Below are 101,478 nucleotides of genomic sequence, written 5' to 3' on the forward strand. Positions count from 1 at the left end.
GCCAAATATAGGCTTCCACTAAGTTCCAGTTTTGGAAACAAGCTAGCAGCTGATTTGTTTGAATGAATGAACAAGATATTATTATCTGGGAGTTTTCCTTAGTCAGGTAGACGTGTTATAGCATGCACTGTGGTCCCACGTTTTTTTTTTCTTTTTTTCTTTTTTGTCTTCTCAGGCTTCTCTTGATGCATGTCCATTTTGATGTTTTATTTTCTTTTATTATTTGGACTTTTCCAACGCCAAACACAGCTCTGTCCTGGTTTAATTATGATATTCTGAAAATCAATTTTCTAATTGTAACTGCAAATTAAAAGAAAATTTGAATTTATGATATATGCTTTCTTTTTGTAATATAACTGATTCTAAATATATTCGATTTGTGTTTTATTGTATAAGTCGGTTTCGGTTTACTTGTATAGGTCGACTTATTCAAATATAAATAGAAACTTATGTATCGTAAACAATTCAAATTAATGAGCACAATTAATGTAGCCATTTGAGCTTTATCCGATAGACGTAGGTCATTGTTCAAATCACGTAAATTTTGTCTCTTTTTTCTCTCTTGTTTTTGCTATTATTTTGCTTTTATTTTAGGGAAAAATTATATTTAACCCCTTAGTTTTCATCTGATTTGGATTTTGTCCTTAGGTTTTCAATTTCAAAAATAAGGTCTTTAGGTTTTGCCTAACTTTCAAATTGATACCTCTATTACTTTATTGTTAACTCAAAAATAAGGTCCTTAGGTTTTGTCTAAGTTTCAAATTGATCCCTCTATTACTTTACTGTCAAAGTTAACGGTTTTTTGTTTGTCACATGTTTTATTTGACACTCTAAGTTTCATTTTAGCACCCAATACAATGTAAGTGTCCATGTCAATATCAAAGTTAACGGTTTTTCATATAATGTTACACATCTAGAAGATTAGGATGACGAATGAGATGATTTTTGTTTCTAGAGTTTGATTTTTATTATTTTTATTATTATTTTTATGGATGATTTGATTCTTAATGATATGACATTGATATTAGGTGCTAATATAGACACTGATGTGTCAATTGAGATACACATAAATTATGACAAACTATTAATTTAGAGAATAAAAAACGTAATAAAGGGACCTATTTAAAATTTGTGCAAAACTTAAGGATCATATTATTGGAATTAAAAATTCAATGACTAAATTCAAATAAAATAAAAACCTAAGGACTAAATTTAATTTTTTTCCTTTATTTTATTTTAGATTTATGCACAAATCTTTACATAGTATCAGAGCCATATTTCATTGGCCTAAACAGTCCAGTCACGCCTTCATGCATCGTCAAGAGTTTCTGTCTTTGAAACTCCGCCCCTCCAAAGTCGTCCAACCACCTTGGTAGCAATGAGAATTGATAGATCTGAAGCAGATGTGTCCATCGCCATCGAAATCACAACCATACTGCTCATCATGCGCCGCCCAAAGATTATATACTTTCAGTCACATGCCACCATGGTCACTCAATCACCTCGACAGTCACGTCATCCGATAGATCTGCCGCCGATCATCCCATATCCGCCCAGAATACTGTTGTCCAATGTTCAACGCGCCACGCGCCGCCCCAGCTTGCTGCATCTAAAGCTTACTCTCTACGCTTCATTGCCGTCCACCACATGCCATCCAATGGGTTCCAAGAAAAGGAGAAGGAAAGAAATGAAAAAAAGAAAAAAAAAAAAGAAAAAAAAAAAAAAGAAAAAAAAAAAAGGGTTCAAACAGACCATTTCACCCGCGCTACGCGCCATGTTGGGATTGGTGCACCAACCCGACAACCACCTAATTGGGCTTATTAATTTTTCTTCTTGCCCCACAATTGGCCCCTAGTTGGTTCTTGGCCTACATCACTTACCGATAACCGCCAATTGGGCTCATCTTTTTTTTCTTTTTTTTCTTCTTCTTAGCCTGCAGTCTGAGCCTAGTCGGTTTTTACCGATAACCGCCAATTGGGCTCATCTTTTTTTTCTTCTTCTTAGCCTGCAGTCTGAGCCTAGTCGGTTTTAGGCCAACATCGCCTTCCGATAATCGATCAAGTGATCTCATCATCATTTTTATTTTTTATTTTTTTATCATAACCCGCAGTCAGCCCCTTCCAGTTTTTGGCTTGTTGTCTGCCTCTTTCCCAAAGAAAAAAGGAAAGAAAAGAAGCATAAATGTATGATTTTAGTCATACTGTGTTACTCTGATCACTGCAATTTATTTTGTACTCTTAGAACTTAGAAGTAGTGATCTTCAATCGCGTTGGTTCTGCAATTACGGTACCTTCGACATAAATACAATTATTTCATAATTTTTTTTCTCTTTTCTTTTTATCCATACATAGTTAACAATGTATTGATGCCATATTTATCGTGCAAATCTTTTGTCTACATGCATAACCTATCATTTTCTTTTTGATACTTTTCTAAGAGTGTTTGGAATTACGTTAGGAAATAGAGCTTTTATCTGAAAAAAAAAAAAAAAATTGCATGAAAGAGCTTTTTAGAAAGAAAAAAAAAAAAAAAATCTTATTTTTAAGCTTCCTTCAAAACATTATTTTGAGCTTTTTTTTTTTTTTTTTTAAGAACAAAAATGTAATGAAAAAGAATTTTAATTTTTTTTTTTGCCAAATATACTTATTTTTTATTGACACAACAACTTATATACTATAAGCACTTTTTTAAGATTCTTAACAAAATGTCAAACAAAGAAGACTGGGCTTCGCCTAGAAAGAAGGGAACATTCTAATCAATATAATTTATTTTTCAAATAACAGAAGCAGAATTGCTACTTCCAAAAGCCAAGCTTAAGAACTTGGACTTGGCTCGTTATACCAGACTCACTAGAGCCTCGATGAAATTCAATGGCAATTTTGCTGAATAAAAATTGAAAAATATATAGACCAAGTCGTATAGGTTTCTCAAACATACATCATATATGATACAATAACACCCCCCCCTCCTCCCAACGGACCTCTCTGACTCATTTGGTTAGCCCAAGAAGGCCTAGGCTCACTTTCGATAAGTCTTATAGATCTATCGAACCTTGCCAACCAAGAGGGATGGGTGCACAAATGATGAAGAGATGTCATATCTCCGGTATTTTAATTAGTATAATTACTATCACTATTCACTTGTACTGCTAACGCCTCTTTATTCTAGAGGCGTATGCATAATGGAGTGGGGGCTCGGGGGCTATATAATCAAATCAATTATTCCTTGACCCTTCTCCCTAACTAATGGACTAATGAAGAGCATAAAAACACTTTATGGAGAAAGAAAAAGGAGATCATTAAAAAAATACGAACCATTCTATCCAAACATTCTTCTTCTACAATTTTCATTAGTTTATTTTCATCTCTAGCAAGTACTTACTTAAACATCTGAGTGAGCCCGTTGGATAGTGACAAAATATTTTGTGCTTCTCCTTATTTCTTTCTACAGGTTCTCTTTATTCAAGATTTGGCGATATCAACTTGTTATTCAACAATATAATCTTGCATATGACATATTTTCTTTACTTTATTGTAATTGGTAGTGTCTAAAAGTTGCTCTAATAGGAATGTAAAACTTTTTATCCAAAAAATCTGAGATCTAAGCTAGGGTTGATGGTTGTCCATACATGGTATAACCACTATGCAACGACGTAATTACGGGTACGTAGTAAGGGCTATGGTCCCGGACTTCTCGCTTCTTGTTACAAATTTATATATTATTTAAATATTTATATACAAATATAAAGTTAAAATATCTATGTATTTCTAATTAAATATTTATATATTGCTAAACAAATTTCTTAAAATATTATACATAGTTAAGAATATGTATTTGCTGGCCTAAAAATTAAGTTTGATCCCTATTAAAAATATAATTGACCTTTTATTAATGCTTTGGCCCCTCATAATAAGAAAGATACTAATTTCGTCCACGCCCCTATGGATTATTCCAACCAATCCACTAAGCCGAAAATAACAAATATATATATATATATATATATATATATATATATATATATATATATATATATATATATTCTAACCAAGAAAATCGAGGTGATCATGAAAATAAAAAGAAAAAAAAAAAACTAAATGAAAGTAATGGTGGCAATTTTATGTTCGCGTGTTTGGTTTAAATCATGTCGATACATAAATATATGACTGTATAGGTCAATTATAACCCAACTAATTTTAATTAAACGGGTCAAACTTATCAACCTTAATCCATTAATTTCGTATTGGGTTCGTGTTAGGTTTACTTGTGTAAAAAATTGCTAGCCCTAAATGTTGCGTATTGGATTCGAATCGTGTCGATACATGAGTATAAGATTATATAAGTAAATTCTGTTCCGTTCCATTCACTAAATGAGCTGACTCTTCAACCTTAATCTATTATTTTTGTGTTGGGTTAAAAATTGTAAACCTTAAATGAGAGAAAATGGAAGGACATGTTTGGGTAACAAATATTTTTTTTAATTATATTTTATTATTTTCGAAATACATGTTTGGATTGTTTTGTTAAATTTGAATTCTACTTAAGTTTTATCAAACTTTCTTCAATTTTGTTTCAAATCATTAAAATATAATTTCAAAAAATAAATTTTTTCGATATTCATAATTTTAAATATAATAAAATATAACTTAAAAAAGAAAAAAATCGTAGTCCCAAACTTACTCCAAGATTCCTAGTAGGACTATCAAAAAGAGTTCAGCAACCGTGCCTTGGACAAGAGGGAGAGTTGGCTAAGGCCTAAGGGCCAAAGGGCCGAAGGTAAGAGTCCAGCAATCAAAATTTACCCAAATCAGGAAATACGGATACAATAGGAAATGGGAGAGGAAAAAAGAAAAAGGGGAGCGGCATATACAGGCAGATTGGCTTGGGTAGGAAGTAAGAACAGCGTCTCTGATGGAGATATTAATCTGGGGGAAAGAGAAGAGGAGAGGAGAGGAGCGTCTTCTGTACCGTTTATATTGACATAATAAACAAGCAAAAACTTTGTGGTCTGCGGGTCGTCGCCTCTTGAATCGGGGGATCGGAAAGAAAGAAAGGAAGAGGTGCTTCCACAATCCTAACGCCTATTCTTATTCCCCAATTCCGACATGCATACATACATACATCTGAAACACTATCTCGTATCCGCTCCATTTTTTTTTGTCTTCGATTACAACATCTGAATCTCACATATTCCTGATCATGTTGGCTATTTTTAGATTTATGATCCTTCCTGTAATATTATCAACTTGCAGGGGGCATGGTTCGATTTGAGTAGGATCTTTCTTAAATGATCAGGAATGTGTGATTCGCTTGTTTGTATTTCCCTTAATTTTCGTTGGTTTACATTTTATTATTGGGCAATTTTTTTCTTTTTTTTTTTTCCCCTTTTATGGAAAAGCGCATATGCTCCGTCAAACCCACTCCACACGTGGACTGCATTTGGCTTATGATGTGATTTAAAATCTGTTTTGTTTTGGTTTTTTTTTTTGGTTTAATATGACGTAACTTTCAAGTGTGGGCAAGTAATTCTGTGGTTACCCTAGACCCATGCTAGAGAAGAGAGGAGGCCAGAAGAGGGTTCAACTCATTTATGTAAATTTATTGTGGCTTTAGCATCTAATGGTATTGGCAACGAAGCAAGAGAGCAGGAGGACTGTAAAACTGATACAGGGTAGTACAATAATAACAAGAGGGAGCTGAGGTGCATAAAACTAGTGGAGGGATTGATAACAATGTGTATTAGACTAGGTATGCCCACCAGCCGGATTGATAAGGGTCTGAAGCTCACTGTAGCTGATATCAGCAAGCAAATTAGACCTAAGAAGGGATGAGTAGGAAAAGTTATTGGTTCACTTGTTGCTGGTTGTAATCCGGTGAGAGCTGGCGCTCATTGGTGGATTGCTCGAGATTTCCTGCTTGTGTCCACTTTACTTCTTTTCCATGTTAGATGTACTCTCAGTAATTCCTATGTTCTGATGATAGAGATGGCATTGTGCAAAGTTAGCTTCTATTCAACTACTTTTCCGTAATCACTCTGATTGCTTAGGGTTTCCTCTTCCTATTTTAGCTTCCTTTGAGGCTTTGATAACTCATGCTCTCCCTTGGTTATTTATTGCAGCAACCAATCTGATGACAGTCACTTCGTCACACATGAGTTCAACCGTTTCAACATCTCGAGGAATAGTTCCTCCAGCAAAGCTTGGCACCTGTGATACCCCAAATACTGGGGCCTCTGGTTCTTTTAGCCAACCTGAACCAGAGTTCAATGACAGTGATGATAATGAGTTACTTTCTGTATCTTGGAACCAGGACTATGGTTGCTTTGCTGCTGGCACAAGTCAGGGTTTTCGTATTTATAACTGTGACCCATTCAAGGAAACTTTTAGACGTGATTTGAAAAGCGGGGGTTTTAAAATTGTTGAGATGCTCTTCCGGTGCAACATTCTTGCACTTGTTGGTAGTGGGGCTAATTCCCAGTACCCACCGAATAAAGTTATGATTTGGGATGATCATCAGAGCCGGTGCATTGGTGAATTTGCATTTAGGTCTGAGGTTCGTGCAGTGAAATTAAGACGGGATCGGATTGTTGTTGTTCTTGAGCACAAGATATATGTTTACAACTTTATGGATCTGAAGCTTCTTCATCAGATTGAGACTCTGGCAAATCCTAGGGGTTTGTGCTGCCTTTCACACCATTCAAACACATTTGTGTTGGCTTGCCAAGGTCTTCAACGAGGACAAGTTCGAATTGAACACTTTGGGCTGAATATGACAAAATTGATTCACGCTCATGATTCTAATATTGCATGCTTCACCTTAACTATGGATGGGCTGCTTCTTGCAACTGCTAGTACAAAGGGCACTTTAGTAAGAATATTCAACACAATGGATGGGACTCGCTTACAAGAGGTAGCCTACTCGCCTATGGATTTTAGTATTATTTTGTGATTATTCTCTCAAGTTTATGCCACACGGTTTTGAGATGCATTCTTCATACTTATTTTAAGTTAAACATAGTATTAAATGCTTAATATTTGAAGGAAAATAATGGTTATTTTTCATGCTGTCGTGGGTTGGGAAGCTGTCATGCTTTTAGCTGAGTGATTTCCAAATTTTCGAAATCTAAAAAAACATTCTAGGAGAAGGCTCATAAGGCCTATTAGAGTTGAGTCCATAGAGAGCCTTTGAAAGCTTACACAAATAATTTGGATGAATAGAGTCTTCATAACCGCAAGGTTGGCCTCGACCTCTTCTTTTAGATCTTTGGTGAAAGAAAGTGTTCTTGATGTCTAACTAGGACGAGAGTTTCAGAATGCTCCCCTAGTAAACTACGACTCATTGCTACTCGCTCCTCCAAACTACCAGTTTGTTACGAGTAGATCTCCGAGCCAAATATGGGTGTTAGAATCGATGGAATCCACCCCATGTTCCTATCACGTGACATTGAAGCATTTTTTGATGACAAATTTACCCTAGTTGAGTTGAAACGCACCATATATAGTTACTTAAAAAAAAAAAAACTAAAAAATATGGGATTTAATCGAACAGTTCTCTCTTCTCTATCATTTTCCTCTCCTTCATGATGGGAAGGGGATACAGACAAAGAGATTGGTGGAAGGTGATTCGCTGCCACCGGCTTAGGTGGAGGGGATCACTGGTGGTGGGTAGGGGGTGGCTGCGTGGCCACCCCCCTTGTTGTGGATGCTTGTGGAGGGGGTGGCTGATCGGCCACGGCCCTGTTGTGCAAGGGGTGGACACTCACCCCCTTGTTGTGGATGCTTGTTGTGGAGGGGGTGGCCACGCCGCCACACCCTGTTGTAATACCCAGGATAAATAGAAGATAGAGAAATTAGAAATATAAGACAAGTAAAATGGAATAAGTGAAAAATCAAGAAAAAAAAAAGATTAATAAATAATTTTTTTAAATTTAAAAAGTGGAAAAACTAAAACAATAAGATTCTTGGTTGACCAAGCTTGCCACATGTCAGATTTACAGCATCAGATTGCCACATGTCAGATTTACCGCATCAAACTGCCACATGTCATGGTTAGTGTCACCATAGACTGCCACATGTCGTGATACGAAGTTAAGCAAAATGGGTAAGTAAACTTATCTCACAAGTAGATAAAAGTTATTTGCATGATTTTGTGCAAGTAAACTCCCTTCAAAGCAATAACGTTATTTTTCATGAAATTATGTTTTAGTAATTATACAGTAGAAAAAGAATGAAATAATATTTCATTGTGATATGAGCCCATGTTTTTATAGTTGATGCATATCTTGAAATATCTGTTCAGTTTTATGATAGGCCAAAAAAGTTGGGTTTAAGAACAAGTTTTTAAGATAAGTTTTTTAAAGAAGAGTTTAGCAATATAAAAGAGATAGAGAAAAATGTGTTTGGTTTCAGTTATGTTTTTAAGGAAAAATCAGTATTTATAAAAGATATTAAGAAAGAGACTAGACAAAATAGGATATCCTTCTTTGGGTGTGCTGTAATAGCGTTAGCATAGTCATGGTTAGTGTCACCACTGACGTCGGCATGGTTAGTCTCGTGTGCCACCTATGATGTCAACATAGTCGTGGTTGTATGCCACCTGTGACGTCGACATAGTCAAGGTTTGGGCAAGGAAGTTTCTCCCTAGATTAGTTTAGTTAACCAAGTAAAGATTTTATGAAAAGCTTTTGAAAGAGTTTTATCAGGACGAGTTAGTAGCATGAAAGTCTAGTAGCAAGTTAGAAACCAAGTAGCTAGAAAAAAGAGGGGTTCCATCCTTGGGTGCACCACCAATAACGTCAGCATAGTCATGGATGGTGTTACCACTGGCGTCAGCATAGTCAGGCTCATGTGTCATCCATGACGTTAGCATAGTCATGGTTGTGTGCCACCTTTGGCGTTAACATAGTTGGGATTGGGCAAGGATGTGTTTCAGTATTACTCATGGCGTCAACATAGTCATGGTCAAGATACTAGAAAGGTGTAGTCGCTTTTGAGCATGTCTCAGAAAAGAGATATAACTTCTGAAACTCATCATATCTAGTCTATTATATAGACAGTTTTTGCATTGGTTACAGGATTTATAGGTCTTCACCAGCATCTTTTTAATCTGCATAGATTTTGATATGCATGCAAGATTCAGTGTTTGATTTTGATGGTCTTTCGTATAGCCAGCGCTTGCTTATTTTCATTTACTGCTTGCATGTAGGTACGTAGAGGAGGGAACAGAGCAGAAATATATAGTATTGCTCTCTCTCCAAATGTCCAGTGGTTGGCAGTATCAAGTGACAAAGGCACCGTTCATATATTCAGCCTCAGAGTTAGAGTGGTTGGGGAGGACTCATCAACTCAGTCAAATGCTGCTCAAGGGTTGGCACTGTTTCAGCAGAATTCTTCGACTTCCCTAGATGCCCTTATTTCTTCAAGTACTGGTGCCAACCCTGGTTCATCATTATCTTTCATGAGAGGTAAAGGAAGTTTGTCAATAAATAATCCATTAGTCTTGGAATGACTACACTTAATCTGCCTTGATAATTTGCAACCTCTTGTGCTAAGGATTAATGCGAATTTTTATATTATTGTGAGAAAACTTGACTATATTTGCTCTGAAATTTTAAAATATTGAAACATGAATATCAAAATTTTTAATTCTCACACTTGATAGAGATACTTTACATGCATTGAGTCAATTATCTAGGCTTTCTAAGGGCATCCATGGGGCGGGCCAAGACTATAATTACACTCAGTGCTGGGGCAGGCCCAGCTGTGCCCTAGGATAGAGTTCTTAGGCCTGAGCACGGTTTCACCAAGCTTTTTAAATGGTTACTTTGCATGGAATTGTTATTTTTAATTTCAACAGTAAAATGATTAGCTGAAATAGTTAATTCTTCAAATACTGAACTAAAAGGTTTTTTTTTTTGGACACCAAGGGGAAGGAGAGATTCGAGCCGGTGACCTCCGCTTCATAGGGCGTGGGCACAGCTGATTGAGCTACCCCTTGGGGTCATCTCCAAAATAAAAATTGTAAAAGTTGTTTAGGGATATAATGAAGAAATATTTAACACTATAAAGTCTCAGTCTGTGCTGGGCTGGTCCGAGCCAAAGTTCATCATATCCATGCCTGGCCCAAACTTGATCAGCCTAAGAAAATCTAAAGCACTAATATTTTTGGCCTGCATTTGACTGGCTCCCTTGGCTGCCTGGCCCATGGCTGCCCTTTGGGCCATCTGGGATGTAACAGCTCAATTCTGTGTTAAACATTTTACTCATTAGAACTCATGTTTCTAAACTTTGCTTGGGCAGTTTTCCATAGCATTTTGGTTAGGGCATGGTCTTTTTGTATTTTTTTTTTCCTTTACATCTAACGTTTTTTTTTTTTTTTCTTTTCTTTTCTGATACTTCCCAAGGGGTTTTACCAAAATATTTCAGCTCAGAATGGTCATTTGCTCAATTCCACTTGCCGGAAGACACACAATTCATTGCAGCGTTTGGATCTCAGAACACCATCATTATAGTTGGCATGGATGGAAGGTATGAACTGATGATTTGTTTGCTTATTTATTGTTTTTTATATTGAGTTTTTGAATATGTTTCTGAATAGCTCGATTGAACATAATTTTAGTTTTGCTCACATCTAAGTAGTTTTCTGTTGCTGTCTTATTCGGATTTGTGAATGAAATTGATGAAGAAAAAAAAATCCTTAAAGCTGATTCCTATTTGCTCTTAATTTCTGGAGTTGTTTGGGACTAATTAGATATTATAGACTTCAAAGATGAGAAAAGATATTCAATAATGCGATGGCTCTCTTCTCATTGTACATAATAAATTTTCTTCCTACTATTTATGCTGGATACATCTTAGTTTGAATAATATGATTGTCTGTAAAGGTGTAAAAAGAGTTTCTCATTGGAAGAGTCCTGATGAGTGGTGTTGGCGCGTGAGGGTGAGTTCAGACTTTTGTTTAGGGTACGTTATGCAGCGACGAGAGAACAATCACGGAAGGTTTATGGAGCTTTCGAAATATGGTGGTGGGGGGCGGCATAGTTTTATCATAGTTCTGAAGGGCCAAGACGGAAGTGGATGGGGCAATTGCTTCTCTTAGATGAGGCAGTTGGTGAAGCACCTTGAGCAGAAAGGTGAAGCCTTTCAAAGCCCAGTCACCCAAAGTGAAAGTCTTTGAGCCTGTTTCAAGTAACTTAGATGTGTATAGTCGTCAAACACTTCCTAAATAGACAGTCCAATGGAGAGTGAAGACAGGATTGCTTGGTTCCATGGCGGGAACATGCCGGACTATGGAGAAGGCAACGTCAAAGATTGTATCTGTGACAACGTTTAGGTTGTCATGCTGACGGAAAGGAATCGAGAGTTTCTCCGCTGACTGAAAGGCATGAAGGAACCCATGGGTCTTCGTCAGATAACATGCCGAAAGGCATACAATAAGTGGAGTTGAGAGTATTATAGCACGGGAGGGGTTGAGCAAGACTAGTACAAAAGAAAGTGCTCCGGTAGCTTCCAGAAAAGTAGATGTGAGTGGTGAAGTAGCAAAGGAAGGGGTTATTGGGGATCGGCAACAACGCCCAAGGCAACAAAAATAGTTGCCGGAGCAAGTGGGTCTTGCACAGATAAGACCGATGAGCTAGTTAGTATCGGACATGAAGGAATTTATAATGTAATTCTAGCAAGCTTGGAAATTGTTAAGATGTTGAAAGAAACAGTTTCTATGTTTGGGTGTTGCACAGACAGGAACAAAATTTTGTTTGAAGTGGGTGAGGAAGGAGTTCAATAGCAGGAGGGTGATTTGATGATACAGGGAAGTAGCTCGGGTGGGAGTCTAGGACATATCAGTGAAAGGAATGGATTGGGGGTGAATAGGCCGCTGGAAGTGAGGATGTTCCTGGACAGTGTCTTAGAGCAGAGGGTTGAATCTGTTTTGGACTTTTGGGTAATCAAAATTTGTATCAAGTGGTAGGTGGAAAACAGAGTACATGAGCCATCTTGAACTTAGGTACTGGGAACTCCCTAGAACTTGTGGAGAATGGGGTGGGGGGAGTGGACGTCGAGGGTAATAAATATAATTCTATTGTGGGGAGGTGTTTGATCCTTCTTTGGCCATGGTGAACTGTACAAATGAGGAAAGTAGGTTAAGTGAGATACTGGAGATTCACCTACTTGTTACAATTGGGGAACAAGGAGGGTCTTATTCAATGTCTTTAGATTGGGTGGTTGAGAGAGTATACTTTTTTTTGTCATGTAGTTGGATTGCCATGCGAAGGTTTTGAGGACCAACTTATGGCTTTGTTGACTACGATTGAAGCTAGTCGACATCAAAGTGGTGTGGGTAGTGTTTTAGATTTGAGTGGAAAATCAAATAATAGAGGAAAACACGAATTAAAGCAATTGTTGTGTTCAATGAATTATGATGTCAAGCGCGGTTAGTCTTATAGAGTGACAGGGAAAGGGAGGGGTGGTAAATGTTCATAATGAAACTTAAGATTATATCATGGAATGTGAGGGCCTGAATGATAAGGAGAAAATGATGGGGATTATAGGGCTTCTAAGGGAGTGGAAAGCAAATATTGTTTGTTTGCAAGAGACAAAAATGGAGGTTATTACTAGGGAGGTGGTTAGTAGTTTATGGGGTTGTAATCATGTGGATTGGTCGTATTTGGGGTCGAGAGGGGCGTCAAATGTATTTTTAGTAATGTGGGATAGGCCGGTGGTGGAGAAGATTGAGGAGTGTGTTAGTAAGTTTATGGTAGCATGTTCTTTTAGATGTGTACTGAGAATTTTGAATGGGCATTTGTGGGTCTATATGGTCCAAATGATGATGTAGAAAGAATGTCTTTGGGATGAGTTGGTTGGAATGATGAATTGATGGGAGATGCCGTGGTATATTGGGGGGATTTTGATGTGGTTCGGTATCCTCGTGAAAGATCAGGCGATTCAAGACAGTCACAATTGATGTTGGAATTTTCAGAATTCATTTTTGTTCAAGGCCTCATGGATATTCCGTTGGTAGGGGGAATTTTACTTGGTCAAATAATCGAGATTCTCAGGCATAGTACTAGAATTTATAGATTCCTACTATCTCCAGAGTGAGAAGAATATTTTTCGGATGTTTAGAATCATGTTAGATCACTTTCCATTGATGTTGGATTGTAGTGTGGGGAGTAGGGGAAGTATTTATTTTAAGTTTGAGGATGTGGCTGCAATCAAAGGGTTTTGTGGAGCAGGTAAAAACTTGGTGGGGGTCCTATAATTTTCAAGGTTTTCCTAGTTATGTGTTAGCACATAAATTAAAAGCATTGAAATCGGATTTGAAGAAACGGAATCAGGAGGCCTTTGGTAATGTAGGGAAGCAGATGAAGGAGATGGTGGAGGGTCTTTGCGAGCTCGATATGATTTTTTTTTTTTTTTTATAAGTAAGAAATGTTTTATTAAAAAAGCGTAAGGCGCCCCTAAGTACACATGGAGTGGAGTATACACAGGAACAATCAAACCAGCCCACAAAAAAAACCCAAACAAACCCACAATGACTTGGATATGATTGCTGAGGAAAGATCATTAACTAAAGATGAAAGGTGAAGAAAGAAACCATCTCTAGAGAGTTGGAAAGGAGTATTATTCTTAAAGAAGTGAGTTGGAGACAGAAGTCAAGGGCCATTTGGTTGAAAGAGGGAGATAATAATAGTAAAATTTTCCTTCGTTTGGAAAATTTGCATGGAAGAAATAACTCGTGGAGTCCTTAGTTATTAATGGGAATATGACTCTGCTTCCATAGAAATAAAGGAACATATTGTGAACTTTTAAAAACAATTGTTCAAAGAATATATGTAGAGACTAAAGTTGGACGACCTTTCATTCCTTCAATTGATGTGGAAGAAAGAAATTGGATGGAAAGAGAATAAGGAGAGTGTAGTGTTCGAGATGGTGAGAAATTTCAGAGGAGATAAGGCTCTAGGACTTGATGGGTTTTCTATGCCTTTTTTTCCAGAAGTGCTAGAATGTATTAAAAGAGAATAGTTCGCAGTTTTCAAGGAGTTTCATAGTCGAGGGAAGTTTGAGAAGAGCTTCAATGTTACTTTTGTGTCTCTTATTCCAACAAAAGCTGGGGCGATGGAAATCTAGGATTTTCGTCCCATTAGCTTAGTGGGTAGTGTGTACAAAATTCTTTCTAAGGTCCTGGCGAATAGGTTGAAATCGGTATTGGAAAAAATTGTCTAAAGTTCTCAGAATGCGTTTATCAGAGGTAAGCAAATTTGGATTCCGTCTTGATGGCGAATGAATGTTTGGGTTGTCAGATTCAATCTGAGGAACCAAGAGTGTTGTGTAAATTGGATTTGGAGAAGGCCTATGATCATGTAAAATGTAAGTTTCTGTTATACTTGTTAAGGAGATGTGGCTTTGGGGAGAGATGGTGAGTTTGGATAGAACACTGTATATTTACGATGCAGTTTTCTATTCGAATTAATGTGTCCCCATCTTGTTTCTTTAGTAGTTCACGTGGATTAAGTCAGGGGACCCATTATCTCCTTTATCTTTAGTAGTTCATGGTCTCCATCATTGATTTTCTCAAATTCTCATAATGTGTTTATCAAAGGTAGACAAATTTTCGATTCCGTCTTGGTGGTGAATGAATGTTTGGATAGTCAAATTCAATCCGAGGAACATGGAATATTGTGTAAGAGTAATAGCAACAGTTTCCTTAAATCTTATTCCCTTCCCTATATGTAGGGAAAACTCTTAAAAAACCCCTTGAATCAGATTCCCTTGTTGTTCCCTAAACTAAGGGAATCAAAAGTTGTACTCTACATCTAGGGAAGCAAAAGTGATTCCCTTAGCATTATTTTAATATAAAAAAATTTCTCTTTCCTCTCTCATTCCTCTAGCATTTATTTAAAATAATATTTATATGATTTTTCTCTTTTTCTCTTAGCATTTAATTTAAAGAATATTTAAATGGTATAGGAAAATGAGAAGGGAAGCTATTGTGGAGTGTATTTAAATAGGAAAGTAAAAAATGGTTTAATTTCCTAAATTAAAGAAAAGTTGAAGGGAAGCTGTTACTAGTGCTCTAAATTGAATTTGGTGAAGGCCTATGATCATGTAAATTGTGAGTTTTTGTTATACTTGTTGAAGAGATGTGGCTTTGGGAGAGAGATGGTGAGTTTGGATTGAACATTGTATATCTATTGATGTGCGGTTTTCTATTCTCATTAATGGGTTTCCATCTTGTTTCTTTAGTAGTTTACATAGATTAAGACAAGGGGACCCCACTACAAAATAAATGGCATTTAGCCACCTACCGTTAGCCATGTGGATGAGTGTCATCCAAGTCGCTAACGGTTCACCACGTCCCATTAGCGACGTGGGGCGCGCGTAGCGAATTAGGGGTGTCGCAAAATGCAATTTTGCCACGTGCCACTTACATGTGGCTAAATGCAATTTAATTTTTTTTTTTTGGTTAAAAAAAGGGGGGGAAAGCGGCACTTTTAGCCATGTACCCCTAACCCACGCCGCTAAAATCCTTTTTTTTTTTTTTTTTTTTTTTCCCTCCCATTATCGTATATACAATATTTCTGGTGTCCCGGTATCCGGAGATGAAAAGCGCCGGTTCTCGACGACGAGGCGCCGGATCTTCGTCCACCTCGTTGTCGAGAACCGGCAAGGGCCGGCGAGCTCAAGGCCTGGGTTTCCTTCCCCGGCAACGGAATTTCTCAAAAGACTCCAACTACTCCATCGACCAACAAAAAGGAGCAAAAAACACCAAAAGATACCAACTACTCCGGCGACTAATAAAAAGGACAAAAAAAAAAGTAACAAAAAGACCAAAAATCACCATAAAAAGGACCCAAAAACCACCAACCTCTTCTCCGTCAACGACGACGAAAACGAGCTTCTCCGATTAGTGGCGATCGAGTCGTGAGGCCGGGAGGGGGTGAGTCGTCGTCTGCTAAAAAAATAAAATACAAAGAAAGTGAGAGAGAGATCTGAGAGAGATGAGAGTTTTTAAGAATTTTTTTTTTTTGATGAAAAATGGGGAGAGACGAGAGAGTTAAGAGAGAGATGTTCTAGAAAGGAAAAAAAGTCGCCTGTCACATGCATTAATTAGAAAGGAAAAAAAAATTGAAAAAATTTAAAACAAAGTGGAGAGGCGCGTGCGGGACCCCCCTTCCCCCCAAAACATGCAAGCCAGCCTTTTTGGTTCTTTAATTAATTTATATATATATATATATAGGCAAATGGCGACGTGGGTTATTTGCCACGTGGTTAATTGGCTACGTGACAATTAAAGCACATGGCTAAAATTTCAAATCCTTAAAAAAAAAAATTGAGAATTTTTTAATAAATTAACCACGTGGCTAATTGGCGACGTGGAAAATAAAACTAGTGGCTAAAATTCTAAATTCTAAACGAAATTGGATTTTTTTTTTTTTAAAAAAAAAATTAGTCACGTGGTTTATTTGCCACGTCATTAAGTGGCAACGTGGCAAATAAAGCATATGGCTAAATTTTCAAATCCTTATAAAATTTGGAAAATATTAATAAATTAGCCACGTGGTTTAATTGCCACGTGGCTAATTGGTGACGTGGAAATAATTCACGTGGCAAATTACCCACGCAAAACATTTTGCTACGTGGTGGATTATCCACGTGGCGAAATCACGATGTGGGTAATATACCACGTGGTGAAATCGCGATGTGGGTAATATACCACGTAGCGAAATCGCTATGTGGCTACAATACCGGTTACTATAGCCACGTAAGTTTTTACACCAAGTTTTTTGTAGTGCCCATTGTCTCCTTTTATTGTTTGTAGTTGTTATGAAGGCATTAAGTAGGATGATGTCTGCTACCATAGACAATGGGCTCTTATCTGGATTTTTTATGGGAGCGATGAATCATGAAGACATGATAGTGTCGCATTTGTTGTTTGCAGATGCTACTTTGATATTTTGTGAGTCTAATTGTTAACAACTTCTAATCTGCAGTGTCTATTCTTATGTTTTGAAGTGGTGTTGGGGTTGAAGAGAAACTTGCCAAGTCAGAGGTTGTTCTCGTAGGCAATGGGGTGATGTAGAAGGTTTGGCTAGTATTCTTGGGTGTAGAGTGGCTTCGTTGCCAATGAAGTATTTGGGTCTTTCTTTCGGAGCTCCTTACAAGGCTTCTACCGTTTAGAATGACATTATTTAGAAGATGGAACATCGGTTGGCGGGTTAGAAGAGGCTTTATCTATCAAAGGGAGGTAGGACTTTGATAAAAAGCACTCATTTGTAGTATACCAACGTATTATTTGTCTCTTTTTCCTATTCTGGTAGGAGTGGTTAATAGACTGGTTAAACTTCAGAGAGACTTTCTTTTAGGGGGAATTGGTGATGAGTTTCAGTTTCATTGATTGAAGTGGTTGAAAATATGTACTCCGATAATTTCAAGAGGGTTTGGGGGTGAAAAATTTTATTCAGCTTAACCAAGCCATTTTGGGTAAGTGGTTATTGTGGACAGTATGTCCAGTCGCTTGGAAATTGGAAATGGGAATCTCTAGTTTCCTATATAGCTGAAAATTTGGGTTGACCTAGAATAGTTGACGAAATTGAGATGATAACATCCAGCAACTTGTGGAGTGGATTTGGTTTCAGCTCATCTCTCAAGTTGGAGACTGACTGCAGCTTTGGCAGTGACCTTTTATGTAGTGATTAGGTGCCTGTGTAGACTTGACTGATTTTTGGTGTGGAACCTATTGCACATCCTCATGAAGTAAGCCGGTTATTGTCAAGTAAGAAGACATGATGAAGCAAATGCCTCGAATGCATTTGAGTTATCATGTGCAAGGTCATGCAAATCTCTCAACGTTACTCTCTGGAGCCTGGTTTCTTCAACTCCGAGTGACCTACCTACATGCCAATGAAAATTTATGCCTGGTAGATACATCCTACGTAAAGGCTAATAAAATGTATCATATAGCAATATCAACAAAAAATCATTAACAGCTGTATTTTAATATGCTTAGCTTGGACTATTTGTCTCTCACCCTTTTTCCGCAGTTTCTACAGATGCAGCTTCGATCCAGTGCAAGGAGGGGAGATGTTACAGCAGGAATACGTACGCTTTCTAAAAACTGAAAGTAGGCCGAGATAGGGCTCTACTCTACTGATAATTGCACGAGCAGATAATTCTTTCTCATCGTGGGTAAAATATGGAGCCTGAACATAACCCTGTGAATATATTTGATGGCTACAATGTTCTTACTGTATATCATCATATCATATATGGGCAACGGTGATGGTAATAATTGCTTTAATGGCAACTATTACTCTGGTCTCTGGACGAGAATCTGTTGCCACATAATTACAGCAGCTTTTTTCTGGTGTATGTAATCATGTCCCATTGCTACAGAATTTTACTCAATGGTAGCTCTTTATTTATAACAACGACCATGTGCTTGTTTTACAGCCTTGGAAAATGCAGAACACTTGGTTAACAGGATTTTTCGTGCACGTTTTGTCTTTGTTTTTGGAGCGGTGTCCTCCCCCTCTCTCATGGATTCAATTTCAATGGACCCTGACCTTCCCAAAATAAGCTCACAAATAGCCGCTTTCATCTTGAAGCGGCTTGGAAAGAACAGACAGCCGTGCACAGTCATTGGAACGATCATTGGGTTGTAGGCTCTCCAGATCACATTCCTTCTCCAAACCCTCAAGGCCCCTCAAATCGTTCAGATATGAAAGTTGCTGATTTAATCATTAATAACCCACCACATTAGGTCTGGAACTTTTTATTCCACTATTGCTGAATTGATTTTGAATATTCCCCACCCAGGCAAAGATGAACTTGACGAGTCCTCTGGAGACTTTTTGGGAAAACTCTACTTACTCCCTACTATCCTAATTAGAATGTTCCCCAAATTACAAAGAAGTTACAATGTGGAGAGCTATTTTACCAATCCGTTTCCCCCTGTTATGATTTTTTATTCAATCTTAACATGAGAAGCAAAAATGACAAAATACCCGTTCATAAAAAATAAAAATAAAAAATAAAAAAAAATAGAAAAAACCAAAAAAGCAGCAAAGGTTTTCTATTTCTATTTTTTTTTTTAAAATAAAAATTGTAATGCAAGGATAAAGTTGTATTTGCATAAATTTTATGGGGGTATAACAGATATTTGACATCATGTGATGCATTAGCTACCTAAGTTAACGAAAACTTTTAGGAGGGTAACTAAAAGAGGCCGGTAGAATAGTATAGAACATTGCAGCTTTTAAAGTTTGAGAATATTGCAAATTAGGTGGTAGTTTGAGGTGGAATAAGTGTAGTTCTCATGAAATTTAATTAAGTTTTTTTTTATTTAGCTCGGGTCCTTCTCATGAGTCATGACTCTTTTTCTTTCCCAATCAGATTGGAAAATTCTTTGGAAGCTCAATCTTCATGAGCGCCTCAAGCTTTTGCCTCTTCGCCTCCATTCGAAGGAAGCTACTCAACGTTCTCTTCACTGTGTGCCACTTCTCTAGAGTCATTTGGAGAGAAGGTTTCTGGCCAATCAACATCTCCAAATTTTATTATCTTCTAATTGTGGAATGCGTAGCGGTGTTATCCTTCAGCCCTTGAACCTTCTGGGCATTGAAACTAAGGGTGCTCACTTCTCTCAATTTTTTTCAACTAACACCTTCGATTTCCTTTGGTTCATCAAGAATAAATTTGTCCATGAAGGGTTCTCCCTGAATGCCCTCCGGGTGTCCCGCCAACTTAAACAAACTAGCTTGGAGCAAACTAGCTTGGAGCATTTAAAGGCACAAAGATGGTCCTGACTACCCCCCTCCAGCTGATCGAGTTTGTAAAGCTAAATTTTAACATGGTGGTTAGAGAAAACTTCTCTATGGCTGCTGCTCTTTGTAGGGACTTCTCATTCTAGCGATCCAAAATGGCACCCTCACAACTGATTGGCGCATCTCCCCAATAGTCTCGAATGTTCTTCGGCTAATCTCTACCAACTCCAGCTGATCCACCGCAGAGGTCCATCGCAACGCATGCATCTGCGCCCACTTATTTGCCAAATTGACCAACTTTCTCTTTTCCTCTCTTGATTTGTGGCTTCATGGTGGAAAAAGATCCATCATTGTAGCTCCTTCCTTTCCAATCTCACCCATTTTTTTTTTTTAAAAAAAAAAAACCACACACAGTTACACACACACACACTTAAAGTGATTGCACCATGGGCCACCCTCCCTGTAATTTTCACTTGCAACTCCCCGGTTGACCACCCTCCCTCTCTTTTCTTCAATAGACTAAGTGGTTAACCACCCATCTCTAAAATGTGTTGAGTTCCTTGGAAATTGGAATCGAACTTGCAGAAGTACTCTCAACTTTCAATCGTGAACATGCATTACTTTTTTTTTTTTTTTGAATAGATTTCTGCAGTGGAGTAATTCTCAGTTTTTATGCAGAAATTCAATCTCCTACGAAACTAGAATCACCCGTTTGCATTCAGCATCTAATATTGCATTTTTTTTCAACATAGTAAAAATGAAAAAAAGGACATATATTCATTTGAATACCTTCAAATAGAATTCCATTCTCCATGGGACAGCATTTGATTTGCAAATGGTACCACGTGAGATAATTAAAGAGCAGCGAAAATTTGTATTTGGCCTATGTTTGCTACATAACATCCATCTTATATAAATATTTAACTTGTTACCCCATGTATTTTGTCCAAGACTTGCATTCTTATTTAGATTTCATGGTATCAATAGGTCTTAGATTTGATTCTTAGCAAAACTACAAAAGACACCATGTATTATTGGTCATAAGTTATGAAAAGGAAGAGTTTCTGAATCCTGACCATGTTAAAGCTTAGATGTTACACTTGTCTTGTTGTCATCAAGAACAATCATCACCTTCCCAATTGCTTTCCTATCTTTGATAGCAGAAAAGGCTAGGCTGGCCTGTCAAGAACAATTAATTGAGTTGATCAGATGATACATCTCCCACAAAAAATAAAATAAAATTGAAATTCTATCGACCAGTATACATTCATCTGAAATCAGATGGTCCAAACTTGACCAAGAGACTCTTTTTAAGCAATATACACCAAGTATGTTGCAATTTATGATGGAATGTGCAAATAGGCTGCTGAAGAATGTACTCCAATAATGAGAGCTCCACATTTGTCATAAACCTTCTGAACTGGCTTTACTTTATACACAAAATTTGAAAACTCGACCTCCCCAAACCCCTCGTCATTATAAGGCCAATTGGTTCAGGTGAAAACACTTACCACCGTATACAACTTTTGTTCCAACTATTGAAGCCTTATCAATGTGATTTTCAGGTGCATTTTTAATAGGATTAACATAGCATGTGATTCTCATGTGCATTTTTTAAAAGTGCATGTAAAAATAACATGCTCTAAGAGCATGTCAATTTAATAGACCGGGTTGGAGGAATTTCCTCCGATTCAATTTGGAAGGTCCGTTTTGTTGGGCAACCCATGCAAGCCTAAGGCTGGAGTTGATTGTTAGCCTGATTGACCTACACAACCTGAATTTGAGCTATAAGTTCTGAAATGTGTTTGAAGTCGGTACTTATTAATTGGTTAAGGCTATGGTGACATATGTTTTACCTAAAACCCTTAATAAAAGAACGTATGCACGATTGGGGTGGGAGTGGAGGAGGAGGGGGGGCTTCAGGATTGCCTCACCTCTGACATGCTGTAAGAATGAGAAATGTGGATGGTGATCAAGCCTCTTGACATCCATGAGAGTAGCTCCCGAACAGAATCTTCAAGAACACCTGGTCGATGTATTTTGTAGCTACCCCAATAAAGTCCGTGCACTGTCCAATTCTGTTGGAAAGTGATTAAAAACGAAGAGGCATTATAATTTGACAATAAAAAAATATAAGAAATAAATTGCACCACCTAACTTGGTTAACAAAAATCAGAACATCCTGACTTGCTTAACAGTGAAAAGGTGAAAACTGGCCCTTGTATTAGCAGGTTCGACCATCAGCCTGCTTCAGATACGCACGTTTTGGAAGTAGTATTCGAACTAAGGCCTTCTCCAAGGTATTTGATCATGTTTTCGATCCTCCAATTATATATAATCGTACCTTGACGAGGGCGATGTTAGCAGGGATAACAGGGACTTCTCCGCTGGCAAAGCCAATGACCAGAATGTGGGCACCCCAATTCAAAAGCCTAAGGACTTCTTTAGTGAGCTTGCCTCCCACTGGATCGTACAAAACATCAACCCCTTTGAGGTTTCTAGCCTTGAGAAAGTCCTTGATACTTTGGGTAACATTTTCATGGCTCAAGTCCACTACATGATCAACACCCAACGACTTCAAGAAGTGCACCTTTTCAGTTCCCCTGAGATCCAGATCACAAAACAACAGGTATCGAAATGAAAAAAAAATTGTCATGAAGAGAAGAGAAAGTACCTAGCGACGGCAATAACAATGGCGCCGCAAACCTTTCCGATTTGAACAGCAGCAAGGCCAACGCCTCCAGCAGCACCAAGAACCAGCAATACCTGTCCAGAGCTCAGATGAGCCCTGTGGACAAGTGCCACATGCGAGGTTCCGTAGGCAACGGGAAGTGCACCTGCTCCAACCATATCACATCCCTCTGGTACTCGGAACCTTCAATTCCAATTCCAATTTAAAAAAAGTCTAATCTAATAATAAAAATTTCAGACTTCACTAAAGAAAACGTCGAAAGAAAGAGAGAATGATAGAGTGACAGACAATTGGGACTGGTCGACAACGATGAATTGAGCAAAGGAGCCAAGGTTAGCGAAGGAACAAACGGGGTCTCCGACTTGGAATTGAGTGACATTGGGACCCACAGCATCGACGATTCCCGAGTAGTCAGAGCCTGGGATGAAGGGCAGGGGAGGCTTCTCCTGGTAGTTTCCCAGTATCTGCAGGTAATTGGCGTAGTTCAAGCTGGTGGCTTTCACCCTCACCCTCACTGCTGTGGGAGAATCCACTTGAGGGATCGGGTTGTTCTTGATCAACACTATCGGGGAATTCGACTTGTCTTCTGTGGTTGGATCACCCAATTTCCTACACAACACTGCTTCCATTTCTTTCTTTCTTTCAATTCTCTCTCTCAAATTCAGGGCTGCTTCTGCTGTTTGTTAACAAGTCAGGCTGGTAAATAGATAAAATACACATCGATCGGCATGAAGCGAGCAGTGGGGCCCGGGCTTCTTAAGACTTTAGAGCCAAAGAAACGATGGCGTTTCTTAGAGTCTTTTTTAAACAAAAAAAAAAAAAAAAAAAAAAAAGGAAAAAGATTTGGTAGTGGACGGGTAGTAAAGTAATTTACTTATTACTATCCGATTTGGTTCTGCCCCGTCCTGTTTCTTTGGTTTGTGCTCGGTACTGATGTTGCTTATATCTCAATCCTAAACTGAACAAGCCTATAAACATCTCAACCATACTAGATGAGGAGCGTGGTGGGAGTGTTTCAGTTTCAGGAAAATCTGGTCTTGGTTGGCCATGGTGGTAGGGCTCCTCATTTCTCCCATAACTTGTCTTCAGAGATTCAGGGCAGCCGCAGCTTTCCTTCTCGGCTAAGATTTGCCCCCCATCCTCATGCTTCTTCTTCTTCTTCTTCTTCTCTCACTGCTTCCGGTGCCCAATATTCTGGTATCTGTTCGCTCTCCACCTTTTTTTTTTTTTTTTTTTCTAAGGTATTTATCATTTCTTTTTTTGGATTAACGAATTTCTATTAACAACAGAAAGAGTGCAACACTCTCTAGCTAAAAAAGCTAGAACCCCATATGCCAACAAACATAAGAAACATCTTACTACAATCAACAACCAGCCCCAAAGAAAGAACACAACTATACAGACTCCAATCTCAGTCTAACCATCTACATCAACCAACAACTACTCAGAAAAAGATCAATGTAGAATTTGATATAAAATATAAAATATGATCATTATAGCGGAAAAAGAGAGAGAAAGAGAGAAGAACAAGCAGGGCTACATCTTAAATATTAAAGTATGTTAAACTGTATTACAATGCTCTCTATTTATAGAGAGACTAGGAGTGGTGGACAAGAAAATCTAGACTATAAGGAAGAGAATAAACCTACAAGGAAATAGAATAAAGCCTTAATATAGAGAATACAAAATGGTAATCAAATCTCAATCAAACCTAAATAAGAAATATTCTTACAAGGAAAATAAACTAAGTCAATATGGAATATATATATTCTAACAAACTACATTACAAAACAAACAACAAAGCTATACAATTCAGCAAATCCAGCACAGACAGCTAAAAACCTTCATAACAGAACAAAACCTTATCCAGCAACAAAACATATTCCACTATCATCTGCTGAGGCCTGAGAGTAGCCACTCTACAACAAAGAACCTGATGCAAAATGAAACAGGAAGTACTCTTCAACAGCAATGAAGCCAAACTATTCTAACCCCCCATCTTCTGTGCAAGCCACAAACAGCAGACACATTACAAATCAACAGCAACTTAACTACTCTGCTAACAGCAATCAACAGCAGCAACACATTATGCAAAATAACCATTCTTGGAGCCATACAATATTGCCCCAAAATCCGTTCTAAATCAGAACATTTAAAGAGATGCCTCAATTATTGCAGATGGCCACATTATCTTCATTACCCTTGTATCCCTCCTTTCCCACAATTCTAGTCCTAACCTCCCAAATTTCAAATAATTCATATACCTCCAGATATTATTAACTGTAGAACCCCAAGCCAACTTGCAAACAACAGTAATTAAACTTTTTCCCTTCCAATCCTTCATCCTTTCCTCAGGATCCCATCCCAATCAGTAGGTATTATATGTTGTGAGCATTTCTGCATCAGTACTCTCCATAGGCTTTTTCTGAAACACTCAAAAAACAAGTGGTCTCTACATTCAATGCAACTTCTACAAAACAAGCATTTAACTTCACCTTTAGCTCCCCACTTCAACATTTTGTCTTTAGTAGAGAGACAATCTTTAATTGCCAACCATAAGAAAAACACATGCTTTGGAATAGCCATGGAGAACCAAATCAACTTACTCCATTCAAACCTAGGTTGTTTTACCCGAATAGCTTCCCAAGTATCCTTGCTTGAATACTTATTAGACTTTGAAGCCAACCATAAAGGAGTATCATTGACCCCCCATTTTTACAAAAGGCAATTTAATTTGAATGGAAACCAAACTATCATACCTAGCCGACAGCCAATTCCATTCCCCTCCTCTAATAACACTAGACAATTTGGCATCAATTTTACTCCTAGCATCATAGATAACCCTATATCCATACTGATCAAAGAGAACACCATCCGGATGCCAAGACTCCATCCAGATGGATGGAGTCTTGGCATCCGGATGAACTTTAATGATCTTTCTTCAACTCCAAGTAGCAACCAGGAACATCTCTCCTTGATCAGATTTATATTAATCCAGGCCACCCAAAGGAAACCAGATTTTGTGAAAAGGTTCCAAATGTGCTTTAAAATAACTGCCCTATTCCATTCTTCTAACCTCTTCAACCCCAACCCACCTTCTCTCTTAGGAACACAAATTAAATCCCATGAAACTTTTGCCTTTGCAAAACAAATCTCATTGCCATTCCACAAAAAACGATTGAACTTTTGTTTTATTGATCTAATCACTTTCTTAGGGAAGATGAAGATGTTAGACCAATAGACTTGAATACTATAAAGCACCGAAGACAAAAGTTGCAACCTACCGGCAAAGGAAAGGTGTTTTGCAGCCAAGAGTTGATTATGCCTGAAATGTTTTCCAACAAAACCTCACAATCTGAAGCAAGCAATTTTTTAGAAATCAAGGGAATACCTAAGTATCTCACTGGGGATTTACCCTCCTTCATCCCCAAACACTCCAGCAACATCTCCTTACTTCTTTCAGAAACACCAGAACATTAAAGAGAACTGAAGGATTAGCCCTCAAACTTGGTAACTCTGCAAACTGTAGCAGAATTTTATTGGTTTTATCCAATGATTGGATAATGGCCTCTGAGAAAAGTAACACATCATTGGCAAAGCAGAGGTGGGCCAGCTTAACTGCACCACATTTTGGATGAAATTGATACTCCAAACCATTCAAGGCAGCCTCTTCAATTAATCTTGAAAATACCTCCATCGCTATGACAAACAGATAGGGAGAGATGGGATCCCCCTGCCTTGGACCCTTCCTGCCTTCAAAATAGCCCACCAGTGTGCCATTCAAAACGATGAAAAATTTAAGAGTTGAAATACATTCCCTTATCCAGCTTATGAATTATACAGGAAATCCAAAACTAGATAGGCATTGCAGTAAGTACTCCCAGTTCACCGAATCATAAGTCTTCATCAAATCAGCTTTGATGGTGCATCTTGACTTCCTTTAATTCTTATGATAATTCTTCAGCACCTCTTGAGCCAGAAGGACATTTTCAGCTATACTCCTATTAGGTATGATGGCAGACTGGTTGAGACTAATAATACCATGCAGACATGGGAGCATTCGGTTAGCCAAAATTCGGTTCACCTTCTTAGGCACAAGAGCCGAAATGGTAGCATTCACCTCACTTGGCAGCCTCCCAGTATCAAAGAATGATCCTACGGCAGCTATAACATCAACCACCCCCACCCCCCAGGCCATGCTGCTTTAAAGAACCCTTCAGAATACCCATTAGGACCCTGGCTTTACTTTCATAGCAAAAATGGTACTCCTTATTTCATCCTTAGTAACCTCTTTTTCCATCTCCCTAACCTCTGTTCACTTTACTAGCTTTACTATCATCGAACCCGTGAGTAGTAGAACCAAGTAGATTCTTGTAATAATCAACTGCCACCTTTTTAATTTGCTCCACGTCTACAACTTTCCTCCCATGTTCATCCTATAAGTGATTTATTGTATTCAATGTATATATCAATTCTTATTGAACCTCCTTATATATTAGATGCAATTGTTAATATGGACTCTTATATTTGAGCTTATTTCTACTAGTAATTATTATTTTTCAGGCTGTTGATTTATTCCTGTTTTCCCCTCAATACTATTTCCATAAAAAGAAAGAAAATTAATTTAAGTTCTCATGACAATACAACCTAAATATACAACAATTGATTTTTGGAATTACGTAGTGTTAACAACACCTATTTCATATATACTTTTAATCCCATACACAATGCCTTTAGCTCACTAATCCCAAAGAAGAAGACCTTAGGTTATCATATAATTTTACTGGGTTCAAGTGTTGAACTACAAATGTAGAAAAAGAGGGCCTTTTTTAATCTTTTTTGATATAAGGATCAAAAACATGCTCGAAGAGTATGCTACATACGTCTCTGACTATAAGCGTGTATATATGTATGCACTCAAGGCGGATTCGGTTCTCACAAGTCACAATATACTTGGGAACAAAAGGAAAACCTTCAAAATTGATTACTGTACTTTGGTTTTCTAGATTCTATTAGGACGGATTTTTTTTTTTTTTTTTTTTAAAAAAAAAAAAATTCTAATGAACGATATTGATTAGTATATCAAAGTGTAAGCCTAGTTCTAAGAGTACTTTCTGTGTGCTTCAAATCTCTAGAGCCATTGTTCGATGCAAATACAAAACAGAAAAAGAAGAGAATAGCTGGCGTAGATCAAGACGAATTATTGGATCCAGCTCTCTTAGCTGATCCGGACAGTTGTTTTTGTGAGTTCAGAGGTGTGCAGATACACCACAAGGTATATGATGCAGAATCACAAGCACATAACTCATTACAGAATCAGACTCTTTCTCAAGTTCCTAACCAAACTAAAAAGGTTCGACTTCCTATGATTTTACTACATGGCTTTGGAGCATCTGTTTTCTCATGGAATCGAGTTCTGAAGCCTTTGGCAGAGCTCACTGGTTCCAAAGTTCTTGCTTTTGATAGACCAGCCTTTGGTTTGACATCAAGGGTAAATTTCTCCACACATTCATCTCATGGCAATGAAGATGGAAAACCTCTTAATCCATACTCCATGGCGTTTTCACTGCTTGCAACCTTGTACTTCATTGATTTCTTAGCAGCTGAGAAGGCAATTTTGGTGGGGTATGTATCTGTCTCATCTTGCATTGTTCTAGTGTTACTTGCATCAATTTAGTTGGAAACCCACAGCGTAATGCCAGTTCCAGCAGATATTCAAGGTGGATAGGTCGGTGCATGTTGGATCCCACTTAGTTGATCTCCTTGCTCAAAGATAGACCAATAAACACCACTAATTCTTGACATCCACCATATGGAAGGTAGCCTCCAATTTGAACTTTTGCATGTTGGGTGCAAGCTGCATCTGCACTTGATCCCAATTGCCTAGCAGACCAGTAATTACATTGACATCTATTCGGTTTTATTTATCTCATGCATTAAATTGATTAAAACTATTTTTTTGTTGTTGAATGTGCTATTAACTTGTGAAAGCTTGAAGAAATCAGTAACATAAAAGCCACCCACCAGTGAAAAAATTTAACACTCCTCTTATTCTGTTTTCCCCCCCTTTTCCCATCAGTTTACTCCCATTGGGATTAGACCTTAGTCTGTGAACTATGTTCATAGGAACTATCCTCCCCCCCCCCCCCCCCCCCCTGTTTTGTTTTGTTTTGTTTTTCTGTTTTATCTGAAGCCAAGATCTCTGAACCTGTTGAAAGAATCATGTGCTAGGCATTCGGCTGGTTGCCTCACAGCAGTGAATTCATATTTTGAAGCACCAGAACGCATTGCTGCTCTGATCCTTGTTGCCCCAGCAATTTTAGCCCCACTTACAGTGCATAAGGTTGTTGAAGGAAAACAATTGGGAAGAGAGAACCAGATGGAAGAAGACAGCTTAGATCTAACCAGTCTCAGGAATTCATTTCTGAGGCTTTCCAAGATTTTGTTGAAGTGTTTTAAGTTTGTTGCACAGGCAATAATGCGAATGGTGAAGGGGATGGCAGTTATGCTGAACTCTCTGTATAAAAAACTATTGTCGGCTATTTTGCGCTCTGCTCTTGCTGTGATGCTGGTAACGGATTTCTTTCCTGATGACTTCACACTGTAAATGGTTAAGTAATTTTGGACCATTAGTTGAAGTATTAAGTAATTTTTGGACCATGTTGATTCGACTTATTCTATAGGCAAGTCAAACCAAACTATCAAATGACTAATTCTTCTCCGAAAGTTTTTGTCCATTGTTAGAGCTTTCAACCCAAAGGCTTAAACTATTATGTGGAGGCTCAACTGATTATGTCCTGGCCAAAAAGAAACCGGAACCAAGGCCACCGAGCCTGGTATGTGGAGTCTAAGAACAAATAAACTGATCATTGATACTAATTTGAGCATCCAACAAAATAAAATAAAATAAAATAAAAGTTGGTGGAGCAACCCAACAGTTACATATACTCGTACCTAAGCATATATCAAACCAATGTGTGATTCCTTAACACTAGCTTGGCATCTTTAATTATCTCAAATCACCCTGCCTTATCTTTAAATATCAGGATAAAGTACAACTTTAACTCAACCCATTAAAGATATTTCTTTTTACCGGTTTCAGGATTCATACCCAGAAAAGTAATCCTGTGAAATACGTAAGAATAATCTAATTGATTACATTTTATCTGTTTTTGTTTTTCCTTTTTTTTGGATATATAGTATTGTCTGGTTTTGCCTACATCAGATGCTTAGTTTTTGGTGTTAAAGTGATAAAGCAGTATTTTTGTGCCTGATTGCCTATTTGATGCTGACATCCCTACATTATTCTCAGGTAAGGATGGTCATTGACAAATTTGCAATAGCTGCGATAAGGAATGCATGGTATAACTCAAGTCTGATCACTGAACATGTCCTATATGGTTATACAAAGGTAATTATCTGAATCTCTCTCTCTCTCTCCCCTTAATCTCAGAAAGGTTATTGCTCACATGGATGTTAATATTAAATGCAGCCTCTGAGGACTAAAGGTTGGGACAGGGCACTCGTTGAATACACAGCAGCGATGCTTACAGATACTGAGTCTGAGTCAAAGCAACCACTGACAAAAAGACTCCACGAAATCACATGTCCTGGTAATTGTACTAGGCTACTAGCCTTCTTTGTTGCTGAAATTTCCCAATTGACCCCGAACAACACCTTGGGGGGGGGGGGAGTTAATATGTGTTTTCCACCAAATATCACAATTTAAAAATTTAGCAATCACACAAAAATCACTAAAATAAGCAAAGTAATAAGACTATAACACAACAATTTGGTGATAAAGTAAAAACCACAAAGGTAAAATCACTCTAAGACAGCCAAACTCAGGAAACTCATATACTATAGAAGAATTAAATTACATAGTTTAACTTACAAAACATTTGTAACTAAACCGATGTGCATCCCGACAAACGATTCGCTTATTTCCTACTGTAGTAGCTCCAGAAACTCTGTACAATTCTTCTATCAAGTCTCCTCTTGCAATCCCAAAACTCTGGTGGCTGAAGGTTTTTGTGGAATTTAGGTGTGGTTTAAGAGAACTCTAAGGGAGATATTAAGTCGAGGCTCAAAACAAAACTCTCTCTTGCTCACAAAACAATAGCTTGTAGCCCTATAGGTCTCTCTGAAAACTTGTGCATTGAAGTCCTTGTATAGACCCCAAGGATTAGCACAGTTTTTCAATACAATTAAAACACTGAGAAAGCTATTTTCAAAGGCAGTGTTCGGACAAGTAAGGTGGTTCGTTCAGACACTAATAGGATTTCACAAATTTCTCTTGGCGGCTGTTCGGACGAGTACCAACCGAGCAACACTGCCTGTTTGCAATCTTCAATTCGTTTGGATGCCATTCCAACCAAGTTTGGGACCGAGTAACATTGTGTCTTCAATAAAATCACATCATTCGATCGCATACCGAACATTACTAGAAGACTTGATTTTATAATGTGAATAAGCTCATTCAATCGAGTCTCCGAGCGAGGCTTCCAACCAAGCAATACCGAAATATTCATTAAGTCTCTCATCTGGACCCACAGCAAACTCACTAGTGATCGAGCAATACTGGAACTTTGTTTAAGCATGTCTGAGTTATCTAATTGAAGTTGAATAGTGACATTAGCACTCTTTTTTATGAAACACAGTTCTGATTGTCACGGGTGATACCGACCGAATTGTCCCCTCCTGGAATGCTCAGAGACTTGCACAATCAATACCTGGATCTTACCTTGAAGTAATTAAGCAGAGCGGACATTTGCCTCATGAAGAGAAAGTGGAGGAGTTTGTTTCAGTTGTTGAAAAGTTTCTGCAAAGAGTTTTTGGTGAATCAGAGAAGCAGTGTCTGCAAGCTGTAACATGAAATTTGTCTTGTACACTAGTTTTTTTTGGGGATTGGTAAGTTTGTTTGATTGGGAACTCCAAATTAGTACATTTATGTAAAATTTACTGCTCTCTCCCCGTAATATCACACATTAGGATGTGGAAACATTGTACAGCCAAGCAATGAAAAGATCAAGGATGGTTATAATGTTTTACTTTGATGTACAAGATAGTTCGAATATTCTAGGGTTCTTGTAATCTGACTCTTGCAGGCGAATGGACCAAAACCTCTTGAAATATTCTGGTATTGGATGAAAACTTTCACCAATAAAAACAATACAAAGAATCTAACATAGTTCCACCTCACTGCACTTAAAACATAATTACAGAATCAAGTTACTGCTTCTCAGAAAGGAGGATCAGTTGATATGGTAAGACTAGCATCTTGTAAGCCTGGAGGAACATCAAATCCTGACATAAAGTCATCACCAAAGATCACAGCACCAGCTGCCAGTGCTCCAGCACCTACTCCTATTCCAAAACCAGGTCCCCCGCCACGACCAGGTGCTGCTCCAGATGCTGGCATATTTATGTAAGTATCTGACAAACGATCTGTTCTTGGGAGAAAAGTAGGCATGTAACCCACATTATAAGGTGGGGGTGGGGGTGGAGGAGTTCGAGGCGGAGGATAGCTTGGTGCACCTGCTGGTGGTGGTGGGTAGCTTGGTCCACCTACGGATGGATTGGAATAGTTTGAAGGGTATGGCATTGGATTGGTGTATGGAGACTTTGACGGTAATTGATTTTCTGGCCGATGACGTAGAATTGGAGGTCGTTGCTGTGTGGCTAGAGCTGGCCCATCTTGAGTAGCCAGGGTGATATTGTTGCTGTGGCTGGTGAGCACAAATCCTTCCTCGTTACCTACGAAAAAAGAAAAAAATCTCGGAAATCAATAACCAAGTACTAAAAACTCAGTCCCAATTAAGTTGTATCCATTAATGAATACCTACCTATGTATGAACTTGGCTCGCCGCTCCTTTCCTCAGATATACGAATTGAAATGTCGACAAATCCTTTAGGTTTGCTGGAGTTCCTTTTCCGCAATTGATAGCTCCCAACTTCTTCGGTTACTGGCCTTGAATCCTCATTATTCTTGACCTGCTTGGCCAAGAATTCTTTCAAGACGACACTTGCTGTGCCCTGAAGCCTCTCTCTGAGGAATATGGGCTCTCTACTGTAAACTTCAACGTGCAGTGCCAGATCTTGGAAGTTGGTCTGTGAGTCATCAACCAAGGCAGCAAACTTGGTTTTCCAGACAGGATTTGCATTCCCTGATTCATCGATCTTGGTGCAATATTTATTATTAGGATCAACCCACCCAACAGCGAACCACTGGAGCTTCCAGAGGGAGGAAGAACGCCGGAGACCCCTAGCAGAGATCAGGCAGACTTCAACCCATAATTTCCCCATTCTTGCTATTCAAATGAAGAAAGCGAGAGTTGGTAAGAAAAATGTCTTTAGTATCAGTATGAAGCCTTTTTTAGATAAAGTGGATATGGCAAAGCTAAGCTGCTGTTTTGCATTATCTGTCAGGCTGCTTTACTTTGACATCAAGAAAATTCTTATTCCTCAGCAACATTTGGAGGTCACCCATTGCCACCATATATTTTTCCCCGCTAAGTGTATTACAGATGGGCAGGAATCTCGTAACGTATGAAAGCATTGCAGCTAAAAGCATAATTTTTTTACTTCTTACTTACTTTTTTAATACAAACTTTCACACAATTTTTTATTTTATTCTCTATTTTCTTTAAATATTATTTCTCATTTTTTTTATTATTTTCTTAAACTAATAAAAAAAATGATTGTAGCACAAAAATAATAAAAAATAAAAAATAAAGGAAAAGAGAAATGGTTAAAAAAAGAATGGTTAAATTCCTTATTAGTACCTGCGGTAAAGACCATCATCAAACGGCCGTCTCGGCTTCAAAAAGCATCACAGGTGATACTTGTCATTAATCTAAATACTTACTTAGTACTTCCGTCCAGGTTTCATCTATTTTTTTTACGATCATCCACGTCAACCTCCTTAAATCATGACATCTGTCCCGATTGTCGCATATTTTAGCCAAGGTAAAATATCTTTCTACGTAGCCGTGTATCATTGGCGATACATATGCTTTTAATGCCATGCAGAATGCAGAAAATAATAACAAATTACCTAAACTTTCTTTAAAAAAACGAAAAATAAATAAAATTCAAGAACAAAAAATTGGAGGTGGTCGGCCACCCCATTTTGGCCGAGGGCTCGAAGTAGAGCCTATTGAGGATGTTCCTCCCCCATTTCCAAAGCTCGGAGTAGCCGTCCCAAGCCACGGATTACCGGTCACATTGACCTTCATCGTTGTTGTGAATTTCACCATCGATCTAGTAAGGTTATTGTTCGAAACATCAAGAAGCTGCAAGTCCGGTCAAAAATTGTTATTGTTTAGATACAAAATCCTCAATGACGTTAGATTCGCAATGGCTGGTGAGATTGTCCCCACAAAACTATGTTTCCCGAAATCCACGTTGAAAATCTTCCCCTACGAATTGCAAGTAATGAAACTCCAACCACCGCACGAGCCGTTACATTTCCAAAAACTGGCTATCTTCATTGGGTACCCCAACGCCGCTTCGATCGACCTCGAGCAAGGTCGTCACCTGTGAATCACAAGGCCCCCGGGTGCTCTTGCAGTCGCATTTAGCATCGTCATTAATGACCATGGCCACAGTAGATGGGAACGCTGGGAAAGGAACTTGGAGCTCATTGTTATCCAAAGAAATGTTCTTCAAGCTGGGAAGTGACATCAATGAGTTTGGGACGAGGCCATTGAACTGGTTGTCGTGGAGCTGAAGATCGAACAAGTTTGTGCATTTCGACAAATTTGGGATCGGACCTGTAAACTGGTTCTTATCACCTGGTTCAAATAGGTCATCGAAGACAACACATCGATGGTACCAGACAAGCCATATTCCTAGTAGTTGAGCCAGAAGTTCCGAATCCCAGATCCTCCAAAAGATTTAGGCGAAGGGCTAGTGAGATTGTTGTATGAAAGCCGGAGATCCTTCAAACTCAAGAAGGAGTCGAAGATATCCGATAGCTGACCTTCCCATTTTTTATTTTATTTTTCCCTTGGGGTGGTTTGCCATTGGGGGTGGCATGAGCTAGCCCTAGGCCAAAATTGGGTGAAAATTTTTGTTATTGATTTTTTTTTTTTAATTAAAAGAAGTTTAGATAATTTTTTATTAATTTATGCATCCTATATAGCATTAAAAGTATAAGATGATATTATGACGTGGCTACAATATGTGACAATCGGGACAGGTGTTACAATTTTAAAGAATGTGACATGGACGTATACCAGTGATATTTTTTAAAACCTAGGCAGCTGTTTGATAATGGCCCTTACCACATGTACTAATAAGACATTTAACCCGAAAACGAATACATAAACTATTGTGCTTGTATAAATGTAGCTAATCAAAAAGTAAAATATATATTTTAAAATAATGAGAAGACAAGCGGTTAAACGTGATTTGGCCTCATATTAATTAACAATGTGGGTTAAACGGTTAAAACGATCACTCGGATGGTCAAAATAAAAAGGAAAAAATCCCAAAACCAGGCGATATTCACTCCTAATAGAAATAATAGTGGTTTTTACAAATGTAGGCTGTTCGATAAGATTTCCCGTGTACAATAATTTGATCCATGAGTAACATGAGCTTGATTTTATCTAAAAAACAAAAAACAAGAGCTTGATTTTTAATGATAGAGAATTCTGAATAGTATTTGCTAAAACAACACCACTACTTCTATGGTACCAGACTCCCCAGTTCACTTTTTATACCGTGGGTTGGTTTTGAATCTGACAAGCAGATCTGTCGAGCCAAATTTACGAAAACCACTTAAAACATACCACATCAACCAACAAGTATAAAATAAGGAGATGTGTTATTCCTACATCACATTACCTTACATCAATCCTATACCAAGACACATTGAGTATGGAACCCATGTATATGGGACCTACATGCATGGATCTCACACCCTATGTGTCTTGGCGTAAAATTGATGATGTAGGGTAATGTGATATAGAAAAATCATTTCCCATAAAATAAGTATGATAAATAAGTGCATACTATTCTAATAAAGCTGACAAAACTCTTTATAATCTTTGCCTAATGATTGATTCGGTAGCCTTCAGAATGCAGGGGGTTCTTTACGTGGCGGAGCTATCAAGAGTTTTCGACCTGCACGTACAATTATTTGATCGCCCTCATGATAAGTTGAAGCCTTCCTTGAATACATCATTGTAGTGGAGCCCAAAATGTCATCTCCAAATCCACTTGCTTTGAAAAATAACCTAACAAAGCAATTTAGAGGAATCACCAATGCTAGCTATGAGGTATGATTGTTTTGTTCTTCTGTCACATGCACAGAATACAAACATACATATTTGTTTTACTTTCTTTGAACTTCTGGATGCACATTTCCGGTGGCAATATGGAAGTGACCTACAGCCCCAACAAGGGAAATGCCTCAGTTCGACCTGACGTGCCCTCGCCATTTCCTATGTCAATCTAATTTTTCCTATTTTACAACTACTTATCTCCGTGGAGTGTGTAACAAGCGATTTCACTGGCGTATGTAGCCCAACTGCTTCAATCATAGTCAAAATTTGGGGATGTTAAGGTAATTTTCTTTTCCTCCGTCATCTACAAAGAGGGGAAGAAAGGAAGGTGGGGAGAGGAGCAAAACGATTATTCTATTCTTTTTGGGGAAATTTCACTTTAACCCCTAAACTACTACACCTTTTACAATGTCCCCCCAAAGTTTGAAAATTTGTAAGGCAGGTGTCCCACGTATCAACTTCTTTCAATCACCTCCTCCATTAGGATTTTCTGTCAAATTAGATTTTGGAATTAATTATGATTAAAATTTGATATTGTGGTATTTTATCTTATGGACTTCTTGTGTTAAGGTTGGTCGGTGGACCCCACTAGTTTGTTCTTTTCCTTCTTGGGTGTGGAGACCCCTTTTACGAGTTGTATTTGGAATTCCATTGGGAGTTGGATTCCTGTGTTGACCAACTTGTATTATTATAGGAGAGAACAACCGTCTTTTATATATATATTATAGGCGTGTATTCAGCCTTTTGTAATTGTAGCAGCATGTGTGCAAGCAGAAGAGTAGCCGCAAAGAATTCTTCTTGGTTTCAAGGAATTGAGACGAGAGAATAACGGGTAGAGTTGCAGTGCAAGCAAGAACGCTAGACTTGTTTTCTTCTTGGTTTTAGAGGAGCCAGAACAAGAGAGAAAAGGAAAAAGGTGCTATGGTGATAAAGAGAAAAATAGAGACCAGCCACCATCTGTTTCCACTTTTCAGCAAAAGAAGAGTTTGTATTTTTGTCTTTTGTATTCTCCTTGTGAATAATCTCTACTATGTGATAGTGAGATTTGGGTGTATTGAGGGCTTTAGGTTCTGATGGACTTCATAATGAATTTCTTTGTGATTGCTTCCGCCAATGGATGTACTTCATATTAAGGGAACCACTTAAATCTTGGTGTCGTGTGAGATTGATTTAATTTTGTTGTCTTCTTATTTTTCACATCTCACGGGTCTTGTGAAATAGGATAAATTTCCTAACAACTGGACTGGTATCATAGATTTTGGTTCGGGTGGAAGCGATGGCAGTAGAAGAAGCAAAAATTTGAATCAAAAAGTTCAACGGCACAGATTTTGGGTATTGGAAGATGAAGATCGAAGATATTATTTATGGAAAGGAACCTCTTTTAAGAGAACTACCTGATGACATGTATGATAGCGAGTGGGCTCTACTTGGTCGTAAGGCCCTGGCAGGTATCAGGTTATCATTGTCAATATCAGTTGCGCACAACATTGTGAAGGAGAAGACCATAGTGGGTCTAATGGCGGCTGTGTCAGATATGTATGAAAAGCCATCTGCTAACAACAATATGCATCTGATGAAGAAATTGTTCAAATGGCGGAAGCCTGAAGAAATTGTTCAAATGGCAGAAGAGGCTTCGGTGGCGCAGCATCTGAATGAATTCAATACAATTATAAATCAATTGTCTTCCGTGGAGATTGATTTTGATGATGAGATTCGCGCATTGATTGTCTTAGCATCTTTACCAAACAGTTGGGAGGCCATGAGAAGGGCTGTGAGTAGTTATGTAAGGAAGAGTAAACTCAAGTATGAGGATAGTCGGGATTTGATTCTAAGTGAGGAGATGCATATAAGGGATTCTAGTGAAGCCTCATGTTCTGGTGTTGCCTTAAACCTCGAGACAAGGGGTAGAGGATACGGTAAAAACTTTGGACGAGGCAGATCAAGATCCAGAAAAGGTAGAAGCGAATTCGGATATGGTAATCAGCCAGAATGCTGGAATTGTGGCAAGACTGACCATTTTAAGAAGAATCACAAGGAACCAAGGAAGAAGACCGGGAACGACTCTGCCAATGTGGTGACAAAAGAAATGCATGATGCCCTAATTCTCTTTGTCGATAGTCCTCTTGATTCTTACGTCTTGGACTTGGGGAACTTCTTTCCATACCACCGCAATCCGTGAAGTTCTCGAAAACTATGTTGTAACAACCCACCCCCAATGACAAAATATTGTCCGTTTTTGGCTCCCTTAAACCAGACTTCCCAAGAGGTCACATATCCTGGTACTACTCTCGCAGAAGCACGCTTAACTGCGGAGTTCTAATAGATTCATGGTCATCACGGCTTCAAAACGTGTTGTATCAAGAAAGGTGCAAATATACATATAAGCACATCCCCATTTTCAAGCGATGTGAGATGTCACAATCACCCCCTTTTGGGACCCAGGGTCCTCGCTGACGACTCTCATGGGATTCTCTCATTCTTGGTGTCCAATGAGTGCCCGTTGGCGACCCTCATGGACTTATGCATGCTCCCCCCCATCTCAGGTTGGGCAATGACTCTGATACCATTTGTAATGACCCACCCCCAATGACACAATATTGTCCACTTTTGGCTCCCTCAAACCAGACTTCCCAGGAGGTCACCCATCCTGGTACTACTCTCGTAGAAGCATGCTTAACTGCGGAGTTTTGATAGGTTCATGGTTATCATGACTTTAAAACGTGTTATGTCAAGAAGAGTGCGAATATACATATAAGCACATCCCCATTCCCAAGCGATGTGGGACGTCACATATGTTGCTGGAGATTTCGAGAAGGTGTGCTTGGCTGATGGATCGACTCTGGATACTATCGACATGGGTGATGTTCGCATTAGAGTCCAGAGTGACTCGGTATGAAAACTACAGAAAATCAAACATGTTCCAGAACTGAAGGAGAATTTGATTTCAGTAGGACAGTTGGATGAAGAAGGGCATGCTACTAGCTTTCACGGTGGTAAGTGGAAAATTAGTATGGGAGCCAAGATTTTGGCTCGTGGATACAAGATAGGTCCTCTCTATATGACTAACAGCCAAAAGGAAAACAAATCATTGAAGTGGAGCTTGATGAACATCATTCACTCATTCACTGCATCGAAAAGAGCCCTATTCTTTAGCAAGAAGCAAAGAAAAACATGATCGAAAAGCACCAAAGACGTATGGCTTTGAGAATATGGTTTTCTTTGCTGTGACAGCTACTAGTAGAGAGCCATCGTCTATTCAGGATGATATGCCAAAAGATGTGGAGTTACTACAAAAGGAAAAGCTTGGGAGTCGGTAGGATTGCTCAAGAAAAAGAAGGCTAAAGGGTGCAGGTGGGTCTACAAGAAGAAAGAATCATCAAAGAAAGCTATGTGGCCAAGAGGACTAGTAGAGAAGCATAATATTCTGTCTAAACCAAGTCCTATGCTCAAGTTCAAGAGGTACTTGAACTTGACTGATACTTGTAGAGTATGATTTTCCTTGGGGCAATGGGCGGAGGTATACTGAGAGGCGATTGTTAGACTAGATGGGTTTCAAGTCAAGGTGAAGATTGTTAAGGTTGGGTGACTTGAACATCAAGTCAGTGGACCCCACTAGTTTGTTCTTTTCTTTCTTGGGTGTTGGAGACCCTTTTACGAGTTGTATTTGGAATTCCTTTTGGAGTTGGATTCCTGTGTTGACCAACTTGTATTATTATAGGAGAGAACAGCCATCTTAAGCATATATATAAAGGCCTGTATTCAGCCTTTTGTAATTGTAGCAGCGTGTGTGCAAGCAAAAGAGTAGCCGCAAAGAATTCTTCTTGGTTTCAAGGAATTGAAACAAGAGAGAATAACGGGTAGAGCTGCAGTGCAAGCAAGAACACTAGACTTGTTTTCTTCTTGGTTTTGGAGGAGCTAAAACAAGAGAGAAAAGGAAAAGGGTGCTACGGTTATAGAGAGAAAAATAGAGATCACCCGCCATCTGTTTCCAACAAAAGAAGAGATTGTATTTCAATCTTTTATATTCTCCTTGGGAATAATCTCTATTGTGTGATAATGAGATTTGTGTGTATTGGGCCTTTGAGTTCTGATTGGTTTTTCTCTCTACTATTTTTGTACTTCATCTTCATAGTGAATTTCTTTGTGATTGCCTCCGCCAATGGAAGTACTTCATATTGAGGTAACCACTTAAATCTTGGTGTCGTGTGAGATTGATTTAATTTTACTGTCTTCTTATTTTTCGCATCTCACGGGTCTTGGGAAATAGGATAAATTTCCTAACATTCTTGTTAAGATATTTTGATGTTATGGGATGATATTTTGGATATCACTTTAACTGAATAAGGAAATGTGTTGCTATGCTCAGAAAAAAGTGTTGCTGAGTTTTAGTTGCCTTGGTTGTATTATTATTTTATAAAATGTCATAGTTATAGCTGTTATTATGCCCGTTTAGGTTCTGGGATATGACACCCACGACCCATGGGTCTCCATGGCCATCGGTTTCCTCGGCCATGGTTGACAGCCATGGCTAGAGACCAATGGCTGTGGGTCTCCTCAGCATGAGGATGGGACCCTCGGCCATGGTTGTGGAGGTTGGTCCTCCATGGCCCACTCCCTTGATGGAGGTTGATCGGCCATGGAAGTGGGTTTTTACTTCTTATTTTTTCAATTTTTATTATATTTGAGTGACATAATTATATTTTCAGAACTTCTTTTATATTTATTTAACCAAAGACCTAATAGAGATTTCGATTTACAAATATGTTAAACACATATATCAAACTCATCAAATTGAAAACTAGGGTCTCAAAGTCAAAAGGCAAAAAGCACTAAAGCATAGGGGGTTGTGACATATTTTTCCTTTAATTTATGTGAATGTGGATGAATAAGTTGGAGGTTCAGAGAGAAATAGATTGGTCAGATTTTGTAAACGACAACAAGATATTCATTCCGATATTTCAATGAATTTTTATAAAATAAAAAAATGGTAAATTTTGACCAAAGCAATGAGGTTTTAACATTCAAGCAAAACAGTACAAGTTAGTACCTCTCATTCTTCGAGCAAAGCGCTGCTATGTCATATATGTCTCTACTTGCAAGCATTCTGGAGAAGGTAAATGTTAGACACTATGAAAGGTATGAAGTAATTATATTATACAAATAAAGATCATTTAATTATATGAATTGGATCCGCTAGCAATTACTAGGAAATCCGACCACCAGAAGTAGAAGAAAAAAAAGGAAAGTAACCAATGCTAGAGAGGAGGAAAAGAAACTCATGAGAGATCAAACTACTATTTTCTTTTAATAAATAGAAAGTGATATCCACTCAATGTGAGAATTGTGTTATTTTGCTGGTATGTTCCAATTATTGTCTTAGGTGCTTTATAGCATCCAAGTCTATTGGTCCAATATCTTCATTTTACCTAAGAAGGTGATTAGACTTATAGAGAGAAATTTAATAGATTTTTGTGGAATGGTGGTGAACTTTGTTCTTCAAAGGCTAAAGTTGCTTGGGACTTACTTTGTGTTCCTAAGAGGGACGGCGGTTTGGGGCTGAAGAAGTTGGTTGACTGGAATAGGGCAGCCATTTAAGACATATTTGGTCCCTTTTCACTAGATCTGGTTCTGGTGACTTGGGTCAATGTAAATTTGATTAAGGGGAGGTGCTTTTGGCTGCTCAAAGTCCCACAATATTCTACTTGGAGCTGGAGGAAATTCTCAAGCTCCGGGACATAGCCAAGAATTTTTTAAAATTCCAGGTTGGGGATGGCAGCACCATCTCTCTATGGATGGAGTCTTGGCGTCCGGATGGTAACTTATTTGACAAGTATGGGTTTACGGTCATCTATATGACGCCAGAAGCAAAATAGATGCTAAGTTGTCCAATGTGATTAGGGATTGGAACTGGCAGCCAGCTAGATTTGAAGATTTTGCGTCTATTCAACGCCGCTTGCCTTTTGTAAAATTGGGGGTGAATGACATCCCTTTACGGTTGCCTTCAAAGAGTAAAAGATACTCTTGTAGAAATATTTGGAAAGCTATTACGGTGAAGCAACCTAAGGTTGATTGGAGTAGGCTGATTTGGTTCTCTTGTGTTATTCCAAGACATGCTTTTTTCTTGAGGTTGGCAGCCCAAGGTAGTCTCTCTACAGGAGACAGATTGCTGAAATAGGGAGTTTCTGGGGAAGTGAAGTGCTTTTTTGGTAGGAGCATTATTGCGTGTAGAGATCATTTGTATTTTGAGTGTGGCTTCAACAAGAGGATTTGGAGGGAAGCAATGCAAAAGTGCTCCCTAATTTCTTTTCCTACTGCTTGGGATGAGGTCTTAAGTAAATGGATGAGTGTTTGGAGGGGTAAAAGCCTTAAAGTTGTTGTTCGTAAGCTTGTTTGGGGTTCTACTGTCTATAACATTTGGAGGTACAGAAACAATGTGAAATTTGGGAACCGGTTGTTTGCTGCGGAACAGATTTTGCAAAATATCTGTTGGCAGGTTAGTACTCGGATTGTGGGGAAAGGTAGAGGGAAGTTTAAGGGTCATGGAGATACTGTGCTTCTCTGTAATAACTGGGGTATTCCCTCAAGTATTCTGGTTTAGTGCTGGTTATCCAAATGCTTTTGGCAAGTTTTGATGGTAGTGAATTAGCAAGTTTCAGTTTTGTTAGTGCTGGGCTCTCTTTTTTGGCTGGTTTGTTGCTGGTTGTGTGGGAAATGCCCTTGGCCGGTTTGCTTGAGTTTGGCTGGTCCTGTTTTTGGAGAGTTATAGTTCCTTCTGTGTGCTGCTGCTTTGGTCCTGCAGGTTTGATTTTCTGGTGGACGATTTCTGGATTCTGAGCTTTCTGTTGGTGCTCTGGTACATAGCATTCTTTTGTTTTTACTTTGTGGTTGTATAGATGGTTTTCATTGTGAGGAATTTGTATAGATTCTTTGTTGGTTAGGAGGTGGCTTTAGGCTATTATCAGAAGATTGAGAGTTGTCTGTGTAGCTTTGTTTTGTTGTTGTTGTTGGTGTAAGTTGCTTAGGGAATTTGTGGTCCAGTGGGCCTGCTGCTGGAGTGTTTTGTAATCTGTGTTGCTATAAAAAAATTCCATCCATCCAAAAAAGAATTGCGATATTAAATGAAACAATGAGAACACAATTAATCCCGAGGATAAGTAATACATCACACAAACTGCGGGTTAAGCTTTGAATTTGCCAAACAACAGTCCGCTGCATTTAAAGTGCTCTTAAGGTTGTTGCTTGTAAACTTTGGTCAGCTATGGGGAAATAGTATTGACTAACCTGACGATTCTTTTAACAATCATCCTGCCAATTCCCATTCCCTGCAACGAAGGGATAACCTGGGAGGCACATAAGCACAATTATACATACACATAAACGTTAAAAATCTAGTTGATGGTAAAAATCATTGTTGGAAAGCCTAGAGGAATAATATTTTCATGACTGAAAAAAAAAAAATCATATTTTCAGTTCATCTTAGATATAGTAATGGCCATGCTGATGGATACCCCCACAGCATTTCTGTGTTCTACCACATTTAGTCTAAGATAAGAGTAGGTCTGTACGAATTGAATAAAATCAGACAAATAATATATGAAATGCAGTGTCACTTCAACAGTATGAATGGGGGTATAGCAGCCTTGAAAATTCAAATGATAAGAACCAAGAAGGTCTCTTGATTCTTACGGTGCAGCTTCAATAGACAGATCAAGAAACATTGCTAGTTATTTGGAGTCGGGCCTCCTAATACAGCAAGCTGTAAATTTGGAAAAATATTCAATGATTTTTCTTTATTCCTTCTGCACTCATTTATACACGTTGAAAAGAAAAGTTCAACAGCAATTGCAATTGAGACTCCTACTCCTACAACTACTACTTGATAATAAGATAAACCACTACTATTAGATACTAGATAAACTACGGTTACTTAACAATAAGATACTTGATAAACCAAATAACTAGACTCATATGACAACGCTCTACTTGACTCCTACTTGGATAATGGATAGTAATATAAGATTACAAACCCAACTGAACAAAATAACTAATTAAGAGGAGTGTGTATCATCATATTTCACAGCAATTGAAGGATTATGAAAAGCTTTTATCCCCGAGTTACATGTCACCCCATGTCCCCCTTGTGTCCCCTCAAAACTGATGTGGCTCTTAAAATCACCATTGAATTTATGATAGATTACTATTGGATTTTGATCCAATGGTGATTTTTAAATTTTAAGAACCACATCAATTTTTAGGGGGACACAAGAAGGACATGGAAGTAATATATAGCATTACTCAAACCCTTGCACTTAGCAGAGAACTAGTTGACTAAGTTCTTCAGTGTGGATCTACTTGCGTGCACTGAAGCAAATGGAACCAGTTAAAAATAAAAAAGTATGTCCAACATTCAAGCTTTGGCAGCATTCATTGAACATTTTAATGGAAGTTTTTTTTTTTTTTTTTTTTTATGAATACATCTAATGAAAATCTGGAAACACCATCATTATTTAATTCAATAGAGGTAGGCCTTTCTATATTGAAATCTTGGTCACATACGGCTAATAAGAAGTAAAACGAAATTTATTATTCTTGATTTAGAAGTAATCACAAGTGCATGAGTATTTGAAGATAGACCAAGGGGTAGTAAGAATTTGTGGTATAATCAAACAAATTGTGTGCGCGTGTTTAGCAGCACTGCACAAAATGACCTAAAACTTTCTCCAGAGGATTGAGGTAGAACATGATCCGAAATCAAGTTGAGGAAGAAAGAAATTCAATTTCGAAACATCTTATGTAGCCTTTATAAGGGTCTTACATTGCTTACTTACTAGGTAAAATTGGATTTTATAAGTGATTATAAGGAAGCTCCAAATTGACTAGTAATTTTGGGGTGACAATTGTGGCTGGTGCTTTTAATGAGGGTTAATTTCGGTCAAAAACCAAACGGTTTGAGGGATTAGAACAAGGAAGACGATGGACAACGAAAATACCCTCTAAAACTGAGTTCTCTCTCCCTCTCAGAGCTATCACGGTGTCTGTTCTCCGCTAATACTAAGAGAATGAAGAATGAAATAATGGTTAGAGGGATGAAACATGCAGCGAGAGAGTGGCAGCTGTTTTAAAATTGTATGGGTAGTTTAGAGAGGAACGTGCACAGGGCACGTGAAGAGGGAGCGACAGTTTTTCCTTATTTTTAAAAAAATAAAAAATAAAAAATAAAAAATAAAAAAAAACGTTAGCATTTTTATTTTCTTCCTGAACCAGGTGTTGAACCAGTTTTTTTTTTTCTTAAGCAGCTTCCTTCGAAGTTCATCTGTAAGAAAGGAGAAATTCAGAATGGCATATGACCCATCAATTATGATGCTGAAAATAACAGTTTGGACATACCATGATATCGTAGATGGAAGCAGTCAACCCAACATCAGAAACGGCGCGGCCAAAGCCCACCAACTGGCCGTTGAATGGCGTGACCGGCATCACTTTCTGGAACAGTTGTCCGAAACGCAGCATCTTAATCGGGTTTTCTGAAGCTTCTGAGGAAGAAGATTTGGTACAAAATAAAACATCGGTTGGTTTGCAGAAGACGGAGACAACGACAGAGCTGTGGGAGAGAGCTATGCGGAGCTTGTGAAGGTTCACCGGTTCCACTATGCCCTCAGGGCCCACATAGTTAGGGAATCGGTGGCAGGAGTGATTGGAGGCGCTATAGAGGTCTCTGAGCTCCTCAAGATTTATGTGCGATGCGTTTGTGGATATGAATATTGGGAAAAATGCCGGCGGTGTTGAGGGTTTCTTTAGCAGCACCCTCTTTTCCTTGTCAATTCCGCTTTTCCTTCTGCTAACCCACCTTAATTCCATGCACTTGGACGGGTAACCCTGTTGTATTTGTTGTAGGCCACGGCTAACAACAACCTCCATCTCTCTCTCTCTCTCTCTGTGTAGATGGAGTAGTAGATAATATCCATCAATGTAGGCGTAGTTAAGCACATACTATTTACATTGTCATTGGCGGCTCTGTCCTCTGCTAGTTTTTCTTTCTTTTTCTTTTTTTAGAAAATATCAGATAAGTAGTGTGGTTTTATATTTTTTCAAAATTACTTCATAAATTTTTTATTTTCTTAAGCAGTTTTTTTATTTATTAATATTTTGATTTTAATCATGTTATTCTATACTTATTTCGTTGAGGCTTTTGGCCCTATGACCATATAATTTTTTCAGTCCATATAATTATAAATATGAGGCATGGTTCTTAAATAAGAATTACTTTTAATAAGGACGAAATATTTCATTCAGTATTCCAGTAACGAGTTCTTTAGTTTCAGCAAGTCTAAAAATACTCACAATTGAAATTGAAAGCTCAGTCCTATGAAATAGTGCTTAAGACTTAAGAGGCCAAGAGCCATACAAGTAATAACTACACAAATGAAGAAGGCTCGGGACAGAGTTAGATACCGTGGAACTTCTTGGTGTGCTACTGTGCTTGTGCAAGATCTCTCTAGAGTCTAGACGTCGACAATCTTGAGGCAATGGAAGGCAATGCCCATGGAAAAAAAAATAAAGCCAAATGGTAGGAGATTTCTGCCCAAAAATCAGTCAATTTAAAGAAGGAAAGATTTGGAATCTTTGGAGATGTGATTTGAATTTCTTGATGAGCTCAGAACTCGTTAAAATTGTTTGTAAAGCCTAGCCTCAATTGGTAACGTCGAGTTAGCATTCATAAATATCTTTACAATCCAATCGCCTTATATGAGCTATTGGTCTTTCAATGTGAGACTTTCCTTTTCCAACCAACCGAAGAGGCAGAAAAGTGTGGCTTTCTCGGTTTCTTCGTACTTCGAAGACTGAAACCAAACTATCAGTTGCTCTGTATGAGAATGTTTGTTGCTCTCTGCCACTTTTTGTTCTTCTTTATGGTTTCTTCTTCTGCTCGATCTTGGGTAGCTGTTGAGTCCAGGTTGTCAAGGCGAAACCCTTTTAATGACTTAGGGGACTTTATATGATGCAGTGGCTCGCCACGGTATAGATCATTCAACATTTTAAATTTCATTCTAATTGTCTCCGATAGATAATTTAATCGGTTGGAAATCACGCCTCATGAAGTGGAGGTCACTAGTTCGAATCCCCTCCCCTCTTGTGTGGACATGTCAAAAATAAATAAATAAATTTCATTCTAATTATAGAGGTAGTCCATCTTTATGCGCATTACAGCTCTCATCTCATTCTCATGGTGGTATGAACTTGCATTTTTTTTTTTTTTTTTTTTAATTTAATTTGACTTGAATCGCCCTTCGGGTTTTATTGAGATATAGCTAAATGCTGTATAATCCTTTTTATATGTCAACCTTTTAAGTTACATTTTCTAGTAGTGTTTTTGAAAGAAGATTGTGTACTTCTGTACTAGAAAGTTGAAGTTGAAGGTATATATATATATATATATATATATATATATCCAAGCCCTGCATGCACTAGAAACAGAACGAGTTTCCCACTTTCACTCTGATCAAGTAGTGTAACAAGCATACATAGTGAAGAATTCAAACTAGATAGAAGGGAAGAAGAAAAGCAAGAGATGATAATATAAGCTCGGATGATGAGTTTAGCAGATATCATCGACTCTTTTTATCCCTAGTCAAATCCTTTTAATGAGGATATGTACACCGTGTCCAGGCTCTACAATCATTCTGTAAGCAGGAGAGTGTTGGTATCTGGGAGATAGGGAGAAAGCAAACTTGGAGATAATAAGAGAGAGCACAATCTTCAATTGGACTATCGCAAAGTTTTTGCCCAGGCAGATGCGAGGACCCAGTCCAAATGGTATATAAGCTTGGGGAAAATTGCAAGCCTTGGAGACACCGTTGCTGAATCTCTCTGGTTTGAACTCATTCGCGTCCGGCCCCCAAATATTGTGATCCCGGTGCAGCGTGGGGATCAGAGTCCACAAGCATACATCCTTGGGAATAACAATATTTCCAAGTTGAGTGTCTTCAAGTGCCTCTCTTGAAACGAAGGCCGCTGGTGGATATAGACGCAAAACTTCTTGAATCACAATAGTCACCTGTAGGGAAAAAAACGAGGTTTAGATTACTTGAAATTAAATAACTTATTCAATTACATGCCCACATGCACTATATATACCGTCTTCAACTGCAGGACTGAATTTAAATCTGCCAGGCCATTTGGGCAAACTTGAGCGACCTCCCTCCTTATTCGAGCTTGCCACTCTGGATGTAAGGCCAGTAGCATCAAACACCAGGAGGCCGCAACAGCAGTGGTTTCATGCCCGGCAAAGTATATGTTCTTGCAATTATCAACTATGAAACGCTTGGATGAATCCTTCACCAGACTTTGATCATTGATGGCCCCCTCCAGTATCAACTGCAATAAATCCTTCTCGGATGAACATGTCTCTAAGCATTGTTGTTCGCGTTCTTTCACTGCCTTCCAGATCAATGACTCGACCTCTCTCTCCAAACTGCTGATCTTCTTTTGCTTCCTCATTCTAGGAAAGCTGCCCTTTTATTGTTAGTGTCTAATTGCAAAGATCAATTGATTGTTATGATTTGTAATACTTGGTCGAGGATAAAATATGAGTAATAATATTATTTAGTAGATACACTACACTGTATGCAATTGGGATGGTAAAAATTAGCTTTTAGTTTTTTTTTTTTTTTTTTTATCCTTAAGTGCTAATGTAAAGACTAATTTTCACTGTCACGTCATTAAATTATATAACACTAATATATATAACAGTCTATTAAATAGACTTGGTCTTCGCATTAACGTACCCGAAACTAGTAACCCCAAAAAGGAAGCCTTGCTGGGAAATAGCTTTCTGAAGACTTCTAAGCTTCAAGAAAATTTCTTTGCCTTTGAAATAAGAGCTCCCAAAACAAGCCCTTGAGATTACGTCTGCTGAGACACCCTTCAAATCCTCATCCACTTGAATGTCTGCTGTGATACCACCTTGAGCTTCGATGCAATCTTCCCATTTTGTCAGCAATGGTTGTGCTGACTCGAGCATTAACCCCACCATGCCCTGCCAATTAAATATTTCTATTGGATTAGAAGCGAACCTCTGGATAATTCTCTTAGCCTGTTTTATTTTATACCTTGATTTGGGCTCTTACATACTGCATAGTTAAAATTTCAAGGAGACAGAAACAGGAACCCTGGTGCAACAATTACCTTCACTTTGTCCATGAAGAACTCAGGTGCAACAATTTTCCTGTGTTGTGCCCAAATAAGGCCGTTGGACCTCAAAATGCCATTGCCGAGCATTGGTGCAAGTCTCTTTGTTATATAAGAAGGCTTGCCCAAGTCCAAAGTGGTACACTGGTTCATTTCCTTTACTAGCTCCGGCTGGTTCACATACATGTGTTGCCTCATCCCCGTAGAATAAGTATATACTAGACCTGCATGCGTTTCACGATGCCCATTTTACCATGTGTATTTTACAGTACTGTAATAACACATTACATTTGATGTTGGGTAAAGAGCCCAGAGTGGTTACCATTTAAGGAATTAAGGAAAGAGGCTTAACAAAGAATCCATTAATTTACTTACCCAAAAACAAATAATTTATTAATTTAACGGCCACGATGAACTCAGCTGATTTTGGATTTGCCCAAATCTGCTTGAGGCCAATCCTTCCTAGCTCCATCCCATACCCACTTCCTAAAAATTAAGAGAAATGCTAGGTTTACACCCAACTCCCCACACCCAAATACTTACACCCTGACATGGCATTAATTACCACATCAGATTTTTTTTTTCTTTTTTCTTTTCGTTATCTTCCTCGTCTACAGTCCCAAGAAACGTCTACAGCCCCCTCCCTCTCTCTATCTCCATCTCCGGCACTCTCTCTCTCTCCCCTCTCATCAAAAGTCCTCAAGTCGTTGCCGAAAGTCCTCACATCGTCGCTGCTACCGGTGAACATTCCGGACTAGTCGAGACTCTAGTTTCTCTTTTCGACCCGAAGAAGTCCTCGGAGCTCGGGATCTGGACGACCGGCCGATTGGAGCTCGAGATCTGGGCTCGTCACCGGTGGTGACCCGGCTTGTGCGTTCCCTTAGGCTCACTGGATCGGAAAAAGAGATCTGAGATCGCCGGAGGTTGGGCGGCATGGTCACCAGTGCTTGGAGGTTGGGTTTTGACAGTCGCCGATGGGAGGGAGAGGGAAGACGGAGGAGCGCAAGAGAGACACAAGGAATTGGGTTGAAAAAAAAAATTCAAAAAAAAAAAAATAGTAGTGGAATTCTGATGTGGCTCTTGCCACGTCATGGTGTAGAAAGTTGAGTGTAAAATGAGAGTAAGTGCAGCAGTCCTCTAAAAATAAAGCATATTTCATTTGGATTTATAACTATGTCATCTTCTAGAACACTCGATACTTATCTTTGAGCAATATTAGAGTTTTTTTTTTTTTTTAAGTCTTTCCAAATGTCATGTGACTTTTAAAATTACCATTGAATTTGATATGATCATTATTAAATTTTGATTCAATAGTAATTTTAAAAGCTATATAACATTTGGAATGACAATAAAAGGACAAGGGGTCCTTCTAGCATTGCTCCTTATCTTCTCTTGTATGGTATGTTATAGTTATAATATTACATTCTATTATAGTTCAAATATCGTTTAAAAATAGTCATTGTCACCACCATTGACTGTACATATTATATAAGACAAACATTTATAAGTAATGTAAATTACACAAACCTCCTTCTTTTTTCTAAGCAAATTGCAAACATGGGAAGGGTTATTTATATAGTGGACCTTTCCCAATATTGATCCTAATAGAGGAAATAATAGAGACAACATTAAAAATGCTTCCAATCATAAGTTTGGTACTGGATCACTTGGCGAGATGGTGAGCACAAAAGTTTACATTTCTTTAAACTTTTTCAACCTTCTAATCTTAAAATGCTAGAGTTTCAGTTGTATGTAAGAGATGATAGGGACCACCTGCTTGAGCCCAATCATTGCCAGCTACATACGAGACCCACTTCTTAAAAAGTATAGCATATTTCACTCACCAATGCTACACATTTCAAAAAATTTCTCTAAAATTTAGTTCCTAAATGATGTGTGTGATCTATTATTTTAGGAAATGTGTTATGAGATTGTGACATCATTCGGAAACTGGGGTGGCCGTTTAGGCCAAGGGTGGCCCGCAAGCCACCCCCCTCCCCCTAAGATGGCAGTCACCTCCTTTCTTTTTCTTTTCTTTATCTAGGTTTAATATTTTTTATTAAATTACTGTTTAAGGGCATTTTTGTCTTTAAACAAAATTTAACGTCTAAAAATTGCATATTCCATCCGATTTAACGAGATTCCCTTACAGAAGAGGGGTAACGGTATGAAAATAATAGTTACGTGCTCTCTTTTGGTCGAAGAGTCAGTTTGTGGTGACATATTGACAATTATCAGTAATTGATAGGAGAAAAAAATAATTACCCCTAAAATCATCGACGGGATCTATCCAATTTTTGCTTTTGCTAATGGTTAAACTTAATTTACAAGCAATTGATATTTTGCTTTCTAAAATAGTTAATTTAATTATTTGTATTTTGAATCATAATGACCCATTTGCTCATGGCCTGGGGCAGAGGCTGGTGGAGCCAAATATGACAGTACATGGCAATTATTTTCTAGACTGTACATGCGGATGCGAATGTGATTATTGGCAATATTCGCATTATCATAATGCAATTATCACTTTTAGGTATCTGCATCTGCGATGTTATTGAATAAGGTTATTATCTGATATCTGCATATCAGGAAATAGGGGTGTATAAGCAAAGCGGTTATTAACCGCTAACCAAATAACCGCAACCAGATAACCGGGTACCTCGGTTGCAGTTACCAGTCATAGGGTTTTAGGAAACTAGTAACCGATTTTTTTATATATGTATATATATACAAATAATTATATTTATTGTAGACATGCCTCAAACTCAACCTTTAAATTCAATGAATGAATTATCTTAAGTCTTTTAGCATGAAGGTTTGGTCGTATTTTTTTGAATTGTCATTGCATTTTAATTACAATACAATTGTCATTATATTTTTTAATATTTGTTTTTTTTTTTTTTTTCTTTGCAATCATTTTATTTAATTTATGGGCTTGATTGTGAGCTTATTAAGATGAATGAATGGTGAATGGTAAATGAAATTATGCACGTCCAGTAGTATTTACTATTTAGCATTGAATATTGAATGGTTCAATATTGAATTCCAAAAATAAAAATAAAAAAAGTAAAGAAAAAAAATCAACAATGTATGAAAACCGGTTATCCGGTTAATAATCGGATAACCAGCGGTTGGTAATAACCACAACCAGTCTACTGGTTGTTGTTGCGGTTATTCAAATGGGAATAACCGGGTACCCCAGTTGCGGTTATGAGGAAATAACTGCAACTTTCCTCATACCCGCAACTGCTTGTACACTCATATCAAGTAATAAGTTTATTGGGCTTATTTTGGTATTTTAGACCTTCTTTGAGTCTCTATTATGACTTATTTTAAACGATTTTGAAAATAATTTGAGTCTTTTTTTAGCATTTAGAGCATGTTTAGTTTTTTTTAAGCCATAATGTTTGAGATGAAATCCAATAATCCAAACTTGATTTCACATTCTAACTTAAAAATAACAAAGAAAATACAAACATCTTATGATGAGTTTATCCAAAAAAATACAAACATACAAATTACATGGTGTGGATGTTGCATGCATGAAGGTAATTAAGCATTGTACATAGCAAAGCTTGTACGCACGAAAATTGGGATGAAGATGTTGTTTACATCTAATCTAACATCTAAAAAAGTATCCATGTGCCTTTGTGAGAAATTCTTTCAACATTAGCAGGTCGTTTGGTTCTAAAAGGGAGACAAGACAACTGGAAAGTGGAATGGGAGGGAGAGAGGGAGGGTTAGGCTCACCAACTTGGACTTTGATCAATTAAGCATAAATAAAATCAATACCATTGTAATAGCTTCATTTTTCCCACCCTTTAATCTTTTTCCCATTTGAAAGTACTGGAACATATATATTACTAATTAGGTTATAAATTCTTTCTCATGCTTAAATAGTTGGAGTTTGATTATTATTACTTTGTACGGCTATTCAAAAAGAAAACTTTTTGAATTTGACAAAATGGAGAAGCTAGGCAATGACTTTTGGGTAATGCACGTGGGACGTTTTAGAGTCTTAACTTTGGGATAAAATCATAAAATTATGCATATTTTCTATGGTCATAAGTTTTTATAAGAGTTATATATATATATATATATATATATATATATATATATATATATATATATATATATATATATATATATATTAGGAATGGTGAATTTTGTTAACCAATATCGAGTTCTATTTATTTGATTATTTAATTCCTTGAGAGAAAAAAAAAAAAAAAAAAAAAAAAAAAAAAACTTGCATGTGGTAATGTAATTTGATAACTTGCTTATTTATATTATATTAAATATTTAGTAGTTTAAGATTTTCCTTTCATGATTTTCCCGTTTAAATGAATAATTTCCTTTATAGAATTTAAATCTATTTTTTTAAAAGTTTTTTAATATTTGGTTTTTAAATTTTTAAATTTATTGATAATTAGATATCATATTTTTTTTTATAGATAATTAGATATCATTTTAATTGGTTTAAATGCTGTAAACTTTAATCGATCAGCTCCTTATTGGTTAGTCAAAATTACGTTACGTGGAATTACGTTACGTTGACTAATTTTTTTTTTTTTAAAAAAAAAATGAATGAATTTACATTTTTATGTAAATATCTTGGTTAATTAATTTTTTTATATCAGTTACGGGCGGATAATAAGACAACCATGCAATAATTTCAGAATATAAATTAAATCTCATCCGGAAAACATCTAATGAGTTATATATTGTTTTAAGATTGAAAATATTTTGCGAAAAATAATAGCAGCTAATGAATTCAAATTTCGTTTATTTCAAAAAAAAAAATCTAGGCTCCGTCACATTGCTCAGGGACTAGATGAAGCACGAATACGAGTTAAAGAATACGAAAAAGAACCGTTAATCTACTTCTGTGAGATCGTAGATTTCCTTGTATTAATTATTTTGCTTTGAATTTGCTTTTGGACCGTCGGACATATATATATAATCGTTATATATTGTTGGTTTGACTCTGATCAGAACGATATTACTATTTCTTTTGTTTTGTTTTTAATTTCATAATGATTTTAATCAATGAAAATTAAAGAAGTAGGAGCGTTAAATGGCACTAGCTTGTTGCACATGCAGGCAGATGCATACCGGCCCTTCGTGCTACAGGTGAAATTAAACCAATTAAATTATATTAATTAAAGAAGACAAATTTTTCAAGTGACCGAGAGGTTTGTTATCCCTTAGCCATTTATATATGATGCCATATGAATGAGTTTTACCTTACAACAAACAAAACTGGACGGAAATTAAGAGATCAAGGTAGAAAGTGGAAAAGAAACAATAATATAAATCGTACGTACCGTATTCTTTTCTCCACTGTTCAAAATATGGGAAGAGGGTGGAAGTGTAGTCGTGGGCTACAATTTCAGCATGATTTGGGGGCTTCGACTTCGTCGCCTGGGATTGGATCTTCTGCATCTCAGGCAGACTCCCGTACAAAAAAGAAGGTGAAGGCCCTTTGATCCCTTGTACGCGCAGCTTCTTCCTGATCCTTTCAGACTTTAGCCACACAGTGTTGTAAACATGAAATAGCAATCCAGCCAGGGCTATAAGAGCTAGCGGAAAAATCATTCTCAAAAGAAGAGAGAGAGCCTTCATCATCTTCTCCTTTCTTTGCTTTCGGTCCTCTTAATTGTTGTGTGAATTCCACTCGCGACTGCTTGTGTGTGTATATATATATATCGATGTAGTAGAATACGGTTCTCCCCCATGGGATAAATTAACGCCGACAGTTTGGGTCGAAAGTCATTTGGTGATGTCAGTGGGATCAGCCGATTGGTTTTCTAAGTTATTAGACCTCTCTCTCTCATGGTTTTGTGAGTGGTCCTTTAGCAGAGTAGACTATATATTATTAACTAAAAAAATAAACGAAATAAGAAACTGTCAGTGAGGTCCTCGATGCTCGTAGGACCAGTTAAGATTTCAAATCCCATGCTAGCTACTTGTAATGATATTAATTATCTCAGGACCACCAGAGTCTTTTAGTCTTCCTTCGAAAGGGAAGGGCATATATATATATATATATATATATATATATATATATATATATATATATATATATGGAATCGGTTGTTCCTGAATTCCTGTCAGGATGTCACATGATGGACCGTATCCATATGCCCCAAAGTGTGGTGGGCATCAACGTCAAAGTAGGGAAGACATGTATCAGATAGCAAAACCTTAGACCGGGCAAGAGCTGAGCTCTTCTAGTTCTCGATGATCAGGCAGGTAGCTAGGTAGGCCTATCAATTATCATGATTGCTGGTAAAGAACTATATATATATATATGCTCCTATAATTTGGTGTATGCACAGAGGGACCGGGCCGTCCTCGAAGCATATATAGGGCTGCCGCGTGGCTCTTAAGCATCACGATTACATATAACATGACACCTGCTAGCTAGCGTGCCAGACGTACGTGAAGTGGGTCATTATTGTGCGAGGGTCATGTTAGAGCGTCCACTTGCATGACAAGTGGTCCAGACGTCCAGCCTAGCTTGTTCCATTCCCCGCCACCCCAGCTAATTAGTAATTAAGACTTTGTGAACGCTTCTACAACAGGCGGGTTAGAGGGAAAAGAGAAGAATAAACGATTCTCTCTAGTCTCTTGTACATACATCCCATTCAGTGGAGCAAGTGCCTTAACTGTCAGGAGGGGGGTCATGAATAATAAATCAATCCCTAATGGTGCAAATGGAGGCCTCTGTAGATGAAGCATCGGAGTTAATTGATGGGAGAAGCATCAGAGTTGATAGGAGCAGCACCAGTGCCAGCAAAGGTGACAGTACTGGTAGCAACAGTACGACGAGAAAAATTTGCCTTAGCCTATTGCCAGCAATTTTAATAATGTGATCGCTTGTGAGGGCCCGGTGTGACAGTTAGACAGACAAATTAAACGATGAGGGTGTACCGTTGTACGTATAGCTGTGTCAATATATATAAACGAGTTGAGAAATGCTATACGTAATTAAACTTTTATAAATAAAATTTTATTAATTGATATAAAATTTATTCATCGGAGATGATCAAAACAATTAATAAAAATAAATGTTACGAGTACCAATGAATAACTTTCACATCATCTTAGTAAGACTCAATTTGTAAAGTTTAAGTACATGTAGCATTTCTCGAACGAGCTCATAATCTATTATATATTATGGGTGTCCTCCGAAAGCTTCCCGAAATTTTAGTCAAATGTTTCAAAATAGTTAAATTTGATTATTATTAAAAAAAAATTCAATCCAACAGAGATAAAGTAAGTAGTTATTTTCTTTATAAAATGAATAATGAATAGGTTGTGCTTTATAATATTGAGAAAAATTAAAATTAAAACAATACGGTGTTCATATATCCTCTGATCTCTCATCCATTTTTCATTATAAAAGCGTACATAATAATACATAACAAGATTATTGAGAATGAACGAAATACTTATGATGCTAGTGACATTGAATATGAACAAATCGATGAAACTCCCTATATATGTACAAATTTCTCACGAGCATACCACTTAATTTTGAAATGCATGTAAACATTAGATTAGAAACGGTCAAACTTATTCTCAGCTGCAATCCGACCTTATTAAGCACATGTGGCAATTGCATGGTCAATCTTAAGAATTAGTCTTATTGTATATATGTTTCTAGTTGCTTTGTTTTCCTTTTTTTTTTTTTTGCTTTAAAATAAAAAATAAAAAAGATCTATTGCTTTGTTTTTTGTTGCTTTGCTTTCATAAATTGTGTAATTTTTGTACGGTATAGCTCAAAGAATGTATAGAAATTCAATATTTTCTCTTTTATTAAATGTTGGCAAAAATATAATAAAAAAAATGAGAAATAATATTTAAATGGAAGTAGAGAGTATAATAAATAATATGTTGGAGAAAGTATATAAAAAACAATAGCTAAAGTAGAGAGTTGTACTTTTTCAATAGCTATTTTGACTATTATTGTTAGAGATGCTCTGAGATTAGTTTTTTAATAGCATTACCAAGAGAGAGAAGAGAATTGCAGTGCAAGGGTAAAGATGAAGAACATCGCTATTGAAGCCAAAACTAAGATAACAATCGAAATTAAGAATTAAAGATTGAAACGGAAATTAAGGAAGAAATAAAAATAATAAATAAGAAAGATAAATACTCTAAAATAAGCAAACTGATAAATAACTTTGAAAAACTGAAATTTAATTGATACTTCAAAATTGAATTGTTTCATTGGGTGTATATCTCTTATATAGGAAAAAAAAAACAATATAAATCCTAATTGGAAAAAGAAAAACCTAATCCTTAATCGAAAATGAAAACCCAATTCGATCTTATTGAAACGGAATACTAAAATAGGCATGCATAATTGGAAAAGCAAAACCTAATCCTAATGAAAAATAAAAACTAAAATACACATGTATAAATAAAATAATTAATACAAATGTTGATTTTCTCCTGCATCAACTATGCTTAAGAAACAACTTATTGCATCGTTGTTAAAATATTAATGCTAAAAACTACATTTTTTATCTCGTAAATATTCCACACTGTCGACGTAACATTTTCAACCAACTCTTAGATTAATCTTTCTTTAAAAGAAAAAATAAAATTCAAGAGTTCGTTGAAATTATCACATCAACATTGTGAAATAATTATAAAGTAAAAATATGATATATTACATTTCCTTTGTAAAATGCATTTATGGCTCAAGAACTGCAAGTTGATCCCAAGTAAAAGAAGTTTGGGACTGAAACATTTCTCTTGTCGTATGTTGATGAAGAGCAATGCCAATAGTTTTGGGACAGAAATTTCTTATAAACCGGTTTGTAGGAAATTTCATACAACTCATATATAAGAGTGACATGTGTCATTTAAACATGTGAGAAGCACATGTTTTTTTATTAATGCTATTAAAAAAAAACATGTGAGAAGCACATACTATTAAAACATGTGTTTTTAATCACATGTGCTTCTCACATATATGTCAAATGACACGTGTCAATCTTATATGTGGGTTGTATGAAATTTCCTACAAACTGGTTTGTAAGAAATTTATGTCCATCGTTTGGTACATGTTTTCTAAGAATATCGCACCTCACTTGCTAGTGTTGAAACATCTGAGCATTGGTGAATATTGGCATCGGTGAATATTTGTGTGGTTACTAAATTTTAAATGAGACGTGGTATTCATCATTTTTTTATTCTTCCCTCATTCTTCTAGTGTTTAAAATTATCATTGGGTTTATGGAATTCATGTGAATCCTACACATAGACCACATATATCTAATGATGATTTTAAAAAGTGGGAAAATAAGTGAATGACCAGGGAGGAAATGAATCATTTTTCATTTTAAATTTCGCATTATATTTATAGACACCTATAACCCCCCCCCCCCCCCCCCCCCCCCCCCCTTCTAACTTCTTCTAAGTGTTATTTGGAGTTTTGGTTTATATTTTTCAATTTTATTTATATTTGTAATTTTTATTTAGTTTATCAAATAATGAGTCAAATGAATTATGTTTAAGTCAACCCAATACGACTTGTTTATTAAATAGGTTATGAGAGTCTGACTCTTAACATATTGGCAGGTCAACTTGAACCCAGATTGCCAGCCCTAGTCTCAAACCAACTCTTGAATCAGTCAAATGTGATTTATAACATTACTCTAAAAAAATAAAAATAAAAATAAAAATAAAATTGAATGATTAGTTGATACTGGCATATAAGTATTTTCATAAACAGAGGGAGGGGGCTGTATTGGCCATGGTCTTCCCTCCTCTTTTGATTTTTTTTTTTTTTTTTTTTTTTATATATATAATATATAAATAGCTAATTTCATAGATTTGGGCCAAAATAATTAAGTTTGGCCTATGACCAAAAAAAGAAAAAGTTAGCCCCTGGCCCTATTATAACAAAAATCATTTTACACCTAAACCTTAAACAATACAAATCTATCATAAGTAACAACTCAAATCTGTTATTAAAAAAATTAGTCATGAGTAACAGCCTCCAAGAACAACGTAAAAGAGTTTTTAATTAATGTCGAAAAGGCAACAATGTAGGCCTATTCTTCTCGTTTCTATTGCAATTACAAAACAAGCATTTTCAGCTATAAATATTGTCAAAATTAGGCTTCGTTACAAAATTGAAGATAAGTTTTCAATTGAGTCTTTAATGTTGTACATCGAAAGAGAAATTGCAGCGAAATTTAGTACATATTCAATCATAAAATAATTTTCAAGATTTAAAAAAAGTCGGGTTCCATTTTAATAGATGTTTGAGTTGAAAATTGAAATATATTAAGAAACAACTATTTCGTTTATTTATTTATTTATTGTTAAAATTGAATTGATATATAATTTTATTTTTATATATTAATTTAATCTTCAATCTTAATATATTACTTATTCATGTGAAAAGTCTATGGGCCCATTGATACTCTTAAAAGACACCTTGAGAGAGGGGGGACACCTGACTTATAAAGTGCCCAGGTGAATAAAATTTTAGCGATGTGGGACACTATAACACACCCCCTCACGTGTGGCGACTAATGACCAAACATGTGGACAACAACGAAAAGGAAAGGCCCATTATCGGAATAAACCTATAACTCTGATACCATGAAAGAAAAGATAATACTAAAATAAAATAAAGCCGAATAATATAAAATAGAGACAAATAAATTTTACGTGGTTCGGTCTATGACCTACGTCTACAGGGTAAAGTCCACAGGGTAAAGCCCAAAGGACTACATTGTTGCTCTTATTGCTTGATTAATTTACAATATAGAATACTCATATTTATCGGATAATTGAGATAGGTAAGGATGGTAATCAAATCTGATTGATTTGATTACCATCAAACCTAATTACAATCAACCTTACAAAGGAAAGTACCATACAATATCAATATAATATATTTTCTCATATTGATAGGAAATATATTATTTAACACCCCCACTCAAACTCAAGGTGCAAGCATTCTGGAAGCTTGAGTTTGCAATACATTCTTTTTCTTCTTCTTCTTCGTTCGGAGATGACAACGATTGACGACGATGATTGGAGGAAGTCGGCGACGGTGGAGATACTCCTTAATCAATAGGCCACTATGGACCAAAATCGAAGCCAATTATGGGCTAAAATAGGCATGAGTTTGGCTTCGATTTAAACAATACCACAAAATGCCAAAATAATATGGGCCAAAAGAAGAATCAACTATGGGTTGAAATGGGCCTAGGTTTTTAAACAATACCACAAAAGGCCAAAAGATGGGTCTGGCTCAACAATTGGACCAACAATGACCAAAATAATAAGCCAACAAAGGGCCAAAATAATATGGGCAACTTTGCCTCTTTTGATTTTATTTTATTTTTCATTTTTTTTCTCTTCAATGATCGAAAATTCTTTTGTTCTTTTCTATTCTCGTTTTTGTTTTTGTTTTTGTTTTTTTTTTTTTGAGTACACAAAGTTTGACCACTCATTTCACACGCCTTTTACCATACAAACTAGACTTTTCCTTATATATCCAAACAAACGGAAGATCCTTGAACCACGATATATGTACGTCTTCTGTGAGATGAAGGCGACTGCGGCGGCGCTTGCGGCGAAAGCATTGACTGTGACAGTGAGGAACAACAATCTGGAGCGAGATTAACCGGAGCAAGTGGCGATGGTGAGTTTGGCGCTGGACTAGCCATGTGAAAAGTCCATGGGCCCATTGACACTTTGAAAAGACACATTGAGAGAAGAAAGGGACACTGTGGCTTATAAAGTGTCAAAGTGAAAGAAATCTTAACGATGTGAGACACTTTTAACACGCCCCCTCATGCGTAACAACTAATAGCCAAACACGTAGACAACAACAGGAGAGAAAAGCTCATCATCGCAAGAAACATGTGGCTCTGATACTATGTGAAAAGTCCATGAGCCCAGTGACACTCTCAAAATACGCATTGAGAGAGATGACACCATGACTTATAAAGTACCCAAGTGAAGAAAATCCTAACAATGTGGGACACTTTAACAATTCATACTTTGATCCCTCTATCTTAATATGTTTTTCATTCATACTTTGGCCCCTTTCAATCAAAATTTATGAATCCATCCACGAGTTTTGTGGAATATTTGTAGAATAAAAATATAGTTTCTAGCATTATTCTATTAATAATATTGTTTGAGTAATGTTATAAATTGTTAGTATAGTTTTTGGTTTGGTGACGTGTCGCTTTTTGATACGCTCTCTCCAACACCTACAAAATAATAAGAAGCCTGTCGGGTATGTCGACGAGGTCTCACTCGGATGCCTAAGTCAAATTTAATAGACAAATATTTGGGAATATGATAGCACTTGAATATCAAAGAGATCAGAAATGAAAAATAAAGACTCCTAATAAATCAACCGTAAATAAACAAAGCAACCAAAATATAAAGCGGAAAAGCAATAGACACAGATATTTTGGTTATGAAGTGAAAACTTTTTGCACCAAAGAGAAAAACCACGTACTCCGAAGCAGCCAAACTCATGAAATCTACTATTAAAAAGAAATAGCTAGTTACAAGATAGTAGTACTCACAGACCCTTTTACAGTAGTCGTACCTTGAATTCTAACACGTACTTATACGTGAACGTCTCTCAACCAGACCTTCTGTATGAAGAGTTCTTTAATGGATCCCTTTAACTTAGAGCTCCTCTCTAAGTTAAAAACTTCAAACAGTTGAACAATACAAAGCAAATAAAAACTCTAAGAGAGTTAGCACATCTAACAATATCTGCATAAACACATTCTTTTAGCACACAAATAATTCAATACCGAATTTCTTACAATAACACAGCCTATAAACCTCTTTAAATAGGCTTCAGAAATCATAATTCTACTCAAACTCGAATTTTCATAGGCGGCGTCCGGACCTGGCTTTTGGCATCCGGACCTGCTACTAAAACTTCATGAAAACACTGAAGCATGTTTGGACTTGCAACCCTAGCATTGGGACGGTTGCATAAAATACTTCCTCTATCCGCAGTCATCGCATCAACGTTCGAACCTCCTTGCAAACGGGTGCTCTCTGTGGCTTGTGTCTGCTAAGCCGTCCGAACTTCTTGCAGACGGATGCTCTATGTGGCTTGCGTCCGCTAAGTCGTTCAAACCTTCATAGGACTTTGAGTTTCTGAGCTAGGAGTTCAGACTCTGGCATCTGGGTGTCCGGACGAGCTGTAGGGAAAACTGACTTTTTAAGCTGTAAAGTCTCCATAAATATTTCATTCACCAAAAAATTGTCTTCTTAGGGATATTCAGTGCAGATTCATGATGTGATTAGTCCTTTCCATTTTGAAATTAATATTCTGCAATATTCTTCTGAAAGTTCTTTGGAAATACGGTGTCTCTGTTATGGAAGTCTCTGATATTGAAGCGTTTTTGTCAACCAGAATGTAGCCAATTAAAATAAACCAACAAGAGAGTTTTGATACCTGGTGTAATGGTCTATTTATAGGCATGTAGTTCTGATGCATTTAGAGTGCTTTGATTCTAGTTCAATTAGGAGTCTAATCCCCAGATCGAGTGGGATTAGACTTATCTTCAGGAGAGTCCAGTTCGGATAGGACTAGTCTTTCAACTGTGTTTGAATAGGGCTCTTATCCCATACCTTATGGGATAAGAGGTTATCCTGAAATATCCGGGATAGAGTCTTTCTGCGCATTTTTAGGGATTATAGATAAGATATTATCTCAAAAATCCCGACTGTAATATTGCGATAAGTACTTCAGCATATTTCATCCATATCACCTCATAGTAGTCCCGAGAAATCCATTATTGGGACGAATTGGATATGGATATTCCGTATGCGTTCTTCTCATGTTCCCGGGACAATGTTGTTTCGAGACATATCAGCTGTATCAATCCTCGGTCCTGGCAACTGAATGATATTCTTAAGATTCTCTGAGGAGTATCCGAGACCATGATGATCGATCGAGTCTTCATGGGTCTTTGATCCGGGTCAATTGCACCAACTGGGCCCAGAACTCGGTCATGGGGACATTTGGACGTTTGAAATGATAATTTTCCCAATATAAACCATATCTTTATCTCAAAATATCTCACAATGCCGACGTATTAGTTTCAAACAACCCTTAAATTGTTTTATTTTTAATAAGAATTAATCAAGAAATTAGTTGGACTGTCACATAAAATTTGTGGAATAGTTATAATATCTCGCATTACTTACTATTTTTTTTTTTTTTTTTGTCTCTAATTGATAACTAGGGGCAGGGTTACTCGTATTGATATCATTGTTTTGGGTCTTACCTCTTCTTGCATTGGTTTTCTATCTGGACTACGGGACAGCATCTTTAAAGTTAGAGAAGGCTCAATCTCGGCCCAAAACCTCAGTCCAGTTTCACAAACATAATGTGAAAGCCCATTAGAACGCAGTCAAAATTTGTCGTGAATATCCGAATTCCGAATTTGAAAAGGGATCGGACACGCACACACTGAAATCCGACAGAGATACATCTCAACTCTTTTATTTCGTGCCTTCTTCAACCCAGTTTTATTCTTCTTTATTTCGTGCTCTCTCTGAGAGAGTTTGTAAGGGATAAATAGATAGCACATAGCAGTGACTCAGAAAAAAGAAAAAAAGATAGCAGTGGGTCGGAGCCTCTTCGGAAGGAATTAGCTCTAGGCTTTTCCTTTTGTGTTCTAAAAGAATATATAATTTGGGCATTTGGATAGAAGGAGAGTTAGGGTTTTATCTGAGAGGGATGGGAGCTGAAAGATTGGATTTGTTGTCGTAATTTAGGAGCGGCAGAGTAAAGAGATGTATGTTGTTTTGATGTCTAATTAGCTGATTATGCTATAAATTTTGGGGTCTACGCTTGTTGAGAAGCGTTTTGCGAGAGAGAGAGAGAGATGGAAGGCGGAAGGAGGATATCGGCGAGTCCCCGGCCTTGCAGCGGAAGGCGGGTAGTGGCGAAGAAGCGAGCACGCGGCGGCGGCGTGGATGGGTTCGTCAACAGCGTTAAGAAGCTTCAGAGACGGGAAATCTGTTCCAAGCGTGACCGTGCTTTCAGTATGAGCGACGCTCAGGAACGATTCCGTAACATCCGTTTGCAGGTCTCTTCCTTAATCTTCTCTTCAGTAGCATTCTTACGCTTCTCCTTTTTGGCGCTAGTTTAGCATTTGCATTATAACTCTAAGTCTCTAACCTATATGGTTTTGCGCTATGTTATATGAATATAAAGGGATATCAAATACATTGCTTTCGGTTCCTGAAATAAACTAAAGCTTACCGCCCCTTCTTTCTTTCTGGATCTCTTGACAGAGAGAACGAGAGGTAATGAGGACTGGAGTCAGTTTCTTACTCTTGTTATTCACGCGCAGAAAGATTTTTATATTTATTATTCCCATTTGATTAGAAGCCATAAACTTTATTCTGGTGGCATCCTTATTATCCAATGCTTACCGGTATGAGCTTTTTTTTTTGATGAATAAGTGAACTTTACTAACCAAAAGAAACAGAGTACAAACAAAAAGGTCTAAACCGACCAAACAAAAGAGCAACAAACAGAGGACAAAACTCTGTTAACAACTGGCCTCAAAAAGAATACAAATGTCAAACTAGTAAGCTCCCATCTAATTTCCACATCTGACAGATTGCCACGTTCTCCATGCTCTTTATGAATTTTCCTTTCCCTGAAATTCTATTCCGAACCTCCCAGAAAATCAGTCTTAATAACTGTTCTTCCGTTTTGGGGTGGCCTTTTGCTTTTATCTCATTTCTTGTGCGCCATATTTGATACACAGTAAAACTCAAGATCAACTTACACAGCACACCCTGCAACTTCTTCGTTTTCCATTTCCTGCAAGCTTCTTCAAGCACACTCTGCCAGTCTAGAGGAGGATGTTGATAAGAGCATCGATTCATGCAGGTCTTCCAAATTCGAGAGCTAAAGCTGCAGGAGAAGAAAAGATGGTCACGGCTTTCCACTCCATTTCTGCAGAAAAAGCACTGCGTGTCTCCTTGATATCCCCAAGTCACAAGCCTTTCTCCTGTTGTAAGCCTATTAAGAACCGCCAACCATAAAATAAAGGCTTGTTTAGGAATAGCTTGAGGAAACCATACAACTGACCACCAATTGATTTCTGGCTTCCTTTTCCTCATAAATTCCCAAGTATCAGCACTCACATAAACTCCTTTCCGAGATAGGGTCCAAATAGGTTTATCCACATTACCTAAAGGCACATCCGGAAGTTTACTTTGAATATCAACCAACTCGTCTGATCTAGCCGGCTTCCAGCTCCATCTCCCATTCCGAATAACAAATTCATCTTTGCCTCCAGAGTACTCTGTGAGTCATAGATAATTCTAAACCCATATTTCTCATAAAGTGGCCCAAAAGGATGCCAATTGTCCAACCACAAGTGAATAAGCTTTCCATCCCCCACATCAAACTTAATAAACTCCCTAGCAGTGCTTCTCAAACTCAGAAGCTTCCTCCAACTCCATGAGCAATTCTGAGGAATACTTAGATTCCAAAGACTCCTCCCTCTCAACAAGAAAATCCAAACCCAAGCAACCCAAATGGAACCCGAGCAAGCAAACAAATTCCATATATGCCTTAGCATAGCCGCCCGGTTCCACTCTTCTAAACATTTCAACCCCAATCCTCCCTCCCTCTTAGGATAGCAAACATCCCCCCAAGCTACTTTGGCTTTTGCCGAATTGCCCTCCTTTCCATTCCATAAGAATCTATTAAACTTTTTAGTCATGTCTTTTAGAACCCTCTAAGGAAGAATGAACATGCCTGTCCAGTAAACCTGAAGGCTAAACATAACTGAAGTAAGAAGCTGAAGCCGACCAGCAAAAGACGTTTTTTGAAGTCCAAGAATCAATTCGTCTTGAAAATCTTTTCTAGAAGCATTCTGCAATCCTCAGCAGAGAGTCTAGAAGAAATTAATGGAACACCAAGATATCTAACTGGAAGCACACCCTCCATCATTTGTAACTCAGCCAGCAAATAATCTTTCATCCTTGCAGAAATGCCAGAACAAAAGAAAGAACTCTTAGAAGGATTTGCTTTCAATCCAGAGATCCTTTCAAATTCCAACAAAGCGGCCTTCACAATGCTTATAGAAGGAATACTAGCATCACAGAATAGGAGCAAATCATCTGCAAAACACAAATGAGTTAATTGCAATCTAGAACATCTGGGATGAAAAGAGAATCCAGATCCAGCTTTAGTATAATCTTCCATGATTTTAGAGAACACCTCCATGGCTATGATGAAAAGATATGGAGAGATAGGGTCCCCTTGCCTCAATCCTTTAGCTCCCTTAAAGAAGCCCACCAAAGTCCCATTAATAGCAATAGAAAATCGGGGAGAAGTAATGCATTCTCTGATCCAGTTTATAAATTTCACAGGGAAACCAAAACAAGCCAAGCAGTGTAAAATGAAATCCCAATTTACTGAATCATATGCTTTCATGAGATCAATTTTCATAGTGCATCTAGGCTGCCCACCCTTCCTATGATAATTCCTAACCAACTCCTGAGCAAGCAAAACATTTTCAAAAATATTCCTACCAGGAATAAAAGCAGATTGGTTCCAACTAACCAAAGAGTCCAGTATAGGAATCATTCTGTTGGAAATGATCTTTGTGATGCACTTATAAATGACATTACAACAAGCAATTGGATGAAAATCTCCCATGAAAGAAGCATTCGGCTTCTTTGGCACCAAAGTCAGTGTGGTAGCATTCAATTCCTTAAGTAGCAAACCAGACTCAAAAAAACTTCGTATAGCAGCCACTACATTCTCCCCCACAACAGACCAAGAGGACTTAAAGAACTCAGTGGTAAAACCATCGGGACCAGGAGCCTTATTCAAGGGCATGCTAAACATAGTCTTCTTGATCTCCTTAGCAGTAACAAGCTTTTCCAGCAAAGCAGCACTCTCAGCTGAGACAACAGGAGAAATAAGATGGGTAATCCGATCAACAAATTCATCAGAAAACCCCATTTGAGAAGTGCCCAATAGCTTCTTATAAAATTCTTCAGCAACTCCCTTAATCTGATTAACCTCCTCTACTCGGTTACCATGCTCATCACAAAGATGTGTGATGGTATTCCTAGCACGTCTGCCTTTTAGTAACCGAAGGAAAAAAGCACTATTTTAGTCACCCAGTTGAAGCCATTGGTTCCTAGCCTTTTGTTTCAAAAAAGCTTCCTCAGCTTTAGAAATAGAGATCTTACCGGTATGAGCTTATCATGGGCTATTGCTGGTGGAAGATTTATCTATGTACACAATATTATTTATAGGAGTAAAACGCCAGATGCCCTACGAAAATGTGTTTTGTCATTTTGGACATAAATCATTGTGGCAATCCTGAAAGGATCATATTTAGGTTAAATAGGAACTCGCCCATAATTTCGTGCATTGGAACCCATAATCCCGTGATTGTTAATTTATGTTTGCTCCATTTTGCATCAGTTGAGGAAAAGAAATGATGAATCCTCCTTTCCTTTATGTAAAATTAGTATGAACTTGTGTAGTGTAACATATACACATCTGCTCTTCTAAATTTCTGCCTGTTTGTCTTGGTTTAATCTATTCATGGATAGGAGGAATATGATACCCATGATCCAAAAGGTCATTGTTCCATGGTACTGTCTTTCCTGAGAAAGAGGTCAAAGATAATAGAGATTGTAGCAGCACGTGACATTGTGTTTGCTCTTGCACAATCTGGTGTTTGTGCAGCATTTAGCCGAGGTATGGTTGTATTTCCTTATTTGTAAACTATTGTTTGTCTGCTATGAGATTCTGTTTGCCCCTAAAACTAGAATGACTAAGAGGGAATTATATGTGTTTCACTTGTTGGATGCAGAGACTAACCAGAGGATATGCTTTCTGAATGTCAGTCCTGATGAAGTTATACGAAGCTTGTTTTATAATAAAAACAATGACTCCCTTATCACAGTTTCTGTATATGCTTCAGACAATTTCAGTTCTTTGAAATGCAGAAGCACAAGGATTGAGTATGTGAATCTTATAAACTCCACACCCCCACCCCCCACATCAAAAATAGAAAAGAAGATAATAATTCCAAAAAGAGAAAGAAAAACGATCCCAAATCCTACGGTTGATTGTCGTAATTTTCTTTTGTTTGTTAGTACTTCTTGTTGAAATTGTTGACTATTCATATATTCCAGATACATAAGGAGAGGTAAGCCAGATGCAGGTTTTGCTCTTTTTGAGTCCGAGTCACTGAAATGGCCTGGTTTTGTAGAGTTTGACGATGTTAATGGGAAGGTACTCACTTATTCTGCACAGGATAGGTAAATATTCTATTATATGAGTATTATCTTCTGCTAAGATCTGATTATCTATTGAACACTTGGCTTACTGAGTTTGATATGCCTTTTTTTTCTTTTCACTCGTGTAGTATTTACAAAGTGTTTGACCTGAAAAACTATACAATGTTGTACTCCATATCGGATAAACATGTCCAAGAGATTAAGATCAGGTAATGTATCTATTCATGCTTTACACATGCATAATAATGGTAGTTCATGTATTTCAGCATGAAATTTTTGAGAATTAGCATGTTGCGTCACCTTCTAGGTTTTTATGATACTACCAATATCACTACTTGCAATTGGTCCTTTTCTATTTTCATATTCACTTATGTTGCTCCTCTGTGATTATTTTTCTTGAACAGTCCAGGAATCATGCTGTTGATTTTTACCAAAGGAAGTAGTCATGTGCCCCTTAAGATTCTTTCAATAGAGGATGGAACTGTTCTCAAGTCTTTCAATCATCTCCTTCACCGGAATAAGAAGGTGGATTTCATTGAACAGTTTAATGAAAAGCTACTAGTCAAGCAAGAAAATGAGAACCTACAGATTCTTGATGTAAGGATCTTTATTTATTTCTTTTAAAAGCCGTTGTTCATTCGTATTCAGATATCTGGCTGCTATTTTATGTAGGTCCGCAATTTTGAGCTGACAGAAGTTAGCAGAACAGAGTTTATGACGCCATCAGCATTTATATTTCTGTATGAGAACCAGCTATTCCTGACGTTTAGAAACCGAACGGTGGCTGTCTGGAACTTCCGTGGGGAGCTTGTAACTTCATTTGAGGATCACCTTTTGTGGCATCCTGACTGCAACACTAACAACATATATATAACAAGCGATCAGGATCTTATTATCTCTTACTGCAAAGCTGATTCTGATGATCCGTTGTCTGAAGGAAATGGTAAATTTTTTCTCTTCGACATGCTATTTGTATTGCAAGGATACAACAGGAGATCCAAAAGTGTACCCTATTAATTAAGCTGGAGAGTTGGTATCCTTTCAGTTTTGGCATGTTAGCCTGATGTGTAATCCGTGTATTACATGAGCAAATTTTATGTGTGTGACTGTGTGTCAGTCTACAATAGTCACTATAATGGGATGGGTCGTTATCCTTAAAATCTGATAAATTAGGCTGGTGATTGGTGTATGGGTATATGTCATGTTAGTTCTCCATGTCACAACATATATATTGTTGGTGATTAAGTTGTCGACATCTAATACCTGAATGGTGAGAAGAAAAATGTGGATGGCAAATGATGTCATTTGCTTTCATTGTGTTTGTCTTGTGGCTGTATTTCAAATATATGTTTCTTTTATTCTGTTTTGAAAAAAGTGTTCTATCTATTGTTTTTAGCTTCAGTTGTACGGTTTTTAAATGTATGGCACTAACAGTTTTTGCATCTCTAATGCAGCAGGATCCATCAATATCAGCAATATTCTGACTGGGAAATGCCTCGCTAAAATTAGAGCAAGTAACAGCTTCCCCATGGAAAACGAATGCAGTTGCAGCGGTAATTGCTGTAGTGGCAGTTGTCCTGTTAAGAAGCAGACTCATGCCTCCAGAATTACAAGCACGGTTGCAGAAGCCTTGGAAGATATTACTGCACTTTTTTATGATGAAGAGCGGAATGAAATCTATACTGGCAATAGGCATGGTCTAGTTCATGTATGGTCTAACTGAAAGTGATGGGTTGTTTGAATTTGTTCCTAGTTTTCTTCAGATTTATTTTAGCTCTTTTCTATGGTAGAATTGATTGGTCTGCCGCACCATGAGAACTGGTATTGTACAATTTTACGCTGTCATACCAATTCATTTTTTCTTTGTTTATCTAATTCTGAGTCCCTTGGATCCTTTTTCAAGTTGACAATCTACTTGTAGAGTTGGCCTATTGTGTTTGTGAATAAATCAAAATGTACTTAGTCTGAGCTATACGTTTGTAGATCAGTAAAGTTATTGAAATCTTAGTTCAGCTTCATGAAATTGGAAATGCAGATCCAAGGCGTATAGGGGTAAGGCTCACACTTTTTCACTTAATGCTGATGTAAAATGCATGTGCATGAGCATACTAGACCTAAGGTGCCATGGGGTAATGGTAATTCCACATCTTTCAGTTTTTCAATGGTCAATATCTAACTTCGTTTTCTCTTTCTTTCTTATGAAATGCTTAAAACTAAATCTTGACCATTGAAAAAACTATATTGTCTATATTGTAGTTTTTTTTTTTTTTTTTTTATTTTTTTTTACGGCCCCTAAGTCAAATTCTTTTACACAATCATGAATTCGTGTTCTTCTAATCATCTTGACACTAACTGTAATAGGTGGGTGGCTTCTACTAAATGTTTAGGGAAGGACAATTTTCAATTAAAAAAAAAAAGTCTCATTTGGTTTGCAGAATAGACCTATGGAATGTAATGACTATTCTTATGAAATAGTCAATTCTTTGTTTGGTAGGGCCGTAGGGGTCTATAATGTGGAATAGTTATTTTTATTGGAATAATTATTCCCTTATGAAAATGAATAATTATTATTCTAAAAAATGAGAGGAACAAGTATTCCTTTAGGAATAAATTACATTTTTTTAAAAAAAAAAACTAATTATTTTTTATTTCCTCTCATTTTTAATTTTATTTTAAAAAAATAAAAAACCTAACCTATGTTAGCTTTGTGGCTGGCCAATCACCCCAATGGGTGATCAGCTAGCCATAAGAAGGCTCCACTCCCATGAGAATTTGGGGGTGGCCAGGCCACCCTTATGAGCATCAGGGGTGGCCTAGCCACCCACCAAAGAGTTGTGGGCGGGGGTGGTCGGCCACCCAGTTTTCAAAGTTTTTTTTTTTTTTTTTACATATAATTTGATTTTTTATTTTTATTTTTTAAAAAGAAAAATAATGTAGGGATTTTTAGTAATTTTAATTTTATTTCAATTAAAATATATGTGTTGTCATCGAACTAAGGAGTAGGTATTGCTATTCTATTTCACTATCTTTTATTCCCAGTAATAACTATTCTATTTCTTATTAAAAATTCATTCCGCAAACCAAACGAGACTTAAGAGAAAATAATGTAGATATGCATATGTTTCCGAGCCAAGGAAGCGCCCGCTGCTCTTGGTCTCCGTGAATTTTTATGCCTTTATTGCATGAATTATGAATGAAAAAATGTGAACTTGTATTTCGCAATTTCATTCTCAATGGTTGTTTCACATTGTGCGGTGCCCGTTCAACTTTCACACTCGCGTGCCACTCCCTCAACTTCCTCAATACTTGTTTTTCACACACAGATTTCGGGATCAAGCAAATTAAAAAAATTACAAGACTGATCATGTTGCAGATATAATCGCAAATAAAATCAACCACTTCTTACCCAGCCAAAAAAAAATCCAAAAATAAAATAAAATAACAAACACTTCTTACCTTATACCTGATAGAGATCCATATCTTTCTATCAATGGATATATAGATAGTTCTATTGTGAAACGGATATTGATCCGCTTTCAAGATCTATGAGCAAGAGAGATCCCTAAATATCCTTTGGAAAAAACAAAAAAAAAAAAATAGAAAGAAAGAAAGAAGAACAAGAAAAAAAAAAAAAAAAAAAATTGAAGACGCAGGGCGGAGCCATTGAAGGAAGAGCGCCTTAACTAACAATCAAACTACTACAGCAAAAAAAGAGATGTTGCAATCAAACTATTGCAGCAAGAAAACGCTCAAAAGTTTTTACTAAAAGGGCAAATGTGCCCATTGTAATGATTGCAAACCATCTACTTGCTGTATTTAAGAAAGGTTCATATCCATGAAATTCCAACACATAATTAAGGAACTAAAGAGGGAATGCCGAAGGGAAGATTAATTATTGGAGTGAAGTCGTAACAAGGTAGCCGTACTGAAAGGTGCGGCTAGATCACCTCCTTTCCAAGAAGAGGTAACGCTTGGCTGACCTAGTCCACTTTAAAGACAAGACCTTCTTTTTTCTTTCTATGCTTTTCAGTTTGATAGTTGGGAATCAATAATAAAAAAAGATTAAAATAATTTCCATTATGAACCGAACGGGGCTAGTATTTTTTCAAGAAATCTATAGCCAACCTTCTTATAAAAGATCTAGAAATTGAACTTTCAGTGAGAACAACGGCTACTCCCGAAGTCACGATACCGTGTCGACCATCCACTTCCGTAAAAAGGTTATCAATGTGGCACGATTTTTAAGATTGCCTTTTTGGATTATATTAAATCATCTTCTACTAATTAATTTTTGCAAGCCAACTACAAGGGTAAGTAGGGATGTAATCGAGTCGAGTCGAGTCGATTTTGAAGATTTCAAGACTGACTCGTTTATGAGTCAAGCCTGAATTTGAGCTGAGCTATAAATTGCATATTCAAGCTCAGCTCGCTTAAAACTTGGGTGAGCTCGAGCTCAAGCTCGAGTTCGTTGAAAATAACATTCGAGTCGAGTAGGGTTACTTGACAAGCTCGGCTCAACTAAAGCTCGAGGTAGACTATTAAATTTTTCAATGAGTGATCAAAGCAGAATTCAAGCTCAAGTTTATGAACAACCTCTATACATTTATTCATAATATAAATATATAATATGTAATTATATAAGGCATATTATAAAATATAGTACATAACTATAGTTTATAAGTAATAAATTAACAATATGCTATTATATATAACTAGAGAGTATAAACTATGGTATATGTATAATGTGAACAAATAGTAAGTCTAATATATTTTATATAACTAAGTAACTATAATATAAGTATAATATATAACTATCGTTAATCATATTTGATGTGATATATGTGTTTATATATAAATATATTCTAACTATTTAATATTGTTATATACTAACTATTACTAACTTAATATGTTAATTTAACATACTAAATATTGTTATCAATGTATTATAATTAATATGTAATACTATATATGTTATACTATATTTATTATTTACTAATATATATGTAAAATATGAACGAGCTAATGAGCCGGACTAACGAGCCGAGTGAGCGATCCGGTAGAGCTTTAAATGAGCTGAACTCGCGAGCCCCTATTGAGTTTTGTCGAGCGAGTCGGGTATATATCACTTACTAATCGAGGGAGTTTCTATAGTAACGATCGAGTTTCTACAGTATCGAGCTTGAGTTCGGATCAGGCTAAACCGAGCGGGTATCAAGCGAGTTGTCGAACGGACTAGTTTATTTACATCCCTAAGGGTAAGCCTTATACATATAAATTTTTTTTTATTATTTTTTTTTAAGATAAGTTGAAAACAAACAAAGCTATAGCAAGAGCTAGAGTTGAAACAAATACACGCATAAACTTTAAAGAAACATAGCTAGCTAGAGTTTAAACATAAGTAAAAACTAAAGCTAAAGCTATGACTTATGAGAAGAGTAACAAGCCTAAGGTGGATCATTCCTGGTAACAATTGGAATGGAGAAAGTAGGAGATGGATAGGTGGGAATGCTGCCAGGAATAAACTTGGCTGCGGCCCAATGTGCTGCATAATGAGCACAGAAGTTTGCACTTCTGTTGACCTTCCGGGCTAACCATGAAGAACCAGCAGGGATAGAGCCAATAGGTTCATATATAGTATGATGCGGCAATCCTGTGAAAGAGTTGGCTGTTGTAAAGCTAAAATAACAGTTTGTGAGTCACCCTCAAAGATAAATTTCTTGAGATGTAAGGAGGATGCTAACAAGATAGCCAAATGGGCAGCCAATGCTTCACCTAGATTCGGAGAGCAGTGAAAATTAATCTGAGAAACCATGTCAATAATTTGGCCTTTATGATTCCGACAAACAACAGCTTGGGCTGAGAAGTCTTCGCAAATAGCTGTGTCAAAGTTGACCTTGAACCAGTCATCAGGTGGATGAATCCATTTTTCTATCAAAGGAGTCGATAACTGAGTCCAGGCCATGGAATGATGTTGATAGATCTTGTTAACATTTCTGGAAAGCTGGAAAGCATCAAAAGAAACACCATCATGAAAAGCCTTATTGCGATAGAACCAAAGGAGATCACAAGAGACCGCTGCAAAGATTTAGAAACGGTGATGATCCTGTTTTGGAATGAAGAGGGAAGTGCCTGGTGATATTAAAACTTTTATCCAGTCTATCATATTAGAAAAAGGCAGAGAGGTGAAATCAATTGGCTAGGAGGAATTGCGCCAAACTACTCTTGCAAAAACACAATTGAAGAATAAATGTTGCAATGAATCTACATCTGTTTTACAAAGAGGACAAGAGAGATCGGATGCCACTGAAGGAATGATAGACTGTAGTCGAGCTTTGGTAGGTAGAATGTTCTAGGCAATTTTCCATAAGAATAGCCTCAAGCGATCATTTAAATCCAGCTTCCAAATAGCTTTCCACAAGGGAAGAGGCGGAGGGGATGTTAATGTGGATAAATTAGCACCCAAGATGGCAAGATATGCTGAATTTGTTGTAAAACAACCAGAGCAAGAATGAGTCCATAAGAAGCTTGGCTTAGAATCAATAGAGATACGAATTTGTGATATTGCCCTAATAGAGATAGGATCAAAAACTGATTGTAAAATCCACATATCCCATCGTGTAGTCCTGTGCAAAATCAAATCTGAAACAAAAAGATGGGAGATTCCTATTATTCGGAAACTTCTGAGAAGGTCCAAAAGAAGGAATTGTTGGAATCCAAGCTGTAGTCCAAATAGGAACATGCGAAGATGTTGAGACTCTTAAGCAAGCTCTAGAAATAAGAAAAGGTTTGCATTTCTGAATACCTTTCCATAGCCAAGATGATGAAGGAAGATCTGGAGTTGATAATAAATTGCCATATCTGATATATTTTTTTTGGAGTTGCTGAACCCAAAGATTATCAGAATTATTGAGAAGTTTCCAACCCAATTTTGTGATGGGGCCAAATTTGTCGCTTCCATACCATGAATACCCAGACCACCTTGATTTCGGGGAATACAAATTGATTTCCAAGATTTAAGGGAAAGATTCCGAGATTTGCCATTAGGATTCTTGAATGTTCTATCAAGTGCCTTACAAATAGAGGATGGGAGAAGAAAAGTACTCATCACATATTTGGGGATTGCTGCTGCTGTTGCTTTTATGAGAATAGTTATGCCTGCTTGGGACAGAGTTTTTGCATGCCAACCATTTATTTTGGAGAAGACCTTATCCAAAACAGGTTGAAATGCTTCTTTCTTAGATTTGCCAATGATAATAGGAAGACCTAGATAATAGGCAGTCGAAGATGTAACTTTATATGGGATGATTCCCTTGATGCTATTGATGCAAGAGACAACAGTATTTTTGCTGAATAAAATGGAGGACTTGGCTTCATTTACTTTTTGCCCAGAGCAGCGGCAATAGAATTGTAGACAAGACTTAATAATACATGCCTCTGAAGAAGTTGCTTTGGCAAATATAATGAGATCATCTGCAAATAAAAGATGAGAATGGCATAACAGTTTCTTGCAATTCGAATTCCTTTAAGAAGACCAAGAGATTCTTGTTGTCGAAAAAGTCGTGATAAGACCTCTGTCCCTAGAATGAAGAGGAATGGAGATAAAGGATTGCCCTGACGAAGTCCTCGAGAAGGAGTGAAATACCCAAATGGTGAACCATTGATAAGAATGGAGAATGAAGACAAGGAGATACATATACGAATCCAATTAATCCAAATAGGGTGGAAACCCAATTTCTGCATGATGGCTAAAAGGAAATCTCATTCCATTCGGTCAAAAGCTTTTTCCATATCAATTTTTACTGCCATCAAACCTCCTATTCCCTTTTTTGATTTCAGGGTATGAAGAAGCTCATGTGCTAGAATAGAGTTATCCTGAATATTCCTAGAGGGAACAAAAGCAGATTGAAGTGGGGATATAAAATGATGTAGAAGCAGTTGGAACCTGTTAGCCAAAATCTTGGAGATAATCTTATAGATGATATTGCAAAGACTGATGGGTATGAAATGATTGACCGTGAAAGGACCCAATTGTTTGGGTATAAGAGCAATGAAAGTATGGTTGTGTTCCTTCAAAAGATGATTCTTATTAAAGAAATTCCAAATATAGTTCAAAACAACAGATTTCACAATGCTCCAATATTTTTGATAGAACAGGGCGGTGAAGCCATCTGGGACAGGAGCTTTGGTAGCACCAATACTAGTAAGAGCATCAAAAATTTCCTTTTCAGAAGGAATTGTACACAAAGAAATATTCTCTTCTGGTGTGATTTGACAGTCAAATAAACCAAGAAGATTGTCAGATATAACTGGCCTAGAGGTAGAAAAAAGAGACGTAAAATGATCACTCATCGTAGTACGAATTGTAGTTCAATTAGAAGTCCAATTTCCAGAAGATAATTAGAGAAAATCAATTGCATTCCGTCTACGCTTGATCAAAGTGGAAAGATGAAAGAATTTTGTATTAAGATCTTTACATGTGAGCCAAGTTTCCCGAGATTTGGATTTCCATAAGATTTCTTCTTGGAGATATAAATCATCTAAAGCTTTCTGTAAAACCAACTCTTCTTGGATTGGATGAGATAAATGAGTGGATTGCTGAGCACAATCAACCAAACTAGAAAGAGTAGAGATTATTATTATTTTTTTTTATTATTTTTTGTATATTCTCAAAGTATAGAGAATTCCACATTTTTAAAGCAGCCTTTATGGATTTCAATTTCTTGGACAAAACATTACCCGATGTACCTAGAAAAGAAGAATCCCATGCTACCTGAATAGTAGACATACAGTCTGTATGTTTTGTCCAAAATTCCTCAAAACGAAATGGTTTTGGTAATTGATGATATGGTGTTATTGTGTCTAGAAGTAGTGGATTATGGTTTGAACTAATTGCTAGAAGATGAAGAATGGAGAAAGTAGGGAAAAGATGGATCCATTGAGTGGAAGCCAGGCCTCTATCCAAACGTTGTTTAATTAAACTCCTCCATTCCCTATGATTAGACCAGGTAAAAGGGTTACCAGAAAACCCCAAATCAACCATACCAAATATATTCATAAAACTATGGAAATAATCTCTAGACGATGACGCGTAAGGTAAACCACTTGTTTTCTCAAATTGATTAAGAATCATATTAAAATCGCCAATGCATAACCATGGCCCATTATAATTATGACCAAGTTCCATAATAGTATTCCAGAACTGTGGTTTTGTGGATGCATAAGGAGAACCATATATACAAGAAAGCATCCATGGGTGATTGGGAGGATCAGAGTAGCACCAAACACTTATTGTATTAACATTAGTCTTAAAGCACTCAAGTTCAACACCATGACGCCATGCTAACAAAAGGCTTCTTTTAGTACCAACAGGAGGAGCATGTGACATAAAAAAAAAAACCCCAGTCGATTTAAAATTATACAAGTATCAGCAGGAGGGATTTTAGTCTCAGAGAGAAATAAAACTTCAGGAGAGTGCTTACTGACCTTTTCCCTTAGACTACGAATTGTAGTGGCACGGGCTAACCCTCTACAGTTATAGGATAATATTTTCATTGTTGGGGAGGTAGACTAGATTGGTCCACCCTCTTTTCATCAATCTCAGTAACCAAGCATGAAGCTGTGGTTGAAGTAGAAATAGCTATATTGTATTGCTGTCGTCCTCAGGAAGCCCGAGTGAACCTACGAATAGGAACAGGGGCTGATGGTCCTGTAGCCACAACAGTAGTTTCAAGGATTGGAGAGTTGACAAATACATCAGGTGGCTTCACAAGTTCCTGCTGCGGAAGAGATGGGGCTCCCTATACTGTCCTGGGATTGGTCAATAATTACCAAAGACCTTGCCGAAGGACTAACCGTGAGTGGTTGATTAGTTTCCAAGGGATCCACAGAGTCTTTAAGTGAAGCCAAAGAGATAGCCGCCATTTCCAAATTAGAATAAAACTCAGTGAAAACCTGTTGCTCTTTATGTTTCTTAAGCATCGCCAGAGGAACATCATCAATGTCATGCCAACCCCTTTTGGGAAAAGGAGAAGAAGGGCCTAGTTCAGAGGAGAATGATGGAATGGTATGTGAGGTGGGGAAGATACAGATGAAGGGTGGGGGGGGGGGGGGGGGGGGGGGGAGCATATGGGTGGAATCGGGAGAGCTTAAGATAATGTTTGATTATTTTCCTAGAAACATGGGGATATGGATTCTGTTTAGCAGGAGGGGCTTGAGGCAAGAGGTTAGAATGATTGAAATTGGTAGGAGAAGACAGATTGGCTGGAGGAGCTGGATAAATAAAAGTGGATGGATTATCTGGGGGAAGAGTAATGGGTACAGACGGGATATTGACTAAGGGATGCTGAATTTGAAATGGTGGACAAGGAAGTTGGGTGGAAGAAGGCCTAATTGAAGAGAGAAGTGGAATTGGGTTTTGGGTTGGGCCAGGTAATTTAGAGGTAATATGTGAAGGGGTTAAAATGTGAGAATAATCAGCATGTGGTGGAACAAGGAGATTAGGTTGAGCCCAATTAAAGAGAAAATCTTGGAAATGGGCTGGATGTGTGAGAGGTGGACTAATGGTCATTGGACAAAAGTTTGTCACATATGTGGAGTGGTCTAGCCCAACAGAATATTCACCAAAAGTATCTGCAGGGGGAGAAATCAAAGGGGATTTACCTTTGTCTCGTTGTGAAAACCGGTGGACAGGTGAAGATATTTGCAACATGTCAACAGAAGAGACAGAAGATGTTGTACTTGATGTTACATGAGGATTAGCACCCACTTGAGTAATTTGCCTGATTTGGGAAGATTGCTGAGCCGCCTACAACGTGTTATCAGGAGAAATACTGGATGGAGTACTTGGGTCATAAGGATTAGCACCCATTTGAGCAATGGAGCAACGCTGTTGTACTTGAAATGCAGGGGGAGATGCCACGTGGTCAACTAGCAGAGGAAAATGTGCAGAAGCTGATGGAGTTGTACACGGATACTGAGTTGATGACGCATTAGGAGCATGAGATGATTCTTGCACTTGAGTAACATAGTAGTTGAACGGAGCTTGTACGACATGAAACGATGGAGGAACTGCCACGTGTAATGCTAGCTGAGTTTGGGGATGGTGTGGCACGAGTTGGGGAGTTAACTCATCACTATGGACAGAACTAGACTGAGCTTCAGAATGTGACTGTGCAGTTCCGACTGAGGAGATACCAGAATTTGAATCTTCTCTCGGAGGAGAAGGAGTTTGTCTCAGCCCATATAGAGAAAACGTTTGTAGGGGAAATTTGTATTTATCAGACAAAGGTTGTGGAAGAGCTGGGCAATTAGTCTTCTTGTGCCCAATAAGACCACACAACGTGCAATAGTCCCCCAAAGGCTCATAACAATAGCTGATTCACAAAGGAGGCTTATGATCACGAGGGAGATAATAACCAGGTGCCAGGGGCAAGGAAGTATCAATTTGTACTCGCAAACGTAAGAAAGGCCTGCAACTGAGACCAGTACTGTTAAAATCATCCATCTCCTTGACAATCCCAATGCATTTACCTATCATAACAGCATTGTGGGAGATCATATTTTGCCGTGGAAGACCATGGATCTGGACCCAAAATTGTCAAAGATGTAGATTAATCTCATTAATGGCTAAATCTGGCTTCCAAGGTTCCAAGAGAAGCAAAGACCCACGAATATTCCACGATCCTTGAGCAAGGATACGATCAATATGCTCTTGCAGAGGAACTCCAATGAGAAACTTGTGAGGACCAATCACATCAAAAGTATGAGGGAGAGCAAAGTTCTAGGCTGTACGGAGAGTATCACGAACAGTTTGGGAGTTTACAGGCTTTAAGGATAAAAGCTTCCCAATGAGAGAATAAGCTCCATGCTGTGGTCTCGGTGTTTCTCCAACAATTTCTAGTCGAGGACTATCACAATTTAAGGCTTCAATCTCTACAATGAGAGCCTGAAGCGAAGCTTGTGAAGAGTTCATAATAAAAAGGAAAAGAGAGAAAGGAGAAAAAGTGGTATGAGGTGAAAGAGAAAGATGGAGATGGAGAAGAGGTGAAAGAGGGAAGAAAATGGTTCAGTCTAGTGAGGAAATAGAGAAAGTCAGTCCGATGGGGGAGTGAAAGATAGAGCTCAGAGGAGAGAAACCAGAGAGCCAAGGTTACGAAACATACAGTTTCTGAAGCTAATGCCTTCAACTAATAATTGAATGCCTTATTACAGATAATGGGTCTAAATGTCTAATAGTCATAAGTTGATATGCCGTTAATTCTACCAAAGATAGGTATGAATTGAAAGTCATTATGAGTAGCGTCCTTGAATCAATAATCATTTTTCGGCTAACTTGCTCCATTGCTCGGGACCAACAAGGGGCGGTACAGACTATTCACCTGTTGTCCATTGACTACGCCTTTTAGCTTGATCTTAGGCCCAATTGGCCACATAGGTTCTTTAAATCCACAAATTCAATCATTACATGTTATCCAAAATCTTATGATATCTCTTTATGCAATGATTCTAATTTCTATCAACTTGAAGTATAAGTTGTCATACCTAAATGGAATATCATCTACTTAGAAAAATAGGAATTTAATGGACCAAACAGCCCTTACTAGTCGCCGTCCCACCTGGATAACGTGGCATCTCTATGCACTGCTAAGTGGTAATGATGACAGTGGGTTTCAACCAACTTTTAGTTCCCTTAGTGAAAACAGGTTATTCTAAAATTTTACAATTAGTTAGATGACTCGGAGACGATCTTTTTGGCTTTTCATTTGACCCAGCACTTCTTCAAAGTTTCATGTTGAAAATTCACACCGTGCGCTTCACAAACAACCCCAAAATGTAACTCGAACGACTTCAAATTTGTATGACATGTTTAGAATATGCACTAAATGATAAATCATTTCTCTCATTAAAGCCTGTTCTCCTATTTGTTTTACAAGGTTTATTTATTAGGCGTTACACATCACCTTAACCACTTGACCTAGCCTTTTTGAATTATGACAAAAATATGTATAAAAATGTTTCAAAAATATGAAATATATTATAAGTCTATTGTATCGAATCATCATAAACACTCAAGGAAAAACATTTGTATCAACTTGGTCCATGTGAGTTGCCCTTGTATCATATTGGTTGTTGTGGTTTAAAAAGTACCCTGAAGGTTTCTAGGGTTTTTAAATTATCCAATTTGGTCCTAACGTCCAATGATTTGGCGAAAACCATTGGATGTTGACGTGGCTCCGTGTCATAGACAATTAAATAAGAGAAAAAAAATGATACAATTACATTTTTTATAGATGTCATTGCCTTAGCGCTATCCGCTTCTTCAGGCTAAACCCAAAGTATCGAGGAAGAGAAATGCTAGACTTTTCAAGATTTTTTTCCAAAATTTTGGTCTCAAATAATGTGTCATAATTCCATGAGATTGTGACATATTTTTTAAAATGATAAATCACATGAGATTGTAATACATCATTTAAGAATCAAATTCTTGAGAAAAATTTTAGAATGTGTAGTATTTCTCATTGAGGAAACCTCTTCAGTTCCTCCACATTTCTCTCCACCTCCACTACCAATTATGTGTACTTGGGCTACAAGTTATTATCAAAGTTGTACCCAAAAATTATTGACAATCTTACACAAACCCTTATTGTCTCCTCGTGCGAGAACCCCATGCTCTATAGGAACCCAATCTTTGCTAGCAACCTCTTTGCATGCATGTTCATAAGATGGGCTGTTAAAGTGTCATACATCGCTAAGATTTTCTTCATCTAGACACTTTATAAACCTCAGTGTCCTCTCCTCTCTCAAGGCGTATTTTGAGAGTGAATAAGGCCCATTGAACTTTTACATGGTATCAGAACCACAAGTTTCTTGCGATGATAGGCTTTTTCATCCTGTTGTTGTCCAGGTGTTTAGCCATTAGTTGCCACACGTGAGAGGGCATGTTAAAGTGTCCCGCATCGCTAAGATTTCTTTCACCTGGACACTTTATAAGTCTAGTGTCTTATTCTCTCTCAAGGCGTCTTTTGAGAGTGAGTGAGGCCCATTGAACTTTTACATGGGCGTTCAGGTTATTCGATGAGCTTAGATTAGCCATCCCCAAGTCCCAACTATCTCATGTAATTGAGAGTTTGCTGGAGAAAGAACTTGATGCTAAAGAGGAGAATGAGGGGTCAGCAAAGGATTAGGTTACATTATTTTTTTGGGGAAGCAGAAAGGTCCACCACCTGGAAGTCAAAGACTGGAGCAATGTCGATGGGCTTGAGGGTGGAGGAGAAGAGCTGGGGGGTAGAGGAAGGCGAGACGAGCAAAGTGGGTACGTAATAAGGTATTCGTTGATGCTTGACGGTGTTTGAGAAGGGAGGCTTGTCTTTGTTGGTGGAGGTGGGGTTGAGGATCCTGAGTATGTGAAGGGCTTTGAGGTAGTGAAGGTAGGAGGTGCGAAACTCTAGGTAAGAGGTTCAAGGTGGGAGAGGAAGAGAGGGACTCTCTCAGAGAGTCGTAATAAGGTAGGGAATGTGGAATAATGTTTCCCTTACAATTTCTACACAACCCCTAGACACATTGCGTGTGACTTACACGAGAGACTCACATGCATGACTCACACCCAATGTGTCTGGGTTGTGTGAGAGTTGTGTGGGAGGGATTGTAAGGGAATCACTCCCCGGGAGTGTGAGGTGATCAATTTTTTAATTGACATGCTTAAAGATGCTAACGTGACAAAGATCTATCATTTTTAAATGATTTTGACTTTTTGATGTGGCATTACGCCACATGTCATTATCCGATTGGTTATGACACTAAGCCACGTCAACATCTTTAGGCCTTTGAGCGGTGTGGGTTGGTTTGGACCGTTTGAAAATCTAAAGAACATTTAGGGCACTTTTGAAACCACAACGACCAGTTTGGTATTAGACCAATACACATGAATAAAAAATGGGGTTAAAGACTTATTTGGTACCTGAGTTTTCACGGTTTTTTTTTTTTTTTTTTTTTTGTACCTGAATTTTTATTTGTTTCATAGATGGTACCTGAGTTTTAAGAAAAAACAAACTTGAAACCTCTGTTAAGTTTTTTATCCAAAATTTAACACCCTGTCATGTGTCAACCTCTTAGGTTTGACATGTGTCACAATATAAAAAATAAGTTTTTTTTTTTTTTTTTTTTTTTTTTTAAATGATAGCAATTTAAACAAAAAAAATTGAAAAAAAGAAGAAGAGGGGTGGCTGACTGGTCTGGGTGGCCGAACTACCCCCCATGGGGTGGTCAAAGGGGTGGTTTGACCACCCCATGGTAGATAATTTTTTTTTTTTTTTTGATGAGTTTTGGCCATTTCGGCCACCCCCATGGCCAAACCTTCTAAAAGCCTTGGGGATGGTTTGGGTTCGGCCACCCCTAATGACCAAAACCCATCAAAGGTTGACACGTGGTAGGTCGTTAAATTTTGGACGAAAAACTTAACAGAGGTACTAAGTTGGTTTTTTTTTTTTTTTTTTTTCTCAAAACCTATATACCATCTTTGAAACAAATGAAAACTCAGGTACTAAATATGACTTTATCTCTAAAAAATGATATTTCCCCTAACGCTAATTTTGAAATCATATATATATAAAGAGATTTGATTATTGTACAATACCATCACAACAACCCTTCACATGAGGGTGGGCCCCAGTGTGTGGGGCCCAGCCTCATGTGAGGGATTGTTGTGTGGTTGTTGTGTTGGTGTTGTAAATTTAACATTTTCCATATATAAAAGAACAAAAATTTCCTACAAACAGATTTGTGAGAAATTTCATACAACCCACATATAAGATTGACATGTGTCCTTTAAACATATGAAAAATACATAGTTTTTTTATTAATGCTATTAAAACAACATGTGCTTCTCACATGTTTAAAGGACACATGTCAATCTCATATATGAGTTGTATGAAATTTCCTACAAACCGGTTAGTAGGAATTTTCTGTCCTATTTAAAATAGGGAAATCAATAAAAGGATTGTCTAAAATCGTGACATGTGGCATTTTTCCTCCTCCCATGTGTCGCTCTTAGTGAAACGTTATCATACAATTATTCTATAATGCTGTCATAATAGTTATAATCAATCTTTAGATCTTATTGTTATTTTTTTTTATTAATGATTGATCTAAATGTTGGTTAGGACTGACACATTAATATTGTGAGATAGTTGTAGATAAAAATATATTGGGGTAATTACCTTTTCCCCCCATGAACTACCGGCCCGTGTCATTTTGCCCCCACGAACTACCACTTCGATCAAAAGAGAGCATCAAACTACCATTTTTACACACTTTGCCCCCTTCTGTCAGTCTAATTCATGCAAAGACTTAAATGCCCTAACTCAATTTCAAAAATGACCTAAATACCCTCATCTTTAAAAAAAAAAAAAAAAAAAAAAAAAAAAAAAAAAAAAAAACCTGAAGGAAAATGGGTGGCTGCCGCCACCCTTGAGGTGGCCAGGTGGCCTGCGAGCCACCCCCAGAGGTGGCTCCGGCCACCTCTGGGGTGGCTCGCGGCCCACCCCGGCCTAAGGGGTGGCCGCACGGCCTCCCCAGAACCTAGGGTGGCCGCGCGGCCACCCCAGAGGCCGTGGGTGGCCCGCGAGCCACCCCTAAAGGTGGCTCCGGCCACCCAGGTTCTGGGGAGGCCGTGCGGCCACCCCTTAGGCCGGGGTGGCGGCAGCCACCCCTTTTCCTTCAGGTTTTTGTTTTGTTTTTTTTTTTAATATATTAATTTTAATATTTTTTATTAATTACTGTAGAGGGTATTTTGGTCTTTAAATCAAAATTAACGATAAAAAATGGCATATTCCATCCAAGTTAACGAAATTCCTGACGGAAGGGGCCAAAGTGTGTAAAAATGGTAATTTGATACTCTCTTTTGGTCGAAGTGGTAGTTCGTGGGGGTAAAATGACGTTGGCCGGTAGTTCATGGGGGAAAAGGTAATTACTCCAAATATATTTTTTGGGAAAACTTCACTTATCACCATTGATATTTCATCACTTTTGCAATTATACCCATTAACTTTAAAAAGTGTCAATTTAATGTATCCATCTTTCAATTTTTTTTTTTTAATTTCATTCATCTCTTATAATTTTCCGTTAAATCCTAATGGAGGGGTGCCAAAATTTCTAAAATGCCCCTATTTTTTTTAGGAAAAAAAAAATAGAACAAAATTGCAAGGATTTAAGTGTTGGTTAAGATTTAACGAAATTTATAAAAATACCAATGTCTTAATCTTTGAATATATATATATAAAATGATATTTTATGAATTTTGATAGAATTTAATGAAAAATCTCAACGGATGGGTGGAATTGAAAAAAAATGAAATGTGAATACATTAAATTGACACTTTTTAAAGTTTAATAATAAGATAATCAATAAGAGGATTGTCTAAAATCGTGACATGTGGCATTTTTCCTCCTCCCATGTGTCGCTCTTAGTGAAACATTATCATACAATTATTCTATAATGTTGTCGTGACAATTCCAATCAATCTTTACATCTTATTTATTATTATTTTTTTTATTAATGACTGATCTAAAAGTTGGTTAGGACTGACATATTAATATTGTGAGATAGTTGTAAATAAAAATATATTTTCTGGAAAACTTCACTTATCACTCTTGATCTTTCATCATTTTTGCAATCATACCCATAAACTTTAAAAAGTGTCAATTTAATGTATCTATCTTTCAATTTCACTCATCCCTAATGGAGGGGTGTCAAAATTTCTAAAATATCCATATTTTTTAGGAAAAAAGAGAACAAAATTACAAAGATTTAAGCATTGATTATGATTTAACGAAATTTATGAAAACACTCCTGCTTTAATCTTTGAATATATATATATATATATATAAATGGAATTTTAGGAATTTTGATAGGATTTAAAGAAAAATCCTAAGAGATGAGTGAAATTGAAAAAAATGAAAGATGATTACATTAAATTGATACTTTTTAAAGTTTAAATGTATAATTGCAGGATAAAAGTTTCTTATAAACCGGTTCGTAGGAAATTTTCTACAATCCATATATAAAAAGAAAACGTGTACTTTAAGCATGTGAGAAATACATATTTTTTATTTTATTAATATTATTAAAACAATATGTGTATTTCTGCCTATAATTGTAAAAACAACGGGAGTTGTAAGTGAATTTTTTTTATAATACTATTTTTTAAATAATAGAGCATAAATTGAAAATAATTGAAATGCCCATAAACGCATCAAAGAAATGCTACTATGCGTCGCCGTCTATACCCCGTATTAAGAGTGTCTGGATCTGCGACAGAATCAACGCGCTTCACTCCTTTATTTCTTTAACCTTCTTAGCACTTAGTTCAGTTTGTGTCCCCTCCTTCACACACTGAACTGTCTGTACATGAATTTGAGTTCTTATTCGAAGATCTCTCCCTAGCAAGAGAGAGATATTTCAGATCTCAGGTATAAAGGTAAAGAAATCTACTCACTCACTCTTTGGATTAGGAGATTCATTCGCATTCCGCCTTGCTTTTGGTTTTTCTGATACTGCATTTAGTTCCAGGTTGCATTTCTTAAGTTACAAGCTTATAGTGTCTTCAAGCAAAAGTTGAACTTACCTTCTTTTCGATTTGAACTCAAACGGTTTCTCATGGGCTCCATAGACTTGGTGGTTTTTATTATTGTTTACTCTGATCTTTTTACTGTGGTTATGGATTCTCATTGCGGATACTAGATCTACTGCAATGCACTTATACTTATTTATTTATTTTTTCTAAAGGTTTATAAATTTCTTCGATGAAATCTACCACCTGAAGTTTCCTAGATCTTCCCTTGGTTATGGCACAAAGTATCTTAGAGATGGAGGAGGTACAAATAACTAGCTAAGTAGTTAGCGGAAATGCTGGACAATTTTAGGGCCTGTTTATTAATGCGTTTTGGGATTACTTTTTTGTCTTTGTTTGAAAAACTGTTTGGATTCGACGAAAATGTGCAAACTGTTTTTAGAAGTATTTTGTGTTTAGGCTCTGATTGTTAATGTGTTTCGTAGGGTTTTTTGTTTTTTGATTTGAAAAAGTGTTCTGATTTAACATAAATGTGAAATCCATACGAGGCTTAGATGATTGGAACACATCTGAGGCTTCTCAAGGATACATATATTATGCTTTGGCTTACGTAGGAATGAGCTTCGTTCAACTAGATGCCCACTTTTTTAATGGGATGGTAATTTTGACCATCCTACTCCAAGTAAAATTGGGGTAGTAGTCCCAATCTGGCTCCAATAAAGACTCCTCGAAGAATTTGGTCAACAATCCAACTCCCAGTTGAATGGGAATAGAACTTCCATATTAAGTCAAACTCTAGGCGCTTCTAGTTTAACTGGGAGTAATAAATCTAATTCAGGTTTGATTCTACCTATTTGCCTATAAATAGGCCAATACCTTAGGTATAAGAGACAAACTGAATATTTTATGCATATAACATACTTTTCTCTCTAAAATTGACTTAGGCATCGGAACGAGACTCCCGGAAGGATCTCTTAGTTTTAGTTGTTTTATAGTGATCGTGGGAGCGTGAAGAACATCGAAGAATGTGCCGTTTACACCGTACTGTAAACTGTCCTAACAATGTGCATGTTGGACATACTAGTCTTGTTCCCTACATGTTATGCAAGTTCTGTACTTATTTAGCTTTACATTCTTTAGTTTATTGCACTAACTCCGGCATGTTTTATCATCTAACACCATTTATCAAAAGAAATGTTTTATCATCTAACACCACAATTGAACTTCCTGTTTTTGTTTCCATGGGAACGAACATTCTGATTAATGGAATTTAATTTTTTAATCTCCTTAATTGCAATTCTTTTTTTTTTTTTTTATCAATGGGTGTGGGTTCAATATGCTGACCTTCTGTAAAATATTTTCTTTAGTCAATTGTTAACTTGGATATCTTCCATCTCATAATTCATCTTGATCTTTGGTTAATTGATCTCTCTCTCTCTATCTCTCTCTCCCCTCCATTTTGTGTGCATATGTTTGTGTTGTCAGGCTGACTTAACAAATAGTCAATGTACTTATACACTGAGTTCTCTAGAACTACAAATCATGTTGCATGCAAGTTATCAGATGCCTGGACTTCCTGGGGCACTTTATTTTATTTTTTATTTCTTTAAATATTTTATTGTTATTTAAAGTTATGTACACATTTGGAGTCACATATACCACAAACTCATATTTTGATTAATAATTTTTTTTCTTCTTATGCCGGTTCCGCTGCTTCTACAGGAAGCTGGTCAAATGGAAGGTCGAATAGATGCTGATGCACCTTTAGATTATGCTGAAATTCGGATTTTGCCTAATCAACACAGGTTAAGGTTCTTTTGTGGATTATCTGAAGTTTTTAGTAGAGACAGAGCTGACAAAAACAGTTCATTTATCTTCTTCAGACCAAACAATATCAAGCTAAAAACCAGCCAGTTAAAAGTGTATCTGATTAGTTCTTGCAGTCTTATGTTGGCAGCATGATAACTTAATAATATTAGAGAGGCTTGTTTGATCCATAACCAGCTGTGATTTAAATGAAACAATATCAAGTATCAATACCTTTTTAACTTCTAGTTGTATTCCGATATTGACTCAGTTGTCATTTTCTTTTGTCCTCGAATACCATGTTAGCAGGCTGTTTTGGCATCAAGGTTCCCCAAATTTTTTTCTACTGATTCCATATTCATTGGATACGATTTTGAGGATTTCCCTTTTTGTTTGTTTGTTTTGTTTTGTTTTGTTTTGTTTTTTTTTGTTTGTTTGTTTGTTTGTTTTTTTTCTTCTTCTCTTTAATGTAATCCACAGGCCTGAGTGTAAAACTACTATTTTTTTCAAAATTACCTTCTGATTTTGCTTGTATTGGAATTTTGAAGCTTTTCTGTGTACCTAGTAGTCTTGGGTTTCATCATAGTTTCAATAGACTTTGAAAATTTTGCCCCTTGTTTTGATTTCAACTTGGAGATCGGATTCATGCTGAGACTTCTGGGTGAAAATTTAATCGAATAAGCATTTGGATTTGAGTCAAGCCTATTGCTCTTATTCTTATTGAAATGTCAATAACATTGGTCTTTTTTGTTTCTCTTTCTAGATGACTGCTCTAGTTTCTTTTGTTTTTCAGCACTATTTTTGAAAGTACAACTCTGTGACACTGTATAGCTGTAACCTGAATATGCTCCCTATCATGGTGATCTGTACATACTTATATAGGCATCTTCTCAGACATAAGTATTACTTTTTTAATAAAATTGCAATTTTCTTTTGTTGCTAATAAACTTCTATAAAATGTTTAGGGTCAGGGGCGGGGATGTTAGTTACGAGGCATTTATTTACAGCAACAAAAAAGTGGAAAAACTAGCAACTGGGCTTCTTGAACAACTGTTGCCACATATACCCAAAGTAAGTGACTTGTATGCTAAAGGATCTGATGGTAGCTTCAAAATCCAACTACCGGGAAACCTCAGTGGTGCTGCATGGTTCACAAAATCAGTTTTAAACAGGTTCTTATCATTTTAGTGTTTCTTGTTTTTATTTTTGGATGTTTTCTCTTGTATATTGTCTGTTTACTGGGATTGTGCCCTTCTTTGTGCTTTTTAATTAAAGTTTATTTAGTTATTAAAAAAAATACTCCTCTCTTTTGATTCAGTTGTTATGGATTAAATGTGGGTATCTGTTTCTCTTAACACAAAACTCTTATTCTTTCTTCTCAGGTTCCTACATATGGTTCGTTCACCAGATATAATGGATGTCATTGATGCTATCGAAGATGAGATGTTTCAATTGAAGGAAGCCAAAAAATTTCATCTCTCTTTATATGACAAGGTCTATTTTCTGTCCTTGTATAAATTGATATTTGAATGTGTGTAGTTATTTATCAACAAATATTTTCTTTTCTCAGGACCGTGACAATCAATTTGAAAGTTCGGAAGCAGGTAACTTTTACCAAAGTGCTAATCATTCGAGAAAATCTAGTATGTCAAACACATAATTATGTTACTCTCAATGTTTATGTTATGATGAACTCTTGTCCACTGTTAATATCTCATCAGTGGCTGCTGACCCAACAAAGGGGGCCACTCTAGTGGGGACTTGGGATATCTGAAGGTTACCTTCAGATAGATGAACCATCTCAGGAAGATGAACCTTCAGGGATTTCAACATGCTATATGCTTTTCTTCATCCACTCTTTGTAAAACCTATAGTTGTGAGGGCATATGTTTTATCTTTCAAGTGTTTTGAGAAGAAGGAGGATGCAGAGAATGTGCTTCATGAGATCATAGTTTGGTTTCTTTCTGGTTTTTGTTGTTATGTAAGTTGAGGAAAATCTATGTCGTAGTCTTTTATATAAATTGAGAGTTCCTCATGCAGGGTGCAGTATTGGGCTTTTTTGGTGGCTTTCTAGATTATTCCCACGATGTAACTTACAAGTTGCACATGCTTATCAAGTTCTTTAATCATCCCCAAGGCCACAACCTTGCCACAACCTTTCTAGATATTTATTTTTTATTTTTTTTGGGGTTGGGGGAATATTTTCACGTTATATCTATGTTCACTAAACAATATCACGATCCAGTTGATAAGTCATTTTCCCACTTCAATTGTTGTTATCTTATACAAATGTAAGAACTTAAATCAATGAAGTTTGTGGTGCTTAAAATGCGAAGGGAGTTACTTTTGCTTGTGAAGATGAGCCTACAGTATCATGATTTCCCTCAAATGTAAAGAATTTTTCTTTACTGATATTAAAATTAACTTTTTTCCTTGAAGTCGAATCAAGGTCTTCTCTAATTGAGTGGAATGAATTTTGGGGTGTATTTGTGTGTTTAATATTTTCCCATATTAAGTGAAATCTTTGACTTCCCAGATTTCATAATTGTTTATAGTTATGGCTTTCCCCCTTTTTGACAGATAGCTGCAACTTGATTGATGCGACACCAAGCAACAAAGTAATTGTTTTTCCCTACGACTTCCTTCAGTACATATTCAGTTTTCTAGTTTCATTGCACTGTCTAGATATTTAGAAGGCCATTTTATTAATTTATCGATCTTTAATTGTATTACATTCGAGATGGTGGCTAATTCAATTTGTTCCATATGAACAGCCTGATGGCGAGATTGCATCAACAGATGTTTCAAAGTATGTTATTTTGCTTTTTATAAACTTCTTTGCTTTTTGTTTGTTATGTTTCATTTGGCAGATTCTTATTTACTTATTTATTTATTTTTGCTTCACCACTAAGCTATCAAAAATTATACTGCCAGAAATGAACTGTTGCGAGCTATGGACTTAAGGTTCACAGCATTAAGAAGGGACTTAGTTGCGGCTTTTGACAAGTCTGTTGGTTCCACCTGCTCCTCTAAAGAAATCAGTGATTTAGTACAATTTTCTCAACATTTTGGAGCTTCAGCTTTAAAGTAAGCTGCCTACAAAAATGAAAGGGTTCTTTGGTCTTCTAATTTACTAGTTGCCTCAAAAGTATTTTAGATACAACGAAGTGGTTCTCCATATTTTGTTGGTGATACCATTAGATTATTGGGATAATTTAAGTTAAGGTTTATGACAAATAAAATTACATCTTGTAACTATCCATTGCAGGAATTCTTTGTGCAAATTTTTGGAACTGAACCAAGAGAGTCAGAGTGTTGATCCTCTAAATGATGATGAGGCCTCATCAAAATGCAATCCAAGGAATGAAAATGTGAACAAGACAGATACAAATACTTGGATATCAAAACCAGAACATCCAGTTTTACCAGTAAAATATGGTGTTTCACCTGCTAAGGTTGCCCAGGTTGAGCGGGTGAGCTCAACAGAGAGCGAGGAGTTTTCTGACCCAAGTGATGGGGATCAAACATCTGCAGAAAGAAGTCGAACTCTTATAAGATCTGCATCACCTAGACGGTCAGCATCTCCAATGCGGAGGATTCAAATAGGGAGAACTGGATCAAGGAGGGCTGCGGCCTTAACAATTAAGAGCCTCAACTATGTTCCTGCTAGAGAAAGGGCATTGTCTCATAGAGATGTAGCTTCAAACAATGGTGAAGATGAAGGATTTGAACAGCCTAGTAAGAAACCTGAGATCAATATTCAGAGGATGAGTGTTCAAGATGCAATAAACCTTTTTGAAAGCAAACAGAGGGATCAGGCTGCAGAAATTCAGAAACGGAGGTCATTAACAAATATCTCTACCTTTGCAAATAAATCTGTATTGAGAAGATGGAGTGAAGGTACAGGTGAAGCTTCCTGTCAAGGTCAGCTAGAAATTGTTTCTGAAGACCCTGTTCCAGAGACTTCCAACAATCTTGTTGAGACGGGTGAAGTTGATGTGGAATTCGATAAGGGGGAAGAAAAAGCATATGATCCAATATATATTCAGGCAGACACGAATGATTTTCAAGCTGATGCTAAAGAAACCCAAGGAGAGGAACTTATTAGAAAATCAACAACCTTGGATGAATGGAATCGACAAAAGGAAGTGGATTTGAACCAGATGATGATGGAAATAATGGAAAGTAAGCCTGTTAGACATAGTAAGCCTCAAGCTAGTAGAAATAAAAAGTTTTCATCTGAGCAGAGAGGTGGGTTTTATGACCAGTATAAGGAGAAGCGGGATGAAAAACTTCGAGGAGAGAATGCTAGAAAGCGAGCAGAGAAAGATGCACAATTTAGAGCAATGCAACAAATTCTTAATGAGAGAAAAGCAGAAATAGCCTTTGCAAAGGGGAATGATGTTGGTAGAAAAGATGCTGTGCGCAATCCCCAAAAATCACATAAAAGTTCATCTCAACCTGTAAATGCCAAAAAGGAAATCTCAAAGCCATGTGTGACAAAGAAGGTTTCATCTAAAACATCTTTGTTGCCTGCTACACGTAAATCGTGGCCATCAACACCATCACCCAGAACCATAGGGACGTCACCAGGTAAAACTCCTGGTGGCAAATACTCTGCTGGTACTACATCAACACATCAGAAATCTCATCCAGCACCTTCACTTCCTCAACCGAGCTCTAAAGTGGAAAAGTCCCAGCAGCAACAGAGAAATTTAAAGGATACACGGAGTGATCATGACAGGAGAGTGAAGGTTGTGAATGAGAAAAAGCAGGAAAGAGTGACAAACTCGAGCAAAACAACCAAAACAAAAGTGGTGAAAGCTTCTGGAGATTGTTCTGGTATAGTTCCCACAAAGCCTAGTTTCTATAACAAAGTGACCAAGAAAAGCAGCATAGTCCCACTGGAATCTAAACCTTTTCTTCGTAAGGGTTCTCGGAGTACCTCTGCTGCCAGTCCTGTTAATAAGAAAAAGAATTCTCCCCAGGCAGAGGAATCTACGATGAACTGCAAAAATTTGATGAAAGCACAAGAAAGTGAGGTAAGTGTTGATGCTTCTGACCTGGTCAGTCAGCATCGGGAGGAAGATGTGGTGTCACTGGATCTTCATGATGCTGCTATACAATCAGAAACTCAGATAAATAGCCACTGGCAATGTGGTGAGACTCAGAACTTTGACCAAGTTGCTGCTCATGTTGTTAACGACTTCAACAATAAGGCAGAGTCTTCTTTGGAACTCCAAGTTGAAGAAGAATCTATCATTTCCCCCACTGCCTGGGTGGAAATAGAAGAGCATCGGGAACTGCCCCTTCCATGTGATGTCAGCACATCTCAACTTGCATCTCCAGCCAATGTTCCACCTGTTGGATTGTCAAATTTACGTGTTCGTCATTCTCTGTCCCAGATGCTGCAAGAAGAAAGTAGTGAACCTGATATTATGGAATGGGGGATTGCTGAAAATCCTCCTGTCATGGTCTGCCAAAAAGATGCACCGAAAGGATTGAAGAGGCTCTTGAAGTTTGCTCGGAAGAGCAAGGGGGATGCATATACTACTGGTTGGTCTAGCCCATCTGTTTTTTCTGAAGGAGAGGATGATGCTGAGGAATCTAAATCTTTAACTAAGAGAAATGCAGACAACTTTCTTAGAAAGGCTGCTCTTCAAGCAAAGAATTTTGCGCAGCAAAAGACTTCATCATGTGAAAGCTATGAAAGAAATTCTGATGCTCACGGACTACTCCCTGGTATATTTCCTCCTGCCTTTACTGTTTTCTTCAGCCTTTTCTTTTAAATATATTTTTACTCATCCTTGCTGGCCCCAATCATTCCATCCTCATCTTCTTGAACTACTCCCAATTTGGGTAGTATTTTCTTACTAGAATTGTTGTAAATTAGCTCTTCTCAGTTTAACACATTTCTGAGTGTGATGCTGTATTTCATGTATATTCTGGATGCAGCTCAATCAAATTTGAGCACATTTACTGACCACCTTCCTCACAAGTTGCAAGAAAGTGGCGACTCAGTTGTGGTCCCAACTAAAGGTTAGTATTCATCTATGATCTATAGTAATGTACTTCCTCCACAAACTCTTGTATGCTTTGGTGTAATACAGAAATTTTCCATTTCCATTTCCTGCTCATGATTCATCATTTTCTAATTGTTATTTATCCCAATACTCTTGGTTATGTTTATGTTTCAGCTACAAGGTCGTTCTTCTCCCTTTCAGCATTTAGGGGCAGTAAACTGAATGAGACAAAGCATCGGTAATGCTAAGAATGATTATATAAGATGAATCATTATTATTTGCCTTCTTTCACATGCCATATATAGGCCATATTGGCTTAAAGCAAAATTACCTTTCACTTGCTTCGGAGTTGTATATTGTTTTGCATGCAGCAATCAGGGAGCCATCCCTATGGTTCTGCAGGTTGTGTTGGTGAGAGAAGGGGGGTTTCGTAAGTTTGAATTTTCACGGTGTTTGATTTGCATCCTGCTGGACTTCGATTGCTCCTTGTAAAGCTACAGATGTCAAACATTAATCAATTCATAATTGATCTAGTCTTTTAAGAATTTGACCATATCTTTTACTGGGTATAAGTACATATACTATAATATCCAATTTAAATAATTAAGCTTTGCTTAGATTTGGATCATGTATATGGCTTGATTGCTATATTGCTGCATGTATTGTTTACTCCATAAGGATGTACATTTTCCAGCACTAATGGAAACAGTATGCTTGAGTTGTAGATCTTAAGAGCTTTGGACCTCCCCAGGTTGCCACTTCAAGGTCTTGTTCTGACCCCCTACCGAGGCATATGTTTAATCCTCTGGGCAGGTAACACTCGCCCTGAAAATTGTGTGGAAATTCCTCCTGTCTAATTAGATTGTTGGTGGTGATAAGAGCAATGATAATGAATCGGCCTATCTGTCAGGTTTGAACTCGTCACCCAGGGGAAAAATAGGATATTTGTGGATATTTACTTTTTAGTATTGGTTTTGGAAGGTAACAATTTAATTTCAAGGTCCTTTCATCCGCAAGACTAGTGTCTCTCAAATCAACTGCAAAATGCTTGGATAATGATGATGGTGATTATTGTTATTATTTTCCAGGTAAAAAGGCCAGAACCTCATTAGAATGCGCTCTGCTTGTACTTCAATGTTGCCTTAAAAATGAAAATGTTAATGATTCCACCTGGAATATGTAATAGCAAAGCCAAGGTATTTCTTTCCATCAGGGCTTTTATCCTGATGATGATCCTAAAAGTGTGAACTGCCCAGGTGTGGGTCAACTCAGCAATTCTAGGCAATGATTATCATGACTGTCGGTGGCCTTCTCAGCCTTTAACAATTGTTAACTGTAGTGAACTGGATTGCTGTGCTTTCCGGTGATGAATTGTTACTGTTTTTTTCTTGTTTCCTTTGATTCTTGTGCCATTGTTGTCGTCATTGTTTCTTTTCTTTTTCTTTTTTTCATTCCGAATCTCACATCGTAGGCCCTAAGAAATGAATTGAGAGCTGCCTCAGTGGGCTCCCTCAGCGGGCTCCCTCAGCAGTTTCCCTCAGCAGTTTCAGCACCCTTCGCTGAGCTTAGGGATGACTATTCTTGACTCTTGTTTTCGCAATCTTAAACCTGATGAAACTCCTCTTTTCTGCTGTTTGTAGCTTTGATGGACCTACTTCAGCTTTACAGGAATAAATCGTTCCAAGGCCACCCTCCCCTTGACTCAGTCCTTTTGGCCCATCAGGGTAAAAAAAAGATTCATAATGAGCCCATGAGTGCTTTGAAGTCGTGACATTAAGCTTCTTTAGAGATCGAGACCTATATCCCTCCACCATCAAACTCTGAAAAGCAAATTTGATGTAACTATTTAAAAGACCCTTTTGCTGATTTTGATTGCCTGCCAAGATTCGGACGTGAAGCTTCTCTATGTCCGGACAGAAAAGAGCCCCCATGTTGGAGTGGTGGCTCATTCTCTATATCGGGTTTGAGGACAATAGTCATAAGTATGGGATTCTTGAGGTGCGGAAACACGGAAATTTCTGGTGTAGAAGCCATGATTGGGAAGGAGGAAAGAAAAAGATAGATATGGTAAGACAGGCTCCAGATCTAAGTTCAGGAAGGAGTTAAAAGTGTTTCAAGTTCCAGGAAAAAGAGCATATGAAACGGGACTGTCGTAAATGGAAGAAGGGAAAGGAGGAAAAGTAGAAGAGGGCTCAAACTTGAGGAATGTAGTGGAGAAGATTCAGATGGATTGATGGAGACCTGTCATCTGTCTCATTGGGTTCTGATCATTTCAGATATGCATGGATCTTGGATTTGGCATGCTCATATCACGTCCCCTCATAGGGATTTGTTTGACACCTATAGAATGATGAATAGCGGCTCTGTTTTGATGGGAAACGATGTATCCTGCAGAGTTATCGAAATAGGCACACTATCAGGGTTAAAATGTTTGATGGTGTTATAAGAACGTTTGGTGACGCAAGGCATGTACCAAATTTGAGGAAGAACAACCTAGTCTCACTCAGACACCTTAGACTCGAATGGCTATTGGTATAAGTCTTAAGGTGTAGTGTTGGAGGCGACTAAGGGTGCTATGGTGGTGATGAAGGGTAAAAAAGTTGTGGGGAATAATATCTACTAGTTGTTGGGTATTTCGATTGTAGGTGAATCAGCAGTTATGTCGTTTGAATATGAGGGGGATGATATCCCCCTCATGACATTTGAGGTTTGGGCATATGGGGGAACACGACATGAGGGAGTTGCATAAGAGAAACTTGCTGAAAGGAGTCAAATCGTGTAACCTAGACTTCTGCTGCAAGTATTGTGTTTTGGGTAAACAGAGTAGGGTGCAATTCTAAGGCCGCTACTCACAAGATAAAAAGAATTATGAATTACATTCATTCGGATGTTTGGGAGCCAATGAGAGTAGCCTCAAAGGGTGATTATAATGACTCAGGAAAAAGTACTAGTCATATCTGCGCTATCATCCTAAAAAAAACTAGTCAATTTAGAGTTTTCCTACAATCTTTTATAAAACTCAATTTCACTTAGTAACTAAGCAGTGTAAGATTTAACACACATAATTATTTTTTATAAATCAACTTTATGTGGGCTACTAGCTACTCCTCATTTTCCCAATGTGGAAAATGGGTGTTACAAACTCCTTTTAAATTCTTGACATCCTCGTGAGAGCCATGTTATGCAGCGCTTTAGTACCACATGTTATGGTGTTACTAGGTGGCTCTGATACCATTTGTAACGACTCATTTTCAACGATATAACATTGTCCGCTTTTGGCTCTTCTGAACTAGGCTTCTCAAAAAGTCACCTATCCTGGTAGTACTCTTGCATACGTATGCTTAACTGTGGAGTTCCGATAAGTTCATGTCTATCACGACTTCAAAACGTGTTAGGTCAAGAAGGGTGAGAATATACATATAAGTACATTCTCATTCTCATTCCTAGGCGATGTGAAACGTCTCAATCTTTGTAATGACCTAAGAAAAAACGCTAGCCACATTTGCTTTATTACCCCAAAAAGACTAGTCAATTTAAAGTTTTTTTAGAAGGGAAATCCCACAAACCCCCTCCCCCCCCCCTTTTCTTTTTTTTTTGGAAAGTTGATTTTCAAATGATGTGTCAATCTTGGATGAGATCTGTTATTTTGAAAAATGTATCACTATCTCATGAGATTGTGACACATCATTTAGGAACCACTTTTGGGGATAAAAATTTGGGAAGTAGAGTATTTTTCTTCCTTTAGAATCCCTTATAAAGCCCAGTTTCACTAGTAGTTAGGCAATATGAGACTTATCACTCACAATTATCTTTTATAAACCACCAACTCTATATGGGCTATTCATCATCTTCTCAATGGGGGACATGGGCGTTACAAATTCTCCATTTTGAACTCTTGATGTCTTCGTCAGGGTCATATCATGCAGTACTTTAGTACCACATGGCTGGACGTTATTAGGTGGCTTTGATACCATAACTAGTGACTTAGGAAAAAACGCTTGCTACATATGTGCTATCACTCTAAAAAGATGTGGCTAGCGTTTTTTCCTGGGTCATTATAAATAGTATCAGAGCTATTACTCGATGTCTAGACTATATTTCGGGAGCTCATATTGGTTGGGTATGCTATTTTCATAGGCGACTTTCTAGAAGGTCTTCAAAGCAAATATGCTCTTATTCTTAGAAAGGCCAAACTTTCATTTTCAGGTGGCACAAAAGGGAGAGTTGGTCAGGTTGAAAGCCTGATTGCATGTGACTGAGTCGGGAGATAGGAGATTTACCACTTAGAATGGACATATGATTAATCAAATAACATGTAGTTAAGATAGCTTCTTACCAATATTAGCTACCTTCATCTTAGTGAGAAGAGCACGGGTAATCTCTAAAGATGTCGATTTTTTCGCTCGGCTACTCCATTCTTGGGGGTATACGGGCAGGTAGTTTTAGAGTCAATCCATTGTTTCTGCGGATAAGCTTGAAAGTTCTTGGAGAACTATTCTCCCCTAGTATCAGTCAGATCTCAAAATTTTAATATTTATACCACATTGAGTTTATCATCACCTTATGAAATAACGGAAAATAAAAGGAACTTCATTCTTAGATTTCATAAGAGAGATGAAAGTCACTCTAGAATAGTCATCAATGAAGGAGACAATATTTATAAAGAAAGGAATCGAAATTGACTGATAGTCAATGCTAACAAGCAATAAAAGAGATATTTACAAAAAATGTTAATATAGGAAGATTTTCCCATATTCTAGATGCAAGAGTTGCAACAGTTAGATGTTATTAAACCACGGACAAAAATTTCATACAAACCGATTTGTAGAAAATGTCATACAGCCCATATATAAAAGTAATACGTGTCATTTAAAATGTAAGAAACACATGTTTTAATAGCATTTGCTTCTCACATGCTTTTTTAATAGAATTAATAAGAAAAACTTGCGATTCTCACATTTTAAAAGATATGTCACTTTTATATGTGGGTTGTATGAAATTTTTTACAAAACGGTTTGTAGGAAATTTCTGTCATTAAACCACCACTTGTCCCAAAAGCTTAAGGTGATAGGAAGATGTAAATTTAATCATTTAATCAAATACTTTAACACTCTTCCTCACGTGTAGGCTTAAACTCTCTTTTAATAGGTGATGTCTAACATGTGAAATATTTAATTGAACTGGGAGGTAAATAAATGAGACAATGTTCGAATTCAAGACCTTTGCTCTGATACTATGTTAAACCACCACTTGTCCCAAAAGCTTAAGCTAATAGGAATAAATAAATTTAATCATTTAATTAATACTTTAAGAGACGCAAGGTTTTAGAATTGTCTTCTTCCTTCGTTCTTTTAACCTGAAAGCTTGAAACTGAAACACAATTGCACAGAAATAGATTGTAAAATATCAACTGGTTGCATTAAGGACCGGTCCTCCTAGAAAATGTTTGCTTCCTAATGATTGGTTGAGGGTGGGCAATAAGGGGCGGAAGAGAACTCCTACCAGGGGGAAAATAAAAATTGGGGGTTAAGAGGGTTTGACACCCGCATCACCCCCCCCCCCCCCCCCCCCCCCCGGGGGACCTCTGGCTATGATGGAAATTGAGCCATTGCATACGATCAAGACTTGAGAGGTGGTACAACTTTTTGAGGGCAAGAAACTATTGGGCATGTTCTAATGCCTGGTTAGTAGCACAGGGTTGCTCACAATGCAAGGGAATGGACTATGATGAGGTGTTCTTGCTGGTGGTCAACACACCAATCAGGGTAGTGTTACCTTTAATGGCTCGTTTAAATTTGGAGCAGTTGGATGTAAAAACGATTTTCCTTCGAGGTGACTTGGAGGGGTAAATTTACGTAAAACAACCAAAAGGGTTTGAGCAACCTGGAAAGGAGGACCATGCCTATATATTGAGGAAGTCCGGTTAAAGAAATCTCCAAGATCTCTAAGATAGTGGCACAAAGTTACCAACTCTAAGAGCATTCATATCAGTTTCTCTATAGGGAGTCCTGTTCCTTAAATTTTAGAAAAAATTTCAAGAAAGTTACAAAAAGCCACCCACAACAGCTTCCCTATATTTTTCTGTTTCATGGGAATCTACAGTGTTTCCCAATGCATAGGGAAACACTGTAGCATTCTCATTCATTTGTTTATTCATAAAATATATTATCTCTCCTACTTTTAATTAAAGTAAAGGTAAAAAATAAAAAGCTATATTATCTTTCTCATACTTTATCTTCTCTTTCCTACTTTTAATTAAAGTAAAAGTAAAAAAAAAAAAAAAATTTAATGATATAGGAAAAAATAAAGGGAAGCTGCAATGGAGTGTTATTTTTAAGAAAAAAAAACGTGATTTTATTCCCACTTATAGAAAAAATAATTGAAATGCTGTTGGAAATGCTATAACAATACACATTTAAGTCCTGATATTAAGTTGTCTGTTCTACATATTCTTGATTTTCTTTTTATTATTATTATTATTATTATTATTATTATCTATTAGTAAAATTACCAAAGCACTTAATTATTACGTTAGTTTTTACCCTTCTTTGTACATCATTCAGTGTCCCCACCTACATCCGATTCCTTGCTTGTTGCTTTATGGAAATGTAAACGTTCTTGTACTACCCAACATTCTATGGGTCAGTTTGTATCTACTAGTTCTATGTTTCCATCACTTTCTTGCTCTATTTCTCATCTCTTAGTGTTTCTATCCTAAAGAGGCATTAATTGAATATGGTTGGATGCAAGCTATGAAATTGTACCAGACGTGAGAGAGAAAAGGAAAAACAAATGTGAGAAAAAAAAAGGAGGGGGGGGGTGTGGGGAGGAGAAGAAGCAGG

General features: G+C 37.3%; 7 protein-coding genes across 13 annotated transcripts; 4 read left to right on the forward strand and 3 right to left on the reverse strand.

Annotated features, from left to right (window-relative positions):
• The first annotated feature begins 4,755 nt into the window (after positions 1-4,755).
• Positions 4,756-18,421, forward strand: LOC133862892 (autophagy-related protein 18c). Of its 2 annotated transcripts, none has more exons than XM_062298804.1 (5): positions 4,756-5,057; positions 6,116-6,906; positions 9,202-9,460; positions 10,400-10,523; positions 18,044-18,421. In XM_062298804.1, the coding sequence occupies exons 2-5, from the start codon at positions 6,127-6,129 to the stop codon at positions 18,126-18,128; spliced, it is 1,248 nt and encodes a 415-aa protein (XP_062154788.1). In that variant the 5' UTR covers positions 4,756-5,057; positions 6,116-6,126; the 3' UTR covers positions 18,129-18,421. The 2 variants fall into 2 exon arrangements, with proteins under 2 accessions (XP_062154788.1, XP_062154787.1); XM_062298803.1 differs by having other exon boundaries at positions 4,761-5,057; positions 18,035-18,421.
• A 2,220-nt stretch (positions 18,422-20,641) lies between these two features.
• Positions 20,642-23,135, reverse strand: LOC133865043 (uncharacterized). Its single transcript, XM_062301513.1, has 5 exons — positions 22,734-23,135; positions 22,428-22,628; positions 22,098-22,356; positions 21,688-21,831; positions 20,642-20,932 (listed from the first exon to the last, which is right to left on the reverse strand). Exons 1-5 carry the CDS (start codon positions 23,072-23,074, stop codon positions 20,834-20,836), a joined length of 1,044 nt encoding a protein of 347 aa, XP_062157497.1. The 5' UTR covers positions 23,075-23,135; the 3' UTR covers positions 20,642-20,833.
• Positions 23,136-23,338: 203 nt separating this feature from the next.
• Positions 23,339-31,495, forward strand: LOC133862899 (uncharacterized). Its single transcript, XM_062298811.1, has 6 exons — positions 23,339-23,642; positions 27,581-28,070; positions 28,677-29,016; positions 29,758-29,856; positions 29,938-30,058; positions 31,106-31,495. The coding sequence occupies exons 1-6, from the start codon at positions 23,438-23,440 to the stop codon at positions 31,318-31,320; spliced, it is 1,470 nt and encodes a 489-aa protein (XP_062154795.1). The 5' UTR covers positions 23,339-23,437; the 3' UTR covers positions 31,321-31,495.
• Positions 31,496-31,557: 62 nt separating this feature from the next.
• On the reverse strand, positions 31,558-45,737 carry LOC133862898 (uncharacterized). Of its 2 annotated transcripts, XM_062298809.1 has the most exons (5): positions 45,125-45,737; positions 43,019-43,077; positions 40,785-40,841; positions 32,291-32,709; positions 31,558-32,201 (listed from the first exon to the last, which is right to left on the reverse strand). In XM_062298809.1, the coding sequence occupies exons 1-5, from the start codon at positions 45,653-45,655 to the stop codon at positions 31,687-31,689; spliced, it is 1,581 nt and encodes a 526-aa protein (XP_062154793.1). In that variant the 5' UTR covers positions 45,656-45,737; the 3' UTR covers positions 31,558-31,686. The 2 variants fall into 2 exon arrangements, with proteins under 2 accessions (XP_062154793.1, XP_062154794.1); XM_062298810.1 differs by lacking the exon at positions 45,125-45,737 and having other exon boundaries at positions 32,291-32,755.
• Positions 45,738-47,203: 1,466 nt separating this feature from the next.
• LOC133864796 (cytochrome P450 714A1-like) lies at positions 47,204-54,741 on the reverse strand. 2 transcript variants are annotated; one of them, XM_062301212.1, is made up of 5 exons: positions 54,253-54,741; positions 48,923-49,149; positions 48,523-48,773; positions 47,873-48,236; positions 47,204-47,792 (listed from the first exon to the last, which is right to left on the reverse strand). In XM_062301212.1, the coding sequence occupies exons 1-5, from the start codon at positions 54,551-54,553 to the stop codon at positions 47,367-47,369; spliced, it is 1,569 nt and encodes a 522-aa protein (XP_062157196.1). In that variant the 5' UTR covers positions 54,554-54,741; the 3' UTR covers positions 47,204-47,366. The 2 variants fall into 2 exon arrangements, with proteins under 2 accessions (XP_062157196.1, XP_062157195.1); XM_062301211.1 differs by having other exon boundaries at positions 47,873-48,245; positions 54,253-54,738.
• An 8,684-nt stretch (positions 54,742-63,425) lies between these two features.
• Positions 63,426-70,210, forward strand: LOC133863990 (uncharacterized). Of its 2 annotated transcripts, none has more exons than XM_062300170.1 (8): positions 63,426-64,041; positions 67,550-67,697; positions 67,813-67,963; positions 68,138-68,263; positions 68,371-68,451; positions 68,647-68,839; positions 68,915-69,185; positions 69,700-70,210. In XM_062300170.1, exons 1-8 carry the CDS (start codon positions 63,838-63,840, stop codon positions 69,963-69,965), a joined length of 1,440 nt encoding a protein of 479 aa, XP_062156154.1. In that variant the 5' UTR covers positions 63,426-63,837; the 3' UTR covers positions 69,966-70,210. The 2 variants fall into 2 exon arrangements, with proteins under 2 accessions (XP_062156154.1, XP_062156153.1); XM_062300169.1 differs by having other exon boundaries at positions 63,428-64,041; positions 69,697-70,210.
• A 16,298-nt stretch (positions 70,211-86,508) lies between these two features.
• On the forward strand, positions 86,509-96,048 carry LOC133863597 (uncharacterized). 3 transcript variants are annotated; one of them, XR_009899413.1, is made up of 15 exons: positions 86,509-86,714; positions 87,023-87,111; positions 88,530-88,612; positions 89,579-89,785; positions 89,996-90,107; positions 90,184-90,256; positions 91,194-91,231; positions 91,388-91,422; positions 91,548-91,700; positions 91,882-94,355; positions 94,569-94,652; positions 94,811-94,874; positions 95,362-95,449; positions 95,547-95,617; positions 95,725-96,048. XR_009899413.1 is itself a non-coding variant. In XM_062299617.1 (13 exons), the coding sequence occupies exons 2-13, from the start codon at positions 87,082-87,084 to the stop codon at positions 95,366-95,368; spliced, it is 3,360 nt and encodes a 1,119-aa protein (XP_062155601.1). In that variant the 5' UTR covers positions 86,509-86,714; positions 87,023-87,081; the 3' UTR covers positions 95,369-96,048. The 3 variants fall into 3 exon arrangements, 2 of the variants coding, with proteins under 2 accessions (XP_062155601.1, XP_062155602.1); XM_062299617.1 differs by having other exon boundaries at positions 95,362-96,048; XM_062299618.1 differs by having other exon boundaries at positions 90,184-90,217; positions 95,346-96,048.
• The last annotated feature ends 5,430 nt before the right edge of the window (positions 96,049-101,478 follow it).

The sequence above is a fragment of the Alnus glutinosa genome, chromosome 3, assembly GCF_958979055.1.
Source record: "Alnus glutinosa chromosome 3, dhAlnGlut1.1, whole genome shotgun sequence".
Taxonomy (NCBI): Eukaryota; Viridiplantae; Streptophyta; class Magnoliopsida; order Fagales; family Betulaceae; genus Alnus; species Alnus glutinosa.

Bases quoted from the DNA above. Each gene is read 5' to 3' on its own strand.
- LOC133863990 (XM_062300169.1), top strand. From the start codon at position 63,838: ATGGAAGGCGGAAGGAGGATATCGGCGAGTCCCCGGCCTTGCAGCGGA. The intron at 67,698-67,812 runs GTATGGTTGTAT...TGTTGGATGCAG, and splicing joins TTGTGCAGCATTTAGCCGAG to AGACTAACCAGAGGATATGC. The intron at 69,186-69,696 runs GTAAATTTTTTC...TCTCTAATGCAG, and splicing joins TCCGTTGTCTGAAGGAAATG to CAGGATCCATCAATATCAGC.
- LOC133862899 (XM_062298811.1), top strand. From the start codon at position 23,438: ATGAGGAGCGTGGTGGGAGTGTTTCAGTTTCAGGAAAATCTGGTCTTG. The intron at 23,643-27,580 runs GTATCTGTTCGC...TCAAATCTCTAG, and splicing joins TTCCGGTGCCCAATATTCTG to AGCCATTGTTCGATGCAAAT. The intron at 28,071-28,676 runs GTATGTATCTGT...ATCATGTGCTAG, and splicing joins GAGAAGGCAATTTTGGTGGG to GCATTCGGCTGGTTGCCTCA.
- LOC133863597 (XM_062299617.1), top strand. From the start codon at position 87,082: ATGGCACAAAGTATCTTAGAGATGGAGGAG. The intron at 90,257-91,193 runs GTATGTCAAACA...CCTTTTTGACAG, and splicing joins TAATCATTCGAGAAAATCTA to ATAGCTGCAACTTGATTGAT. The intron at 94,356-94,568 runs GTATATTTCCTC...TTCTGGATGCAG, and splicing joins TGCTCACGGACTACTCCCTG to CTCAATCAAATTTGAGCACA.
- LOC133862892 (XM_062298803.1), top strand. From the start codon at position 6,127: ATGACAGTCACTTCGTCACACATGAGTTCAACCGTTTCAACATCTCGA. The intron at 6,907-9,201 runs GTAGCCTACTCG...GCTTGCATGTAG, and splicing joins ATGGGACTCGCTTACAAGAG to GTACGTAGAGGAGGGAACAG. The intron at 10,524-18,034 runs GTATGAACTGAT...CTTTTTCCGCAG, and splicing joins ATAGTTGGCATGGATGGAAG to TTTCTACAGATGCAGCTTCG.
- LOC133862898 (XM_062298809.1), bottom strand. From the start codon at position 45,655: ATGGAGGTTGTTGTTAGCCGTGGCCTACAACAAATACAACAGGGTTAC. The intron at 43,078-45,124 runs GTATGTCCAAAC...TGTGCCTCCCAG, and splicing joins CTTCCATCTACGATATCATG to GTTATCCCTTCGTTGCAGGG. The intron at 32,202-32,290 runs GTAGGTATTCAT...CTTTTTTCGTAG, and splicing joins CGAGCCAAGTTCATACATAG to GTAACGAGGAAGGATTTGTG.
- LOC133865043 (XM_062301513.1), bottom strand. From the start codon at position 23,074: ATGGAAGCAGTGTTGTGTAGGAAATTGGGTGATCCAACCACAGAAGAC. The intron at 22,629-22,733 runs GTCTGTCACTCT...TTGGAATTGAAG, and splicing joins GTTGTCGACCAGTCCCAATT to GTTCCGAGTACCAGAGGGAT. The intron at 20,933-21,687 runs GTGAGGCAATCC...TGTTCTTGACAG, and splicing joins ATTCTTACAGCATGTCAGAG to GCCAGCCTAGCCTTTTCTGC.
- LOC133864796 (XM_062301211.1), bottom strand. From the start codon at position 54,553: ATGATGAAGGCTCTCTCTCTTCTTTTGAGAATGATTTTTCCGCTAGCT. The intron at 48,774-48,922 runs GTAATTGTTGCA...TTTAATTGGCAG, and splicing joins TCTTCATGGACAAAGTGAAG to GGCATGGTGGGGTTAATGCT. The intron at 48,246-48,522 runs GTACGTTAATGC...ATAAAAGGGCAG, and splicing joins TTTGGGGTTACTAGTTTCGG to CTTTCCTAGAATGAGGAAGC.